The following is a 144,179-nucleotide window of genomic DNA, read 5'->3' on the forward strand; positions in this document are numbered from 1 at the left end:
ACTGTAACCCTGATGGGTGTGGGGGCCCTTTATTTTTATTTTCGCCCAACCCCCCCCCCCCCCCCCGTGAATCCGGCCCTGTCACCAGATCAGTGGTGGATATAAACTTTACTTTTGGGGGGGGGGGGGGGCAGTTCAAGAATTCGGGATGTGGTCCTAGGCCCTCATTCAGAGCCGCTCGCTAGCGGCAGTACGCTCGTTCCGAGCGATGTTCGCACATCTGCGCATGCGTACGGTTTTTAGTACGCATGCACGAACCAGTCAGTGCGGACGAAAATCGTTTGTACGCTATATAGCGAGTGCCTGCTATTTTGAGTGACAGAATGAGGCGTATGTGGGTGGTAACAGGGGAAGGTGCTTGAAAACGGGGGAGTGGAATTCGAACGCAGGCGTGCTTAAAGGTCAAAACGGGCGTTTTAAGGGAGCGCATAATTAATACAGCAGCGTCATTGACCACGTCACTTGGTTTTTTTTAACTCAGAACTGCTCGCAAAATAGCGGTTGAAAAAACCAACCACAAGAATAGCGAGCAGTTCATACCCTGGTCGATGTACTCGATTAATCTAATAAATAGCGGACATGACGTATGGTGCGAGCGGCCAGGGGGCGTTTTTATCAAATAAACGAGCGAATGTTTTGCTCGCTCGTTCAGACTTAGAGGCGTGAACAGACTGCAATTTGCGAACGGATCATTTGAATAGCCACCCCTTGTTTTTGAACGAACGACTGCAAATAGCGAACGGCTCTGAATCAGGCCCTTAATCCCAACCACGTGGATTCCGGCTCTCAGAATGCCAGCACCGGAATCCCAACACCTGTCACAATCCCAGCACCAGCATCCCGACCGCCAGCATCCTGAAAGTAAATAGTGAGGTTAGGGGGAGGATTAGGAGTTAGGTACTAGGGGTAGGATTAGGCACTAAGGGGGGTTAGGTAAGGGTGTATTTATAATGTGTGCAGGGTGTGTGGTGCACTGCACACCCTGCACCCAGACTTTTTTTTATACTTACCTCTCCGAAGTCCCACGGAGTAGTGCTACACAAAACGCCTGGAAAATGGCCACCGCTACCATTTTCCCAGCTTTTTGTGCATGCACATTAGGAAATCACTGGGAAAATGTCTGCCGGAACATTTTCTCGGTGACCTGCGCATGCACAATAGACTCCAGGCACACACTAGTGCCAGGAGTCTACTGCTGCTGTCAGTTCGCTGACGGCAGCTGGGGAGAGAGGAGGGGGCGGACGGACGGAGAGTGAACATGGGCCCCCTCCTCTCCTTTTACGCCCCTGGAATTAGGTTTAGGATGCAGGGAGGGTTATGTTTAGGCACTACAGGGGGAGTTTAGGAGGAGTTTAGCAGGCATCGGGAGGAGGGACTGCAGTGTACAGCCATTGGCTGCTGTACACTGAAGGGGAGTAGTTACTCACTGATGCAGGGGAGGAAGCAGGAAGAAATGGCTCTTCTCTGCTTTTTCTCCTCCATGAGCTGTGTTATGCCATCTCAGGTTGGCGTTATTTTTTCAAAGAGAACAGTAAACTGAGTTTACCGTTGCTTTATGAATTGCAGGCAGATCGCTTTCCACATACTTGTGTACGGGGAAGCGAAATTTGTTGAAAATAGGGAAACTGCAGGAGAAAACTGTGATTTATCTGCGTTAACCAGTACATGAATAGCCCGAAGCTGTGAAAAGCTCTTTTTTCACAACTCAAGAATGAAAAAGGGCTTTTCACTGTTTTATGAATAGACCCATTAATTAGGAAGATAAATAGGCCTATATTGATTCATTCTAGGGGTGAGCGGGTTCGGTTTTACTCGGATTTACTCGGATCTTTAAACTGCATTTTATTGGCTATCGCCTATCATGTGTTTTGGATAGCCAATATAATAAATCCGAATTAGAACCGAGTAAATCCGAGTAAAACCGAACCTGCTCACCCCTAATTCATTCACGTGGATTCGACAGGTTTAAGTCATTTGTATCAGAGCCCTTTGACTGGGGACAGAAATATAACATGAGTCACAATCGTATGTAACATGAGTCACATGTAAAAACTGATTTTAAGTATAGTTTCATTAACATTCATTTTTTAGTTTTATGTGTTAATCATAAGTTTAGGGTCTTATAAGTGTATAGTGTAACAATCATATTGTAAAAATAATTAGGAAAGCAGGTTTAAATAAATATGTCCCCTCAGTTCCTGTCCATTCTGTTGTAACATGAGTCCCGCATATAATCAATAAAATTTAACTACTAAAGGTGTAAATTTTTTCCTGCTTCTAAGCATTAATTATGATTATCTACCCCATAATTGTCATTTTTAAAATGTTGTATTTCAGCTTAATTTTTGTGTGTGGTGCATTTAAACGTGTAAATCAGTGGTTCCCAAACTCTGCGCCGTGGCTCCCTGGGGTGCCTTGGGACACTTACAGGGTGCTTTAGGTTGGTGGTCCATCACCAAATCAAATTATTTAAGGTCAATGTAATTACATATACATATATTGTATTTGTATATGTAATTACATATACATATATTGTATATGTGAATAAACAGAAGTGCACACCTGTCCACCACCACATAACTGAACCTAAGGATGACAGGTAAGCACAATTTACTTCACTTTGCTATTTTACTACATTTTTTTCTGAATATCTCAAAAACAAACTAAAACTTACGGGTGCCGTGAAAACAATGCTGATACTCTAGGTCACCGTGATTGAAAAAAAGTTTGGGAACCACTGGTCTAAAGGCGCATACACACGTAATGGTTTTTTTAACGATTTAACTATAACAATGTCGTTATCGTTCAATCGTTGAAAAAATCATTCAGTTTCTGAGTTATAACGATGAACGATTATCGTTCATGCGTGTTCCCGTTTGTAGTTTATTTTGACTGACCAACTGAACGATTTTCATTAAGGGAAGTTACAAAAATCGTTTGTAGTTCAAAAAAATCGTTCATTACACTTTAATGCACCACATTATAACATATTTTTCTTTTATAACACATTTTAACCCTTCACTGTTTGTTTATTATATATGTACCTCACTTTTTATTTTCATTCTTTATATGCAGCAGTAGCTGCTCCTAACTATCTCTTTCACACTGCACTTTTCTTACTATGGCGGTGCCCTGGGGCAGCTTAGCTGGGCTAGTTTGGGGGTGTCCTGCGCTCTGGATTTGAATCGTAGTATGTTAGGAACCTACCCTACAGAGGTTACCTGGATATGGTGGGTAGGCCTATAACCTTGGCCAAGATTATGCTATTACATTTATATATTATTAATAATTTGGAGTTGTGCACCTGAAATTTGTCTGTTTTTGTGCCTGCAATTAGTCTCATCAGGTAGCACCTCCCATTATATATATATATATATATATATATATATATATATATATATATATATATATATATTCAGGGTGTGCAGTCCAGAATTCTTTCCCATATACTTTAAAAAATCTGACAGAAAGTCATTCATAAAATCGTTGGAAACAAAATCGTTGTGTGTGTATGCAGCTTAAATATTAACATGAAATGTAATGCGAGTCGCGTGGAATGACCCAGCAGCATTTTTGTTTTAAAAGGCATAACCATCCTTTTAAAAACCTGTTTGAAATATCGCAGTGAAATCAACGAACTCTCGGCACGTGCCGCAAATCGCAGACTATAGCATCTGTCCCATTGTCTGAACTCAACCGTATTACGCAACCTGCTGATGTCCTGGTTTTGCAAAACTACAAGCTGTGAGCCTATTTACTAAGCCTTGAATGGAGATAAAGTACCAACCAATCAGTTCCTAACTGCCATGTCACAGACTGTGTTTGAAAAACAGGAGCTGATTCGTTGGGACATTATCTCCTTTCACTTTATCTCAATCCAAGCCTTAGTAAATAGACACAAGTCATTTACCAGACACGTTGGAGCTTGTAGGGGACGAGTTACATTATTCTGTCTGTAAACACATATAATGCTTCCATATCATGTTTTATACATGATTGCAAACATTAATATTAAATATAATTTATTGTTATGTGGTTTCCCTCTCTCTTCTGAGTCCTACTGTGCTGAGAGAGGGCATCCTTCCTCTTTGCAGGCTAATCAGTCACTTAAGGCATACATCAGCAATTGATTGCAGCAATCGTGCAATTTGCAATCGATTGTGTATAAAAATCTTTCCCTTTTTCAATCGATTGTGGCAATTCTGCAATCGATTGAAAAAGGGAAAGATTTTTATACACAATCGATTGCAAATTGCTGCAATCAATAGCTGATGTATGGGGGCCTTAAGTCTACTCAAGTCTATCACCACTGAGGTAGTAACAAAACCACATCATTATTAATTGCCCATTTCTGCTCTCTCACCTGGTCCCAGTCACATGATGCAGAGCTCCTCCAATCAAGCTCGCTCAGCCCACGCTCAATCCGAAGTGAGTACGCGTCAACGCGTGAGCGAGGCGAGGCTGAGTGAGTGCACCTCACGGGAATCAGGATGGACCGCCTCCGCTGCACCGCCGGGGTAAGCGCCCCTGCCAGCCGTCCGTACGGTCTGTGCCCTGCCAGTGCCAGCCGCCCACACGCTCAGGGCTTCTGAGCATTTTCCATCTATTTTTGTAACCTGTGAAGTTATTTGTAACTCGGTAGGTGCAGCGCCCCCTAGTGCTGTCCCAGATGCCATTGTGGCTAGCTACGGCGATATTTTAATGATCGCACTCGTCTCGATTTAACTCCATATAATGAGGAGGTTCTCCACTTGCCAGTGGAAGGAAGGAATGGCTTTCCCAAGCCTGCAACCGCTATACTGCAGCTGCCCTATTTCTGCCTGTTACCCCTCTTTATTAATTTGCTATTTATGGCTGCATTTTAGGATCATCTGTGGTTATTGCCTGACTTAGTGACGTAACATTTTGTTTTTTCTTTTCAAAATGTGGCACAGTATTTTTGCCTATAGAGCAACACGTATGTTATAGCCCTTTTCCGCTGCTGCAGGTAATTGCCGGGTCGTGGCTCAGTGGAAAAGGGTCCCCAAAAAAATAACCTGGGTTGAGTGACCCAGGAATCCTCCTGACCCAGCATACTTGCCGCCATTTGACTTCTCACAGGAGAAGCCCGGGGAGGAGAAGCAGGTGTTGGGGGCATATAGATTGCGTCATTAAACCCTGTCCCCTCGTGGCAACTTGCTGTGAACAATGTATATTTAAGGGGGCAGGGCCAAATGACACGATTCTCATAGAATTGCATCATTAGGTCACGCCCCCTACTCGCGGACCCGCTGGTCCATAAGAATGTTCTCCTTATTCTGCCCACTTCACTAGGAAGTGGGCAGAATGCAGGAGAAGTGCCTACCCTTCCGGGGGAGCGGGGGTTTACCCGAAAAATCGGAAGCCTCCCACGACTTCCGGGAGGGTAGGCATGTATGCCACCCAGGTAGCTACTAGGGTTGGACACAGGAATGACCCGGGTAATGCTGCAGTATAATCGATCTGACCCGGGTCACCGGAAAATACGCTGATGGGAGCTGCAGGGAGTAGTCCTCATCCACCCTTTTATGACCTTATCTTTGTGAGCCTACAAAAGACTATTTTATGACATCCATAGGTTTTGCAGGGCAGTCCTGGGCTCAGTGTAATACCCTTTTTACACCGGAGCTAAAACCCGGGTTATTGCAGGGTTAACCCGGGCAGCTCCTTGGTGTAAAAGGGGTGAGGGTTGGATCACCGGGTCGAGTGACCTGGCAATCCAACCCAGGTAAATAGCAGGGTTTAACACGGGAGTAACCCGTGAAACCCTGCTGTGTGTACGACGCACTCCGGGTCTTGATGACCTGCAGTGCTCCGCAAGCCGGCCGATTGGTCCGGCTTCAGTGGCGCTTGGAGATGACGTCATCTCCAAGCGTCCACTTTCACACCGGAAAAGCTGGGTCTATGCAGATCTGACTGCGGTGTGAGCGGCGCCGACTCGGGAATATCCCGAGTTGGCGCCGGCTAAATTCCGGGTCTGATCCGGATAGGAACCCTGTTCCAACTCCGGGTCAGACCCGGAATTTTGGTGGAGAAGGGGTATAAGTAGGGCCGACCCGGGAATAACCAGGGTCAGAGGTGCAGTGTAAATGGGGTTTGACCCAGGTTGAAATCATGTTCAAAATCATGGGTTGGACCAGGGTTTTTTGTGGAAAAGGCGTATAATTGAATGTTGCTTAAAAACCTAAAACCAGGGGGCGTGGCCTGGAAGCCGAGGAGGAAAGCTGCATGGAGTCGGGGCTCCGTTACGATTGAGCCTGCTGATCCAGTCCCTCCGGCCGTGCGCGGTGCTTCTTGGCTCTCCTACCGCCACAAGCCATCTCTGCCCCCAAGGCGGGTGTTCCCATTGCCTAGCGGGATCCTGGTTCCCGGACTCGGGCTGCCGGACCTCGCGGCCTACTGCAGACGCGGTGCGTGGTGCTGGGTTCCGGCCCTCGCCTCCCGGCTCCTGCATCGCGCCTGGTCCACTGCCAAACCCCGCGACGCTGGCTCACAGACGGTCAGCTGGTGGGCGCGAGCAGCGAGGGGAACACACGGGGACGCCGCTGGACGGGTCCCCGCGACCGCATATCATAATTGCAGAAGGCAGACGCTGGCTCCCTTCAAGGTCCTTTTACAGACGGCGCCATTTTGCAGACACTGCATATACAGGAGACAAGGTACTGTGTGTTACCAGTTAAAGCCCTATACTGGAGAACGTACAGCTGCTTATAAACAGAAGTCTTGCAACTCTATACTTCTTTTGAATCCCCAGCTATAGCTGATGATAAATTTGGCAATATTTATGTACATATCCTTTACTCTGGGGAATAGTTACAGTGCCAGCTTCTACCACCAGATGGTGCTCCAGCCCTATTTTTCAAGTTACTTCACAATTATTTGAAATGTAAAGGATCTTCTGTCTGTGATCACAGCCATTTCTAAGCAACACACTCCTCAGTACTATCATAACCTGGTGAAAATTAGGACCAATCTCTACATGGATAAGTTCATGGCTCCACAGCCCACCCCCAAGGCAAATCGAGCCAGGGGTAGTAGCAAACGTACAGATCAACCTACAGACTCTGTGGAAAACATGCCACATACACATAGTTCCGAACCCGCTACTACCCATAACACAATGGGCCCGGTTCCTGCTCCTCTCTCATATGCAGAGATAGTTAGAGCCATTAAAGAAACAGTGGAACCACTACTGCAAAACCAAGCGGATAAATTCATGGGGGCACTGGCGGATATTAAGACGCAAATGTCTTCTGTCTCACAACAAGTGCGTGAAAATGAAAACAGGATCGGAGTCAACTTTCATGAACTTTCGGAACTAAAACAACAAGTTGCTACCATGTCGACCACTCAACAACAATTACTATCCAAGGTAGACGATCTGGAAAATAGGTCCAGACGCAACAACCTGCGACTTCTGGGTCTTAAGGAAACGATTAAAGGCAACGATCTCACTAAATTTCTTCAAACCGATCTCCCTGAGCTACTCGGCATCTCGGCTGAACTGAATAATTTTGAGATAGAACGAGCACATAGATTAGGTCCTTTTCGCGATTCTAACATCTCACGCCCTAGAGCTGTTATCTTCAAGTGCTTAAATATTCGTCACAAGGATCTGATATGGTCAACTGCTCGACAGAAGGGCCCTCTTCAGTGGGATGGCCAACGTATCCTCTTGTTCCAGGACTACTCCGCGGAGGTTGCCAGAGCACGCAGAAATATGTCCCCTGTCTGCTCTCAGCTCATCCAATCAGGGACTCGCTTCGCGCTCTTATTCCCAGCTAGACTTCGCATTTTCTCATCTCAAGGCCCTAAAGATTTCACAGAAGTTGCTGACGCCCAGGCTTTCCTTAATGAAGTAAAAGAGTCCTCGGACCCCTCCACGATGGATCATAATGATTGATTACGGGAAGATGTCCCATACCTATTTTGATGCCTTTACCAGGTTTTACCCTTTTCTTCAAAAATATGTTTATAATCTGATTTAGGATTATAATTACATATATACTTGTGACGTTGCTTTATAGTTATTATTAAGACTATTGTCTTTTTTTTTTTTCTTTTCAATAGGCTGAGATCAATGACTATAGTTTTGGTTATATGTTTGCATTTGATTCGCAATCTCTGCATATAAGTATCTATCTTTATTTTCTTTTTATGTCTATGTCCATTTGTTTATTTGTTTCTTTATACTGTATGAATCACGAAGCTCATGCCCTTCATAGCTTATTTATGACTTATACTAGAGCCGACATTCATATTATTATGAACCTACCTAACACCAACCGGTATTATGGGGAGTATATTAACATTTATACTACACTTTTTTACTATTTGCATTACCTAATTTCCACACCTTGTGATGCATTCCCACCTTAGGTTTTGCACCTGGAATGTCAGGGGGATTCACTCACCAGTGAAAAGAAAGCGCATATTGACATACCTTAATAAGCTTAAATCTGATATCACTTATTTGCAGGAGACTCATTTAACTCCCACAGAACACGCCAAGCTAAACACACTGCACCACCATGTATTGGCGTCATCATCATTTGGTTCTAAGTCACGTGGAGTGGTAATCCTAATACGCAAGGGTATTCAATTCGATATTCATTCCTCTGATGTAGACCAAGAGGGCCGATACATTCTTATGGATGTCACGCTAGACGGCACTAGATATTGTTTGTGTAATGTCTATGGTCCCAATATATATGATAAATCTTTTTTCCTAGGATTGATTAACAAATTATATTCTTTTGCAGATTCTAAGATTATATTAGGGGGTGATTTCAATCTGGTCGCTTCCCCAACCTTAGATAGGAAAACTTTCTCTCATTCCTCCCCCAAACAACCAAAAATAGGTTTAAATTATATGGCCAAAGAATTGAATTTATTAGATGTGTGGAGAATGAGACACCCCACTGATCTGGAATACACGTACTACTCAGCCACTCATAACGCCTTTTCTAGGCTTGATTATTTTTACTTATCTAACTCAATATCCCCAATGATTATCGATACATCGATTGAAACTATAGCTATTTCGGATCATGCGCCGGTGTGGGTGGATGTACAGGGGAAATTCCTTTTGGGTTCATACTCCCAATGGCGATTTCCGGCAAAATTAGCCTCATCCCTTAAATTTAAGTCAATGCTAGAGTCTGCTTGGGCCAATTACGAAATGAACAACCAAATACATAAAGATAACCCAGGTTTATATTGGCAAACTGCTAAGGCGGTGATTAGGGGGGAAATTATCTCCTTTATGACAAAATATAAGGCTGAACAGGACGCCACTTATAGATCTGCACAGACGGCCTTAACATCCGCATTTCAAGCTCTAAGAGCTTCACCCTCACCGGTGACTAAAGCCGCATATGGTGAGTGCAAGTTACACTTTGATCAAATCCTCACTCAAATGGATGATAAATATGTATACTCAGGTAAATTACATTTCTTTCGATACGGCAACAAACCTAGCCGACTCCTATCAAACATGCTGAGAGGTACCAAGCCACATAATAATATTGCAGCTCTCAAAGATGAAAGCTCTGCCATACAATACAATGGCAAAGATATCGCGAATATCTTTTTCCGTTACTACCAAAACCTCTATTCCCAAGACCCAATAGATATCACTAAAAAGGAGGCTTTTTGGGAATCACACACCCTGCCACAGATTTCATCTGCACAGGCTGATATATTGATTGGCAAAATTACACATGAAGAGGTAGATCAGGCTGTTAAATCTCTCAAGACGTTCAAGGCCCCAGGCCCAGATGGTCTGAGTGGGGAGTTTTTCAAAATATTACGTCCCCAAATCACAGAGACTTTAACTAATGTATTTAACTTCATAATGGATAGTAAAATAATCCCTCACTATTTTAATTCAGCCATTATAAAAGTTCTGCCGAAGTCAGGCAGAGACCCCCTTTTGCCTTCATCATATAGACCCATTTCTCTACTTAACATAGACTATAAATTATTGACAAAAATTTTAGCAGAGCGGTTGAAGTTGATTCTCCCGTCTATCATACACCCGGACCAAACCGGGTTTATTTGTGGCAGAAATTCTGTCACAAACATTAGGAAAGTCCTTACGGTGCTGCAGTCTCTGCATATGGGCGAGACGGGTGATCCCCGGTTCTTGTTGTCTTTAGACGCAGAAAAAGCGTTTGATCTGGTAACCTGGGATCACCTGTTTGAATCTCTGCGTCGGTTTGGTATGCCCGCCCTTTTTGTTGAGATCATACGATCCTTATATACTTCTCCCCTTACTCAGATTCTCACTAATAGATATTTGTCACCTGTATTCTGTACACAGAGAGGGACGAGACAGGGTTGCCCGCTTTCTCCACTTTTGTTTGCAATTGCGCTAGAGCCATTGGCAATAGCAATAAGACAGGAAACGGAGGTAAAGGGTATTACTATCAGAAACCAAACATGTAAATTGTCTTTATTTGCAGACGATATGATGCTTTTTATATCTGATCCCCTACGATCCATCCCTACACTTCTGGATCTAATTACCACATTTGGATCATTTGCAGGTTATCGCATCAATGTGAGTAAATCTGAGTTGCTCCCTATTGATGCAGCTACTTTTTTAGCTACACATCCCCACATAGCCTCTCTTTTCACAATTGCAACACATAAATTAAAATACTTAGGTATATTTATACCAGCTCAATTATACCCATTACTTTAACAGGAGCGGATGTACTGAAGTTTACGCAGATCTTTTTTAAATTCATTTGGCAGTACAAGAAACCCAGAATGCCGCGTTCCCGAGCTTACCTATTGAAAAAAGATGGAGGGCTGAGCATCCCAAGCATCTCTGCATTTGCAAAAGCTGCCATATTCCGATATATAACTGATTGGTTATTACATACCGATCACTATACTAATCCTGACTTGGAGGAAGCATTATTTCACCCATATGCCCCAGCAGCCTTGTTACACACCCCTAAAATACACATTCCTAAGATATTTCGTTCTAATATTTTATTCTGGGACACTTACACTACGTGGTTGAAGGTTAATACACATTTGGGGAAAAATCCTTTTTCATCCCCGTACATCCCCTTATGGGGTAATCCCTGTTTTCCCCCTTCACTTGACATTCCTCTTTTTAAAATGTGGAATCAAAAGGGAATCATGTCCATCAAAGATGTATTTGATCCGGGTGGCAATTTGCTCTCCTTTGTACAATTACAGGATAAATATGACATCCCTCGTACACAATTTTTTATGTTTCTACAAGTACGTCATTTCATTCAATCCTTAGATAATCCTTTATGGATCTCAATTAACACAGATACAATGGGTCGCATTCTACTCTTATGTCGCTCAACCAAATTCAGAATAGCTCATTTATATAAATACCTGATTGAAATTCCTATACATGCTTGGGCACCAGTTGCGGAAGCTTGGCACACAGAGATACCCGAATTATGTGACTTGGAGCCATTTGTTGCGAATCTGGATTGTGTTTTACCCTGCCTTAAGTCAGCGAGACTTCAAGAAATTCATCTTAGAATTTTAAATCGTACATATATGTCCCCGGCCCAACGGAGACATTTTGTGCCACTGGAGGAGGGAAATTGTGTGAAATGTGACTGCTCTAATGCCTCTCTCTCGCATAACCTCTGGTACTGCAGAAAGATCCATAGATTTTGGAATAAAATTTTGTGTTATCTAAATAATACAATACATCTTAAATTGTCCAAAAATGCGGCAGCTCTTATTTTCGCAGAATTTTCAATATGGGAGTCTGAGTCCTCCTTGGGCCCATGGAAACCTGCTCTGAGAGTCATGGTTACAGTAGCTAAACAACTTATCCTTAATTACTGGATCTCAAAATCAGCACCTACACTAATGGAATGGAAAACTGCGCTGCTGGAGGTAATTTATGCGGAGAGACGTATGGCTATCTTTAACATCGAAAGAGGGGTACGGATTTTTTCCAAAAAATGGGAACCATACATACAATGTTTACCGGTCCAGATTCGGAATAACATATGGAAAGTCTTTGATCACACGGAATGGTTTATGCTAAGAAATATCACTTAAAATGCCCCTATTGTTGCTATTTATATGTAGCTCTCTGTGAATCCCCCCAGACAAGGTATCTCTCACCTTCTGTCAGTGGTTCCCCCTCTATTTCACCTTTCTTCTTCTGTTTCTTTTATCATTTTATTCTAACTCTCCCCCTTTTTCTAATATAATTCTGCATTGATGTAGATTATATTGACGCAACGATTGACTGATATACCGAAGTTGATGTGATAATTGGTTAACTCAAAATTCAATCGCTGCTTACACTGGCTCTATAAGTTGCATAGTTTGAGTGACATTGATTGTATATTTACTTGCATTTCTATACGGTGTACTATATCGATTTTTTTATACAGTATTTGTAATTTTGTAATTTTCTACATTATATTATATTCAAGTACTTTGTTTCTTTGTACTTTGACATAATTTCAATCTATATTTGTACTATTTTCCAAAAAAGTTTGAAAAGATTAACAGTAGTTTGTATATTGTTTGTTCCAAGAAACAGACTAGTCGTTTATCAGATAATTTTATTTTCTTTAATTCTTGGATTGTGCAATGTATAATTGTTTTATTGCTGTTCAATAAAAAGATATTTAAAAAAAAAAAAACCTAAAACCAGCAAAAACATGCTGAAGACCTTGAGGACTCATTTATTTTGTATGTGCTCTCCTGCCCGACAGCGGTAACAGTGCACCTTTTACCTGCAACTGCACTAGGGGGCTTATGTAATAGCTTGCGACTTCCAGCTTCTGCGAGTATTCCCATATTTTTAAACCGGAAATTGTTTTACAGGCAAAACCAAGTTGATTTTGGGCCTGATTCAGAGCCGGACGCTCTGACCAGAGCGCTCGCTCTGAATCAGGGCCCTCCATTAAAATGGAGCGTCCTCCTGGACGCTCGTATAGCTGTGGGTCACCACCCACAGCATATACGAGCGTCCACAAAGATGGTCGTGATGGTCTTGACCATCGCGACCATCGGACTTGCGACGGAGACCCTGCGGTAGGGTCTCCCTGCCACAAGCCCTGGAGTGATTTTGGCTCTATCAGAGCCAAAGTCACTCCCACTGACATCACTAGTGATGTCAGTGGGGCCGGCTCCAGACGGTAGGCGTTCCCATGGGAACGCCTCCGTCTGACAGGCACGCCCACCAAAGGGGGCGTGCTGTCAATCAACATCGACAGCACGCCCCCTTTGGTGCGAGACCCGGAGCGACAGCTTGGCTGTCGCAGTCCGGGTCTCGCGCATGCGCACGACGGAGCTCCCTCCATCGTGCGCATGCGTAGTGGGGAACATCGACCCACTTGCGAGCGTACTGACGCTTGCGATTGGGTCTGAATGACCCCCTTTGCCTTTAAAATGATAGCACACTTTAAAAATACAGGAAGGCTCGCAAGAGTTCTCGCAGCGGCTGGAAGTCGCAAGCTATTACTTAAGCCCATAGGTTTCCAATACAGACTGTGTTTGTGTCTTTATCGCCTCAGTTATCGTGTTTTAATGGGAACTATCCGTAAATCTTCCATAATGTAATATTAAGTGAACCAAGAGAAAATGGGATAGTGCTTACTAAGGACTGGTATACATTAGTCAATAAATTTGATGATATGTAGTTTTGAAGTAAATTGGAACAATATCTGGTCCATATAGCTCAGTGTGCCTTGCGGGAAACGCTAATAGATTAAAACTATTTGTTAAAAATACAATTTATCATTTAATGGGCGCGATGCACTAACGTTGGGGATGCAGTCAAAGCCCCGAAAATGAGATTTTTGGGGGTCTGACCGCATTTCTCATCTGCATCAAGCCCCGGTGTGCGATACATTCCGGGGCTTTGATGTGGTGGGCAATGCCATCTTTAGATGGTGTTTCCTAATAGAAGCCTATAGGCTTCTATTCGTGGCTGCCCCAGGGATGCCTCCCAGCACGACACATGTCCTGGGTCATAGACCCGGAAGTCCCTCATTTGCAAGGGGACGCTCTTACAGAGAGAGCTGTCCTTTGCGGTTTCCTTCATGCATACCAGCGTAATTAATGCCGGCATGCATACGAATAGTGGCTGGATGCATTGCATCCCTGAATTGATGCATCATGCATCCCATCCATTAACATGACTGCAGTGATATGTATTGAACCTTGTTACTTACTGTTTTAAATGGTATTTCTACTTCAGGGTCCATAGGGTATCCACAGGATACCTTGGGGTATAGGTGTGACGTCAGTCGCAGGGCACCAAAGAGTTAAGCTTTCAGCCTCCCAGGATGCACTAGGTCCCCCTCCTATACCCCGCCCCCAGGCCAAGGCACCTCAGTTTAGTTTGGTGCCCGGCCGGAGTCGGGTGCACCTGTTGGAGTGGGGGCTAGAAGAGCCCCTGAAGCTTATTCTTCATGCAGCTGTGGCTGCACAACTGGATGAACAGCATGGACAGTCAGTCCTGACGTCCATGCTGTCTTCCCTACACCCCGCCGGTACCAGAACGCCGGTACTGATCCGGGGATGCTGGTGGGCGTCTGGGGTCACAGCTAGCGGTGACCCCAGATGCTCCGGACCATGGCCGGATTCAAGGGGGACAGAGGTAAGCAGCGGGGTCCCGCGGTGGGTCCCCGCTGATCACATGGTCCTAAGTCCCCAGGCAGGGGGCTCCCTGGGGACTGGCTGCAGCGTGGAGCCAGGCGACCAACCTGCGCTTCCACTACCCCCTGGGACAGCGGACCGCAGCAGAGCGGTAGCGCTGCGGCGTCCCAGAGGTTAAATGCATGCCAGGGGAGCGCGCCTTCCCTGTCTCACAGCCGGCGCCTCCCCCGCTGCACACAGCCCTCTCTGCACTGTGCTGACTGGTCCTGTGTCAGCGCTCCTCCCCCAGGCCAGCTTCTCTCTGCTCCTCGGCGGCCATCTTCTCTGCAACGCATGGTGAACGCTGCTGGAAGTCTGGAAGGAAGCATCGTGGTCTGGGTCCCCCCGCATACCTCTCCTCCGCTGTGGCTCAGGTCTGTGTATGCAGCGCTGTGTCCTACCAGGCCCTGTGTCTGTGTAGTTGAGTGATCAGCGCTGTTAGTGCAGGAATTGTTATTTCTCTGCATTGTATGTGACTGTGCTAGCGCTGCCTGTAACTATTCTTCACTAAACTGTCAGCTTTATTACTGTCCCTGTTCTTTCTGCTAAAGCCCTTGCGGTGCGTTGCTGCAGGGTGGTCTCTCGCCTATTTAATACTTAATTGGTGAGAGAGGTCACATACGTGGTGCCATCATGTCTGAAAGTGATTTTCCCCTCCGGCTACAGTGTACCACGTGCAAAGTACCGTTAGCGGAGGGGGAGGGTAGCGCGGAGGGCCTTTGCCGGCAGTGTTGTCCATGGCGCGGCCTATTACGGTTACAGCACCGGTACAGGAGCCGCCCTGGGCTTGTTTCGCTCAGGCGTTAACAGCTTTAGTGGGCCAGTTAGCTCCGCAGCCCGCGTTTACTCCGATGGGTTTGTCCCAGCAGTCTGTGGTGTCGTCACCCATGCAGGGGTTCCCACGACAATTGGTGGTACCCCACAGTCTCCCTATTTCCCCGCTCCCGGGTTCTCAGGAGCCAGCGTGGGTTAACTCCCTGACGAGTTCTTTACAGCACTTGTCGGATGTATTGCAAGGGGAGTCTGTGATGCGGCCTCATAAAAGGCCGGTGGCGTCTCTGTCCGCTCCTTATGAGGATGACGAAGGGACGTCTGATGATGGGGAGATTCTGGATCCTTACGATCAGGAACCTTTCCATACTAAGGACGCTGATGCTAAGTCCAAAGTATATATTCCTGGACTTATTCGGGCGGTCCGCACAGCCTTGGTGATTGAGGACGAAGTTCCCCCAGCGGCTAAATCTAAGTATGCCTTTTTCAAAGATGTGAAGGGCGATGCCACAGTCTTTCCTCTTTCGGGTCAGTTGGTGGACCATTTAGAGGAGGCGTGGAAACAACCTGGCAAAAGATACCAGCCGCAGAGACGCCTGGCGGTGGCTTATCCGTTCGCGGATAATTATTTTGCTAAGTGTGAATCCCCTCCACAGGTGGATTCTCACGTGACCCGTCTTGTCCGTAGTGCCACATTGCCGATGCCATCCATGTCCTCCCTTAAGGATGCTACGGACCGCAAGGTAGAAATCTGCCTGAAGTCCGCTTATTCCCTTGCAGGGGGGGCAGCACGGCCGGCTATGGCCATTTGCTGGGTTGCCAGAGCGATGGAGCGCTGGGCGGATTCATTAGAGGCTTCTTTTGAATCCGACTGTCCGGCCGAACAAGCGGAGTTGATTGGCAATCTCCGTGATTCGGCCACCTACATCAACGAGGCGGCTCTAGACATTAGTACTCTGGTGTCTAGAATTTCTTCAGCAGCGGTAGCTGCTCGTCGCACCTTGTGGCTGCGATCCTGGAAGGCGGACGCAGATCCAAGAAAGGTCTGGAAGCGTTGCCGTTTACCGGAGAAGTTCTCTTCGGTCCGGATCTGGATAAGATTGTGGCCACGCTGGCGGCAGCCAAATCTGCTTGTCTCCCGTCGGCCGCTGCTCCTTCTGGTTCTGGACCATCGTCCTTTCGGTCATCTAGGGCCCAGGGCAGGCCCAAACCACAGTCGTTTCCTCGACAGGCTGGCCCTAAGAAATCGGGCAAGCCCCGGAAACAGGCATGGAGTACCAGACGTCCGGCCCCCATGCCAGATGACAAGCCTGCGGCCTGACGGTCCGGGTCTCCCCTTGGGGGATCCCAGGGTGGGAGGCCGCCTGCTGCAGTTCTCCCGGTGTTGGTCGTTCACTACGACAGACACTTGGGTTCTGGAGGTGGTCTCTCACGGGTACGCCCTCTCCTTCCGGCACAGACCCCCGGCTCGATTCTTCACCACGGGTCTACCATCAGACCGGAACAAGGCTACGGAGCTGCGGAAGGTATTGCACACTATGCTCCAGGCTGGAGTTATAGTGCCTGTTCCATTCTCCCAGAGGGGCCAGGGTTTCTATTCAAATCTATTTTTGGTACAGAAACCCAATGGGTCATATCGTCCGATTCTCAACCTCAAAGCACTCAACAAGTCTTTGCGGGTCCCGAAGTTTCGGATGGAGACCCTACGGTCCATCATTCTGGCGCTGGAACCTGGGGACTACATGGTGTCATTGGACATACAGGACGCTATGGCGGTCATGGCGGCTTCTCTGCGGCTGCAAGGAGTCCGCATGTTGCCGTACTTGGACGACCTGTTATTGGTGGCAGGATCTCCAGAGCTCCTGTTACACCACTTGGACCTGACCATTGCACTGCTGCAACGGCACGGCTGGCTAATTAACTGGCAGAAGTCCACTCTAATCCCGTCTCGGAGGATTCTGCATCTTGGAGCCTTATTGGACTCGGGACAGCAAAGGATCTTCGTGACGGAGGACAAGATCTCTGCTTTACAGTCAAGGGTGCGCAGTTGTCTGCACAGCCGCCGGGTGTCCTTACACTCGGCGATGAGGTTACTGGGCTCCATGGTGTCGGTGTTCGACATGGTGGAATACGCCCAGTTTCACTCCAGACCTCTACAGCACCTGATCCTGTCCAAGTGGAACGGGCTGCCTCAGTCTCTGAAGTTCCAGACGATTGTGCTCACCCCGGAGGTTCGCCTGTCCCTTGCGTGGTGGTTAAAGACGACCCACCTCAACAAGGGACGTCCGTTCTGGGTTCCAAATTGGGTCCTGTTGACAACGGACGCCAGTCTTCGGGGCTGGGGAGCAGTTTCGGGTCCACACTTGTTCCAGGGCAGGTGGACGCCGACAGAAGCGGAGCTTCCAATAAATATCTTGGAACTCCGTGCGGTCTTCAATGCTCTCCTGCAGGCAGAGCGGTTTCTCCGGGGTCACCCGGTGCAGGTCCAGTCGGACAATGCTACCACCGTGGCCTACATAAACAGGCAAGGAGGAACTCGCAGTCGGGTGGCTCTCGTAGAGGTCTCTCGGATCCTGGTTTGGGCGGAGCGCAATCTTCCGGCCATATCAGCGGTCTTCATCCCGGGAGTGCTAAATTGGGAGGCGGACTTTCTAAGTCGCCAGGACGTTCATCCAGGGGAATGGTCCCTGCACCCGGACGTTTTTCAACTACTGGTGGACAGGTGGGGTCTTCCAGAAATCGACCTCATGGCGTCCCGGCACAACAACAAGTTGCCGGTGTACGGGTCTCGCACAAGAGACGAAGGGGCGTCTCTGGTGGATGCTCTGTCCGTCCGGTGGACGTTCAGGTTCGCATACCTGTTCCCTCCGGTCTCCCTTCTTCCACGGGTAATCCGGAAATTCAAACAGGAAGGAGGGACGCTCCTGTTGATAGCTCCCGCGTGGCCCAGACGGCACTGGTTCTCAGACCTTCAGGGTCTGTCCGTGGACAGTCCTCTGCGGTTGCCGCTACGACCGGACCTTCTGTCTCAGGGTCCTTGTCTTCACCCGGACCTGACTCGGCTGTCTTTGGCGGCGTGGCTGTTGAGACGGCCATGCTGAGGTCCTGGGGGTTTGCCAGCTCTATGCTGTGTACCATGTTACGAGCTCGGAAACCGTCTTCCGCGAGGATATACCATCGCGTGTGGCATACGTTCTTCCAGTGGTGTCGACCGAGAGGTTATGCACCGCGGGAGTTTCGTCTGTCTCGGATTCTCGCCTTCCTGCAAGCGGGACTAGATCATGGGCTTCGCCTTGCTTCTTTGAAGGTACAGGTTTCGGCCCTATCTGTCTGGTTTCACCGTAGGATTGCTACAATCCCGGATGTGCGCACCTTTATGCAAGGTGTTCTCCGTATTCAGCCGCCCTTTGTTCCACCTGTGGCGCCTTGGGATTTGGCTGTGGTCCTGAGGACTCTCCAAGGACCGCCGTTTGAACCACTGGGCTCAGTGGATATTAAATGGCTAACAGCTAAGACTGTTTTCCTTCTGGCCGTTGCTTCAGCCAGACGTGTTTCTGAGTTAGGGGCTCTTTCTTGTAGACCCCCTTTCTTGGTTTTTTTCATGGGAACAGGGCAGTGCTCCGCACTCGGCCCGAGTTTCTCCCCAAAGTTGTTTCCCAGTTTCAGGTTAACGAGGAAATAGTTGTTCCGGCCTTTAACTCACCGGGTCTTTCCGTGGGTGAGGCCTCTTTGGATGTTGTGCGGGCCTTAAGGACTTATGTGGACCGCACTTCTTTGTTTAGGAAGTCGGACGCTTTGTTGTCCTCTATGGCTTCTGTAAAAAGGGTTGGCCTGCTTCAAAGCAAACTTTGGCAGCCTGGATCCGTATGGCTATTTCTGAAGCTTATCTTCATGAAGGCCTACCGGTCCCTCCTTCTCTGAAGGCTCATTCCACTAGGTCTGTGGGTCCTTCGTGGGCAGCTTGACGTGGTGCCTCGGCAGTTCAGATCTGCAAGGCTGCTACGTGGTCTTCTGTCCATACCTTCGTGAGGTATTACAGGTTTGACACCTTCGCCTCTCAGGATGCTTCCTTCGGGCGGCGGATTCTCCTTTCTGCACAGGAGCGTCCCCACCCTTAAAGGATACTGCTTTGGGACATCCCCAAGGTATCCTGTGGATACCCTATGGACCCTGAAGTAGAAAATATGAGATATGGTAAGAACTTACCCTTGTTATCTCTATTTCTACGAAGTCCATAGGGTTCCACAGGACTCCCGCCCTGTCGCACCTGTGCTGCAGATGGGCTTTGCTCTGGTCACCGGTTTTCCGTCTCCCTCTGGTGAGAATGTGATTCTTGTATGTGTCCAGATCTTTGTTCTCTCTCTTCCTTCTCCTCCTCCGGCCTATGGCTTGGTAACTAACTGAGGTGCCTTGGCCTGGGGGCGGGGTATAGGAGGGGGACCTAGTGCATCCTGGGAGGCTGAAAGCTTAACTCTTTGGTGCCCTGCGACTGACGTCACACCTATACCCCAAGGTATCCTGTGGAACCCTATGGACTTCGTAGAAATAGAGATAACAAGGGTAAGTTCTTACCATATCTCATATTTTTTTCAGTCTATGTTCGAGAAACTGGCACAAAACATGCAGGATGTGTCAGGAGATAAAGGAGTTTTGAAGGAAGTTATCAGGCCTGGAAGTGGAGAAAAGGTCCCTCCTGATGCAACAGTAATTGGTAAAAGCTACTGTAGAGCTAATGATGAAGTATAAGATCAAAGATGGGAAACTTTGCCAATCCCCTACATTCAGTGAAATATTTTTAGAACCATGATTACAAGTTTGCATTATCTGTATTCTAGGGGTGGGTCCCCCCTTCCCCCTGAGATAGATTTAAAAATGTTCATTACAGTTCTTCACAGCTTTGTCCCTAAAGACATAGGGCCTGATTCAGACCCGCTCGTGAGCGCATAGCGCTCGCAAGCAGGTCAATGGTGGCCCAGCGCTCACACGTGGCGTGCAAGCCCCGTAGCGAGTGAGAACTTCACTCGCTCCGCGGCTCGCAACAAAACAGGGCGGCTGTCGATGTAAAAATTCCCTGTTTTGATTATTTTACACCTCCTGTCAATCACTCTGCGATGGGTCTGCGAAGTCACCGCGGTCGCAGTCCTGATCTCGGTGGCCGGTTTGCGCACGCACACTGCGGTGCATGCGCAGAAGGCAACAATCGGCCGATTGCGTGCGTAATCGCAGTTGCGATCGGTAGTGAATCAGACCCTGTCACCTATGTTCAAGCATGGATATCCTTAAAACCTGGACTGTAATGACAGAGTTTGGGAAACTCTGATCTAAACAATAAACACAGCATCATTATATAATCAAAGATCTTGTTGGCTTTTTAATATTTATGTCTTGTGAAGCAAGCAGAGTTTTCTCTCCAATCTTCATGTCTTTGCAGTGAAATACTCTGGATATATGGAACATTCCGACAAACCGTTTGACACAAATTGCTTTCGACGTTACCCTCGTCTCATGAAGCTCGGTGAAGGTAAGGTCAGGTTTTCTTTGGTAGTGTACAGTGTATTTTAAATATTTCCTTAAATTATTAGGTTGAAAGTGAAAACATATTGTATGCATTTGTTTTGCTCACAGATATCACCCTTCTAGGGATGGAGGTTAGCTTACTTACAATGCAACGTGGAGAACTATCTCGATACCTTTTTACACCAAACTATGCATATGGTGCATTGGGCTGTCCTCCACTCATACTTCCCTCTGCTACAGTCCTTTTTGAAATAGAGTTGCTGGACTTTCTAGATACAGCCGAGTCTGACACCTTCTGCAATCTTACTCTGGTAGGTGTTATAGGGTGAAATATTTTTTTTTTATTTCAGGTTCTCTTAACAGTTGTAATAAGTTAAAATCTAAAATCTTTATGTTGCAGTACCAACAGTCAACCTTTCCTGTAGAAAAAGTCTGTAAAATTGCTGCTACAGAGAGACAGTTTGGTAATTACCTCTTCAAACGAAATCGATTTCATGATGCCAAAGACAGATATAAACGGGTAAGTTGCAGTTGAGTGGTAATAGTTAATGTAACACAAGTTGTCCAGTGGTATGGAATACTCAGAAACCTCCCTTGACGGTCTAAATGTTTTTTTTTTTTTTTTTGCTGTTTTTTATTTTTGTTGCCTGAGGTCCTGCTGCATTTGATCATAGCCACGACCCCTTGGGGCACTAGCCTGCAATTTGCGGCGCTGTGCGTAGGGGGCAGAGCCAATTTGATGGGATTCTATGAGAATTGCATCATTTTGGTCCCACTTATATTCCCCATAGATGCACAAATTGTGGCAATGATGCAAGGTGCCTGGCCCCGCCCCCATAAGCGACTTTCAATCCCGCCTCCCACATCCCGACATGGGACTAAAGATAGGCGTCGAAATCCCGTCACCCGGCTCACCGGACAAAGGTTTGCTTTAGGGACCCTCGAGGGGGGCTTTGGGTTAGAGACCCCCCCCCCCTGGGAGGGTTAGGGTAGAGAAAGGGGGGGTTAGGGTTAGGCACCACTAGGGGGGGGGGTTGGGGATAGGCACCCCCCTGGGAGGTTTAGGGTGTGGGGAGGGGAGGTTAGGTTTAGGCACCAGGGGGGGAGGTTAGGGTTAGGAACCACTAAGGGAGGGTTTGGGTAGGAGGGGGAGGGTTAAAGTACTTACGTGATGCAGTAGGGATTCCGACCTGTTGGGCTGCCGCTGTCGGTTTTTGACCGATTCCTTAGGAAACAAGAAGTTAGTTGTGAAAATAGACAAATATAAAACATTATCTTGGTTCAGTGTAGCATAGACTGGTACCTTTTTCATACGGTTTAGTTTCCCTACTGCTATGCATTTGGACATGTCTCCCTTATGGTAATTACTGTCTTCTGTAGGTTTGTCCCTTCTTGCTCTGAGAGGTCCCCACCCACATAAATTTTCTTTCTTTCCTTACTTTCTCTTCCTTCCTTTTATCTGACTTTCCTGGCACTCCTTTACTAGAAAAACACTGGGTGGCACTCCGGTAAACAATCCAATAAATCAGCCCACACTGGCAGGTTTTAAGTCAACGTTTCAGAGGTCTTCCTTCTTTTATACTCATGAAGGGAAAAGGGGAAAGGGGAAAGATCGACGCACCGACAATGTATAAATAGTACCAATAAAAAGGACCGCTATTACAAGGTGATATGTAGGAGTTAATGATAAATATATATAAATCTCAAATTGCGGTGGTGCTCACTAGAGTAGAACAGTAATGTCACAAAAAAGAGAAAAAAAAGAAACTCTATTTTGTGAGCACTCTTAAATAGAATATTATTGCTTAAAACATAACTTTAATTGGCATAATAATGCCTATATGACTTACAGTATGGACATACAACAATGAATAACATGATACAACATAAAACATATATATTTCCGAATGTTGATATATTGGACAAACAATCGGAAGGGAAACAGATGCCTCTTTTAATTATTTCTGTTAAAAAATAGAAATGATCTCAAATAAAGATAAGAGCAAGATGTGCTCCTAATAATGGCGTAATATAACAATCATTAATATTATCATATAAAGCTATAACAGCTAAATTAAGTTAATACTAGTTTGTAGAATGACATCATATATCAACAATATATATCACTGTGTCGGCCGAATGTCCAATGATGCCTAACGATAAAGATGACACCTGAGAATATCAGAAAAGTCAGGGGTAAAGACACTGTTACACTAAATTCTGCTGCTCCTCACTTAGCATATAGCCATCATTGGGGAGTGAGAGATTGTTCGGGAGCAGTAGCCCCTTAGAAACAACAGAGTAACCGCAACGTTACTCAATATTTCACTTCTGCTGTTGAGGGTCTTACATAAAGCATAGGACCCTCAATGAGAGAGTTACTCTGATTGAGGTAGTCATCAGTTAATAGAGTGAATAGAACATGTAGACAACAGGTGTCAGTAAGATCTAAATATATATTCGTAAAGCAATCTTATATTATAGCAGTTAATCTTATCCAGCCCATGATAATGGGTCAATTAGTTTGTCATTTAGGATCACAATATCTTCACTCTCAATTAGTCAATCTACTTCAATTAATTTAGAACAGCAAGAGATATAATCATGCATCTACAACATTATATTAGAACAAATTGTTGTTTATATATTATAAGAAGATAAAATGCCAGTGTGCATGCTGTTGCAAAACATCCATCTAAATCTGCTGTATCAATAAAACAGGTCCGTGGTTGAAGATAATTGATTAGACTGCATTAGTAATCCAACAAGTTGTTAGTACATAACTATCTTCTAATTATTAATCCTCTTTGGATAGTTTGATTAAAACAACAGGAGATATAGTCATACTTATACAATAATATGTGAGAACAAATAACTGTTGGTACAATTGTAAAAAAATATACGTACAAGTGTGATTGTTTATGATGGTCTAAAAAATATATATAGCCAGTAAAGAGAATATAATGATGTTATAGGCAATCACTGAACATAGGTCATAAAGACTGTCAGTAATACATATCTAGAAGATATGTATGATACCAGGTGAATAAAGATAAATATGCTACCTAATAGTGAGATATAGGCTGATGTAAATAGGCCACTAGACAAAGTGACAGCACCTGTCAGACAACAGTGTGCTGTGGCGCCGAGTGGTCCGCCTATGTGTTGTATCACACAAAATAATGGTGGATCATATAGGCATAGAAATGTAAGTAAGTATATGCTGATATGTAAGGGCCACTATGGCTAAATGAAGCACTAATCAAATAGCAGTATGCAGTAGTGCCAAGTGGTCCGTCTATACCGTGTAGCATCCGGACCGACTAGCGATAAATAGTAAAAGGTAGATATACAAACTAGTAGAGGGGGTGTCCTGTGCTGCGCAGACACAGGCACCCGTCCGTCCCGTCCAACGCGCATTTCGCCAGCCAGGCTTGTTCACGGAGGTGAGAGCACTGTTTGAGAATCCCTGGACTGCCCGGGCTGATATCCTGTGTGGTAGCGTCTCATACGTCGTTGAGACGTGATTGACATGTGATCCGGCCTGTAAGCATCTATGTCAGGCTGAAGTAATCAAATGGATAATGAGATTCAGCCTAGGCCTATTGTGATCTGGCTTTGACATTGCACCTGTCAAAGTTCTGAATACAGCAAATTGTCAGCCTACTGGTGTGACTATTATTTAATATAAATAATTGGTGGATGACAGATAATGCAAATAGGTAAGTATATGTAAGTTACTGACCAAATTAAATAAAACTTATATCCTACTCTGCCTTTAACCCTGTGTAATCCTTACACAAGGGTTGGGAATATTTATATTAAAACAATATAAATATATAGATAAATATGAAAAGGACAATAAATCTAAAAATTAAATTGGAACTGAATAAAGTTAAAGATATTATAATAAGAATTTATTAATATATCAAGTATTATCATATGTAACAAATATAGTGAAAAGTGTTAAGGTGTGTATAATAATGTGTATACATATGAGAAAAATATAATTCATGTTAATATAAATTAGTGAAAAGGATTGTGCTGGAAGGTATGAAATAAAGGAGGGCAAGATATGCAGTGATGTGTGATAATTGAAGTGATTGTATGTGAAAGATAATTGAAAAAACTAAATAAAAAACATGATAACTGTTATTACACAGTAATGATGGTATACGTGTAAGTTTAATATGTATGAAGTGAACTAGTGTAGGTGAATGTGTGAAAACTTTTCAATATCAGAGCTACTCAAAAAGATATAATTATTAAAAAGGCTTATGAGGATTACAAAAAGGGACTGTAGCTATTGTATTCATTCAGTCCATTTGGTGTCAGGGTATTAAGGCTAAAATTACACTCAGTTTCTTTTCTGAGTAAGGTGGTGCTCAAGTCACCTCCTCTAATCCCCAATTTAACTTTTTCCAGGCATGTTACTTTCAATTGCCTTGGATCACTTTGATGTTTAAATAGGAAGTGTCTAGCTACTGAGGAGAGTTTCTTCATTTTTGTGGTGTCAGATTCCGCATTCTTGATGTTACTGATATGCTCCAGAATACGAGTTTTAAAACTCCTAGTGGTCATTCCTACATATTTATAGTCACACGTACAGATCAAACAGTAAATGACCCCTGTTGTATTACAGTTGAAGAAGTCTCGAGCAATCACATATTTACCATATCTGTTTTGTATTTTGTGATCAGTACTGATGTATCTGCAGGCCCTACACTTACCACATGGGAATGTTCCTATCGCTTTAGGTCTCCTTCTGGAAAGACGCTCATAATGGCTATGCGTCAAGAGGTCCCCCAGATTTCTCGCTCTCCTCCAGCTCATTGATGCCTCAGAACCAAGATGGGTTTGTAGGTCATTGTCCAACAAGAGGACTGCCAAATGTTTTTGTATGATCTTTTTAATTTTTTGCCAGTCTTTACAAAAGTCACCTACAAATCTAATTTCTTGAGCATCTTTTCTAGATTTGGGTTTAGGGAAAATTAGGATGTCCCTCTCAATTTTGGACACTGCAAATCTGGCCTTTTTGATACAGCGATTACTGTAGCCTCTGTTCCGTAATCTTAGAGAGAGATTATCACATTCTCTCTTGAAATCTTCTTCATTAGAACAGTTACGCCTTAGCCGTAAAAATTCGCCTTTGGGCAGATTTGATATTGTGGGTGGGAAATGACAACTTTCCTTATGAAGGAGGCTATTGGTTGCAGTAGATTTCCGATGAAGGCTGGTAACTATTTCCCCACCACTCTCTTTACGTATCTTAAGATCCAAAAATGAGATGCTCTCATTACTAATCTCCCAGGTGAATTTCAAATTCAATTCGTTGGTATTTAAAGTATCCATGAATTCTGCAAATTCCTGTTCACTGCCTCCCCAAATGACAAATATATCGTCAATATACCTCAGCCATTGTAAGATGTGCTGGGTATATTTGTCATTGGGTTCTGCAAAGACAACCTCCCGCTCCCACCAGCCTAAAAATAGGTTGGCATAGGTAGGAGCGCAGGTGGAACCCATTGCTGTTCCTCTTGTTTGTAAATAATAATTTGTCTTCAAAGGTAAAATAATTTGTATGCAGAATGAAAGACAATAAATGAATCAAGAATTCATTGAATTCACCATTGTTAGTCATCTCTAGAAAGTATCTTACTGCTAGAAGACCATCCTTATGTTTGATAGAAGTGTATAACGACTCTACATCTATTGAGATTAGCAAATGATCATTTCCTAATTTAATACCATGGATCTTTTGAAGGACATCTCTGGTGTCCTTGAGGTAAGAAGAGAGAGTTAGGACATGATCTCTCAGATGCATGTCGACAAACTTACTCCCTTGTTCTGTAAGGCTACCTATCCCAGAGACTATTGGCCTGCCGGGAGGATTTTTTACGTTTTTATGTACCTTAGGGAGTGCATAAAAAGTTGGTATCTTAGGGGTTTTGACCTGCAAGAACTCAAATAAATTTTTGGTGACAATTCCTACCTGTTGGGCTGCCTTAATCATCCTATTGTATAAATCGTGAAAATTTTCAGTTGGGTCAAACATAAGTTGTTTATAAAAGGAGACATCCTGTAATTGTCTCAGGACCTCTTTCACATACATCTCCCTAGGCCAAAGGACGATGTTGCCCCCTTTATCGGATGGCTTAATAATGATGTGATCCCATTCCTGTATCTCTTTCAGTGCTAATTCTTCAGATTTTGTAATATTTTGGTGCTGAGTAGACCTCGATTCTGAATGTGTATCAGAATAATCTTCTGTACCCGAAGATTCTGCCTCAGATGACGAGTAGTTGTAAACATCTCGTCTGGAATATTTGGGTTTTTTCTGTTGGTTCCATTTAAAGATTCGACCAGTTGAAAAATCTTTCTTATCTCTGGAGAGTTTATTACATTTCCGTTCTATGATAGTCTTCTCAAAGGTCTCCAATTCTCTCTTGTTTTTGTCAAAACTCTTTTGGAACACAGGGTTAAAGGCAGAGTAGGATATAAGTTTTATTTAATTTGGTCATTAACTTACATATACTTACCTATTTGCATTATCTGTCATCCACCAATTATTTATATTAAATAATAGTCACACCAGTAGGCTGACAATTTGCTGTATTCAGAACTTTGACAGGTGCAATGTCAAATCCAGATCACAATAGGTCTAGGCTGAATCTCATTATCCATTTGATTACTTCAGCCTGACATAGATGCTTACAGGCCGGATCACATGTCAATCACGTCTCAACGACGTATGAGACGCTACCACACAGGATATCAGCCCGGGCAGTCCAGGGATTCTCAAACAGTGCTCTCACCTTCGTGAACAAGCCTGGCTGGCGAAACGCGCGTTGGACGGGACAGACGGGTGCCTGTGTCTGCGCAGCACAGGACACCCCCTCTACTAGTTTGTATATCTACCTTTTACTATTTATCGCTAGTCGGTCCGGACGCTACACGGTATAGACGGACCACTTGGCACTACTGCATACTGCTATTTGATTAGTGCTTCATTTAGCCATAGTGGCCCTTACATATCAGCATATACTTACTTACATTTCTATGCCTATATGATCCACCATTATTTTGTGTGATACAACACATAGGCGGACCACTCGGCGCCACAGCACACTGTTGTCTGACAGGTGCTGTCACTTTGTCTAGTGGCCTATTTACATCAGCCTATATCTCACTATTAGGTAGCATATTTATCTTTATTCACCTGGTATCATACATATCTTCTAGATATGTATTACTGACAGTCTTTATGACCTATGTTCAGTGATTGCCTATAACATCATTATATTCTCTTTACTGGCTATATATATTTTTTAGACCATCATAAACAATCACACTTGTACGTATATTTTTTTACAATTGTACCAACAGTTATTTGTTCTCACATATTATTGTATAAGTATGACTATATCTCCTGTTGTTTTAATCAAACTGTCCAAAGAGGATTAATAATTAGAAGATAGTTATGTACTAACAACTTGTTGGATTACTAATGCAGTCTAATCAATTATCTTCAACCACGGACCTGTTTTATTGATACAGCAGATTTAGATGGATGTTTTGCAACAGCATGCACACTGGCATTTTATCTTCTTATAATATATAAACAACAATTTGTTCTAATATAATGTTGTAGATGCATGATTATATCTCTTGCTGTTCTAAATTAATTGAAGTAGATTGACTAATTGAGAGTGAAGATATTGTGATCCTAAATGACAAACTAATTGACCCATTATCATGGGCTGGATAAGATTAACTGCTATAATATAAGATTGCTTTACGAATATATATTTAGATCTTACTGACACCTGTTGTCTACATGTTCTATTCACTCTATTAACTGATGACTCTCTCATTGAGGGTCCTATGCTTTATGTAAGACCCTCAACAGCAGAAGTGAAATATTGAGTAACGTTGCGGTTACTCTGTTGTTTCTAAGGGACTACTGCTCCCGAACAATCTCTCACTCCCCATTGATGGCTATATGCTAAGTGAGGAGCAGCAGAATTTAGTGTAACAGTGTCTTTACCCCTGACTTTTCTGATATTCTCAGGTGTCATCTTTATCGTTAGGCATCATTGGACATTCGGCCGACACAGTGATATATATTGTTGATATATGATGTCATTCTACAAACTAGTATTAACTTAATTTAGCTGTTATAGCTTTATATGATAATATTAATGATTGTTATATTTCGCCATTATTAGGAGCACATCTTGCTCTTATCTTTATTTGAGATCATTTCTATTTTTTTACAGAAATAATTAAAAGAGGCATCTGTTTCCCTTCCGATTGTTTGTCCAATATATCAACATTCGGAAATATATATGTTTTATGTTGTATCATGTTATTCATTGTTGTATGTCCATACTGTAAGTCATATAGGCATTATTATGCCAATTAAAGTTATGTTTTAAGCAATAATATTCTATTTAAGAGTGCTCACAAAATAGTTTCTTTTTTTCTCTTTTTTGTGTCTTCCTTCTTTTATCAAGACTTCGTCACAATAACATTGTACAAAAACAAAATATATCTACTCAACCAGTGCAATCCTCCACGCTGATTCCGTTTGGCGCCAGTGACGTCATTAGACGCGGACCTGCGCCGACGTCCAAATGGTTACCATTTGTGTCCCTTCATCGTAGGAACAAGAAAATGTTACAGCAGATTCATGGGAAACACAGCGATTGCTGTGTCCACTATGCTGTCAATTAAGAACATACATGTATGCATCACAATACCAGTGTACAAATACAATGACACCTACAAACCAAGCATAAGCTTAAAGCATACTTTCTTCTTCAGGGTCCATAGGGGATCCGCAGGGATACCATGTGGTGTGTGTGTGGTTGGAGTGATCCAGGCACCAAACAGTTAAGCTTTAGTTCCCAGGATGCCTCGGTCCTCCTCTACATATACCCCGACCCCAGCCACAGGCAGGCAGTTTTTCGTTTGGTGCTGGACAGGATCAGTTGCACCTTTTTATAATAGAGCTTTTCATTTTATTAGTTATTTTATTTTTTTCTGTCATCTGATCAAGTAGCAAGGCGTCCTAACGGGCGCCTGTGCCGCTGCTCCAACTACCTCCGCCGGCGCCGAAACACCAGTAAGTGGTCTGGTGATATTTTGGCGGGCTTTGATAGCGGCTCCACTGTGGACCCAGGGTTGCAGCCGGGCAATGTAGAAGATCAGGTAAGCGATTCCCTGCTTGCGGGGAATCGCGTTTTGGCAGTCCTACCGGTGGTGGACACCCGCCGGAAGACGCAGTAGTGGGGCGACTGGTGTGTCCGCTACCCCACTAGACCACCGAGGTGGTTAAAATCCGCTGTCGGGGACCAGGTGAGGCCAGAGGCACCCGGTGGTTGATGCGGGGTAGGCTCTCCCCAGGCCCAGAGCACGATCCCTCACAACAGTTTTCCTGCTGGGCTACTCCTCCTACTCACCCCTTCTCCTATATGAGACGCTCAGTAGCCATTAATCAATGCTTTTCTGAAGCTACAGGTCTCAGGAGTGTCTGGTCCAGTCTCCCTGTATACTTCTCCCTGAGGCCTGGTTATACAGTGCACAAATCCTACCAGCCCTTAGAAACTTAAGTAGTTGATTTAGTGCCCATTAGAAGTATATTTTTATGCAATGTATGTGACTTGTGCTAGCTCTGTTGTGTGATGTACTGTTTTAAACTTTTCTGACTGTTATATCTATCCCTGCTGCTCTTTTCTCAAACCTTCAACTACCAGGTGTATTTGTGAAGGGTGTCACATTGCATTTTTAACTAGACACTTATTGTGTGCTACTTATTGGCTATTTCTATGTCTTCCAAAGGCAAGGATAAACAGGAGGCTGAGGCCCCTGTGCTATTTACATGTAAATCCTGTTTTGCGGACTTGCCCTCTCAAGATTTCATGCAGGAGGGTCTATTTGCTAATTATTATAAATCTGCTCACCAATCCACCTTACCAGCCCCGGGTATCCTCCTTATCCCAGGTTATAACGCAGCAAGTGGATCGTTTATCAACTCCCATGCTGCCTCCTACCATGGGGTACCCACAGCTGTTACAACCTACAATGTCTGTACCCCCTATGCATTATCCTTGGATGGATGTTTATGCCTATCAGAATATGGCTCAAATGTCTGCCTCTTCTCAGCAAAAGTTACAGACAAGCAGACCATTAGTCACCAAAGCTCATAGGCGGACTGTATCATCCTCTCAGTCCACCCAGCTTTCGGATTCTGACTCATCATATGAGGAGACAGATGACGCACAAGGTTCTCTCTCCGAGTCACACTTTGGTGAGGAGCACCGTCAATCAACAGTGGATGTTCCTGCTTTAGTGAGGGCGGTTAAATCAATCCTAAGTATAGAGGATGATGAGCCAAACCCCTAAACCCTTGATGTTTAAACGTCAGATTGTGGTTAAGGCAGAATTCCCTCAATCAGAACAGCTTACTGAGCTCTTGGGGGAAGTCTGAGGTATTCCTGCCAAGCGGTTCCAGGTCCCAAAAAGACTAGCATCTTTTTACCCTCTCCCTACTAAGGAGTGTACTAAATGGGAAGTCCCACCCACTGTTGATTCGCATGTGGCACGCTTAGTCAGAAATGTTGCCTTTACCGTCTACATCCTCCCTTAAGAGGACCACGGATAGAAAGCTAGAAACTTGTCTCAAGTCAGTCTACTCACTTTCTGGTGCTATTACTAGGCCAGCTATGGCTGCGGGCTGGGTGGCTATGGCTATCAAAGGATAGGCAGGGGCACTGGAAGGGTATACAATCGGGAAGCCGGCTGCCTTAATACCGGAGCCGGCTTCCCGACTGTCAAGTCCCGGCGAGGGTGAAATGCCGGGTGTCTAGATGTAGACGCCTGACATTTCCCTGATGTCGGGAAACCGGCGCCCGACATCCCGATCGAAGGGATGCCGGGCGCCGCGAGCGGACAGCCGCGTGGGTGGGGGAGGGTTAGGTTTAGGGCATCCGGGAGGGTTAGGCTAGGAGGAGGAAGGGTTAGGGTTAGGCACCCCCCAGGGGACTTAGGTTTAGGCAGCGGGGAAGGGGGGAGATTAGGGTTAGGCACTTGGGGGGAGGTTAGGATTAGGCACCCCTAAGGAGGGTTAGGGGGTTAGGTTAGTTAGTACTTACCTATCCACGATCTGATAGGTAAGGCGGTATTTCATACCGATTCCACTGGAAGAGAGCCTGCCATCAGACGCTACCAGGGAATAACTGGCCTATATCTCCCATATTCAGGATGCGGCCTCTTATTCGGGAGAAGCTGCGTTGGATGCTGGACTTCTTGTCTCTAAGGCATCTGCGACCTCTTTAGTCGCACGCCGGATCTTTTGGCTACGATCCTGGACGGCATACATCGGATCCAAGAAGTCACTCGAATCCTTACCCTTCTCTGGAGACAGGCTATTCGGCACAGAATTGGACAAGATTCTGGCTACCATGGCAGCCTCAAAGTCTGCCTTTCTGCCATCAGCAAATGCCCCTAAGCCTAGGCTGTCCTCTTATCGTCCTTTCTACTTCAGGGTCCATAGGGGGTCCACAGGGTTGATCTTGGGGTATAGCTGGATCTGGATCCACGGGCACCACACAGTTAAAGCTTTCACTGCTCCCAGGATGCACTTGGGTCCGTCCTCCTCTATACCCCGCCCCCGAGCCACAGGCACCTCAGTTTTAGTTGGTGCCTGGCTGGAGTCGGGTCACCCTGTCGCAGTGGGGCTGCAAGCTCCTAAGCTTTATTTTAAAGAGGAAACATTTTAATTTTTTTCTGCTTTTTTACACTATCAGAGCGGCAGCATCAGACTGTCCTTTGGGACGTCCACGCTGCCGCTCCTTCACCCCGCTGGCGCCGCGACGCCAGTACAGATCTGGGGATCGCGGCAGGACCCCAGAGTCTGTACTAGCTGGGCTCTGGGGACTCCCATGACTGCTGCCGGACGCGACAGGGACCAGGTAAGCCGCAGGTCGCCGCGTGCGGCGGCCCGCGGATACTTCAAAGGCAGTCAGGAGCCTCCAGCTGCCAGCTGGTACCGGGCCCCTCCAACCCCCCTGTGTCACAGGACCCCCCTTGGGCGATGTTTTCACAGGTGCTGGCGTCCATTGCGGCCCGGTTATCGGTCCCATCAACGGTCCCGTCTAGGGCGTTGCCCCAGCCCACCATCCCCCATTCCCCGGGTGTTCTGCACATATTGCAGTCTTCCCCCGGGGCCCAGACTGTGGGTCCTTATTCGGGACTGCCGGTGTATGTTCAGTCTCCTCCAGTGACGCGACAGTCTGTGGTGCCTTTTCAGAGTTTTACTCCGACGGCTCCTCCACCTTGGGTGGATGTTCTCTCTAGCTCTGTACAGAGTCTGGCGGCCTCATCCTCGGCGTTTCAGTCGATGTTGCAAAGTGATGTGCCACCAAGGGCGTCCAAACGTCCGGTTGTGAGTTCACTTGCTGCGCAGTTGTCGGACTCGGAAGTGTCCTCAGATGATGGAGAAATCCATGAGGACTCTGACTCTGATGCCATAGGGCAGGATGTGGAAGCTAAGTCCTCCATTAATGTTCCAGCCTTAGTTAGGGCAGTGTGGGCTATCCTACGTATAGAGGATGATGCGCCGGCTCCTAGGTCGAAGTTTCCTAATTTTAAAAAAGCCAAAGTAACTTCAAATGTGTTTCCCCTGTCTGATCAATTAACGGATCATATGGCGGCGGCCTGGCAATTACCTAGTAAGAGGTTCCATCCACAGAAGCGGTTGGTGTCCAATTATCCTTTTCCTGAGGCTCATTGCAGGAAATGGGAGACTCCGCCGGCGGTGGATTCCCACGTCACCCGCTTGATCAAGAGCGCGACGCTGCCATTGCCACCTATCTCCTCTTTGAAGGATCCCACGGACAGGAAGGTGGAGACTTGTTTAAAGTCCATTTACTCTCTTTCCGGGGCGGTGGCTCGTACGTCCATGGCTATCTCCTGGGTGGCTAAAGCCATTGAGGCCTGGGCCAATGTCTTGGAGGATTCCTTTACTGACGATGCTCCGGATATCCAGAGAGCGTTAGTGGGACAGATGAGGGATGCGGCTTCCTATATCGGGGAAGCGTCTTTGGATGCCAGCCTGCTCACATCTAGGGTGTCTGCTGCAGCGGTGTCTGCTCGGCGGTCCCTGTGGCTGAGGTCCTGGAGGGCTGATGCAGACTCTAAAAAGGGTCTGGAGGCCTTGCCTTTTAATGGAGAATTACTATTTGGTCCGGATTTGGACAAAATAGTTGATACTTTGGCTAAGTCCAAGTCTGCTTTCCTCCCTTCGGCCTCTGCGCCGGCTAAAGTGAGGAGCTCTGCCTTTCGGTCCTTTCGGGTTCAGGGTAAGGCCAAGGGTCAGTCCTTCCCGAGATATTCGGCGACCAAGGCCGCACCCAAGCCCAAGAAGCAGGCATGGAGTGCTCGGCACCCTTCTTCCAAGCAGGAGGATAAACCTGCTGCCTGATGGGACGGGCCTCTCTCTGGGGGACCCCAGAGTGGGAGGCCGACTTCTCCAATTCGCTCAGTGTTGGCACAATACCACCACGGACGCCTGGGTTCGAGAAGTAGTCTCTCAGGGGTACGCCCTGTCTTTTCGGTTCAGGCCGCCCCACCAGTTTTTCTGCACGAGTCCTTCTCTGGACAAGACCAAAGCTGTCCAGATTCAGGTAGCTATAGAATCCTTGCTACAAGCAGGGGTCATTGTTCCCGTTCCGCAGTCTCAGCGCGGGACGGGGTACTATTCTACTCTGTTTCTGGTGCAGGAACCCAATGGTTCTCATCGCCCTATCCTGAATTTGAAGTCTCTGAACAAATACCACAGAGTTCCCAGGTTCAGGATGGAAACGTTACGTTCCATCATTCTGGCGATGGAACCCGGGGATTATATGGTCTCTCTCGATATCCAGGACGCCTATCTCCATGTGCCCATAGCACCGGCACATCAGCGGTATCTGAGGTTTGCTATCCTGAACCATCACTACCAATTTCGGGCGTTGCCTTTCGGCCTTGCCACGGCTCCGAGGGTGTTCACCAAGGTGATGGCAGTTATGTTTGCCCACCTTCGGGGGTCAGTGTATACGGCTGTTACCGTATCTGGACGATCTTCTGCTGCTGGCAAGCTCCCCGGAGGTGCTTCTTCGACATCTCCACCTGACCATTGCTTGTCTTCAAGCACCCGGGTGGTTGATAAATTGGAAGAAGTCCTCTCTGATCCCATCACATCGGATGGTCCATCTGGGAGCACTTCTGGACTCTTGTCAACAAAGGATTTTCTTGACTCCGGAAAAGGTGTCCTCCCTACAACTGAGGATACACCGTTGCCTGAGCAGTGGCAGAGTGTCGGTCCATTCAGCAATGAGAGTCCTGGGGTCCATGGTGTCGGCATTCGACATGGTGGAATTTGCCCAGTTCCATTCCAGGCCCCTGCAGGGGCAGATTCTATCGGAGTGGAACGGGTTACCTCACCGGATCCGATCCCAGATGCTGGTTTTGTCCCCGGAAGTGCGCCGGTCTCTGGCGTGGTGGCTTCAGTCAGCTCATCTTGTCCAGGGTCGCCCCTTTTGGATCCTGGACTGGGTTCTGCTTACGACAGATGCCAGTCTCCGGGGTTGGGGGGCAGTGACCAGCTCGTTGTCTCTTCAGGGTCGTTGATCGGCGGAGGAAGCCGCCCTTCCCATAAACGTTCTAGAGCTGCGGGCGGTGTACCGTGCTCTACTGTCGTCAGGCACCGTTCTTCACGGAAGAGCAGTTCAGGTGCAATCGGACAACGCTACCACGGTAGCGTACATAAATCACCAGGGAGGGACTCGCAGTCAAGCTGCGATGTCGGAGGTGTCTCAGATCCTGGCTTGGACGGAGTGCCACCTTCCGGCAATCTCGGCAGTCTTCATCCCGGGAGTCCTCAACTGGGAGGCAGACTTCCTCAGCCGTCACGACGTGCATCCCGGGGAATGGTCGCTTCACCCAGAGGTGTTTCAACTTCTCGTGGACAAATGGGGACTGCCGGAGTTGGACCTGATGGCCTCCCGTCACAACTGCAAGTTGCCCGTGTACGGCTCAAGGACAAGAGATGCAGGCGCAAGCCTAGTGGACGCGCTGTCAGTGAAATGGACGTTTCACCTGGCGTACCTGTTCCCTCCGATCTCCATACTACCTCGGGTACTCAGAAAGATCAAACAGGACGGGGGCACGTTGCTGCTGGTGGCTCCAGCGTGGCCCAGACGTCCTTGGTACTCCGATCTCAGGAACTTGTCCGTAGACGCTCCGTTCCTTCTGCCTCAGCGTCGGGACCTGCTGTCTCAAGGGCCCTGCCTTTACCCGGATCTGGGTCGGCTGTCTTTGACGGCGTGGCTCTTGAGACAGCCGTCTTAAGGTCCCGGGGTTTTTCTACCTCTGTCATCGGTACCATGCTGAGGGCGCGTAGGCCTGCCTCTGCACGGATTTACCACAGAGTGTGGCACACTTACTTTCAGTGGTGTGAGTCCAGAAACTTTGATTGTCAAGTGTTCAGGGTTTCTAGGATTTTGGCATTTCTACAGTCAGTTCTTGACCTGGGCTTACGGCTTGCTTCCCTGAAGGTTCATGTATCGGCTCTGTCTGTTTGGTTCCAACGACGGATCGCTACCCTGCCTGATGTTCACACCTTTTTCCAAGGTGTGCTTAGGATTCATCCTCCCTTTGTGCCTCCGGTGCCTCCATGGGACTTGGCGGTGGTTCTTCGGGTTCTGCAGGGACCTCCCTTCGAGCCTCTTGAGTCCGTTGACCTCAAGTGGTTAACACTGAAGACTGTGTTTCTCCTGGCAATTGCTTCAGCCAGGAGGGTATCCGAGTTGGGTGCACTTTCCTGTAGTCCCCCCTTCCTAATTTTTCACCAGGACAGGGCCGTGCTTCGTACTCGTCCTGAGTTTTTGCCTAAAGTAGTCTCTAAGTTCCACATCAATCAGGAACTTGTGGTACCAGCTTTTCAATCTCCTGATCTTGCAGCTGGTGAGGCTTCATTGGACGTTGTCCGTGCTCTCACTTTATGTTGATCGGACGGCTTCTGTAAGAAAGTCCGATTCCTTGTTTGTCCTCTTTGGTTTTCATAAGAGGGGTTGGCCTGCCAACAAACAAACGTTAGCCCGTTGGCTTTGTTCTGTTATTAGGGAGGCTTATATACAAGAAAGTTTACCTGTTCCGGCCTCTGTTAAGGCTCATTCCACTCGGTCTGTGGGTCCTTCTTGGGCTGCTAGACGTGGTGCCTCCGCTGTTCAGCTGTGCAAGGCAGCCACTTGGTCTTCAATTCAGAAATTTTTGAGGTTTTATGCGTTTGACACCTTTGCCTCTCAGGATGCATCCTTCGGGCGCAGGATTCTCCTTTCTGCACAGGAGCGTCCCTGCTCTTAGTTGAACTGCTTTGGGACATCACCAAGGTCAACCCTGTGGACCACCTATGGACTCTGAAGTAGAAAACAAGAGATATGGTAAGAACTTACCTTTGTTATCTCTGTTTCTACGAAGTCCATAGGGTCCACAGGTCGCCCGCCCTGACGCCCCTGGCTTCAAATGGGCTGTGTGGCTGGTCACCGGTTTTCCGTCTCCCATTTCTGTGAGTATGGTTTCTTGTGTGTTCCAGTCTTCCTTTTCTCTGTTTAGTCTCCTCCTCCGGCCTTGGCTGCTTACCAACTGAGGTGCCTGTGGCTCGGGGGCGGGGTATAGAGGAGGACGGACCCAAGTGCATCCTGGGAGCAGTGAAAGCTTTAACTGCGTGTTGCCCGTGGATCCAGATCCAGCTATATCCCAAGGTCAACCCTGTGAACCCTATGGACTTCGTAGAAACAGAGATAACAAAGGTAAGTTCTTACCATATCTCTTGTTTTCCCCCCAGGGTAAGGCAAGAGGGCAGTCTTTTCCCAGGCAATCTAGTTCGCTCAAGACCACCAAGCAGCCTTGGTCGGCCAGTCATCCAGCTTCCAAGCCTGACGACACACCTTCCGCCTGATGGGACGGACCTCCTCCTGGGGATCCAAGGGTGGGAGGCCGACTTCTACAATATGCCGACTCTTGGCGTCAAACAACAGATGCCTGGATCCGAGAAGTGATCTCTCAGGGGTATGCCCTCACGCTCTTGAGGCGTCCTCCCCAGCAAATTTTTTGTACAGGTCCCCCATCAGACCCTGTCATGGCCCTTGCCCTCCAGGAGGCCATTCACTCCCTGCTACGTTCATGGGTGATAATACTGGTTTCTTCAGCTCAGAGGGGAACTGGTTTTTATTCCACTCTTTTTGATTCAGAAGCCAAATGAGTCTCATCGGCTTATTCTGAATCTCAAACCCCTCACCAAATTTATCAGAGTGCCCAAGTTCCGCATAGAAACTCTACGATCAATTGTCCTGGCAACAGAGCCTGCTGGGGATTTCATGGTCTCTCTTGACATTCAGGATGCATACCTGCATGTACCTATTACTCCAACCCACCAGCGCTTCCTACGGTTTGCTGTTCTGCAGCAATATGACCAGTTTTGGGCACTTCCCTTTGGTCTGTCAACAGCCCCTCTGGTCTTTACCAAAATAATGGCGGTTATGGCGGCTCACCTCCAGATGCCAGGGAGTCAGAATGCGGCCATACCTAGACAACCTCTTAAATCTTGGCAGACTCACCGGTTGTGTTACAGTGCCATCTCCAGCTGACCGTGGACTGCTTGCAAACACACGGCTGGATCATCAATTGGAAAAAGTCCTTCCGCCTTCGATTTGGTGAACTCCACTCCATGCCTCTGCAACAACTGATTCTCTCTCGGTGGAACGGATAGTATCATCTGATCCGGTCCCAGGCGATCCTCCTCTCTCCGGAGGTTCGGCTTTCCCTCTCATGGTGGCTACAGACGTTCCATCTGGACAAGGGTCGTCGCTTCTGTATTCCAGATTGGGAACTTCTCACGACGAATGCCAGCGGATGGGGCGCGGTAGTCGGTCATAATTCCTTTCAGGGACGGTGGACAACTCTGGAAACTCTCCTGCACATAATCATTTTGGAGCTTCGAGCAGTGTACAGAGCACTCACTCAGGTGCAGGATCTCATCCATGGCAGGCCGGTCCAGATCCAATCTGACAACGCAACTGCAGTAGCCTACCTCAACCACCAGGGAGGCATGCGAAGTCGGGCAGCCATGTGGGAAGTGGCAAACATTCTGATCTCGGCCGAAGGTCATCTCCCAGCAATCTCGACAGTGTTCAAACCAGGAGTCCTCAGCTGGGAAGCGGACTTCCTAAGCCGTCAGGACATACACGACGGAAAATGGGCTCTCCACCCAGATGTCTTTCAACTCCCAGTGGACAAATGGGGCCTGCCAGACATAGACCTCATGGCGTCACGTCACAACCACAAGGTCCCCAGGTACGTATCCAGGACCAGAGACCCCTCGGCTGCCTTCGTGGACACTCTGGCAGTGAGGTGGGACTTCAATCTCGCATACCTCTTTCCTCCGATCTCTCTCCTTCCGAGTGTGCTTCGAAAGTTCAAGCAAAAAGGCGGCACAGAGATACTAATCGGCCTGGCCCAGGCGACATTGATTCGCCGACCTACGGAGTCTCTCCATAGACACTTTATTTCCACTGCCTCTACGGCAGGATCTACTAGCGCAGGGTCCTTGCCAGCACCCGGACCTAACTCGTCTCTCTTCTTCTTCAGGGTCCAAAGGGATCCAGAGGGATACCAAACAGCTAAAGCTTTCAGCTCACAGGATCCCTCGGGTCCTCCTCCATATAGACCCCACCTCTAGCCACAGGCCTTCAATTGTTAATTTGGTGCGGCAGGAATAAGACTGCTCAGGCAGTCCTATGCTTTTATTTTATGTTTTATTTTATTTTTATGTTTTTGGGTTGGCAATACTAGGTGTCTGAATTAAGACTCATATACTGCGACTCCATCTACCTCTGCCAGGCCGCAACACCAATAACAAGGCTGGTGATTCCGGCGGGTCTCAGCTAGGCTTGCTAGCGGCGATGCTGGGACCTGGACTGCAACTGGACGTGCGGAGATGTCGGGTAAGGCGATTCCTCACTTACGAAGAATCGCGCGCGGCAGTCCTTGCTTCCGGAGACGCACTGGAAGCCGCTGGAGTCAGGGCCCGGGAGCGTCCGCATCCTCACTTGACTGCCGTGGGGGCCTTATCGTCTGACGCCAGGGATCGGCAGCAGACGCATCTGCTGTCTTGAGCCAAGCGTACCCGGCCGTTTGATGCAGCTAAGGGGAGGTAGGTGCTCCCCCCGTCAGCTCCTCTCCCGACTCAGACGCAGAACCATCAAAGGTTTTCGCACATCTGGGTTGCTCCGCCCACCCTCCATGTGCATATTAGACCCTCACAGTCCACTATCTGTGCGCTGCTGTAGCTGTTGGCCTCAGGAGGGTTTGGGTCAGTCTCCCTGTATACCTCTCCCTTGGTTAAGGTATATAGGGCCTGATTCAGAGCCGGACGCAATTAGCGCTCGCTCGTCCTGAAAATAGGGGTGGCTATTTAAATGAACCGTTCGCTGTTTGCGGTCTGCTCACGCCTCTAGGTCTGAACGAGCGAACAAAACTTGCTGTCATTTTTTGGGAAACTACGCCCCCTGGTCGCTCGCATCCTACGTCATGTCCGCTATTTATTAGATTAATCAAGTACATCGAACAGGGTATGAACTGCTCGCTATTCTTGTGGTCGGTTTTTGCTACCACAATTTTGCGAGTTCTGGCTATAAAATAACCCAGTGACGCGGTCAATGACGCTGCTGTTTTAATTATGCACACCCATAAAACGCCCGTTTCGACCTTTAGGCACGCCTGCGTTCTGATTTCCACTCCCCGTTTTCAAGCACCTTCCCCTGTTACCACCCACATACGCCTCATTCTGTCACTCAAATTAGCAGGCATTCGCTATTTTGCGAGCACATGAATTTCGACCGCACTGACTGGTTTGCGCATGCGTATAACGATCCGTATGCATGCGCAGTTGGCCAAACATCGCTCGGAGCGAACGAGCTGCCGCTTACGAGTGGCTCTGAATCAGGCCCATAGTGCTCTATATCCTATTATTCCTAGTGTTTGTGTAGTTGATTTAGAGTCTATTGTAATTATATTACATATGCATTGTATGTGACTGTTTTGCTAGCATTAATAATGTCTTTTATTTCTGTCTGTCAATTATAGCTATCACTGTTTTTTTTTTTTTCTCCATCCCTGTGGGGTGGAGGTTTTCTTTAAGTACTTCACATTCACTAAGTATTTGTGAAGGCTGTCGCATAACATTGCATTTATTGCCTTTATTTTGAATATGTCAATAAATAAAGGTAAACTGGAGGTGGAGGCCCCTGTGCTGATTTCATGTAAAGCCTGTATGGCCCCTTTGTCCCAGGTAATGAAGCAATTTTTGGATTGTATGGCTGCTCCCACACTGCCTCCTTGGGTGGGGTGTCCACAGCATGCCATGTTTGCACCTCCTATGCATCCTTCCTGGAAGGATGTTTATGACCATTCTAGTCAGAGTATGGCACCATCTAACGTTGAAAGCAGGCTGGTAGTTACTAAGGCGCCTAAGCACAAGTTATCTTTTATGTCTGCTCAACATATGGATTCAGACGCATCATAAGAGGAATCGGATAATGCACAGGGTTCCTCTCCTCGGTCTAGTTCAGGGGAGGAGAACCATCCATCCACAGTGGATGTTCCTTCTTTGATGAGGGCGGTTAAATCAATCCTAGGTATACAGGATGATGAGAAAGCTCCTAGTGAGAAGGCTCCAGTGTTTAAACACCACCGGAAGGTGGCCAAAACGGAGTTTCCTATATCTGAACAGCTCACTGAGCTTTATGGAAGATGCATGGGGTAATCCTGACAAACTGTTTTTATGTGAATAAAAGAATAACAACCTTGTATCCTTTCCCAGCTTCTGTATGTACTAAGTGGGAGGTACCCCTGTGGATGCTCATGTGACTCATTTAATTAGAAATGCTACATTTCCTACTCCGTCAGCATCTTTTATGAAGGATTCCACAGAAAGAAAAATTGAAGCGTGTCTTAAGGCAATATTTTCATCATCTGGAACTGTTACTCATATGAAGATGGGCTGTAGAACTGCGCTCTCGTTGACCAGGGGGTGGTGTGTTGTGGTTTCGGGGTGCTGCACCTTTGTGTGGGAGTACCTTTCCCGCACTGAAAACGTATGGGGGTAGGGGGGGGGTAAGGTGCGCTCTTCCTGCTAGTACTGGTGATGACTTGTGAGTGGTGTTAATTAGAATGTTTTCTTCTGGTGGTGGTGATGTTTTGGGAGTGAGGAGGGTGTGATTGGGTAGGAGTGTAGTTTGGAGTAATGTGACCTTACCCCCCCTACCCCTGGAACTGTTACTCGTCCAGCTATGGCTGGAGCCAAAGCGGTTAAAGAATGGATGGGGCATTGGAAGAATCTCTACCAGATGCTACCAGAGAACAGATGATTTATATCTCCCATATATGGGAAGCTGCTTCCGATATTGGATGGGCTGCAGTAGATGCGGGAATTATAGCTTCTAGGGCATCAGCCACTTCAATAGTGGCATGCAGGGCTCTTTGGTTAAGGTTCTGGAAAGCTGATACAGGTTCAAAGCAGGCTCTGAAAGCTTTTCCTTTCTATGGAAAGGTACTTTTTGGAGCAGAGTTAGATAAAATAGTAGCTACTCTGGCGATGTTATGAATCCCACTGCCTGCTCCATGTGAGACCCCTAGAACCCGGCTAGCGAGATCTTCACCAATAACCGCCCGTTGTTCACCGGTACTTAGGCGTCCGTCTGGACTTGCACTCGGGGTAGTAGAGGCTCACCCGGAGATACAAGGGAATTCAAGAGATGAAGTGTACAGTTAGAGCTGATACAGGTAATGGTTCTGATGAGTTGGCAATTGCATCAATGATATGGCAATGATACCGATTGTGCGGCGATGGTGCCGATGTTGCGTCAATAGCCGTAGATAAAGTCTACAGTTTGGAAATGGCTTTGAGAGCCAATGGTGCGGCAAGTGTGCCGATGTTGCAGCGATGGTGCCGATTTTGCGGCACGGGAGCTGCTTGGAGCGGCTAGGAAGCCGAAATGAAGAATGGTGGTAGCACGGGAGCTACTTGGTGCGGCTAGGAAGCTATTTGGAGATTGGTGATAGCACGGGAGCTACTTGATGCGGCTAGGAAGCCGTTTGGAAGACGATGGCAGCTGCTTGGTGTCTGCTGGGAAGCCGAATTGAAGCAATATCATGGAGAGAACAAAAGCTGCCCATGCATCTAAGCTGATGAAATCCACAGACACGCTATAATCGGCACAGGTGCAATAGTTCAGTGAGTATAAATTGGCTGCAGCACTTAATCAAGCTGCACCTGTGGATGTGACATCACTTCCTGAGGCGTGCCGATCGCCTAGCAACAGGAGTAACCCCGTCCTGCCTTAGAAAGCTTACAGGGTCAATTCGTGACTGACTTGTAACAGGCGGCTTCAAAGTCAGGAGGTCTGTCATCTAGGGCTACAATAAAGTCTAGGTCCTTCCGTCCTCAGGGACGAGCAACGGAACAGTCTTCCTCTAAGCTTCTAAACTGGACGATAAACCCTCAGCCTGATGGGACGGGCCTCCTCCTGGGGGATCCCCAGGGTGGGAGGCCGACTTCTTCAGTTTGCGGATTACTGGCTTCAGACAACTGATGCCTGGATCCAAGAAGTGGTCTCTCAGGGGTATGCTCTCACTTTCAGGAGGCATCCTCCCCAGAAGTTTTTTTGCACAGATCCTGCATCAGATGCGGTCAAGGCTTTGGCCCTTCAGGAAGCCATTCACTCCCTTCTGCAGGCGGGGGTAATAATCCCGGTCCTGTGTCGCAACAAGGAAGTGGTGGTTATTCCAATCTATTCTTGGTTCATTAACCGAATGAGGGTCATCCTCCTATTCTAAATCTAAAAACCCTCAACAGGTTTATCCATGTACCCAAGTTTCGTATGGAAACTCTCCGGTCAATTATTTTGGCAATGGAGCCTGGGGATTATATGGTTTCCCTAGACATTCAGGATTCATAGCTGCATGTTCCTATCATGCCATCCCACCAACAATTTTTACAGTTTGCTGTCCTTCAGAAACATTACCAATTTCCGGCACTACCCTTTGGCTTATCTACGGCTCCCCGGGTGTTTACCATAATAATGGCGGTCATGACGGCCTGTGTCAGGGAGTCAGAATACTGCCATATCTGGACGACCACCTGATATTGGCACAGACTCCGATTGTTTTACAAAACCATCTTCAACTGACCATAGCCTGCCTAGAAAAGCATGGCTGGATCATCAATTGGAAGAAATCATCACTTTCTCCAACACAGCAGATGGCGCATCTGGGAGCTCTTCTGAATTCTTGGGCACAAAGGGTGTTTCCGCCAGAGGACAAGATTGCAGCCCTATCATTGCGAATACGCAAGCTGCTACACAAGCGAAGGGTATCCATTCTGTTAGCGATGCAGGTCCTGGGATCAATGGTATCCACCTTCGACATGGTGGGGCATACGCCGTTCCATTCCAGGCCTCTGCAAAGATTATCTCCAGGTGGAATGGACAGTATCATCTAATGAGGTCCCATAGGATCATTCTCACTCCAGGGGTTCGTCACTCCCTCCTGTGGTGGCTAAAACAGGACCATCTGAACAAGGGGTGCCCATTTTGGATTCCAAATTGGGTGCCACTCACCACGGACGCCAGTCTTCGCGGATGGGAAGCGGTGAAAGGTCATCACATCTTTCAGGAAAGATGGACAAATTGGGAAAGTCGATCAAACAACAAAATAGACAAAACCCAACTTCTGCTCACTCCAAATAACACCAGTGAAACTATAAAAAATGTCATTACAATAATAATGGTCAATACAATGATACCACACCCAGAATCGAAATCCTCAATGGGATATAGGAATGTTCATCATTATGGATTGTATTGCAGTTCTTCTTGGGTGGATTCTTGTCAAATGGGAAAAAGGAAAAAGACAAGAAAAACAAAAATAGTGTAGTAAGTTGTGACAAAGTCCTTTTTAATGTATGACAATGGGACGTGACTTCTTCCCCTTTAATCCAAAGATATAAAGTGATCATACCGTACTCACGTTGAAGTGTAACGGTTTCCTCCTATAAAGGTATCTTTAACTGGGAAGTCTTGTCACCAGTGTGCGGTTATTTAATAAGGGTGCTCATCATCATGAAATATGAGATGTAGTATAGAAAGATGGGCGTACCCCAACTCACACTTTGAGGCTGGTGACCTGCAACTGCAGAAAACAGGCTTCCCAGCACTGCACCAAAACAGCCTAATGTCTTTTATATTTCCTTCTAGAGCAAACTATGCTGCAAGCCAGATCTCTACACTGGAAGAAGTACTGGGCAATATAAATGAATAGGACTCCAACGTCTGAAAGATACCTTTTATGAACATACGAACCAACCTCAAAGTGTGAGTTGGGGTATGAGAATCTTTCTATACTACAGCTCATATTTCAGGATGGTGGATGCACTGGCAGGAAGATGGGACTTATCTCTTTTCTCCGATTTCCCTCCTCCTGAGAGTTCTCAGGAAATACAAACAGAAAGGCGGAACAGTAATACTGGTAGCTCCGGCTTGGCCCACCGACATACAGTCCGTATCCTCTTCCTCTATGGCAGGATCTGCTAACGCAGGGTCCCTGTCTGCATCCGGACTTACCTCGTCTGGATTTGACGGCGTGGCTCTTGAATCTTCCATCTTAAGAGCAAAGGGTTTTTCCAGTTCTGTAATTCAGAACTCGAAGAAAAGGAGTTATAAAGGTAAGTCTACCATAACTCTAATTTTCTTTGACGGCGTGGCTCTTGAGTCTTCCCTCTTAAGAACCAAGGGTTTCTCTCACTCTGTGGTCCAGACAATGCTCAGGGCATGTACAGATGTGTCCACACACACATCTATCTTACATACGCTACAAGTCGCTCCACACAACGCAGTAGCTCCGTGTGCCTTGGTATCGCCGAGCGTCTTTTGTGCAACTTTTTACCCTCAATGCCTCCTACTTACACAGTGATGCGAATAGCTAGCACAAGCAGCTGATTAAAATTATATGCAGCATGCCTATGTTCTCTGTGCATCTGCGGGTGTATCTGCATGTGAAATGCTACATTACATTGTCAGCGGCCGTAACACTGTAACATAGCGTTTTGCATGCAGATACACCTTATAACTAGACAAGCAAAATAGGACTAACGTACTCCACTGCTATAGTGGAATTAATTTAAATATGGCAATATGCACTAAAACAATAAAAGGTAATGCGATGGACAGACATATGTATGTGACACATAAGGAGGGGAAAGGGATCTGTCACATACATATGTCTGTCCTATTTATTTTAGGTGATTTTCATTTATTGTACACTCATTGTGGATATTATACATATTTATTTATTTATTCTGTTCAGTTCAATATTTGGACTGCTTTGTCTGAATTCTATTTACAATTAAAATGTCATTTTATGCCCTTGAATGACCAATTATTCTAATTCTTATATTTCATTCGTGTTACTATTGGTCTCTCACTAAGTGATGTGGGGATTGGTAACATATACATATTGCAATTTCATACAGCGACATTTAGTACATTGGTTGTGAGCGCTTGTTGGTCTTAAGCTCTATGCTTGTCTAGTTATATGTTGATTTTGGGGTTGAGTGGTGACCCGACCATTTAGCTGCTCCTATCCATACTTCCCAGCTCTGATGATTAGAGTGCACATACCCTTATCTTTTTACAAATGCAGATACACCTGCAGACGCACAGAGAACATAGGCGTGCTGCATATAATTTTAATCAGCAGAAGCTGCTTGTGCTAGCTATTCACATTACTGTGTGAATAAGATGCAGTTGAAGGTAAAGAGCCGCAAGAAAGACGCTCGGCGCTACCAAGTCACACCACTTCATGGCATGATTAGAAGGGCTGTTTAACGCACAAGGAGGCTAGATGTATGAGGGCACATCTGTAAGCCTGCCTCAGCCCACATCTTTTACAGAGTTTGGCACTCTTACTTTCAATGGTGCTCGCCCAGACCTTGGTCTCCGCCTGGCCTCCCTTAGAGTTCAGGTTTCTGCTCTGTCAATCTGGTTCCAGCAAAGGATTGCTCCCCTGCCTGATGTTAGAACATTCTTTCAGGGGGTTCTCAGTCTTCAACCTCCTTTTGTCCCTCCAGTAGCTCAGTGGGATTTGTCCTTTGTTCTCAGGGCTCTGCAAGCGCTTCTGTTTGAACCTCTGGACTCAGTAGACCTCAAGTGGCTGACAGCAAAGATGCTCTTTCTCCTCGCTATTTCCTTTGCCTGCAAGGTATCTGATTTGGCAGCTCTCTCCTGTCGCTCCCCATTCTTGATCTTTCATCCGGACAGAGCTGTTCGTACCAGGGCTGGGTACCTCCCTAAAGTGGTATTCTGGTTGCATTTGAATGAAGAGATTGTGGTTCCGGCCTTCTAGTCCTTGGATCTTTCTGCACATGCAACTTCTTTGGATGTGGTTCGTGCTCTTCGGATCTACGTGGATCGTACTAATTCCTTAAGGAAATCAGATTCTTTTTGTGTTGTATGGCTTTCACAAGCGAGGCTGGCCAGCTAACAAACAGACTCTGACTCGATGGCTCCGCATGACAATCTCTCAGGCCTACACGCAAGCTAATCTTCCTGTTCCAAACAGTGTTACAGCTCATTCTACTCGGTCTGTGGGACCCTCGTGGGCGGTTCGACGTGGCGCTTCTGCTGAACAATTGTGCAAGGTGGCCATGTGGTTGACTTGTCTTCGGACGACGGAGAGATACATGACTTATCTGACTCTGAGCCCACCCAGCGGGATGCTGAGCCTAAGTCAAAAATTTATGTCCACGGTCTCATACGTGCGGTACGTGTGGCCATGGAGATTGGGGATGAGGAGCCTCCGGCAGTTAAGTCCAAACGTGCCTTTTTCAAGGATGTTAAAAGTACTGCTGCAATCTTTCCTCTGTGTGATCAGCTGGTGGATCATTTAAAGGAGGCCTGGAAATCTCCAGGAAAACCTCAGACGTTTGGCTTACGCTTATCCTTTTGAAGAAAATTATTTCTCTAAATGGGAATCTCCCCCTCAGGTGGATTCTCATGTGACACGCCTGGTTAAGAGTGCGACTCTGCCCATGCCGTCCATGTCCTCTTTGAAATATGTTACGTACAGAAAGGTGGAGCTGTGTTTAAAGTCCATTTATTCACTTTCAAGAGGGGCTTTCAGGCCAGCTATGGCCATCTGCAGGGTTGCCAGGGCCATGGAACGCTGGGCGAACTCTCTGGAAGCGTCTTTCCCCTTGGATGCTACCAGTGAGCAAATAGAACTGGTAGGTTATCTCAGGGATTCAGCTACATATATTAATGAGGCTGCTTTGGTGTTAGCCTCTTAACGTCCAGGATTTCGGCTCTTGGAGAGCAGATGCTGAGTCCAAGATGGGGTTGGAGTGTTTTCCCTTCAATGGAAAGGTCTTGTTAGGTCCAGATTTGGACAAGATTGTGGACACCTTAACAGCTGCAAAATCTGCTTGCCTCCCTTCAGCCACGGTTCCATCGGGATCTGGGACCTCGTACTTTCGGAACTATCGTCCTCAGGGAAAACCTAAGGTTCAGTCCTTTCCTAGGCCATCTGGAGCCAAGAAGGTTACTAAGCTCAAGAAACAGGCTTGGAGCACCAGATGTCCGGCTGCCAAGTCTGACGATAAATCCTCAGCCTGACGGGATGGGCCTCCCCTTGGGGGACCCCAAGGTGGGGGCTGACTTCTTCAATTCGCCCAGTGCTGGTGGCAGATCACCACAGACACTTGGGTAAGGGGAGTGGTCTCTCATTGTTACGCCCTCTCCTTCCGCAGAAGGCCTCCTCATCAGTTCTTCACCACGAGACTCCAGTCAAACCAGGACAGAGCCTTGGAGATCCAGAAAGTAATACTCTATGCTTCAAGCAGGAGTTATAGTACCGTTACCTCAGAGGGGTACGGTTACTATTCCAACCTCTTTCTGGTTCCAAAACCAAATGGTTCATATCGGCCTATCCTCAATCTCAAGTCCCTGAACAAATTTCTCTGAGTACCTCTGTTCATGATGGAAACCCTGCGGTCTATTATACTGGCTATGGAACCTGGGGATTTTATGGTATCTCTGGATATTCAGGATGCATACCTGCATATTACGATTGCTTTGGCTCACCAGAGGTTTCTCAGGTTCGCTGTCCTACAGAACATTACCAGTTTCAGGCCCTCCCGTTTGACCTCTCTACGGAACCAAGGGTGTTTACCAAAATTATGACTATTATGGTGACCCATCTACGGCTGCAGGGGGTCCGCCTGTTGCCATACCTGGACGACCTTCTGCTACTAGCAGGGTCTCCAGAGGTACTTCATCACCATCTGCAGCTTACAATCTCAGTGCTGCAGAATCACGGTTGGCTGATCAACTGGAAGTACACCCTGACTCCCTCCCAAAGTATGCTCCATCTCGGAGCGCTGTTGGAATCTCAACAGCAGCGGATCTTCCTGACTAAGGTCAAGATCTCCAATTTGCAGACGCGAGTACGCAGATGCCTGCATGGTCACCGAGTGTCGATTTCTTTTGGCAATGCGATTACTGGGCTCCACTGTGTCGACATTCGACATGGTAGGGAATGCCCAGTTTCATTCCCGGCCTCTGGAGGCATTGATCCTCTCCAGGTGGGACCGCTCTTCCCATCGGATACGGACACAAACAATGGTGCTCTCTCCGGAGGTGCATCTGTCTCTGACTTGGTGGCTCCAGACGAGTCATCTCACCAAGGGGCGTTCCTTTTGGATTCCGGAATGGCCCTCCAAAAGACGGGCACATGTCTCCGGGATTGGGGCGCAGTGACTGGTCCACACTTCTTTCAGGGAAGGTGGACAGCAGAGGAGTCTGCCCTACCAATAAGCATATTGGAACTTCGGGCAGTCTTCAGGGCCCTACAGCAAGCCAGACTTATACTACACAGAAAACCCTTGCAGGTTCAGTCAGACAACGCGGCGACGGTGGCTTACATCAACTGTCAAGGAGGAACTCGACATGCAGTTTTGACGGAGGTGTCGCGCATTCTGACGTGGGCAAAAGGCAATCTTTCTGCCATATCGGCAGTGTTCATACCAGGAGTACTCAACTGGGAAACGGACTTCCTCAGCCATCACGACGTGCATCCATGGGAATGGTCTCTTCACCAGGAATTGTTTCAGCTCCTAGTGGACAAGTGGGGTCTTCCGGAGATGGACCTCATGGCATCTCGACACAGTCGCAAGCTGCCGGTGTTCAGGTCCAGGACAAGAGACGCCGTCGGACAGGTGCATACCTGTTTCCTCCATTCTCTCTTCTTCCTCGGGTGCTTCGGAAGTTCAAAGAAGGTGGCACAATCCTGCTGGTGGCTCCAGCGTGACCCAGACATCACTGGTACTCTGATCTGCAGAGTCTCTCCATCAACACTCCGTTTCTGTTGCCTCAACGTCCGGATCTGTTGTCTCAGGGTCCTTGCCTTTACCTGGATCTGGGCCGTCTGCTTTGACGATGTGGCTCTTGAGACATCCCTCCTGAGGTCTAAAGGTTTTTCTACCTCTGTGGTTAACACCATGCTCGGAGCACAAAAACATGCCTCTGCTAGGATTTACCACAAGGTGTGGCATACCTACTTTGAATGGTGTCGTCCCAGAGGTTACGACCCCCAGGTGTTTCGGATATCCAGAGTTTTGGCTTTCCTGCAGGCAGGTTTGGACCTTTTGTATCTGCCTTGCTTCACTGAAGGTGCATGTCTCTGCCCTTTCAGTATGGTTCCAGCGAAGGTTTCCTCCTCTCCCGGATATCCGCACTTTCCTACAGGGGGTCCTTCGCATTCAGCCTCCCTTTTTCCCTCCTGTGGCTCCTTGGGATTTGGCTGTGGTGCTTAGGGCTCTCCAGGGCCCTCCATTTGAACCCCTGGGATCAGTGGATCTCAAATGGCTTGCGCCTAAGATGGTGTTTCTACTGGCTATTGCTTCCACCAGGAGACTGTCAGATTTGGGTGCGCTTTCTTGTCGCCCGCCATTTCTGATTTTTCACCAGGACAGGGCGGTATATTATACCTGCCCTGGATTCCTTCCTAAGGTGTTGTCTAGTTTCCAGATTAATGAGGAAATTATAGTGCCGGCCTTCAACTCTCCAGACCTCTCAGCAGGTGAGGCCTCTTTTTAGATGTGCTAAGTGCTCTCAGGATATATGTGGACCGTACCAGTTCTCTTAGGAAGTCGGACTCCTTGTTTGCCCTCTACGGATTCCATAAGAAGGGTTGGCCAGCCAATAAGCAAGCTTTGGCTGGGTGGATTCGTATGAGTATCTCTGAGGCTTACACTCATGAAGGCCTTCGAGTTCCGCCATCTCTTACTGCTCATTCTACTCTGTGTGTCCTTTTCGTGGGCAGCTCGCCGTGGCGCCTCGGCTATTCCGCTTTGTAAGGCAGCCACGTGGTCCTCTGTCCATCCTTTGGGCGGCGGATTCTCCTTCCTGCACAGGAGCGTCCCCACCATTAAAGGGACTGCTTTGGGACATCCCCAAGGTATCCCGTGGATACTCTATGGCAGTGGTCGAAGTGGGGCAGTATACGGCAGTATGACATACCGCCACTTCCCGCTGCCACTTCATTTCTGCTGCAGAAGATGTACCAGCGCTGGGATAGAGTATGGGATCCCAGAGCTGGAGCAGCAGCATATGAAGATGTATCCCGCTGGGGATACACCTCTATCGGTGTCGCCGGCGCTGTCACGGAGCCGGGAGTTTCGGGTCTCGGCTAGACTGCAGCAGTAAGCAGTGGCAGCAGAACTGACAGCCAATCATGGCTCACAGAGCGTCCGCCAATGAGAAGCTGCCAAGTAGCAGCTTCTCATTGGCTCACGCCCGAACATCAAAATTAAAAAGCCTCCCCTTCTTTAGCAAGTGAACCAGTCTGCGAGCCGGGATTGGCTGGCGGCCGGTGGTGACTATCCTGCAGTGAAAATGAAGCAGGGGCCCAATGATCCCGGGCCCCGGCTATGTTCCAGATGCACCGTAGCAGGTAAGAGGGAATCAAAGAGAGGGGCTGGCAGAGGGATTCTGTTGAAGAGAATAGACAGGGTGAGAGAGGGGGATGCAGGCAGGGAGAAGTGGTGGGTGGTGAGAGAGGAGAGGTGCTTTGGGTGAGAGAACCAGGGGCTAAAAGGATAGCAGGGAGTGAGAGGTAGGGGGGGGGAGATCTGGTAAGAACTTACATTTGTTATCTCTATTTCTACGAAGTCCATAGGGTCCACCGGTGCTTCAGATGGGCTTTGTTCTGGTCACCGGTTTTTCCGTCTCTTTCTGTGTGAGAATGTGGTACTTGTGTATTCCAGACTTTCTTCTCTCTTTTGTTCTCCTTCAGCCTATAGCTTGTTACGTAACTGAAGGTGCCTTGGCCTGGGGGCGGGGGGTGGGAGAGGGGCTCCGGTGCATCCTGGGACAAAAAAGATTTAACTATGTGGTGCCCGATGACAACTGCCATGGCCTATACCCCAAGGTATTCTGTGAACCCTATGGACTTCATAGAAATAGAGATAACAAAGGTAAGTTCTTACCATATATCTTATTTTCTCCATATGCAGTAGGGGTGACACAGGCGATGGGTAAGTTTCAAACCTCTTGTCCCATATAGGGGTATTCTTCATGCAGCAGGTCATAACACTAGTAACAGGAGCAAGCTACCCATTTAAACCCTACAGTCTATCATTTATGCAACCCAAGTCAGGTTTTTCAGTAGCAGCAGCCTGCATTGTGCAAGAGGTACAGTACTGTTAGCCATCCTTTTTTTAAAATTTTATTTATGGATGACAAAACTGAACAAATATATTGGCAGTAAAATAAGATGGGGTCATAGCAATATCAAGTGATAAAACAAGCGTCAACAGAATACATCACTTTTGAGCCTGTCAAATTTCAGTCTCAGAGAACATAAAAAGAGCTGGTAGAAAAAGAGAAGTGGAAGCAGAAGGAGCTGTTTGGCAAACTGCTAGAAAGGAAAATAAGGAGATATGGGAGGATGGGCAAGGGCAAACCAGATGAAATGCTCATTTCTTAGAGATGATTACATGGAAAATGGTAAACTCATGTTAAAATGATCGAACCTTTGTGCCGTATACGGTTTATAATCGTTTGGAAGATAGGAAGGGGTCAGTTCAGCCAGTCCGCTGCAACTTGAAAAGTTGCGGCTTACACAATATGGCGGAACAATTTGTTTTGGTGTTTGGAGCAGACGGTAATTTCATCGGAAGGAGGATGAACCTGGTATAGAGGATAACATCCAGGTCCAATAAGGAAGCTAACAAATGCTCCACATCATACCAGAATGAGAAAATTTTTGAGCAGTGCCACCATAAGGTGCCAGTTGCAGAACTGCCTTTCCAACAGTTAGGTGAAGTAAATGCAGAAAATGTATGCAATGTGGAGGGGACAAGGTACCATCTGTATAAAAGTTTGTTTTCTTTGATTTTAACACAAATGGAGCTAGAGGCCTGTCAGTACCAGCAGTCATGGATACCACTGACCTGCCTCCAACACTCAGCAGGTCACTGCCTCCCTTTCCAATAATAACCGATGACTTGTGGGGAATCTCTCATCAGCCACCCAGTGTACCTGAGTAATAATTGTGTTCTGTATAAGTGCTCCAGAACAACACTCTATTGTACAGCCATGGCCAAAGGTTTTGAGAATAACACAAGTATTGGTTTTCACAAAGTTTGCTGCTTCAGTGTTTTTAGACCTCTTTGTCAGGTGTTACTATGGTATACTGAAGTAAAATTACAAGCATTTCATTAGTGTCAATATTTCCAACCATCCAATAACAGTTTGGTGACTAACTATGCCTTTTCCAGCATGATGGAGCACCTTGCCATAAGGCAAAAGTGATGGCTTGGGGAACAAAACATCAAAATTTTAGGTCCATGGCCAGGAAACTCCCCAGACCTTAATCCCATTGAGAACTTGTGGTCAGTCCTGAAGAGGCGGGTGGACAAACAAAAACCCACAAATTCTGACAAACTCCAAGTATTGATTAGGCAAGAATGGGCGGCCATCAGTCAGTATGTGGCCCAGAAGTTGATTGACAGCATGCCAGGGGAATTGCAGAGGTCTTGAAAAAGAAGGGTCAACACTGCAAATATTGACTCTTTGCATAAACTTAATGTAATTGTGAATAAAAGCCTTTGACACTTATGAAATGCTTGTACCATATATACTTGAGTATAAGTCGACCCGAATATAAGCCGAGGTACCTAATTTTACCACAAAAAACTGGGAAAACTTATTGACTCGAGTATAAGCCTAGGGTGGGAAATGCAGCAGCTACTGGTAGTAACCCGCCCCCCCCTGGTAGTGCCCCCAGTAGTAATTCCCCCCCCCCCTGGTAGTGCCCCCAGTAGTAACCCCCCTGGTAGTGCCCCCAGTAGTAACCCCCCTGGTGTGCCCCCAGTAGTAACCCCCCCTGGTTGTGCCCCCAGTAGCAATTTCCCCCCCTGGTAGTGCCCCCAGTAGTAATATCCCCCCTGGTAGTGCCCCCAGTAGTAGCCCCCCCCCCCCCCCCAGTAGAGAGAGGCGTAATAAAAAAAACACTTACCTGAAACCCCGCTCCTGGTCCTGACGCTGCTACCGGCTCCTCCGGCCGATTTGCATTATGGAAGAGACGTCATGACCACATGACGTCTCTCCCATTACCCACTGCGGGAGCCGGAAGATGGGAGCAGCAGCAGCTGATGAGTCTGACAGACTCTCATCGGCGGCTAATTACAACATACACACAGCTGCCGGCAGCTGTGTGTTTGGCACTGTGTAGTGCTCACCGAACTCCGGCCGGTCAGCGCTACACACGCGATGCAGCTGTGTCACAGAGACACAGTCTGCACCGCAGCCCGCATGGTACGCAGCTGAGTGAGGTGCCCTCCAATATGTATCGCTCTACTGAGCTGCGTAACGGGAGAACCGGCCCTGGTCCTGGAGCATCACTTGAGTATAAGCCGAAGGGGGGCTTTTTCAGCACAAAAAATGTGCTGACAAACTCGGCTTATACTGGAGTATATACGGTAATTTTACATCAGTATACCATAGTAACATCTGACAGAAAGGTCTAAAAACACTGAAGCATCAAACTTTGTGAAAATCAATACTTGTGTCATTCTCAAAACTTTTGGCCATGGCTATAGTTTTCTGCTAGTGTTGTTTAAACTCCGGTGTTGGGTTTCCTCGACAGCAGAACATCCATACCCACATTTCCATCCACGGTGTTTCCAGGTGAGTCCTCATAGCCGCTAAATTACTCTGTAGCTTTCACATTGGGAACCAACTACACTAAAGTAAAGTCCATATCTTCTTTGCTGGGATTCCTGGTGAAGTCCAGTGGGGGTCGACGCCTTCCAAGGATATTTTGGTTGTGCCAATTCCACCTGTTTGCATTTATCATCTGTGTGGGTGAGTGTACTCTGATACACTTGCTGTCTGTTTTGAGCTCCAGGGATATTGCAATATACTCCATGCCTATCATTGCATGCTATTCACTGTTTCCACTGTGCCAACACATACGTGGCTCTTATCACACGCCTTTCTCACAGTGCCAGCACATATATGTATCTCGTTGCATGCTGCGCACTGTCTAAACAGTAGCAACACCTCCGTAAACCCAGCTGCATGCTACGCGCTGTTCAAACAGTGCCAATGCATCAGTGTACCTTGTTGCTTGCTATGCATTGCTCAATTGGTTCCAACACCTTTGTTTAACTTTATTGCTACAAGCTGTCCAAACAGTGCCAATGCATCCTTGTACCTTGTGGCACACTACCAAAATCCTACACTTTCTATACTCAGCTCTACCTTCGGCATTTGTGCCTACTTCGTTAACTCCTCAGCTACACCGCTTTCAGTGTGTTCCTTCATAGAAGCAAAATTCCAAAGCTTCTATAGGACGTTGTTTGGCAAATTTTCTCCTAATCCTCAACATCCAGGCTCTCCCCCATGATCCTCCTCCCAAGCTCTTTCATGGTGATCCAGGTGAGGGGGGCTCGTAGAAATATGTTCATATTAAGGGGTGGTTACTAGCTGTTTAGTGGAAGCTTGACATATACATAGAGACTCATAGATAATAAATGGACTGCAGCACAGATGGTGACTCTCAGTGGCATGAAAATTCTGCAGCTGTAAATATTGATAAAAGTGAGTTTTGAAGGAAGATTTACATTTGTTGAAGGTTGGGAAAGTGGAGTCACGAATGAGAGAATGTAGAAATCGTAATCCATGGGCGTGGCCACGGCAGCAATAGTGTAGGACACAGGGACTCTGAGCTCTCCGGCTGATAATCCTGCTTACCCCTCCTGAGACCCCTATATCAACATTACTACCCTGCTGTCTCTCACATACCTTGCCAGGAACCTGCTGACTTGGTTGGAGCTGTGTGGAGTGAGGAGAGTGGCTCTTGAGGGCCTCCATTGCATTCCCTGGGCCTGCCTGTCTTTTGATCCTGTGACTCCAGAGCTGCACCCAGGCCTCTCCTCTCCTGTTGGCTTCTGTATTACGCAGCCTGTCTGTGCCTGACAAGGGGGCTTTGCTGGGAGCTTCTGGTCTGCTTCTCCTGCCTGGCTTGTGTTTAGGGTCAGGGAGGTTATCTCTGAGTCTGATACTGCCAGAGTTCTGCCAGACATCACTATTTCTCCCTGCTCTGTGTGGAGAACTGTCAGCTCTGCAACTGTGGGACTCAGAAATCACTCACAGGTAGAGAAGTGTTGCTAAGTTTGGAGGGATCTCTGCCTGTTGCTGCTGCTGTGTCACTACCTGTGCATTTATATATTATAACTAGTCTCCTACATTATTCTCCTACATTATATTAATACTATGGGGAAAACAGGTCATGCTGCTGCAAAACTGGAACGCTTTGCCCGTTCCTCCACTCCTGTACCCCCAGTGTGTTGCGATCCCCAGGGTACATCCAAGTCTGTGACCCCACCTCCCCCTGCTGCATCTGGGTCAGATTCATCACCAGAAGTTACGCTGCAACAAGTGCTGGAAGCAGTTACCTCCTGCGAGACTAAATTGGCAGATAAGATTGAGAAAGTTCAATCCGATATATCTTCTCTTCATCAAGGTCTCCAGCAGGTCCGCGAAAGAGTCGGGGAGGCAGAAACACGTCTATCTAATCTGGAAGATTCCCAGACCCCACTACAGGCTCAAGTGGCCTCCCTGACATCCCAAATGTCCGCAATGCAACATAAAATTTCCGATATGGAGGGCAGACTGCGCCGCAACAACGTGCGGTTCGTTGGTCTCCCGGAAAGAGAGGAGGGGTCTTCACCTGAAACATTTCTTGAGAAGTGGTTGGGGGATACATATGGCAGAGACTCATTTACTAACCAATTTGCTGTGGAGAGAGCGCATCGGATTCCTACCCGTCCCCTGCCGCCTGGCGCTCCACCGCGCACATTTATAGCCAAGTTTCTTCATTACCAGGACCGTGATACTGTGCTTCGATTGGCTCGAGTTAAAGGGCCACTGGAATGCAACGGTATCAAAATTTCTGTGTTTCCTGATTTCGCAATGGATGTCCACAAAGACAGAGCTAAATTCCTTCCAATAAAGCGTCGTCTCCGGGATTTAAATCTTCAGTACGCTATGATTTTTCCATCTAAGTTGCGAGTGGTAGCGGATGGAGAGTCAAAATTTTTCTCTACACCACGGGAGGCTGCGGCGTGGCTGGACCGGAGATCTCCTGGGAACAGGCAAATGGCACCGGAATGACTGTACTGATTGCATTTGCTGATTATATTTGTTTATGCCAGAAATTGCTAGTGTCATTACGACATTAAATAGGCCTTTTTCTGATATTCCAATATTTATATTTCTATAATAGTATTTATGTTGTGATATTGTTCTTTGTCCCGCTCCCCTTACTGGGTATATTTCTTTTTTTTTCTGGTAGGGTTTTTCTTTTTCTTTTTTATTTGTTGTTTATGTTGATATTTCGGTCAAAATATGGCCGGAGAGTTCCGTTGCATTGGTGGTTATTTTTATCCCAGTGCCTTTTACACCTATAAGGATCGAGTAGTTGTATCCTATGGGTTTTAGTGTAGTTTAGTTTAGTTTTGGGTTTAAGTATGCCTAAGTTCGGGTGGGTATACAGGGTGGGGGGTGGCTTTGGATGGGTTGTCCAGTTTTTTTCTTACAAATGTTTTTCTTTATTTTTTCTTTACCACACTATTTTCAAGGTAACTTCAATTATGCTTTATCGTTCAATGTATTACAATGGTGAAACTTTTAACATGGAATGTCCGGGGGGTTAATGATTGTTTAAAGCGCTCTTTGGTCTTTAAAATGATTAAGCAATATGGCCCTGATATTTCTTGTCTAATGGAGACGCATTTGGTCGGGAGTAAGGTACTAGCTCTAAAAAGACCATGGGTAGGATGGGCTTATCACTTCTCACATACTTCATCGTCCAGGGGTGTCTCCATTCTTATTAATAAATCTGTCCCTTTTTCTTTTACTGCGGTCCAAACTGACCCTTATGGCAGATATGTGTTTCTGGATTGTGTACTGTATTTTAAGCCCATTTTATTGTTAGCAGTGTACATCCCCCCTCCTTTTTCATATGATGTTTTAAAAAAAGCTGCTGAATTTGTGGCCCGTTCTCCAGATACGCCAGTGCTCTGTTTGGGAGACTTCAATAATATAATGGACCAGTCTATGGATAAGTGGCGTGAGTCTTCAAGTTCTCTTTCTAAAGGTGGTGAGGGCTTTGCTAAGTTTGTAACTGATTTCAGATGGGTTGATGCGTGGCGAGTTAAACACCCTGGAGAACAACAATTCTCCTGTTTTTCCTCCACGCATCACTCTTTCTCTTGATTGGATTTGGCCCTGGTGTCCCCATCTGTTGTACCTAATATAACTAACATTGAATATAAAGCCAGAGGAATCTCCGATCACTCCCCACTTCTGGTAGAATTGAATATGTGTAGTCCTAGAGGTCTCCGTTTATGGAAACTACACCCCTCTTGGCTTCTTCAAATGGGTGCAGGTTCAGAGCTGGAAGTTATGTGGGATGGCTATTTTACTGACAATGTGGGATCTACCTCTGTAGCTAATGTTTGGGACGCCTTCAAGGCCTATTTACGTGGGTTTCTGATCAAAAGGGTAGCAGAATTAAAAACATTTTACAGGGAAAAAGAACGTGTTTTGGAGATGGCCTGTAGAAATCTTGAGTTGGATTACTTGGGGGACAGGTTGGAATCTTCACGTTTAAAATGGTTGACTGCACAGACAGAGTGGACTGATCATTTGACAGAATGAACCGTAGACTGTTATTTCGTTCTCATTTATATTATATGCAGGCTGACAGAACTGGTAGTTTTCTGGCACACTTGGTTCATGCTGATTGTCCTTCTGCTGTTGTCTCGGAACTAATTGGGCCTGAGGGTTCTATGGTCACATCTACACAAGATATTGCAGAGGTTTTTAGTTTATTTTATAAAAACTTATATCAAACACAGTTGACTGAGGACGTGAATGCTTTGTCATATGTTGCTTCTGCTAAGCTTCCAAAATTGTCATCCGAGGCTCAGGCGTATTTAGATGCCCCGTTGACCCTGGAGGAGGTAGATGCTGCGATTAGTTCCTTTCCCGGTAACAAGGCACCCGGATCTGATGGGATTCCCATAGAGATATATAAAAAACATGCTTGTATCTTTGTTCCAAGACTTTTAGATCTGTTTAATGGGCTCTATGAAGAGAATTTGTTCTCTCCATCTATGTCTGAAGCCATAATTGTTGTGCTCCCTAAACCCGGGAGGGACCCTAGATACCCCGATTCCTATAGGCCAATTTCTCTAATTCCCACAGATGCCAAAATTTTGGCTAAGATCCTTTCTATTCGGCTAAACACTGTTATTACTTCGGTTGTTCACCCAGACCAATCAGGATTTATGCCAGGCAAGTCGACGTCGGAGAACATTAGAAGGCTGCACACTCACTTACAGGCCTCCCATGGCGAGGAATCGTCCTCTGTTATTGTGTCATTAGATGCTGCAAAAGCATTTGACTCTGTGGAGTGGCCCTTTCTGTGGGAGGTCATGTTATGTTTTGGGTTTGGGCCGGTGTTCTTGAAATGGGTAAAACTTATGTATGCGAACCCTACTGCCAGGGTGTCATTGAATGGGTTTATCTCCCCATCCTTCCCCCTGTCTCGGGGCACAAGACAGGGTTGCCCCTTGTCCCCAACCCTGTTTGCATTGGCTATTGAGCCATTAGCCTGTATTATACATTCTCACCCGGATATTATAGGTCTACAATTGGGTAATAGAATGGACAAAGTTTCCTTATATGCAGATGATTTATTACTTTTTTTGTCTGACTATGTAACAGCTATGCCTGTGGTTCTTCAAGTCATAGAACAATTTGGAATTTTTTCTGGTCTTAAGATAAACTGGGACAAATCATCTATCCTTCCTCTTAGGGGGTTGTATCCGACTGTTCCCATTTTCACTCTCCCTCTCTGTTGGGTAAATAAATTTAAAAATTTAGGTATCTGGATAACTAATTCCCCAAAGGACTATATAGTATTGAATGTTGAGCCCCTGTTTGTCTACTTAAAGGGCAAACTAGATACATTGTTTAGGCGTTTGAATAGTCTTCTTTCCTCATTGGTCTGGGTGAATCGTCGACCACGTATTCAATTGGCAGCTCTGACCCGATCTAGGTCTGGGGGAGGTTTGGCTCTTCCAAATTTCACATTTTATTATTATGCGGCGCAGATGGCACATATACGGTTATGGCTTCAAGATGACTCCCCTAATGCCCTGCACGTTTTGTTGGTTTCTCAGATTTTCCCTAACTTTACACCATTACAGGCCTTGCTTGCGGGTAGAATTATACAGAAAGGCCCTCCCCTGTTGATGCAAGCTATTAAGATATGTAAATTGGTATCTAGTATTCTACAGTTTACGGGATTAGATCCAGACACTTCTCTATGTAGTTATCGTATATTACCTGAACTGGCCTCTTTACAGCTTGAGGCGACATGGGGTTCTAACGGTGTAACTACATTGGGTCATTTATATGACACTTCAATTCTTAAATCTTTTGCGCAACTCCAAGAAGCTCATCATCTCCCTCAATCATATTTCTATAGATATTTACAATTACGGCATGCTCTCTCGGCTCAATTTTCAGATGGCCCTCCTCTAATTCAAATATCCCCATTGAAGTCATTCCTTTTATCTTTAGGTCCCCGGAAGACGCTTTCTTACTTATACTCCTATATATTGTCTTCTTATCATAAGGATAGTTTACCACATCTTAGATCAAAGTGGGAGAGAGAAATTGGCCTTATAAGTGATACGGAATGGGATAATGCTCTAGAAGCTCCTCGTATTTCCACGACTTCTATAAGATTTCAACAGATTCAACTGTTTATTCTACACCGTACCTATTTAACTCCTGTTCGTTTGCTAAAATTTGGGGGGAGAGCATCTGACATATGCCCTAAGTGTAAAATTAGTAGCGGTACTTTCTGGCACCTTCTATGGGATTGTCCGGTAGTTAGCATTTTTTGGAATAAGGTTCTGAGAGTTTTGTCCAATACAGGTATTGCTCCCACTTTAGCTACACCATTGACGTGCTGTTTAGGCTCTATGGACGATGAGGTAGTGGACAGATATCTTAAGCAATACATTGTCAATATGTGTACAGTAGCTAAGGTATGTGTGGCTCGGTCGTGGATGGCTCCTACAGGACCAGATTATAATGCTTGGCTGTGCTTGGTCCGTACCACTGTTGAACATGAAAAACATGTGTTTATTTGTCGCAAAGCTGAGAAGAAGTATGAACGTATCTGGAGCAGTTGGCTTAAATCCTGTTATGCCCGTGCACTGCCTAATGATTGACCGGTATATTATTGTTAGGATAATGAGGTAGATTATTACTTTGTTGGAGGTAATGTGCTGTGTGATAAGTTGAGAGCAGAATTTATTGGGATCTAGTTGATTTTGCCAATTTTATGTGTGTGTGTGTGTGTGTGTGTGTGTGTGTGTGTGTGTATGTATGTATATATATATATATATATATATATATATGTGTATATATATATATATATGTGTGTATATATATATATATATATATACAGATTAATAATAATAATAATGTTATATTTTTTATAAGCAATGGATCTGGGATGCAGTTTGTAGATCTAGGTTTTATATTCCAGATACTGTTATTTGATTTTGTATTTATGTGTATGTATGTGTGTATATATATATATATATATATATATATATATATATATAATGTGTGTGTATATATATATATGTATATATATATATATATATATTTATATTATTATTGTTATTGTTATTATTATTATTTTATTTTTTTATTATTATTTATTTTGTTTGGTTATTTGTTAATGTATATCTATGAACTAATAAAAATTAACTCATTTAAAAAAAAAAAAAAAAAAAAGAAATCGTAATCCACCACATCTCCAAGGTTCTAATGGGAAAGCATTTTTCCCGAGGGAAAAAATAAGGGATAAGATGTTGGGGCAAGGAGCAGGATGGTAGGGTGTGCTGACACGCTTTGGATGTTTAGTCTTTGGGAGCCAGAGGAAACAACTTTAGCCATCTTTGACCAGCTCCATTTTTTTTTTCCCCATTATTTGCAGTCATATATTTTCCTGTAACTTAGCCTAGTGCATGGTAAATTGAAGCCTAGACTGCCTTTGATGTAATTCCCCTGCTGTATTCCTTGCCCTAATCTGCAATGTCAGGCTGCTCTATCTGGGTGGTTCTTGACCTCTTCTATTTAGGGAGCTACCTTCGACTCTTGACGTCCAGGAACATAAAAATCAGTCAAGCCTCTACAGTCATTCCGGTCAAGCTAATTTAAGGACTGGGATTGGTGTTTGGTAGTTTGACATATTTAGACAATTATTCTTGCACTTGCGGATGTTTTTAAGCATCATAATGTATTGCCTAGAGCACAGGTTCTCAAACTCGGTCCTCAGGACCCCAAACAGTGCATGTTTTGCAGGTCTCTTCACATAATTACTAGTGAAACTGTTAGCTGCACCTGTGGATCTTTAAAAATTGTCAGTGACTAATGATTACACCTGTGCACCTGCTGGGTGATCTGCAAAAAGTGAACTGTGTGGGGTCCTAAGGACCGAGTTTGAGAACCACTGGCCTAGAGTGACATAGGGTGATGGGAAAGAACCAAAATTCCTCTACCACACATCCCCTTTTCTGCCTGTGGGTTTGTTTTGGTAAGTTTTAGGCACCATTTTGATTGCTGTGATGAACTTCCAAGTGGGTAGAGGAGCTCCTGGAAAGGTTGCAGGTTAGCATACCTGGAGTGAAGGTGACGCAGCTTATCTATATGAAAGCCGCTACATCGGCAGCAAGAGATGCGGCCAATATAGGGTTGGCACACATTACTGGGTTGTGAATAGTACAACTATGAATTCCCTGGCGGTATTAACGAACCTAAGGGATGTATAGCAAACACACAGGTGACTCCAAGTTTTCAGGGTTGGTGAGCAAATTCGCTTTACTACGATAGGACACTGTCTGCTCAGGAGTCTTCTCTTCTGATCAGTATGAAGTTGTCCTTCAAATGCTGTCTTTCAAAGTTGTTTTCTGGGTTCTTTACAAACAATCGGTGGTGCCTCTGCCCTCCCCTAGTTGATCTCTTGAATGTGTGCAAAATTTGTGGGAGTGCCCTCCAGACTTGTAGCACACTTGACTAGAGCTGTAATCCCTCCTTGGTGGTGCAGATTGGGAGTTGTAATGCAGTGGGTCGGCAGTGTACCACTAAGAGTGTTTCACATACCTTTTTCCAGGTTCAGAAAGATGGATGTTGCAGAGACTGCAGTTGAAGCAGTCGTGGGGCCAAATGTAATGGGATCAGAGTTTTGAAAATGTGCGAGTATAAAGCTATACTCGCACATTTTTATAACTCCCCCTTTGTAATAGAGAGCGAGAACATGCAAACTCACATGTTCTCACACCCCCACAACTCGCAATGGCAAAACACGCATCCAGATGTTTAAATAAAGGCGTTCCCCCTCTCCAGGGCAACTCAGGCCTGGGCTGATAGCCCAGGGCTATCCCCAGGTTGATTGTGTAAAATAAAAAATACAATGATTTAATATTGTCTTTTACTGGAGAACTAGAGGTCCCAGCAAGCTCCACTCGCATGCTAGTATTTGGAGAACCACAAGTACCAGATGTGGGGACATCAACGGTCCACTGGTACCTCTAGTTCACCTGCAAAAGAAATTTTAAAATAAAGACAAGACTCACCCACCATAAAAGTATAATTTTATTAAAACATGCATGCACATTCAAACTGGGGGTGATTCAATCGTTTAGCTGGTGGCTATTTTTTTTTTTTTAAATCGCCCGACGGTATAGATTGCAGGAGGAGTCGTGTTATGGTCTGTCTTGACTGCATTGTCTGTGTCCACCTACAGCATCCGAGAGGGATTTAACGAAGTGCAAAAGACTCCTTTAGTCCGAGTTTCCATCCATTTCCTTTTTATACTGTAATGTTTGTGTACATATATTACAGGCTTTTATTTCTGTACTCATTTTTGCTGAATATTAACAGATTAATTTCCAGCAGTGTTATTTCCCCCTCCAAATAGGCTTCATCATGTCTGTCCCGCCAAGCCGCATCAGAGGAAGAGAATAGACAGCTTGATGCCGCTCGTCTGCTTGTGTACTTGAATCTAGGGCTCACATACCTGAAGCTGGAACATCCTTCCCGTACTATGGTATGGTGTGAGAAAGCTTTGGCAATAGACAGCAAAAATGTTAAGGCCCTTTTTCGCTGCGGACAGGTAAACAATTCTCATTTTCAATTGCTGGAGAATAACGGGAGAAAATTGCTGTTTTTTTTTTTTGCAAAATGTAAAAGCATTACAAAAGGTGCATGTATTTACCATCCGATAGGTCTCCTAGTGTAATATCAGTTATTTTAAATTATTTATTGTTCACCTAAAATACAAGGTTATTTTGATGCACAGATTTCCTTTTCCCACATGGTTATTAGTTGCAATCACTAGTTTAAACCTGAACACACTATTTTGACAGGTATATAGGGCAGTGGTTCCCAAACTGAGTGCCGCAGCACCCTTGGGTTCCTCGGGACGTTTGCAGGGGTGCCTCAGGTCAGTGGTCCAGCACCAAATCAAATTCATTATGGTCAAAGTAATGTAAATATGAGGACAAACAGAAGCAAAAACCTGTCCACCACTATATAACCAAACCTAAGGATGACAGGGAAGCACAATTTACTTCACTACATTTTTTTCTGAATTTCTCAATAACAAACTTTTGGCTTAGAGGTGCCATGAAAAGAATACTGATATTCTAGGGCACCGTGATTCAAAAAAGTTTGGGAACCGCTGGTATAGGGGTTACCATATTACTGGAATATATCTAATGAGCAGTGGGTGTACAATACATCCTCGGAAAGATACTGTCCGATTACAGAAAAAATAAATCATACTGGATGAATTAGATTGGGCTTAACCACTTACCTGGCATGGGATGCGACTGTGGCGAGCTGGGATTTAGCTGACATGGTAGCATTGCCTGAAGATCTAAAGTTCTGTGAAAACCATAACAAGCAATCACCAATCTCTCTAGTGCAGCGTAAACAACAGAATCAAATGTTTGATAGACATTTAAGCTGCATACACACACGACGACTACCAGATAACGATCGTTATCTGATCATTCTGCATGTGTTGGATGATCGTTATCGAACATCCAACACATGCATTAACCTATAACGATCCGCGATTAACGATCGCGTGTCCCTATAGGAAATCGGCTAACATGGTCGATATCGACCATGTATAACTGATTTTCCGGATGATGGTCGTTAACGACCATTCGTGCCCGCGCATCGACCATCGCTAGGTCGTTGCAGGGGGCATTAAAGTGAACGAGTTGATTGATAATGATCCTTTTCTACTTCAGGTTCCATAGGGGGTCCACAGGGTTGACCTTGGGGTATAGCTGGATCTGAATCCACGGGCACCACACAGTTAAAGCTTTTGCTGCTCCTTGGATGCACTGGGTCCATCCTCTATACCCCGCCCCAGCCACAGGCACCTCAGTTTTAGTTGATGCCCGGCCGGAGTTGGGTCACCTTAGCGCAGGGGGGCTGCTTGGCAGCCCCTAAGCTTCTTTTTAGAGTTTTTTAATTACTTTCTTTTTTTATTATTGACTATTCAGAGCGGCAGCATCAGACTGTCCATTGGACGTCCAAGCTGCCGCTCCTACACCCCGCGACACCAGTACAGATCTGGGGATCGTGGCAGGACCCCAGAGTCTGTACTAGCACGGGCTCTGGGCTCTCCCACGACTGCTGCCGGAGCGCCGGGGACAAGGTAAGCCTCGGGTCACTGCTTGCGGTGACCCTCGTGTACAAATGCAGTCGCATGCCTCCCGGTCTCTGGGGACGGACCGGAGGCACTAGCAGTGGCAGCGGGCTCCCACTTTCCGGAGGCATACTCCGCAGGACCACTAGACCACCAGGGTATTATGCGGGAGCCAGCGTCCCTGGGGTTAATTGCTAGCCAGGGGAGGCAGCCTTCCCTGTTTAACGGTTTAACGGTTCGGTCACATACTGTGGTGTGCTACATGGTGCCATATTTGTGGGCTTGTGTGCTGCATACTTGTGGGTGCACCAAGAGTACATTCTGAGCTTCCCTGTTGTGTTGCTATATATATCTGGGTATATATATATTTTATCATGTCTGATGAGGAAGTTGAGCGCTCTACGGCTCCCACTCTGCTCTCCTGCAGGATGGGCTGTGTGTGAGGTGCCATCAGTTACCTGGTCCCTCTAACCCCCCAATTTCGGGACAGGATCCTCCTTGGGCGGTGTTTTCTCAGGTGCTGGCTTCCATCACGGACCATCTGGCGGTCCCAACTGCTCTCCCCCATAAGGGGTTACCCCAAACAGCCATCCCTCCTCCGGGTGTGCTGCAATTATTGCAGTCTCCTGGCTCTCAGACTGTTCATCCATATGCGGGGTTCCCTATGTATGTTCAGTCTCATCCAATGACGCAGCAGTCAGTCATTCCCTTCCAGGATCTCCCGCAAGCGGGTCAACCACCATGTGTGGATGTGTTCTCCAATTCAGTCCAGAGTTTGGCGGCTTCATCTTCAGCCTTTCAAACTATGTTGCGTAGTGACAAACCTCACAAGGTGTCAAAACGCACTGTTATGTCATCCAGTCTGCGCAGCTATCAGACTCAGATGTGTCCTCGGATGAGGTGGAATTGCCTGAGGACTCTGATTCGGATTCCCCTGCCCGGGAAGTGGAGACAAAATGTGCCGGCATTGGTGCGGACGGTGCGGTCCATTCTTGGTATAGAGGATGACGCCCCGGCCCCTAAGTCCAAGTATCCAAATTTGAAGCAGGCGACGGTGACTTTGGCTGTTTTTCCTCTCTCTGACCAGCTGACTGATCATATGGCGGAGGCCTGGCAGTCGCCTATTGAGAGATTCCAGCTGCAGAAACGTTTAGCATCTAGTTATCAGTTTCCTGCAAGTCATTGCAAAAAGTGGGAAACCCCGCTTGCGGTGGATTCTCATGTTACTTGCCTAATCAAGAGTGCTACCTTGTCTATGCCGTCCATTTCATCCTTAAAGGATCCCACGGACAGGAAAGTAGAAACTTGTTTAAAATCCATTTATTCTCTCTCTGGGGCGGTGGCCCATCCGTCCATGGCCATCTCTTGGGTGGCTAAAGCCATTGAGAGCTGGGCCAATGTATTGGAAGATACTTTTCCTGAGGAAGCTCCGGATGTTCAGAGAGCTTTAGTTGGACAGATGAGGGATGCCGATTCCTATATTGGAGAAGCGTCATTGGATGTCAGTCTTCTGACTTCCAGAGTTTCGGCGGTAGCGGTCTCTGCTCGCCGGTCTTTGTGGCTTCGTTCTTGGAGAGTGGATGCAGACTTTAATGGGGAGATTTTGTTCGGTCCTGACCTGGACAAAATTGTTGATACTTTGGCAAAGTCTAAGTCGGCGTTTCTGCCATCAGCAGCTGAGCCTTCTAAGGCTAGGACCTCAGCCTTTCGGTCCTTTCGTACTCAGGGTAAGTCCAAGGGTCAGTCCTTCCCGAGGCAATCGTCAACTAAGGCTGCCCCTAAACCAAAGAAGCAGGCCTGGAGCACTAGACGCCCTGCTTCCAAGCCAGGGGATAAGCCTTCAGCCTGATGGGACTGGCCTCTGTCTGGGGGATCCCAGAGTGGGAGGTCGACTTCTTCAATTCGCCCAGTGCTGGTGCAACACCACCACGGAATCTTGGGTACGAGAAGTGGTCTCTCAGGTGTACGCCATGAGTCTTTCTCAGGACAAGACCAAGGCCTAGCAGAGTCAGGAAGCCATAGAGTCCTTGCTGAAAGCAGGGGTTGTTATTCCCGTTCCACTTTCTCAACGCGGGACGGGTTACTACTGTTTTCTGTTTCTGGTTCTGAAACCCAATGGGTCTCATTGGCCTATCCACAACCCAAAATCGTTAAACAAGTTCCTCAGAGTGCCCACTTTCAGGATGGAAACTTTGCGTTCCATCATTCTGGCTATGGAATCGGGGGAGTATATGGTCTCCCTGGACATCCAAGACGCCTACCTCCATGTTCCTATAGCACCTTTATACCAGCGGTATCTGAGTTTTGCTATACGTCGGCTTCACTTCCACTTTCCGGCTCTGCCCGTTGGGCTTTCTAGAGCTCCAAGGATGTTCACCAAAATTATTGCTGTCATGGCTGCCCATTTGCGCAGCCAGGGTATACGGCTTCTGCCGTATCTGGATGACCTCCTATTGCTGGCAGGCTCTCCAGAGGTACTTTTGCAACATCTGCACCTGACAATCGCTTGTCTGCAAGCGCACGGGTGGCTGATAAACTTGAAGAAGTCCTACCTCATTCCATCACAGAGGATGGTTCATTTGGGAGCCCGTCTGGACTCTCGTCAGCAAAGGATCTTTCTGACTCCAGATAAGATTTCCTCCCTACAACTACGAGTGAACAGTTGACTGATGAGTTCCCAGGTGTCGGTTCACTCGGCATTGAGAGTTCTAGGGTCCATGGTGTCGACATTCGACATGGTGGAGTATGCCCAGTTTCATTTCCGGCCCCTTCAGGGGCTGATTCTATCCAAATGGAACGGGTTACCACACCGGAACAGGACTCAGATACTGGTGTTGTCTCCGGAGGTGCACCTGGCGCTGGCTTGGTGGCTTCATCTCACCAAGGGTCGCCCCTTTTGGATCCCGGACTGGATTCTGCTCACGACAGATGCCAGTTTCCGGGGTTGGGGGGGCAGTGTCGGGTCCACTTTCACTTCAGGGCCGTTGGACGGCGGAAAAAGGGGTTCTTCCCATCAATATTCTGGAACTTCGGGCCGAGTACAGGGCCTTCCAGTTGTCCGCTCTTCAAGGAAGGGCAGTGCAAGTTCAGTCCGACAACTCCACCACGGTGGCGTACATCAACCATCAAGGGGGGACTCGCAGTCAAGCAGAAGTGTCGGAGGTATCACGCATCCTGTCTTGGGCGGAGTGCCACCTTCCGTTCCATCTCGGCAGTCTTCATTCCAGGAGTTCTCAATTGGGAAGCGGACTTCCTCAGCCGTCATGACGTGCATCCCGGGGAATGGTCCCTTCACCCAGAGGTATTTAAACTACTCGTGGACAGGTGGGGACTGCTGGAGGTGGACCTAATGGCCTCCCGTCACAATCGTAAGCTGCCTGTGTACAGGTCCAGGACAAGAGACGCCGGCGCAAGCCTGGTGGATGCGCTGTCAGTGAAATGGACATTCCAGCTGGCATAGCGATTTCCTCCGATATTCCTGCTGCCTTGGGTCCTTCATAAATTCAAACAGGACGGCATCACGCTTCTGTTGGTGGCTCCAGCTTGGCCCAGACGTCCTTGGTACTCCGATCTTCGGGGCCTATACATCGACGTTCCGTTGCTTCTGCCTCAATGTCGGGACCTGTTGTCTCAGGGGCCCTGCCTTTACCCGGATTTGGGTCGTCTGTCTTTGACAGCGTGACTCTTGAGACAACTCTCTTAAGGTCCCAGGGGGTTTTCCAGCTCAGTCATCAGCACAATGCTACAGGCGCGCAAGCCTGCTTCCGCCAGGATTTACCACAGAGTGTGGCATATTTATTTCCAATGGTGTGAGTCCAGAAACTACAATCCTCAAGTGTTTCGTGTTTCTAGGATTTCGGCGTTCCTTCTGTCTGGGTTGGACCTAGGCTTACATCTAGCTTCTTTTGAAAGTTCATGTGTCTGCACTTTGTGTGGTTCCAGCGTAGGATCGCTACTCTGCCTGAAGTCCGCACCTTTTTCCAGGGTGTTCTCCGGATTCAGCCTCCCTTTGTTTCCCCAGTGGCTCCTTGGGATTTGGCAGTGGTGCTTCGGGCCCTACAGGGTACCATTTGAACCTCTTGAGTCGGTGGAACTCAAGTGGTTGACAGTTAAAACTGTTTGTTTTTCTCCTGCAATTGCTTCAGCCAGAAGAGTGTCAGAATTAGGTGCGCTTTCTTGCCATTCTCCTTTTCTGATTTTTCACCAGGACAGGGCAGTGTCAACCCTGTGGACCTCCTAAGGAACCTGAACTAGAAAACTAGAGATATGACAAGAACTTACCTTTTATCTCTGTTTCTACAAAGTCCATAGGGTCCACAGGGCACCCGCCCTGACGCACCTGGGTTCGTATGGGCTCTGTGGCTGGTCACCGGTTTTCCGTCTCCCTCTCTGTGAGTATGGTTCTTGTGTGTTCCAGTCTTCTCTGTTTTTTTTTTCCTCCGGCCTTGGCTACTTGCCAACTGAAGTGCCTGTGGCTGGGGCGGGGTATAGAGGAGGATGGACCCAGTGCATCCTGGGAGCAGCAAAAGCTTTAACTGCGTGGTGCCCGTGGATCGAGATCCAGCTATACCCCAAGGTCAACCCTGTGGACCCTATGGACCTCGTAGAAACAGAGATAACAAAGGTAAGTTTTAACCATATCTCATGTTGTCGTTTAAATCGTTCACTTTATCTGAATGTGTGTATGCACCTTTATAACAGATTTCCACATCTTGAGCAATGTTTGTAAATAATTTTCAACAAATAAAATTCACAAGTATTCCATTATCAAAACTGGGAAATTTCCTGTTATGTGTAACCTAATGATGTCATTAACAGCATTTAGTAAATTAATTGTTTTCAGTTAAAGGTTTTAATGATCTTAATCACTAAGTTTTATAGCATTAGTTTTCAGCTTTACTGAAAATAGCCTCTTCATATCCATATATTGGTGAAGGGGAAAAAAAAACAAAGACCGCTTAACAAAACAATCACCTTATTAATATTGAAGATTTGAGCATTCAGCGCTAAACCTTATTAAATATATGGTTAGTGACCATAGAATGACGGGATGATACACAGGTTACGATTGTAGGTGCGAATATAGTTTTACTGAATAGATACTTGAAAATCAATCAATGTATTTATAGACATGAAATTAGTCAACAACATACGAATACATGTACATGTACAACTGTTAAAAACCGAAAGTGCTAGATGTGCACTATCTAATATTATGTCAAATGCCCACTGAAATCTCGCACTAAATTCACTGTGCTGAGACCTTTCTGATATGAAACTTAATGGAAATGTCAATCATCAGTGATTGGGCGAGGAATGGGGGAGAGAGAATAGCGGCGTCCCGCTACCTCTTGCAGTGCATGTAGTAAGGATATTCTTGTTTGACAAGTGAGGTATGGATAATAACTAGTCTTGATGCAATGTTGATGGTGGCTGGAGATATCTGTCCAGGTAGGAGGAGACCACTCGGACTTGGGGTACAGGTGCTCCGGACTGGGGTTGTGTTGGCTGGCAGCCTGAGTGAGTGGTACGTCTATTGAAAGACTGTAAAAGACTATTTCACTATTGTGTTTTTCTCCCATTGTCAAATTCCCCTGTGCTTGTATGTGTGTGCGTGCGCACCTTAGTTGGAAACCACATAAACAGGGGTGCCAGGAGGGGGGGGCGGGTACTAATGGCCCGGGCTTGCTGGAGGGGCTTGGCAGCTCCCCCCTCCCTCCTACCTCACAGAAACCTAGTACACGCTGGTCGCGCCCCCTCCTGGCTTTGTGCAGGCTGAGGGGCTCACAAAGACAATAGCACAACTAAAAATAGTTCTCATCAATAAATTACTGGAATAGGACACCCTCCTTAATGTCCCAAGGGTAATATTGAGCAGCGTGGGATATTACCAGTCTGTGGTATGTATTCTTTATTCGCCTATACTCCTGAGGAAGCTGGTAGCTAATACACCAGCGAAACGCGTTGAGGGGAATATCATTGCATTGACTATTTACTGGATGTGTTTTGGACTTCATCATTAACCCCTCCTATCAAGGATTGCGGCGTTGCGAGACACCTGGTTGTTTTCCATTTATTGTTCCTATTAATTGGCACTGAAGCTGGCCACACACTAGACCAACTTACATCCAACCAGCCAACTTGTTGATTGGTTGGAATGAAAATCTGGTAACGTATGGGAGTAAATAATGATCAGCAATTTGCTCCTAAATGCTAGAAAACTGATGAAAATGGTAATTCAAACAAGTTTGTTAAATGTTTGATCTAAACTATTTGTTCAAACAACAGTTTTGGTCCATTTTCCAGTGTTTGGGAGCAAATTGCTGATTGTATTCCTTACCAGATTTTCATTCCAACCAATCAACTAGTTGGCTGGTTGGACAGATAATCTTTAGATGTGTGGCCAGCTTAAGGGTGCTTCAGGAACCCTTGAATTATACACCACAGACTAGCACCAAGGATGCCTAAAGGAACTCCTGGAATACATACCACAGACTGGTAATATCCCACGCTGCTCAATATTACCCTTGGGACATTAAGGAGGGTGTCCTATTCCAGTAATTTATTGATGAGAACTATTTTTAGTTGTGCTATTGTATTTGATTCATGAATTCAATCGATACTTTATAGCTATATTCCACAGCTGTATCACTGCCTATTAGGCGATTTATCTATTCATCGGAATATTTCTGACAGTTTTACATCTATTTTTTCTATTTATTTATTTATTGTTATGTGGATATGTCTAATTAAATGTTAATTATTTTTTAATTACAACCGTTCATCTTGGCATACTTATTTACTATTCACCATATTTATTTGTTTATTGCCTATATATTTTTAGCGCTGGTTTTTATATTATTTATATTTTCCTATTATCTTTGGGGACTGACCATCCCTTTACCAGCTGCTTGGTTGACAGCGCGTTAGTTTCATCCAACTAATTATTTGGGCTCACAAAGACCCCTTCCCGCGGCACTGCAAAATTTATTATTTTTCTTCTTCAGGGTCTATAGGGCTCCACAGGGAGACATTGAGGTGTAGGTGGGACCTGGAGGACCGGACACCAACAGGAAAGCTTTTCAATCCCAGGATGCTCCGGTCCTTCCTCCTATACCCACCCACAGCCTGAGGGCACTTCAGTTTCATTGGTGTACAGCAGGAGCTGGACCACAATTATAACAGGGGGCTGCATTAAGCAACCCAAGCTTTAATTTTATGATTTAATTTACTTTTTCATTTTACCATAACTGGCGAGCAGCACCAGACTGTCCTCCGGGATATCTCTGCTGCCGCCCCATCACCCCTCCGCGGCGCCGTGACACCAAGCCCATGCCAGGTACTTCCGGCGGGGCTCCGAGGGGGACTAGCTAGCAGGCCCGTCCCCGAACCCCAGACTGCAGCCTGGACCCGGTGGTTAACGTCGGCCAGGGGATAAGGCTCTCTCCCTGCAGCCCCTCCCCCCAGCTCAGGGTGATTTTCCACTGCGGTCTTGGTGTTCCCTGAGCTGCTCCTTCCTCACCTTCTGCCCCCTCAGAGAATCGCGGCAGCCATTTTATGTACAATCTCCCTTTATACCTCGCCCACGGGCCAGGTTATACCAGCCACTGCGGTCTGTGTAGTTGATTTTAGTGCCCATTGCAAACATGTAATGTTTTTTTCTGCATTTGTATGTGACTTGTGCTAGCGCTAATCTCTATTTTCTATACTGTCAGTTTATACCTGCCATTTTTTCTACTATACCCTGACATACTAAGGTATAGGGGTTTATTGTACCTCACATCTTCTATACAATTGTGGGGGCTATCACTTACTATATAGCGCAGTTGCACACTACATTGTGCCATTAATAGGGCGGTTGCACACTACATTGCGCCATATTTCACATACTGCAGGACCCACCCTGGCTCGGCCTTTTCACAGATGCTGACAAACCTTGCGGACCACATAGCAGTCCCCGTGGTAGCTCCCCCTGTGGGATGGCCACAGCAGGTACTCCCTGCAAATCCAGTGCCTCCCCCATGAGTAGACGTACTGTATACCTCAGTGCAGAGTTTGGCTAATACCTCTACGGTTTTTCATGAAATGCTGCAAACGGAAACGCATTTACCTACTAAACGTGCTGCGTTATAGTCCCAGTCCACTGTTATCTGATTCTGATATATCATCTGGGGATGCAGAAGAAGCAGACCTCTCTCACTCTGACTCCGTCTCAGGGGAAGAGGAGCCTCCTGCTAAACTAAATATACCTGCTCTTGTGAGAGCTGTAAAATCTATTTTACAAGTAGAAGAGGATGAACCCACTCCTAAGAATGCACTTTTTATACAACAAAAGGTAGTTTTACCAGAATTCCCTCAATCAGACCAGCTATCTGATCACATGAGTGAAGCATGGAATATGCCTGGTAAAAGGTTTCAAATTCAAAAACGGTTCAGTTCCTTTTATCCTCTTCCAGCTACTGATTGCACTAAATGGGGGAACTTCCCATTTAGTGCAATCAGTGGATTCTCGTGTAACATGTCTGGTTAAAAATGCCACAATATTTATTCATACTGCAACCTCCTTGAAGGAGACTACAGATAGATGTATAGAAGCTTGTCATTTACTCTCTTACAGGAGCTATTACTCGTCCTGCTAGGGCTACGGCCTGGGTGGCGAAAGCCATTGAGAGTTGGGCAGAGGCTATAGAAGAGACATTTCCCCCTGATGCTTCAAAGGAACAACTATCCTACGTATCTCACATTAGGGATGCACCCTCCTACTTAGGTGAAGCAGCTATGGATACGGCTCTCCTGGCCTCCAGGTTATCTGCCACTTCGGTAGTGGCCCGCCGTATTGTTTGGCTTCGTTCCTGGAAAGCAGATTCAGACTCAAAACGGGCTCTGGAGTCTCTGCCTTATTCGGGAGACACCCTATTTTTTCAGAATTACATATAATTGTGACTACTTTGGCAGCTTCCAAGACAGCGGTCCAGCCCTCTGCATATAATACAAAACCTAGGACGTCAGCATTTCGTTCCTTTTGCCCTCAAGGCAAAGCCAAGGATCAGTTCTTTCCACAGCAGCAGACATTAGCCAAGGCCTCGTGTGAGGACAAGCCTGCAGCCTAACGGGGCGGGCCTCTCCCTGGAGGCTCCTCCACATCAGATACCTGGGTAAGAAAAGTGGTCTCCCGCGGATATGCCCTCTCCTTCCTGAGGCGGCCCCCCCCCCCCCAACAGTTCTTTTGCATAGGACCTCCATCGGACTCAACCAAGGCCCTGCTACTCCAAAAAGCCATTCAGTCCTTACTGAATTCAGCAATACTAATTCGGGTCCACTCCTCACGACGGAGCAAGGGCTATTATTCTACCCTTTTTTTTTTTTTTTTTAAGTTCAGAAGCCCAATGGGTCTCATTGGCCTATCCTCAACCTCAAATCTCTGAACAAGTTTATCATTGTGCCCAGGTTTCCATTCTTTTATCCTAGCTATGGAGCCTGGAGATTTTATGATGTCCCTAGACATTCAGGATGCTTACCTACATATACCTATAGCTCCTTCTCATCAACAATATCTCCAGTTTGCTACACTGCAGCAACATTACCAATTTCAGGCTCTGCTGTTGGGCCCCTTGGGTCTTTACCAAGATTATGGCGGCCTTTCTTCGTCGTCAAGGGATCAGACTGCTCCCATATTTGGACGATCTCTTGCTGTTGACCAGCTCCCCAGAGACTCTTCACCGCCATCTGCAGGTAACCATTGCCTTTCTACAAATGCACTGTTGGCTGATCAACTGGACACCCTCTCAAAGGATGGTACATTTGGGAGCCCTCCTGGACTCTTGAGTTCAGAGAATCTTCCAGCACTGCAGCACAGACTATGCAGACTGCTTCACAATCGCAGAGTGTCGATTCACTGTCCATAGCCTGGTGGCTACAGACTTCCCATTTGAACCAGCGTCATCCCTTTTGGATCCTGGACTGGGCTCCCCTCACCACGGATGCAAGCCTCCGAGGGTGAGGCGCAGTAACCGGCCAGCACTCCTTCCAGGGCCGATTGTCCCCAGTCGAGGCAGTGTTGCCAATCAATATCCTGGAACTTCGAGCCATCTACAGAGCTCTCACTCTGGCTCAGAATTTTCTGAAAAGTACAGTCCGACAACGCCACGGCTGTGGTCTACCTCAATCACCAAAGGGGCACTCGAAGTCAGTCAGCAATGATAGAAGTGTCCCGCATTCTCACATGGGCTGAACGCAATCTCCCAACCATCTCCGCAGTGTTCATCCCGGGGATTCTCAATTGGGAAGCGGATTTCCTCAGCCGTCATGATGTGCATACAGGAGAATGGTCTCTATATCCCGAAGTCTTTCAGCTTCTGGTCAATATGGTAATGGTGGTCAGGTGCGCTTTTCATGTGTGGGTGAGTGGGGGGGAAGATAGCTGTGTTGTGTGGTAGGTGATGAGTTTTGATTGTGTGTGGAATGAAGACAATCAACAAGATGGGGGCCAAACCGTTTATTGAGTAGTCACAATGCTGCTTCGGATTGGTGGGATGGGAGTCTGGGATGAGGGGCTGAGAGTGGGGAGTGGAGGGTGTGTATTGACTCGACTGGCTGTGGATGGCACTGTCGGTGGACCCTTTCAGGGCGCTCCTTGCCGGGCGGTTCTGGACCGGCACGTATTCCTTGGTGGACCTTTGGTCTAAAGACTTTAGCGCAGTGGGTGTCAGTGTGTGGTAGACAGAAAGGGGGGGGTGGGTTGAACAAAGTCTCGAATTAAGTCTTGGGTGAGGGCTCTTACCTACCGGTAGGTTTTATTTTTGTGGAGTGGAGCTGCGGTCGACCGGTTTGCTTGCTGTGATGTGATGAAGATCTGCAGCGTGGGGGAAGTCTGCACTCTCCTGGGCCCAGAGGATGCCTGGAGCTGGTGGTGTTGCTGGCTGGCCTGTGGATGGCGTAAGACCTTCCCCTCTGTGTAATCTGCGGCTGAACTGTCCGTTGGCTCAGAGCATGAAAACCGGCCTCAGCCAGGATTTACCACAGAATATGGCTTGCGTATTTCCATTGGTGTGCTCCACAAAACTATGACACTCGAGTCTTTAAAGTTTCTCGAACTCTTGCCTTTCTTCAGGCTGGACTGGATGGATCTAGGGCTCCGCCTAGCATCTCTCGAAGTGCAGGTTTCTGCTTTGTCTATCTGGTTTCAGCGCAGAACTGCTCCTATACCGGATGTTCACACCTTCATGCAAGGTGTTCTACGGATACAACCTCCCTTTGTCTCTCTTGTGGCTCCATGGGATTTGTCAGTGGTGCTCAAAGCAGTTCAGATACCTCCATTCAAATCCCTGGAATCGGTGGATGTCAAATGGCTGACTGCAAAGACTGATTCTTCTGGCTATAGCGTCTGCCCGTAGGGTATCTGATTTAGGGGTGCTTTCTTGTTGCTCCCCCTTTTTGATATTTCATGAGGACAGGGCTGTTCTACAACACACAGGCTTCCTTCCAAAGGTGGTTTCTCGCTTCCACCTGAATGATGAAATTGTGGTTTCAAACCGTCAATTCACCGGACCTCTCGGCAGGTGAGGACTCTTTGGATATGGTCGGTGCTCTAAAGATCTACGTGGACAATACTACTTCCATCAGGAAATCCATCTCCCTCTATATGGATTCCACAAGAAGGGATGGCCAGCTAATAAACACTCAGGCCAGATGGATTTGCATAACTATCTAACAGGCTTACACACAGACTGGCCTTCCTGTGCTGACTACAGTCTCTGCTCATTCTATTCGCTCTGTGGGTCCCTCGTGGGCAGCCGGCGTGGCGCCTCAGCTGATCAGCTATGCAAGGCAGCCACCTGGTCTTCTGTCCACACCTTTCTTAGGTTTTATGCCTTTGATACATTTGCATCTCACGTTGCTTCCTTCGGGCATAGGGTTCTCCTATCCGTTCAGGAGCGTTCCTGCCCTGTTGAGCCCTATGGACCCTGAAGAAGAAAAGGAGAGTTATGGTAAAACCTACCTGTAACTCTTTCTTCGAAGTCCATAGGGTACACAGGGCACCTGCCCTGACGCACCTGGCTTCTATGTGCTTCTTTTCTTGGTTACTTGTTTCCTTCTCTGCGTGAGAGCGTGATTCCTCAGTGTACCAGTCTTCTCTCCTGTCCTGCTCCTGCCTTGGGCTTGTTAACCAAACTGAAATGCCCTCAGGCTGTGGGCAGGGTATAGGGGGAAGGATCAGAGCATCCTGGGAATGAAAAGCTTTGCTGTTGGTGTCCGGTCCTCCAGGTCGCACCTACACCCCAATGTCTCCTTGTGGACCCTATGGACTTCGAAGAAAGAGAGTTAACGAAGGTAGGTTTTACCATAACTCTCCTTTTTAATTATTATTTTTTTATCCTAAGGGGGTGTGGCCACACCTCCCGCAATTAGACCACATCCCTTCCACCCGGGCCCACCGTGGCTGTCAACACCCCTGCACAATAGTGGAAAGGCAAGGGGTCTAGACTTGCTGGAAGGCATAACAGAGAAGAGCAGCACCACTGGCAGAGTGGGGTACTGCAATAGATTGTGACACCCACGCTAAATTGGCTTTTGAGCGCTAGGAATTTCTTTAAAGATGTGTATATTTAATTTAGATTTTATATTCAGCAGGTGCATTCAGTTTAGTTTTTCTTCTGTCTCAGGCTTGTCTGGAGATGAGAGAGTATGAGCAGGCACGTAACTTCTTGTTGAGAGCGCAGAAGTTGGAGCCATTCAGCCTGGATATTAACAACGCACTGAAGAGGTTGTCAAGGTATTTGCTTTCTGTTCACTATTGCCTTACAGAGCATAGGTATAAAGTTGTGAAAGGACCTACACCCCAAGTGTACTATAGACACAGTCTTTGTATTCAAAGACTGTATCTTGCATACACATTCAGAAACGTTGCTTTGAGGGGCACGATAGCGGCACTGGGGCATAGTGTAAACAGGGGTGGAAGCTGGCTGAGCCGTATGGATGACTGGACACAGGTCTTGGAAGAGTGATATACATCCAGGTAGATGTGGGAAAGCAGAGATGTGATTCACAAATTTAAGAGTATACACCCCTATACAGAGGGTATAAAATTGATAGGATATACAGTTGTGTGCGAATTAGTTGGGACACATCTTGCTTTTTTGCCACACTTGTATTATTTTAGAAATGAACAGTTTCTTGGTTGAGCAGTCCATTTGTATTGCCTTAATTTCGCTATAGCCCATAAGGTATCAATGGGTTTTAAATCAGGGGAGTTCCCAAGTCACAGCATCATGTTTAATTCTCAGTTATTCAATAAGTCTTCACTTTTCTTGAAGTATGACAAGGAGCGAGGTCATGATGGAAAATTCCTTCACCTTTTTGGATGTTTTCTCCACAGCTGTAATAACTAAAATAGCACTGTATTTGTCTGACTTCATCATTCCTTCAATGGGATGAGGTTTCAAGGCCCTGTACAGATAAAGCATCCCTGCATTGTTTATTTTTTTTTATTTTTTATACATATTTATGTTTTTATATGTATTATTTATTTATTTTTCACAAATGGACAAAGAATGTGTTTCATCTGCAAACATAATAATTTTTTAACAGTTGTCACTAGTCCAGATCTAGTACTTTTTGGCTCATTGCAAAGGAGTTTTCTTTTTTCTCTCTTTTTTTTGGAGTCTTAGGAGTATATTTACTAAAGTGAGATTTTTTAGAAGTGGAGATGTTGCCCATAGTGACCAATCAGATACTAGCTATTATCTTTTAGAATGTGTTAGTTAAATTTTAAGTTGAATCTGATTGGTTGCTGTGGGCAATATCTCCATTTCTAAAAACTCTCACTTTAGTAAATATACCCCTTACAGTTCTCATTTCTCTTGTTTCCGCTGCACTTCTGAAGAATCAATCAGTACAACACTAGCTGCTAAGTCTCTTTTGTAAGTTTTTGCTTGTTTCTTTTCTAGACAAGGCCTTTTACAAATAATTTTTTAATTTTTGGGGGATTATTTTTGGCTTATGCATTTTTCCTTTGTTTATGACAGGTAAGGTTTCACTGTGTTTGTAAGCAATATTGAAACACTAGATCTACAGACTCCAAATAAATCTGCAATATCTTGAGTAGTCATTGATGCAGTATGTGCCTTTAAAGAGCTACAATTTTAGCTCTTTGCCAGATGTAATATCTATACTGAAGAAAGTTCAGTTGACAAAATGTGGCTCCAAACTGATGTAAACTTGGCTGTGGGTGGGCAGAACTACCAGAAAGAATTTGTACATTGGTGAGCCCACACTTTCTCCAGTAAACATACACCACATTCTCTATTCCCTGAAAAAAACACACCATAAAATACCAAAAAAACTTTCTTTGTCCAGTTATTTGCACATAGATGAGATACAGATTGGCTCAAAAAAAAAAAAAAAAGAATTTAATATGGCCCAAGCAATGTAGTCACTGATTCCAATTAGTTACATCATAACAGCCATGCAGGGTGTTCATAATCCATGTCACTCCAGGATCCTTGAAAAATTCCTATTGTGAATGTGACTTAGGTGTTTATTTACTGAGCAAGCCACCACTTTAAAAGGGCAGTGTAAATATAATAATGATAAAAATAAGCCGTATTTTTGGATATTCTTGAGAATATGCAGCAAGCAATCAGACATAGTACAATGAAGTGTTTTTGAAGTAACCTGTGAAATATAGAAATTGCTGAATACTTGGGTGCTAGCGTCCTAAAACATTAGTATTTATTTTTCTTCATGCAATCTGGGGGCACAATGCAACCATAGGTTCTGTTGAGGGTGCAGGAGCTGGGCACTTGATGGGTTAACTTAGAGTGCAGCTCCTCCTTTTTCCCTACTTATGTCTAACCAAGAAGTTGGGCTGGATTTTTATGGATAATTTTATCAGTGCGTACATGCAGCATTATTTTTTTGTGTGCCTTCCTTTCGCCAGAGCTGGGAGCAGGCTTTTCAGTTTAAAAGGATTAGATGTCATTATGACCACCTCTCTCCTCCCTTCTGGAGTGACATAGCAATAGGCATTTATCACTAGACGTGCATTGTGGTCTCTCTGACTCATGGTGGAGTTTAAATACCCTTGGGTTGCGACTTTCTAAGTTCACCATTGTTCCCATGCTGGGGACATCTTCTCTCAAAATTCAATGGACCAAAAATGTGACTGTATTTTAAAATCCATTTATGTGGCGCTTGGAGCAATACTACAGCCTACTCTGGCATCAGCTGGGTCTTTGCATAGCATTAGCAATGGTCGATCCTCTCTTGTGAGGTGTCCCAGTTGGGCCATCTTAGGTTATAGCTTTTTATCTTGGAGCATGTAAAAGTTGTTAGTGAAGTAGGTAGCACGCCAATCATGCAATGTGAAGGCCCGAAGTGTGGCCCTTACACGGGCAAGCCTATAGCTTTTGTGACATTACTGATTTGTCTATGCTATCTTTTAAAGCTATGGGGATGCAATTTTGAATGTGGTCTTAATTAACTTAAAATTTCAGACTTGCTGGTTGTTGGTAGCGTGCAATTTGGCATCAGACTTCGAATGCAGATTTGGCGTTTAAGAGGTCTTGGGGGATTACATCTTGTTGAAGAAACAATCATGCTTGATCCATGCTTGGACTTGTCAGGCTACTGCAGATCGGAATACAATTTATACTGATCGGGTCATGGCCTAGGGACTGAGTTTCCTGTCTTTTCAAGACCACCTTTCGTCTACAAAACACTTCTGCTAGTAATCAGTTCCTTCTGCAAACTGTGGAGTACAGAGTGGATGGAATGGTAATTGGCTGTTGCCGAAGTCATCTGGGAATCAGAATTTATGGGGGACTTCTCCCATACTGATGCTTCAGTTAATCTGGGACGGGTTCAAACCTCTTATTCAATTTGTGGCTGACTGGTATCCTGGAAAGGAGTAATTGCCTAGACCTTCCGGGCTTCTGCCAGATGACATTTCCAGAGGATTAGAACACTCAGAGGTTTTCTTCATACCTCCTTGCTTATCTAAAAGCTAGAATGGTTGGCTGAACAGCTTCAGTTCGCAATCCTTGCAGATTTTAGTGTCCCTACTATATTTTAGGGATGCATATTCCTAAATTTCGTCAGGACATTACCTGGAGGTGATCCTATATAGAACTGTCAAGATAATTAATCACTTTGGTGGACTTTGAATTATCAAAACTCCAACCAGGTGTTGAATCAGATGATTGTGTCTTTGCTTCCAGAGTGCCAAGGATGACAAGATCTAGACTCTCCAGGAGTTGGTGAAGAGAATTCTGAATCTCCAGACCCATATGTTCTCGTCTAAATGTTATTGGTTTGTGGTCTTCTCTGTTGAAATGGTTCTATTTGCCAGGCACAACTTTCATATATGACACCTTGTGGGGGTGCTTGAGGTCCAGTCTTCAGGGATAGCATTTGCTACAGGGTTCTTAGGTTCAAGGTTGATCCACAGATCCCCATCAATGTTCTGGAGCTTTGAGCTGTACTGTTCATGCTGAGAAGGGTCAGATCTGTGATGCATATGATATCCATATCCAATCGGGCAATGTCACAGGTGTGGCGTCTTTAAACCATCAGGACCAATCAATGAGTGAGCACCCTACTAGATTTGGGTAAGGGCAGAGTCGGCATTATCAACCATGTACAGTCTGGGAGTGGAATTGTGAGACAGACTTTGTGAGCAAGTTGCCTACTCGAATGCTTGTTTCTGCACTTCTCCTCATAGAAATATAGAATTTGACGGCAGATGAGAACCACTTGGCCCATCTAGTCTGCCCCATTTTTAAACATATTGTTACCTCAACCCTTATTGATCCTTACTACTTCTGAAGGATATCCTTATGTCTATCCCATGCGTGTTTATATTGCTCTACTGTCTTAGCCTCTACCACCTTTGATGGGAGGCTATTCCACTTGTCCACTACCCTTTCTGTGAAGTAATTTTTCCTCAAATTTCCCCTGAACCTACCACCCTCCAGTTTCAGAACATGTCCTCTTGTTCTAATACTTCTTTCTTTGAAGAATGTCTCCTTCCTTTACCTTGTTAAAACACTTTATATATTTGAACGTTTCTATCATGTCCCCCCTTTCTCTTTTCTGCTCCAAACTATACATATTAAGATCTTTTAGTCTTTCCTGGTACGTTTTGTGGTGTAGACCTTGCATCATTTTAGTTGCCCTTCTTTGTACAGTCTCTAATGTATTAATATCCTTCTGGAGATATGGCCTTCAGAACTGAACACAGTATTCGAGATGAGGACGTACCAATGACCTATACAGTGGTATTATCACTAATTTCTTTCTGCTACTGATGTCTCCCTATGCAACCAAGCATCTGACTTGCCTTCCTCATTGCTTTGTTACAATGTTTGCTTGCCTTTAAGTCATCTGAAATAGTGACTCCTAGATCCCTTTCCTCTTCAGTAGTTTCCAGTATAGTGCCATTAATACTATATTTAGCTTTTGGATTCTTGAGACACAAGTGACCATTCCTCTAGTCTACATAGATCATCAATCATTTGTTTTACCCCTCCTGGTGTGTCTACCCTGTTGCATACCTTTGTGTCAGCTGCAAAAAGGCATGGTTTCCCTTCAATACCATTTGCAATGTCACAAATAAAGATATTAAAAAGCACTGGTCCAAGTACAGATCCCTGAGGTACTCCACTGGTAACCTTTCCCTCTTGAGACTGCACTCCGTTTACTAAAACTATATGCCTGATTCAGAGTCGGACGCTCTGACAGAGCGCTCGATCTGAAACAGGGCCGGGCATTTTTTTTTTTTCTGAACGGCCTCCTGGCCGCTCGCATAGCTGTGGGTGACCACCCACAGCTATAGCTAGCGACCATGATGATGATCGCGATGGTCAAGACCATCGCGACCAACAGGCTTGCGACTAGACCCTTGTGGTAGGGTCTCGTTGCCGCAAGCCCCAGAGAGCTTTCGGCTCTAACAGAGCCGAAAGCTCTCCCACTGACATCACTTGTGACCAGTGATGTCAGTGGGGCCGGCCCCAGACGGTAGGCGTTCCCATGGGAACGCCTCCGTCTGGGCAGCCACGCCCCCGTCCCGCCCACCAAAAGGGGCGTGCTGTCACTAAACATCGACAGCACGCCCCCTTTGGTACGAGACCCGGAGCGACGGAGTGCCCGTCGCTATCCGGGTCTCGCGCATGCTCACAACGGAGCCGGCTCCATCGTGCGCATGCGCATTGGCCTACCATCGACCCCGTTGCGAGTGCACAGCGCTTGCTATCGGGTCTGAATCAGGCCCTCTGTTTCCTATCCTGCAGCCATGATCTTATCCATTCAACTATCTTTGTATCCAATCCCATGCTTTCCAGTTTATTTAACAGTCTGGGATGTGGAACAGTGTCAAAAACCTTACTAAAGTCTAGATAAGCTATTTCTACATCAGGGTCCATAGGGTATCCACAGGATACCTTGGGGTTTAGGTGATGACGTCAGGCATCGGGCACCATAGAGTTAAAGTTCTCAGCCTCCCAGGATGCACTAGGGTCCCCCTCCTATACCCCGCCCCCGAGCGGGGTATAGGAGCATGGACAGTCAAGGCTGACGTCCATGCTGTCTTCCCTAGACCCCCGCCGGTACCAGAACGCCGGTACTGATCCGGGGATGCTGGTAAGCATCTGGGATCACAGCTAGCGGTGACACCAGATGTTTGGGACCATGGCCGGATTCAAGGGGGCAGCAGGTAAGTAGCGGGCTCCCTGGGGACTGGCTGCAGCGTGGAGCCAGGTAACTAACCTGCGCTTCCACTACTCCCCTGGGACAGCGGACCACGGCTGAGCGGTAGCACTGCGGCGTCCCAGGGGTTAAATGCATGCCAGGGGAGCGCGCCTTCCCTGTACACAGCCGGGGCCTCCCCCGCTGCACACAGCCCTCTCTGCATCTGCTGACTGGCCCTGTGGCAGCGCTCCTCCCCCAGGCCGGCCTCCTCTCTGCTCTTCGGTGGCCATCTTTTGCTGGAAGCATGGTGAGCGCTGCTGGACGCTGATGATCGGTGGCATCGCGGTCTGGGTCCGCCGGCATACCTCTCCTCCGTTGGTTACAGGTCCGTGTGTGCAGCGCTGTGTCCTACCAGGCTCTGTGTCTGCGTAGTTGAGGATCAGCGCTGATAGTGCAGGAATTGATTTCTTTGCATCATTGTATGTGACTTCTGCTAGCGTCTGCTGCCTGTACTTTCACTTTCTACTGTCAGCCATTTCACTGTCCCTGCTCTTCTTCTGCTAAAGCCCTTGCGGTGTGGTGATTGCAGGGTGGTTCTCCCACTATACTAACAAGTATCAGTGAGAGGGGTCACATACTTACTATCATGTCTGAGAGTGACTTTCCTCTCCAGCTTATTTGTACTACATGTAAGGTACCAATAGCGGAGGGGGAGGGTAACGCGGAGGGGTATTTATTGGCGCGGCCAATTACTGTCACGGCTCCAGTACAGGAGCTGCCCTGGGCTTGTTTCGCCAAAGCGCTTACAACCCTCGTGGGGCAGTTAGCTCCGCAGCCTGCGTTCCCACAGATGGGATTGTCCCAACAGTCAGTGGTGTCGTCACCCATGCAGTGTTTCCCGAGACAATTGATGGTACCCCACAGTCTCCCTATTTCCCTCCTCAGGTCCCTCAGGAGCCTACGTGGGTTAATTCACTGACAAGTTCTGTACAGCATTTGTCGGACGTGTTACAAGGGGATTCTGTGTTGCGGCCACATAAACAGCCGGTGGCATCTCTGTCCGCTCCTTATGAGGACGACGACGTGACGACCGATGATGGGGAGATTCTGGATCTTTTGGACCAAGAACCTCTCCGTTCTAAAGAGTCTGACGCTAAGTCCAAGGTTTATATTCCTGGACTTATTCGGGCAGTCCGCACGGCTTTAGTGATTGAGGATGAAGATCCTCCGGTGTCCAAGTCAAAATATGCCTTTTTTAAGGATATTAAGGGTGACGCCACAGTGTTTCCTCTTTCGGGTCAGTTAGTAAACCATTTAGAGGAGGCGTGGAAACACCCTGGCAAACGGTATCAGCCTCAGAGACGCTTGGCGGTAGCTTATTCGTTTGCGGACAATTATTTTTCCAAGTGGGAATCCCGTCCACAGGTGGATTCTCATGTGACACGCCTAGTCCGAAGTGCCACGTTGCCCATGCCCTCCATGTTCTCCTTGAAGGATGCTACGGACCGTAAGGTGGAGATCTGCCTAAAGTCCGTTTATTCCCTTGCGGGGGGGACAGCCAGGCCGGCTATAGCAATTTGTTGGGTAGCCAGAGCTATGGAGCGCTGGGCTGATAGTTTGGAGGCGTCTTTGGATTCCGACTGTTCGGCTGAACAGACCGAGTTGATAGGCAATCTCCGAGATTCGGCCACTTATATCAATGAAGCGGCCTTGGATATCAGTACCCTGACTTCTCGGATTTCTTCGGCAGCTGTAGCTGCTCGTCGCACCTTATGGTTGCGATCTTGGAAGGCGGATGCTGATTCCAAGAAGGGCTTGGAAGCTTTGCCTTTTAATGGAGAAGTCCTATTTGGTCCGGATCTTGACAAAATTGTAGCCACGCTGGCGGCAGCCAAGTCGGCATGTCTCCCGTCTGCTGCGGTTCCTTCCAGTTCAGGTACGTCGTCCTTTCGGCCTTACAGGGCCCAGGGTAGGCCTAAGGCACAGTCCTTTCCCCGACAGGCTGGCCCCAAAAAATCGGCCAAGCCCCGGAAACGGGCCTGGAGTACCAGACGTCCGGCCCCTAAGTCAGATGACAAGCCCGCGGCCTGACGGTCCGGGCCTCCCTTTGGGGGATCCCAAAGTGGGAGGCCGCCTGCTGCAGTTCGCCCAGTGTTGGTCGGTTACCACGACAGACACTTGGGTTCTCGAGGTGGTTTCTCACGGGTATGCCCTCTCCTTCCGGCACAGGCCCCCGTCTCGATTCTTCACCACGGGTCTTCCATCAGACCGGAACAAAGCCATGGAACTGTGGAAGGTTTTGCACACTATGCTCCAGGCTGGAGTTATAGTGCCTGTTCCATTCTCCCAGAGGGGCCAGAGTTTCTATTCCAATCTGTTTTTGGTGCAGAAACCCAATGGGTCGTACCGTCCGATCATCAACCTCAAAGCACTCAACAAGTGCTTGCGGGTGCCGAGGTTTCGTATGGAGACCCTACGGTCCATCATTCTGGCGCTGGAACCTGGGGATTACATGGTGTCGTTGGACATACAGGACGCTTACCTGCATGTCCCTATTCTTTTACGCCATCAACAGTTCCTCAGGTTTGCAGTATGCAACGATCACTTCCAGTTCCGGGCGTTACCTTTTGGGCTGGTGATAGCTCCACGTGTGTTCACCAAGGTTATGGCGGTCATGGCGGCTTCCCTGCGGCTGCAGGAAGTCCGCATGTTGCCGTACCTGGACGACCTTCTGTTGGTGGCAGGATCTCAGAAGTCCACCTTGATCCCGTCTCAGAGGATTCTGCACCTCGGAGCCTTATTGGACTCCGGACAGCAAAGGATCTTTGTGACAGGGGAAAAGAACTCAGGTGCGCAGTTGTCTGCAGGGTCGCCGGGTGTCTCTGCATTCGGCGATGAGGTTACTGGGCTCCATGGTGTCAGTATTCGACATGGTGGAATATGCCCAGTTTCACTCCAGACCTCTGCAGCAATTGATCCTGTCCAAATGGAATGGCCTGCCTCAGAGTCTAAGGTCCCAGACAATGGTGCTCACTCCAGAGGTTCGCCTGTCCCTAGCCTGGTGGTTGCAGACGACCCATCTCAACAAGGGTCGTCCATTCTGGGTGGCGAATTGGGTCCTGGTGACAACGGACGCCAGCCTTCGGGGCTGGGGAGCGGTCACGGGTCCACACTTGTTCCAGGGCAGATGGACTCAGGCGGAAAAGGAGCTTCCGATAAACATCTTGGAACTCTGCGCCGTTTTCAATGCTCTCCAGCAGGCACAGCGGGTTCTCCAAGGTCACCCTGTGCAGGTCCAGTCGGACAACGCCACCACCGTGGCTTACATAAATCGGCAAGGAGGAACCCGAAGTCGGGCGGCACTCGTAGAGGTGTCCCGCATCCTGGTCTGGGCGGAGCGCAATCTCCCGGCCATATCAGCAGTATTCATCCCGGGAGTTCTCAACTGGGAGGCGGACTTTCTCAGTCACCAGGACGTTCATCTGGGGAATGGTCTTTGCACCAGGATGTCTTTCAGCTTCTGGTGGACAGGTGGGGTCTTCCAGAGATCGACCTCATGGCGTCACGGCACAACAACAAGTTGCCGGTGTACGGGTCTCGCACAAGAGACGAAAAGGCTTCTCTGGTGGATGCTCTGTCCGTCCAGTGGACGTTCCGGTTTGCTTATCTCTTTCCTCCGTTTTCCCTTCTTCCACGGGTAATCCGGAAATTCAAACAGGAAGGAGGGACGCTCCTCTTGATAGCTCCCGCGTGGCCCAGGCGGCACTGGTTCACAGACCTTCAAGGTCTGTCTGTGGACAGTCCTCTGCGGTTGCCGATACGACCGGACCTTCTGTCACAGGGTCCTTGTCTTCACCCGGACCTGACTCGGCTGTCTTTGATGGCGTGGCTGTTCAGACGGCCATGTTAAGGTCCAGGGGGTTTTCCAGCTCTGTAGTACAGACTATGCTAAGAGCTCGGAAACCTTCTTCTGCAAGAATATACCATCGTGTGTGGCATACGTTCTTCCAGTGGTGTCGGCTGAGAGGTTATGCACCTCGGGAGTTCCGTCTGTCTAGAGTGTTGGCTTTTCTACAGGCGGGACTAGACCATGGGCTTCGCCTTGCTTCTCTGAAGGTACAGGTGTCTGCCCTGTCCGTCTGGTTCCATCGTAGGATTGCTGCAATCCCTGATGTGCGCACCTTTATGCAAGGTGTTCTCTGAATTCAGCCACCTTTTGTTCCACCGGTGGCGCCTTGGGATTTAACTCTGGTCCTGAGGGCTCTCCAGGGACCGCCATTTGAACCACTGGGCTCAGTGGACCTTAAATGGCTGACAGCTAAAACAATTTTTCCTTCTGGCTATTGCTTCGGCCAGACGTGTTTCTGACTTAGGGGCTCTCTCTTGTAGACCCCCTTTTCTGATTTTTCATAGGAACAGGGCGGTGCTGTGCACTCATCCTGGTTTCCTTCCCAAAGTTGTTTCGAGTTTCCACATCAACGAGGAAATCGTTGTGCCGGCTTTTAACTCACCTGACCTTTCCGTGGGTGAGGCCACTTTGGATGTTGTTGCGGCCCTAAGGATTTATGTTGACCGCACTTCTTCATTTAGGAAGTCGGACTCCTTGTTTGTCCTCTATGGCTTCCGTAATAAGGGTTGGCCTGCTTCAAAGCAAACTTTGGCAAGTTGGATTCGTATGGCAATTTCAGAAGCTTATCTTCATGAAGGCCTTCCGTTTCCATCCCATGTGAGGGCTCATTCCACTAGGTCTGTGGGTCCTTCGTGGGCAGCTCGACGTGGTGCCTCTGCAGTCCAGATCTGCAAGGCAGCCACGTGGTCCTCTGTCCATACCTTTGTGAGGTATTACGCGTTTGACACCTTTGCCTCTCAGGATGCTTCCTTCGGGCGGCAGACTCTCCTTTCAGCACAGGAGTGTCCCCACCCTTAAAGGATACTGCTTTGGGACATCCCCAAGGTATCCTGTGGATACCCTATGGACCCTGATGTAGAAAATATGAGATATGGTAAGAACTTACCTTTGTAATCTCTATTTCTACGAAGTCCATAGGGTTCCACAGGACTCCCGCCCTGTCGCACCTGTGCTGCAGATGGGCTTTACTCTGGTCACAGGTTTTTCCGTCTCCCTCTGGTGAGAATGTGATTCTTGTGTGTGTCCAGATCTTTTTTCTCTCTCTTCCTTCTCCTCCTCCGGCCTATGGCTTGGTACGTAACTGAGATGCCTTGGCTCGGGGGCGGGGTATAGGAGGGGGACCCTAGTGCATCCTGGGAGGCTGAGAACTTTATGGTGCCCGATGCCTGACGTCATCACCTATACCCCAAGGTATCCTGTGGAACCCTATGGACTTCGTAGAAATAGAGATAACAAAGGTAAGTTCTTACCATATCTCCTATTATCTATGGCCCCCCCTTTATCCATTTCCTTAGTCACCCAGTCAAAAAAGTCAATAAGATTTGTTTGACATGATCTCCCCCCAGTAAATCCATGCTGTTTGGTATACTCGAACTTGCTGGATTTGAGATACTCTATGACTCTTTTAAGAGTGTTTCCATCAATTTCCCAACTACTGATGTAAGGCTCCCTGGTCGTTAGTTGCTTGCCTCTTCCTTGCTTCTACTTTTGTGTAGTGGGACAACGTTTGCTTTTTACCAGTCCTCAGGAATTTCCCCAGTAGCTAGTGACTGATTGAATAATTTTGTTAATGGTGTTACCAGCACCCCTTTAAACTCAATTAGTATCCTTGGATGTATCCCATCAGGCCCCATTGATTTATCCACTTTCAGTTTTGAGAGTTCTGTTAGGATCTTCTCCTCTGTAAATGTGCTTGTTCCTACCTCATTTTTCTGATCACACTTGCAATTTAACTGTGGCCCCTTGCCCTCTCTCTCAGTAGTAAATACTGAACAAAATAATTATTAAGATGATCAGCTATTACATTGTCTCCCTCAACAAGACTCCCTCTTTCTGTCTTTAGTCTTTTTATTCCACCTTTTGTTTTTCTCCTTTCGCTTATATACTTAAAAAAAAAAGGTTTTGCCCCCTTTACCCACTGACTGCCATTTTCTCCTCAGCTTTTGCCTTTGCACGTCTAATTACTTTCTTAGCCGCCTCCTGTTTTACAAGATACACCTCTTTGTCTTAATTATTTTGTGTCTGCTTGTATTTCCTAAAGGCCATCTTTTTGCATTCACAATACTTGCTACCTCTTTCTCAAACCACACTGGCTTCCTTTTCCTTGTGGTTTTCCTAACCCTTTTGATACAAAGGTCTGTTGCCTTTAATATTGCACTTTTTAAATTTTCCCACCTCTCCTGCACTCCTTTTAAGTTCCTCCACTATGCCAAAGATTCGCTTACACATCTTCCCATCCCTGCAAAATCAGCCTTCATGTTCCTGTTCTTTCTTTAGAAATCATTGGACAGTTACTTGAAGTTCATTTCCCAGTGGTCTGTGCTTAGTCCCCTTCAGTTGCCCCTAATTACAAGGTTTCAGTAATTCCTCCAGGGGCGTTCCACATGTTGAGGAAGCCACTGATACTCTCACCAAGGATGGGAAACACATTAGTTAGGTCTGACTGGACTAGGCACTGCATTTGTTACCACCAACAGATGCTCATTGGGGTGGTTTGCGGAGGTACAGCAATTGCTTACTGTAACAAATCCTCTCCTCAGCTGTAACATAGGATACACAAGCTGCAGAGAGGTAATGGACTTCCATTAAGTGAGTACTAGGGAACACTTCTACTGGCAGATTATTGTATATCTGAACATTCCATTAGTGGCTTTAAAACTACATTTCTGCTGTTTTCATACCAAATGTACTATTTGATTGTTGGAATCCAACTTACTATCTGCCTCTAACATATATTGGTTTGCAAAGCTCTTCTTACACCGAAACATTGGCAAAACTGGACTTATATATACTAATATCCTTTTGCTTGCTTGGAAAACTAGTCTGTAATTAACAACTGATTATCTGCATAACACAAATAAAATTGTATTTCTTCTTCCCTCCTCCATAGCAGCCATTACTATGGGTTAGTACCCCATTCTCCTAGGTTTAGACCAGCACCGCCCACCTGGTATATATATCCCAGCTTCTCCTCTCCCCCCTTTACGTTTTTCTCTGACTCCTAGTAAGACTAAGGTAGGGAAGTTTATTATTTTTTGTGCCCACCGGTGTGCCTCCTGGAGCCGCTGTCTGTGACAGGGGTGTCATCACAGAGATATCCTTCTCAGAGTGATTAGAGACTTAGGGGTCTATTTACTAAGCCTTGCAGAGAGATAAAGTAGATGGAGATAAAGTACCAACCAATCAGCTCCTAACTCACTTTACTAAAAGAGATGGATCTATGTACTAAAAGAGAGGGATCCATCTCTTTTTTTTTTTTTTTTTTTCTTTTTTTTTTTTTTAGGACATAGGTCCATCTCTTTTTTTAGGACATAGGTCCATCTCTTTTTTTTTTTTTTAGGACATAGGTCCATCTCTTTTTTTTTTTCTAGGACATGGGTCCATCTCTTTTTTTTAGGACATAGGTCCATCTCTTTTTTTAGGACATAGGTCCATCTCTTTTTTTTTTTTAGGACATAGGTCCATCTCTTTTTTTTTTTTAGGACATAGGTCCATCTCTTTTTTTTTTTTTTAGGACATAGGTCCATCTCTTTTTTTTAGGACATGGGTCCATCTCTTTTTTTAGGACATAGGTCCATCTCTTTTTTTTTTTTAGGACATGGATCCATCTCTTTTTTTTTTAGGACATAGGTCCATCTCTTTTTTTAGGACATAGGTCCATCTTTTTTTTTTTTAAGGACATAGGTCCATCTCTTTTTTTTTTAGGACATGGGTCCATCTCTTTTTTTTTTAGGACATAGGTCCATCTCTTTTTTTAGGACATAGGTCCATCTCTTTTTTTTTTTTTTAGGACATAGGTCCATCTCTTTTTTTTTTTTAGGACATAGGTCCATCTCTTTTTTTTAGGACATAGGTCCATCTCTCTCTAAGGTCTAGTACCCAGACCCTTGGTGCGCAGTGAGTTCAGCATGTTGGGAAGTGTCTTGGCCAGTCAGGTTCTGTGGCCAGTAGAGTCTGTGGTCGGGAGGTTTGCAAACTCAGTGGCCTGGCAGATGGCCCTGTGGCCAGAAACCTGGATTTACTTGGTGGCCATTCAGCAGGGAACCGGAGTCTGAACAGCAAACAGTCCCCATGTAAAGTCCAGCGGCGATGAGCCGAGTACATTGTTTAGCCGTACATTGTTTAGCCGCATGTTGGCCAGACCACGATGCCTTGTGGGGCAGCCTGCAGATGCCAAAGGACCTTAAAATGGCACCACGCACTGGAAACAAAGTGCCCTTGGCCATCTGTTTGTACTGAGCATTGTGGTGTTGCCTGTGACTCCTTTCTAGGGATACAGTCAGGATGGGACAAGGCGTCTTCTCCCAATGGCTGGTACTGGAGTAAGTCCTCATTAGATGAGTGCTTAAATATGTCTATTTAGATTAGTAAGGATATTAAGTGCTGGCATTCATTAAATCTGCAGTGTGCCTCCAGCAATAGTGAGTCCTAAAGAAGATCCACTTTATATAAACAGATGTGCTGTAATAAATCTTTTACTGGGACTCGATATGGTATTCTGTGATGATTGTGTGCAGGAGTCAGCATATTTGCCTCCAAAGAAGGAATTCGTAGCTCTTATAGGGGTCTAAAAGTCCAGGTCTCAGACCAGCCTTGATTATGAGTATGGTGCACATTTGGAAGAAGAATCAGGAATTTGTAAGGATACGAGTGTTAATATTGAACTTGTGGAGACTGTTAAAAAAACATTTATAAGTCTATGAACTACAAAGAAGTTTCAAAACCTAATGATGAGCAGGACCTACTATTTGAGAATAGGTGAAAAAGAGGCAGTCTTTCTTGTACACAAGGTTATGAATTAAATTGTAATTGAGGAGCAGAATTTGGATAAGTGGCAAGGCAGTCATGTTAGAATTGAAGACATGTGTCCTGTAAAGATAAGCAGTTCCTTAATAGGTGTGCAATACCCAGGGTGGATGCTGCAGTTGTAGAGTGAATGTCTAGAACAGGGATGGGGAACCTCCTGCCCGAGGGCGGTATAAGGCCCTCAGAATCATTTGGTCTGTCCCTCAGAGCTTTTTTCTGCTAGCCTCATCTGGCCAGCAGGGTGCCTAGAATGGCACACTGCAGCCAGAATCTATGCAGCAGTGCCGCCTGGAGTGTCCTTAGGATGCTTCAGACGGTCACACCGCTGGCCTTACAGCTCCCCGGAGCATCCTGAGGAGGATTGTGGCCCCACCCCCGTGTGATGTCACACGGGAGGGGTCGCGGCTTGCACCAGGGTCGCGAATAATGTTCTATATATCAAAATGGTCCTCGGCAGAAAAAAGGTTCCCCTTTTTTTTTTTTTTTGGTCTAGAACAACCATTCCTCTAGAGAATGGAGCTTCACTTAAAGACTCAATGGATGAGAGGTTGAAAATATATTTTAAGTTATTGCTTTTTTAGACAGTGGTCTCTTTAAAATGTGGTATGACTATGGCTTCCTTTTCCAGGGCTTTATGGCTGTGTAGTCCATCTATGCACACTTAGAGCAAAGCATTTCAAAACTGTATTTGTTAAGGAATTTGGAAATAATACAAAAAGCTGTGGAATATTATGTGATGTAGTCACAATCTTGGCAAGGTCTATGCTATTATAGTGGCAAGAAAAGCATTATCGTTATGCTCTTGGTCTGCAGATGTGCACTCCAAGAATAGATTAGCAACTTTACCATATGAGGGTTCATTACTTCTTCGATGTAACTTGACTTGGTACAAAATTACGGGGAAGGGGAGGTGTAGGTCTAAAATACTGCCACAAGATAAGCGGACCAGGTATCAGTGCTGTCTCCCAAGCAACTGTTTAGGAAGGCCAGAAGTTATAGAGCAGGTTGGCAGTACAATAGAATATATTCCTCAGGAATGACAAGAGTCCTTACACTGACCTATTAAAGATTCAACCCAAAGCATCAATGACTACAATGGGTACCTCGCAACATTCCCAGTGGGGAGCGGGCTTCTGAGCTTCACCAAAACAAGGGAATATTTTGTTTGAGACAGATGGGTACTGGAGGTGATATCCCAAGGGTACAAGGTAGAATGGACAAATTTGGGACAGTTATCCGCGTTTCTGTGTCCTAAGCAAACACTTTGCAGTTATTTTGACTCGTTTGATTTGGCAACCTCACCAAGGACATTCACAAAGGTTCTTGTAACCCTCTGGCTCATCTATAGCTGGGTACACACTGACAGATACATTGGCCGATCAATTGTACCTGCGATATGTCGGTGATCGTCGGCGTTCACCTACATATTGTATTGACTGTGCTGCACAGCCGATGGACAGATATGTCTGCAGACCTATCTATCCATCGGCAGGTGTGCCGACCGCCCGTACACACACAGCGGCAGCTGCGAGGAGGGGGACAGGACGGGCCCACCAGGACACGCCCCCTGGCAGCCGGGGAGACACAGATGATGGTTGTTCAGTGTGTACGAACAACCATCATCTGCAGATATATCTGCAGATCACTCGATCTGCAGATATATCTGTATAGTGTGTACCCACCATAAGAAAGCAGAAGTATCGGCCTGGCCATACCTGGACGATCTACTGGTCTCTGGGAAGTTGGAGCGAATAGTACAAGACAGACTAGACTAGACAATAGAGTTTCTCCAGCTCCATGGCTGTATTCTAAATTTGGACAAGAGCCAGCTAATAACGGTACAGCAGATCCGGTTTCTAGGCATAGATACTCGTAAGAGAGCTGCAAAAAGATCCAGGACTTACTACGTTTATGTGAGCCTGTGACAGCATCCCACTATGCACAGGGCTTCATCTCTTGGGTATGATGCCCTCAACAATTGACATAGTTCCATGATCGAGATGGTGAACTGGAAAGCTACAATGGAATATATTAAAGTACAGTCGGAGAAGACTGAAACAATCCACAAATATGTATCTAACTTGGTGGAAAAGCGTAAAATTGGAAAACTGGTCAACTTTGCTATCACAATCACAGTACCGAATATTAACAACCGATGCAAGCTCATTAGATTGGGGGGAATATCTGTACAGCATGTAGTACAAGGATGTTGGACCCCTCTTCAAACCAGCAAGAACTGAAAACTGTATGGAAACAAAGAAGTAGTTTTCAGGACCACTTGGGAGCAGTTCATCTGAAAGTGTTTTCAGACAAATTGGCAGTGGTGGCCCCCTTTAATCTTCAGGGTGTATCAAAAGCCATTCTCTATTAAGCAAAGTAACAAGTATGGCATGGGCAGGGAATCACTTGAATTCCCTATCTGCACTCCATGTACCAAGCAAAAAAAATGTTCTATCAGAAAAGCAGGAGCCTTTCTTGATGGGATGTAGTTAACATCACGGCGGTCGGGTTGCCGGTGCTCAGAATGCCGGCACCAGTCGGAATCCAGCCGGTATCCCGACGGTATGTAGTGGGGTTAAAGGGATAATTAGGGTTAGGCACTAGAGGAGGGGGTTAGGTTTAGGCTGCAGTGGGGAGGGTTAGGTTTAGGCGGTGGGGAGGGGTAGGGGTAGGGTTAGGATACTTACTGACAGGTGTCTGTATCCTAACCATGTCAGGATGCAGGCGTTGGTATTTGAGCTCCGACATCCTGTACCCAAGCCTTTCTTTAATACCATGCTAGACAGAGTCGTGCTGAGAACAAATCTTCATTCCACCTGAGTCAGGAGATTACACTACCATCTTTCTTCCTTCAACCTAAAGATGAGACGGAAAATAAATTACATAGATATTGCTCTTACAAGCTCTAGTGTATCTTCCTATTCAGAGTGAATGAAACCGGAGCACATGCTTGTTCTTCCAGCAGGAATAAAGAAAGGTTGCGCACCAACTAAGCAAGCCATTGCAAGATAGATTAGAGAATTGTCTTAATTTATAAGAAGGAAGGACGTAAGGTACCAGACGTCCTTAAGGCACACTCAACTAGGACAGTGTCAACCTCATGGGCTAGGAAGGCCCAGGTGTCCGTAAAGGACATCTGTGCAGCAGCAGCTTGGTCCTCATATACATACATTCATGAATCACTATGCTTTAAATGATGCGGACGCCCACTTTTGGAAGTCATGTTCTTCAAGGGGCAGTTAAATAAATAAATTGCCCTTGTACAAGTAAATACCTTGAATTCTTGACTGGATATTATCCCTCCATGTATTCTGCTTTGGTACATTCCAGGGTAATGGCTGCCATGAAGAAGCGAAGAAGAAATAAAACAATGGGTTATACTCCCCGATAACTCAGTTTCTTTGAGATACTCCATGGCAGCTTGTAGATTACCCCCCTTAATTGGAACAGAGTAAGGGGACACACTAAAAAGAAAAAAATGAGGAGAAGCTGGAATATTTACACAAGGTGGACAGTCCCTTTTTAAAAAACTTCCTGTCTAAACTCTGTATGGAGTATCTCAAAGAAACTGAATTATCAGTGAGTTTTTGCATGAATACATTCTTTCCTTGTTGCTTGGATATTTAAACCTTGCTGCTGAGATTATATCACAGCATATAGTGTTATGATTGTGATATATATATATATATATATATATTTATTATAATATAATGTCTATTATGTATATATACATAATTTTAATAATCTGAAGCAGCAGTCTGTCACACCAATTATCTTGCCAAAATACATTTGGCACCGGGTTTCATTGTGTTCCACATCCAGCTTCCATTGCCCATTTTCTATTTACATGCTACTGGTTCCAATGGTACATAGTTCTCAAACTGTCCTCAGGACCCCAAACAGTTCACGTTTTTCCAGGTCACCCAGCAGGTGTACTCATTACTCACTGACATATTTTAAAATATCCACAGGTGGATGTAATTATTTAATTTGTGATTCTGTGAGGAGACCTGGAAAACATGAACTATTTGGGGTCCAGAGTTTTCACTCTTAACAGATCGGTGCGTGACCCCATCAGTAATGAGGCATTGGGGTGCCTCACCTGCACAACTGTCAGGCAGCCACCTGGTCCTCTGTTAACAGATTTACCGTAATTACTGGTTTTCAGTTTTTTGTTTTATAATGCCCAAGACTGAGATCATAGTTTGTGTTCAGCTGTGCCTGGACGTACTCGTCTCTAGTGGCAACTTTAGAATGTCCCCATGGTAGCCGTGATCTCCAGGTTGGAAGAAGGATAAGAGAATTGCTGATACTCACCACTAAAGCCATTCTCTTGGCCCATGTGGGGAACACTGTGCTCTCATTCTTATTCTCATTGTTCAGTTCTGTTGCCTCGTGTAGAGTTCGCTGTCCATTTTGCTCACCCTATTTTTGGGGGCTTTGCATGTTGTGAATTGGGAAGATAGGAGTTGGGCGAAAAGGGGAGCTACAATCAAGAAAGTTGACCCTTTAAGTGCCCAGCTCCTGCACTCTCAGCACAACCCATGGTAGCCATGTTCCCCCAAATGGACTCCGAGAATTCTATTTAACTGTGAGCACCAACATTTATTTTTTCCCTGCTTCATTCTGCAGCTTGGCTCTATGAATGTTGCACTTTCAGTTGTGGTGTCCTGCTCTCACCTTTTATCTTTCCTTTCCTCCAGCTGTTACAAAGATTACATGGATCAGCAGAGGGAGATTTGCCTTCGTATGTTTGCTCCACGGTCATCCACAGCCATGCAGCAGTGATGCTAATGTCAGATGCTAATGTCTTGCTGTCAAGAGGAACAACTCTAAATATTCTGATTCTTTACTGGCTCTGCAGAATTGTGTCTTGGCTTACAATAGAGATAAGAATTCGGCCTCCTAGACAGTGCTTTGACGGTGAGCGAGCCTAAGGAATACCAGTGATCAAAACACCTGGTTACTCCTTTTGTGTTTGTGGCAAAAACACAAGAAAAGTTAATGTACTGCTGTTATATATGCTTTATAAGGATAATAGAGTGTATGTTATAAAGTTTCAGACTAAGGATTGCACTATGCACCATGTCTATGTATTATTGTGCTCTTTTGGTGAGCATCCCTACTATAATGAGAGCAGGTAAGCTAAGAAGCCTATTCTAACACTTTAAGGCATCTTCGGATCTATTCTAATGCACTTATCCAATACATTTACCACAGTGCATGCAGGTTATTTACAGATGTGTCCTCATACACCTAGCCTCAGTGCGCCATGCGGGGCGAGTGAGCTGCGCCAAGCTGTGTAGTGTCTATTAGACTTGAATATGCATGTTAGCCGCAGCACGAAATGACAAAACCAGTTCTTGAGACCGGACTGATTAATATGATATGTGACACTTGTATATCTGTGTGCTACTGAGTCTGAACTTATACAACGGAACCTGCATCTGTATACAGATTCAAACTCAGTCGTACACAGACATACAAGCGTCACATATGAAATTAATCAGTGCAGTCTCGTGAAGCGGTTTTGTTGCGTTGCGACTAAGAAGCACATTCGAGTTGAAAATATGCTTATTGCAAACGGAGTCGCACAGGTCCTGTGGCACCAAGAAGGGCTGTTTGGCAATACTGCAGCAATAGTGTATTGAGGACACATCTGTAGGAAGACAATACTGACCACATTGACTTACAGTATACAGTACCTTGGAAGTTTGAGTGGGTAAATCATGTCCCAGGCTTCTGTTAAGCTTACATGAGAATGGACCACATACAGAAAAAATTGTGGCAAACCCTATTCAGGTGCGTTCTCCTTTCATTTTACATGTTGTCACCGGATACATGTGAACGTCAGACCATTCAACTTCTATTTGTTACATTTATATAGTTTTACGGATCTTCTTCGTTGGATAGTTAAATACAAAGTTCAAAATGTGCCAGACCCGCAGTCAGCTACTTTTAGTGCATAACATGCCGTAGATTAATAATTCTTAGTATTCTGATTACACTTGTTCTTAGTTTATTAGCTTGGTTCCCAAATCCGGTCCTCATATTCCCCAACAGCTCATGTTGTCAGGATTCCTTTCTGTCAAGTTAGGTAGTAGAATTAATGACCCAGCCATGTAGACTGTTACATGTGCATGATTAAAGAAATCCTGAAAACATGAGGCGGGTGTGTGAGGGCTGGTTTTGGCCAACACTGGTTTATAACTATTTGAATACTTACATTTCTTTCCCTGGTTATATTCCATAATCTTTGAAAGAAAATAAGAAATATATATTAGGCTATATATATGTCCTTCAGGGAAAGCCCCAGCTCATAGATGCTGAATTGTAAAAGAGGGCGCATAAAAAGCATTGTTGGGGGTATGCTCCCTTCAGCTAGCATAAGCAATAAAACAAAATGTTAGATGTCTTGCGCCCACCAATAATTCAATTGTTATGGCAGCAAATTTGTATGTATAGGGTAACCCAGTCCCTAAGGTATACAACAGAAATGGTTAATTACAAATTCTGCTTGTAAGGAAAGCAGCTAATCTCTTAATAAGTTGTAAGTGATGGAAACAAAATTTGGTTATATATATTCTTTTACTTTCACTTTAAAGTTGTCACAAAAAGAACAAAAGTAAACAAATACTAAAAGAATAATAAACTATGCCTAACTAGGAATAGCATAGGAAAAAATCCAAATGTTTTTTACCCACAGACACAAGAACAGTAAGAAATTAAAAAAGAAAATAACATAAACCATAAAATAAAACACTCCACATAATTTCTCGTGTATAAAAAACAGGTAATATAGCAATGCCCTGGTTGGTATTTTAGGGTGTGGCATGCCACACCTCTGAAATTAAAGTTACTATGGTTATGAGTCTCTTAGTTTGACCTTAAGAAGCCCAGACAAAAATCCTTAATTGCAGGTAATAGTTCAAAAATAATAATAATACTAATAAATAATATATATATTAAGTCTTGATAGATATCGGTGGTTTTATATGAGAGGGGTACCCCAACGGATGTGAGCGGGGGAACTGTAAAGGAGTGCAACAGTATTGGGACTCCGGACTATGCTGCCCACCTAGATTACACGTTGTGTGTGTGTCCCTTATCTCTAGGTATCGTCCACTGTCTGTCTCACTAGGATGCAGCTGCAGCCTCGGGTGGGGATGTTCCAACATTAAGGTCCCTATGGACTCTCCGCCAGGCACCCCCTCCTCTAACAGAGTTTAAAATCATATTCATTAAAAATTAAACAAAATATTTAAAATAAAGTGATGCTTTACTTTATTGACAGTGACTACATCGATGCCGGAATGCAGGCACCATCGTGTAGACATAGTTAAAATGCTGCTTAGAGCATTTTAACCATATTGCTATTATAACCTTAAACATTATGCTTATAATTCCGATACTGTAAAAATGCTCTAAGTAGCGTGTTAACCGTGTTGATATGACGGGGACTACATTCCGGCATCGACATAGTCACTATCGACATAGTGACTGTAGACCGAACCTATAGTATCAGTCCCAAAGAAGATGTGAAGAGAAGTTAAGTGGAAAAATGTGGTAAAAATACTTAACCTGACAGGGTATATTCCAATATCCTAAATTATTATTCCATTCCCTTTATTGCTGATTGATCATTATGGGTCTTGACATTTGCACTGTTAGGCTTTGTTCAAATAACCCTAATGCCTTTTAAAATAAATGGCGTTCGTATTCCGCAACAACCTTTTTGATTCAGTTCTAATTCTGAAAGATGTTTATAAATATTAAGTGTGGAACAACTTTTTGTGGTCTGTTTAAAGGTAGAAGTTTCAGTGTTTTTCCAGGAAACACAGTGACAGAAGATCTGAGTACTCCCTGGTTGACGCATTTTCTTTATTCCACTTTGGCTGTTTAGCATTTATGTCAATTCTGAGACTTGTTTGTTATCTCAGTCGTGCTGTATCATGTCCCTTTAATAAACGGTATAAGCTGTGTTCCAAAACTTTTGTTTTTGCAATGTGACTGTTTTGTACTCGCTGCTTTTCTTTTGGGCTATGGAATAGTTGTAAATGAAGTCATTTTTTTTTCTACCAGGTATCTTAACTTCTGTTTGTTTGGGATGGGGAGGGGGGATTCACATGCAACCCCTGTCTCCTCCAAAAGAAAAACAAAATAGAAAGGTAAAACACAAATCCATATTATAATTATTACTTAATACTTTGCCTGTAATTAATTGACAAACTACAATGGGATGTAATGGGTGTCAAAATAATGATTTTAGTTATGGGGTGAAGTGCATGTGACTCTAATCTCATGATAATTCAGAGCCAATTTGCTAATTTGTTCCCTAAAATACTGGTAGAGACAGGTATATAAACACGCTCCTGAATGCTATAATGCAGCCCCCTCCCTCAATTCCTTTGTGTGTTTTAGGTAGTCAAGTAGCAGGTTTTTTTTTTTTATCTGGTACATTTAAAATAGCACATCTCAAATGGAAGACCTGTAATTTGCTTATGTACTGCGTCTTATTGGATGTGCAGGGCAGGTTAAAAGTAACCGGAAAAGCTGAGCGGTCTCTGTCACGGCGGTATGTCTGTTCTCTATGCACACTCATAGGGGAAATGGGTCTGGAAGCAGCATGGAGCCTGATCACAAACAGCTGGAAAACACCTGCTCAAGGTAAGTTTCTGAGTTAGGTGTGTTTTTCTTATAGGCACTAAAGCTGGGATGTTAGCATATTAAGTGTGCTTCTCTTAAGTACCCTTGTAAAACCAAGCATACTGGGAAGTATTATAGCAAGTCTAAACAAACTAATATATATGCAGCTCGTGATTTACATTTTTATCTGCTCAAATTAAAGAGTAATTTGTAATGCATGCAATTCCCAGGCTAGAGAAATAAGGCCCAGAACAATTTAAATAACTTCCTGTATGGAAGAAGGAATCACTTGTCACAAAAGATGACATTTACGTTATACATGGAGTTCTTTCTAGGGAATGGGTATGAAGTCCTGGCGGCTGAATCTGTTCATATCCCGAAAAGCCCAAAGGGAGAAGATGCCGACAGGGGAGGTAAGTACCCTAACCTTACCCCTCTCCACCCTCTAACCCTCCCTTAGTGGTGCCTAACCCTAACCTCCCCCCGGGGGGTACTTATATCCAACCCACCCTTCCTGCACGCTAAAGCTAACCCTCGGGGGGGGGGGGGGGGGGGGGGGACGTCTCCCCGAGGGTGCCTAACCCTAACCTGTCGGGCTAAATATAGGCGTCGAAATACAGACTCCTATCTTTTAGTACTGGTCGGGATTCTAACGTCCGGATTCCAAAGGCTGGCATCCCGGCCGCCGGTAAATTAACTACATCCCCTTTCTACATCCTTACAAGTATGGATATAGCAGATAGATGTTCACATTCAGAAAGGGATTCTGCAGGGATGTTTGGATACTCTGTTAGTAAAGAATTGGGTGAAATTCGAGAAACACCTCATAAATTTAATTTGCATAATGTGACATTTTTGCTGGAAAACATAAATATATTGTGTGTTTTAATAGATGAGGTGGGCCCATATCCAGCCTATTCTTCATTATGCAGTGGGCCCCCATACCTGTGCTGGCAGCATTGCGAATGTTCCCCCCTGCACGTAATCCCTACATCGCCATGTTTCCGATGATATTCAAGTTCCTGCTGTCTGCTGTGCCGACGCCATCGTTCTGAATACATTATGGTAAGATGGCACTGCCCGGTGCACTTAAAGGGGGCTTCTGCTCCACAGCTTATTTAATGGATGCAGGATGTGCAGCACGGGACCCGCCTGGACTCCTCATAGATACACCACAGAAATCTATGGGGATGACTCAAGCAACCAAAATTCAGATCCACACAAAGATCTCTTTATGAGGAGCAAACCAGAGTTTTCTTGGCACATAAGGTGCAAAGGATTTATGACAGGGGAAGGTAAATAGGCAATTTTTATACAAAAAGAAATGTAATTTCTGTGTGAAGCTTCTTTAGACACCATTGTGGCCAAAGGAGACCTCTGGTTACAGGGCCGGACTGGTCATCTGTCTGTTCTGGCAAAAGCCAGAAGGGCCGATGAACAGATGGGCTGGTCCGGCCAGTACCGCCACGGGGGGTGGGGCCCGGATCAGAATGAATTTAGTGGGCATGCAGCCGCAGCCCTTGAAATACAGCACAGCCTTCCTTATAATCTGGCGCTTAATCTGCTCGCGAGCCAATCAGCAGTGCCTGCCGGTCCGCAAGCTTCAATTGGCTCGCGACCGGCAAAATATTTGAATGAAAGCAGCACTGTCTGTCATGGCTGTGTCTGCACTGGCGGTCCAGTACCTAGCCACCTACTGATCTGGCAAATGGGGAGGACAGACTGAGGATGCAGGTGGGACACCGGGGGGGTGGGGTGTTAGAAGGGGCATTAATGTGTGGCATAATGCGTTAGAAGAGGCATGTGTTAGAAGGGGCATTACTGTGTGTGGCATAATGTGTTAGAAGGGGCACTACTACTCTGGCTTAATGTGTATAAGGAGTACTACTGTGTGGCATAATGTGAATGAGCTCCACTGTGGTGTAATGTGAATAAAGGGCAGTACTGTGTGACATAACGTAAATAAGGGACACTACTGTGACGTGTAATGTGATGAAGGGGCACTGCTGTGTGGTATAATTTGAATTGGGGGTACTATTGTGTGATCACGCCCCTTTCCCAGCGAGTCCACACCTGTTTTGCTCTCCCAGCTTCTCTTATGGATGGTGGTGCCAAAATGTGTAGTTACGGCTCTGCACAGATGTGTCCTCCTCTGTATTCAGCACCCCTGCCCTAATAAATTCCTGCAGTAAACATTATCTAATCCTAAACTAGGGCTTTGTCATTTGGAAAAATGCCTTCCCTTTTCTTTGTGTGACCTACACCAATGAAGTTCCAGCTTTAATTATATTTGTAAGAGCATAGACTTAAAAGTGGGAGGAGTTGGGAATAGTAAGGGGAGGAGTTTATGCCAGATGCTGAAGTGAGGTGGGCCTGTGTGCTGTAAATGCCAGGGCCTATTTTTAGTCTCAGTCCATCCCTGGGTTACGCCCATGCACAGCTGAGGCCCAGTCTAATAATAATTTGGCTAACCTCCTGTTTGAAATAACATTTCTATTTGGAGAGAAGATGGATTCCATGTTACTGAAATTCTTTTAGAAAATCTGTTCACCATAAGAGTAAAGATGCAAGTAATTGTAAGCCTCCCTCATCTCGTCAGCAATTGAGAGACTCAAGGACATATGAACCAGGAAGACAGGACAATAGGCAGAATGTACCTTCTACCTCTAGAGCAGTGGTTCACAGAAACACAGGTGCATAGTGTTCACTCTAGCTCCGGCAGCATGCAGGGTGTCGGAGCTAGAGAGGGCATTTCCGTGCGAGCGCACTCCCGAAAAGGGGGTATGGCCATTGAAAAGGGGGCATGTCTAAGACTCGTCCCCTTTTCCTCACTCTTGGGGGTGTGCCCGGCACTTACGGACACGCCGGGCAGCCCCCAAGCGCTGCAGACAGGGAGAATAGATGCCGGGCGGTGACCGGGTCACCGCACATTTCCCCACCCGCGGGACACTGCGACCCGTGGTTGAGGATGGCACCCGCAGGCTGTGAGGGCAGGGTGCCGCACCCTGCTAAAACAGCCTAGCGGGAACGCTAGGTGCATTCATTATTGACACATTTTAGAAGATTCACAGGTGGAGCTAATTATTTCACTTGTGATTGATTCTATGAGGAAATCTGGAAAACATGCACTGTTTGGGGTCCTGAGGACCGAGTTTGAGAACCTATGCTGTAGGCAGATTTACATGAATCTTTTGAAGGGTTTTATTCCAGACTCTTGTGAACATAATATCCTGATCTTTTCGATACCAAATTATCTTTAATGGAATCCTTGATATTTATCCTCTGTGCCACCAACATAGGGGACTTACTCACATCAGTAGATCTCTACTTTCATTATTTAATGGGTTATTGTGTTTCTACTTTATGGTGATTCATTTGTGGTCTAAGCACTGACTTGTCACTGGCATATATTTGATTTCAGATACAGGTTTACTTTTTAATGTTTTATTTTATCAAGTTGAATTTGGAACATATGACTGAAGCTGTGGGCTATAGCAGTACCACCAGAGAGCAGTGTTTTACCTTATGTGAAGAAAATGCATTTGATGGGGGGGACAAAATGAAGCTTGCCAGGAATATGAGAGCGCTGATCAGTGTGCTGCGGTGGTGACTTTTATACTGACTAATGGCTGCAGTTCTCAACACATTTCCGCACATGTGGTACAAAAAGCAATCTCATTTGTCATTAATCTAGTAGTATGTATGCAAAACTGCATTTTAGTCACATCTATACCAGGATAAAATGGTTCCTGAGTGTGTCCACCTCTACTTTTCAAAAAGTGTTTACATTAAAATCACAGCCTGCAATTGAAAGGTGCATCACTGTCCATCAGCATTAGAGAATCCACTTCAGAAAGGTAACATATTCTTTTAACTAAAACTTTCAATTTAATAAGATTTATATGACCCCATGTGTCTTTACACTTTTATACACTTTTTTTTTTTTTGTTAAGAGTATGTACTGTATTAAATTAAGCTATATGGACAAGTATACACATGTATGTAATCATGGAGGTTGACATCTAAACTTCTAATTTAAGACACTAGGGGCAAAACTTACTAAGCGGCAGTTTCTATTCTATTCTAAACCCCGGCGGTTTGGCAGGTTCTATTCTGTTCTAAACCCCGGCGGTTTGGCAGGTTCTATTCTGTTCTAAACCCCGGGGGTTAGGTGGCGGGTTTGCAGCGGTTTCTAAATGACAGCCCTATTCTATTCTGAAATGTGTTTTGATGGCAGTTTTGCAGCGGTTTTGGCCTTAGTAAATCTGCAGATAGCAAAACCACCGCCAAGTCACAGTCATTTTACAATAGAACAGGGCTGTCGTCAGTGGCGGGCTCGGGCCGGTGCAGTCTATGTCACTGTGACACAGACTGCACCGCGTGTGTAGCGCTGACCGGGCGGAGTCCGGTTAGCGCTACACAGCACAAACACACAGCCGCCGGAGCCGGCAACTGTGTGTTTGCTGTAATCAGCAGCCGCTGAGAGTCTGTCAGACTCTCAGCGGCTGCTGCTGCTCCTTAGCGGGAGCCATCTTCCGGCTCCCGCAGTGGGTAATGGGAGAGACGTCGTCATGACGACGTCTCTCCCATAATGCAAAGCGGCCAGGGGAGCCGGTGGAAGCGTCGGGACCAGGAGCGGGGTTTCAGGTAAGTGTTTTTTTTTTATTTTTTTTATCAAGTCTCTACTATGGGGGCACTACCAAGTGGGGGGATTACTATGGGGGCACTACCAAGGGGGGGGTTACTATGGGGGCACTACCAGGGGGGGATTACTATGGGGGCACTACCAGGGGGGGGATTTCTATGGTGGCACTACCAGGGGGGGATTACTACTGGGGGCACTACCAGGGGGGTGGATTACTATGGGGGCACTACAAGGGGGGGGACTACTACTACTGGGGGCACTACAAGGGGGGGACTACTACTGGGGGAACTACAAGGGGGGACTACTACTACTAGGGGCACTGCATAGGGGGGCGGGGACTACTACTAGGGGCACTACATAGGGGGAGGGGACTACCAATGAGGGCACTGCGAGGGACCACTGCTGGGGGCTCTATATAAAGGGCAATACTGGGGGTACTGCATAGGGGGGAGACTACACCTGGGGCCACTATTTAAGGGACATTGCATAAGGGTTACCACTATTGGGGGCACTGCATGGGGGGGTGGACTGCTACTGGGGGCACTGCATAGGGGGTACCACTATTGGGGGCACTATATAAGGGGCCTACTACTGGGGGCACAAGGGGCACTGAACAGGGGAGACCACTACTGGGGGCACAAGGGGCACTGCATAGGGGGGGATCACTACTGGGGGCACTACTGGAGGCCTGCATAAGGGTGTTATCTCCTGTGGCACACGGGGGCACTGCATATGGGCACTACGACAGGGGGCTGCCCCTAATCTTTATTTTTACCTTACATTAATCCCATATGGACCCGCCTCCTCCCTGAAACACTTGAGGGGGGGGGCGGCGCCGTAGCACGCACGTTCTTCGGGCACTGTAGCTACACGCTACTCCTCTGCCAGGGCCGCCTGCATGCATTTGCCCCCCCAGGCTAAAAGTTGCCAGCCAGCCCCTGGCTGTCGTTATGTGGAGACCGCTGCAAAACCGCCACCAAACCCCCGGGGTTTAGAATAGAATAGAACCCGCCACCAAACCGCCGGGGTTTAGAATAGAATAGAAACCGACGCTTAGTAAATTTTGCCCTAGATATCTCAGTATTAATGAGACACTACATTTATGTTGAGTAAGATATCCTTCTATGTAGTGTCTTCATACAGTGAAATGTTAACCTTGGCACATTATTGTGTAAATCTGGTGTTAATAAGAAAAAAACCTTTGAACAAGCTGGTTGTTTAAACAGGGTTAAGTAAACCATATAGAAAATTACTGCGCACACTTGGAGCTGCAGAAGGGGACTATGTAAGTTACATGTCGCCTAACACATAGAAAACAAGTATATAAATAGAAAATATATCTACACAGCTAAATAATGCGCTCACTAAAAATATTCCAACGATAATTTAAGCCGGGTACACACTAGACGATATATTGGACGACGTGTCGTTTTGAAGCAAATCTGAATAAATCGTATCTGAGATTGTCAAGCCAGCATGGTTGCACAGTGGTTAGTACTAAATCATAGCGCCAGGGTCATAAATTCTATTCTGGACAGGACACCATCAAAGCTCCCCTGGGACGAGCTTATGTACTGTAAATGATTTAAAAATATTCTTCAAAAGAGTTGTGTAATATAATTGGTGCTTTATAAATAACGGTATAATAATAGTAGTCTCTGGGATTGAGAGCAATTATAATCTGGTTTCACTTGTGTAAAAAGATGACAGGCAATCTGAGTAAATGTTTCACAAAACAACAATCTTCAAACTAATCTACTGCAGCATCTGTCCGTGCGGTTTACAAATAACTAATATCAATCACCATCTAATAATAAATGTTCTGTCACTATGTACAGTATGGCATACAATGCTTTTTATAAGACAATCAAAGACATCTAATAAAAGTATGATGCTTACTATAAGTCTGTTACAGATGATGAAATATCCTGAAAAGAATTAATAGTTCTTAGAGGTAATCCAGTTCAGTCAGTCAGGTCCTCTCAGAGGACTACACTAGGTTATATATTATTGCACTGTATTGGCCATACATTGAACAGGAGTGGTATGGAATACCACCGGCCTTATGAAGTTCCCGACAGCTGTAAAGGTAAGTACTAACTAACCTAACCCCCCCCCAACCCTTCTTTAGGGGTGCCTAACCTCCCCAAGTGGCTAACCCCCCCCCCGCCTGTAAGTGCCTAAACCTAACCCCCACCCCCTTCCCCACAGCCTAAACCTAAGATTTCTAGGGGGGTGCATAACCCCAACCCCCCCTTCCCCTAGCCTAAACCTAACCCTCCCGGGGGGATGCCTAACCCTAAGTAAACCCCCCGGGAAAGTCCCTAACCCACAAACACCCCCCCCTGCGGCTGTCCGCGCCTGGCTTACCTTCGACCGGTATGCCAGCCGTCGGGCTTTCGACGCCTATCATTAGACCCCTGCCGGGATTAGAAAGTCGGGAAGCCGGCGGTCAGCATTTCGACCGTCTGCTTCCTGATTGCATCCCCAATTAACTCAGTGCGCGCAAGAATCAGTGTGACTCTGCGCCAACTGTGCGTTATCCTCTCCACTTCGGTTTACTGCTGCGAAGGGAGACCTGGGCGCTGTAGTTCTGTTGGAGTGCATCGCTCCCCATGGACCTCTTTTGAGCACCCATATTCAACTGGTGTTCTCTTCGGGAGAGGTCAGGTAGTTGTCCTAGCTTGGAATGGATATTTCCAGTATACTGTGGGAGGTACAGGAGTGAGGTGGCTTTTCTGGAATTTTATATTTGATTTATTTAATAAAAAAAAGAACCTACAGACACCAAAAAAAAAATACACAATGAGAGATAGCAAGTATAGATCACAAATCACCAATGCAAGTTACATTCAAATTACAAGAGTCTAAACAGCAGTATTCTGAAGGTTGAGATCACATATCAAATGTCAAATACATGAAGAATTCTGTAGTAACCATCAATTGGTATCTATTATAGTCAACGAAGGAGTAAAGGCCGAAACCATATAGGGGTACATTTATTAGGTAGCAGCCTGCTTCTTGGTGTGTGTCAACCCAAATGTCAAGCAGTGATATTAAAAGGAAAATACTGTTGTCTTATGAAGTACATTTCTACTCGTATACAGATGTCATTCAAGATTCACTTTTTTATTAATATGCTTTCTATGTATACAAGCAAGCTTCTTCCTATTATAACTTTTGCTAAGATTGGCAGGCAATGTACATATTTGTAGATAATTTTGTTAATATCCAAAATTTAAGATAGATCTTGGAGTTTAAAGGTGGAACCATAAGTGCTGTAGTCCACACACAATCCCTCACCATTACCCAAAATCTATAAACAACGGGGCACCCCCAGAGCATATCCCAACAGTTACTATTATGCGATCCACGTTTTAGGCATTCAAAGTTACTTCTGAGATCCCTACTCAAGGTTGAGTGGTAGACTCTCCATTATATAAAGGTGAACTTGTTGATAACGAGAAGTAACATCCCTAATACAACCAATAAGCTGCTCCAGTCCTCATCAGGAAGACCACCCAAGGCCTTCCATTTCAACCTTAAAGACATCAGCCTCTGAAGGAGGTGCTTTGATTTGAGTCTGGAATAAATCAAGGAGATCAGTTTCCTGTTACCCATTACCTGGGGTAAAGCTTTGATTGGGGAAATCCCTAGCTGTGGAAGAATTTAATCACATTCAAGGCAAGGCGGAACTGTAACTACCTATACATTGTAGGAGGCCAGACTCCTATCGAACTTGCACAAATGATTTTAGGTTGCCATCTCAATAGATTTGTCCAAAAATTGATCTACTACACAAGAAACAATCTTCACTGTAATTTTAAATTAAGATTAATTTGCCACCCTACTAGCTTTGACGCCTAATTGGAGGCTTCAGCGGTTAGGAGTATAGTGGGGTTTATGAGTTTAGTAGCTTTTGAAAGAGCCTGCATTGCTGCACAGACCATGCTGGATTGGGAAAAATTTGGACAACTGCTTCATTGCAGTATATTTGTCCATTGTCATCATGATGACTAATTCAATGTACTATGATACAGATCGCTCTATAAACTTCTCTATATACTGTAATAAGCGAGAAAGCGTGTCTGTCTGTTTGTCCTTTATGCACAGTCAGAGTTTTGGACCTAGCTCCACCAAATTTGGCATGGTGGTGTAGTTTGATTAAGATTAGGTTTTTGCAGAAAAAAAAACGGCATGTTTTTTTTCCGTAAAACGGTTTTGTAGTCAAACGGAGAAATACATGCCTGCTTTCAGAGAACCCGTATATGGCATGGTCGCCGTGTTACAGCCGTGAATAATCACTGACAAGTACGACTGACGTGCTGTTTTTTTTCTGTTCGGACAAAACCACTGTGTTTGAAAAAGCTCTTACACAATCCCTGAAAATGGGAACACTCTTACATTACAAAGGTTCCGGGGCTGTCTCCAGTAGAAATTGCCAGTCTGCCAAAAACCTGTGTGAAAGCTACAAATGTATCCTTTTAATCTCACAGGTTAGCAAACTTTATGACTCATGCAAGTTCATATTAAATCCAGAGTTAGTCCTTTTTAAAGTGACAATATACTGTGTATTAGTCAATTTGTATGCAAGGGCGTAACTAGAACTTTGGGGGCCACATAGCAAGATCTTACCCAGAGGTAAAAAAAACACTTGCCTCTACACAGATCCCATTCAGGTTATGCCACACAGTAGTACCCCTTATAAACATGCCATGCAGTAGTAGTGCTCCTTATGTATTATGCCACACTCTAATACCCCTTACTCTATACCAAACAGTAATGCCCCTTATAACCTTATGCCACAAAGTAGTAGTGCCCCATATAACACATTCCACACAAGTCGTACCCCTTACACATTATGCCACACAGTAATGCCCCTAACACATTATGCCCCTCCCCCCAGCAACTCACCTCCCCGTGTCTCCAGCAGCCTTTCACCTCCCACTATGTGCAATCAGCAGGTGTGGATTTGGTGCTGGGCTGTCAGTTAATTACATGTGGAGCAGTGGCAGACATGGACAGACAGCGCAAGCGCAATTTGAATCTGGCGCCGGTTGTGAGCCAATAGGTGATTGCAGACTGGAAGCCAATCGGGCCGCTACTGATGATTGGCTGCTGATCCGTGAGCTCTGATTGTAATCAGCTGTGTGAGTAACGGTGCAGGGGGAGCGGCGGACCACATAGGCAGCTAGGACACCATAGCAGCCGCACCCCTTGCACCATCACTAGTCACGCCACTGTTTGCAGGCATGTTAGCAATCAGTGGGGTCCTTTCAGGATCAATGGAATAGGGTTATAGGCGAGGACCATGTAAACAAAGTCTTCAGGTGTACTTCAGGGTCCAGTCTTCAACCCGGGCAACGCCAGCTACCTCAGCTAGTTGAAAATAGCTTGGAAAGTAAGTCTCCATCGTCCATGGTCTCCAGCAGATCTCCTACTTTGGTTTAATCAATACCCTCAGTGCATTTATATAGGCACCTAAGTCGCCCTGTCTGGACTCTACTGGTCCTTTAAATGTCTGTTTGTCCTGTTGCTGTTTCTAACAGGTGACATTGAATCTAATCCTGTCCCTTCACTTTCTCCTCAGTGATCCTTTCAACGTTCTTAAAGGATGGTCTATTGTGCATGTAAATATGGGTAGCCTGATTCTACCAATGTCTGATACAGTGGAGGGTTTTTTTTTTCCTTCAGCGCATCCGCATAAGTCACGCTAGGTATGCGTCCAGATAGCGTGCGATTAAGGAACACGGGAGACACCTGGTCTCAGAAATGTCTTGAAAATTTAGTTGGAGATCCTGTGTGGTGACAGGGAGGTGGCTTAGCAGACATACAGAGACGGTCCATCTAATGGGCGTGTTATGGGAGCGTCACGGGCACGTTGCCGAGGTGGTTGCATACAGAGACGCTCAACCATTCATATAGGGGGCCATACTTGGACGTAGAAATTTCACCTGCCATAGGGCTGGTGCAAGTTTCAATGGTGCGACCAATGGTGATGTCTAAAGACCCAGCAGTCTGTATTTCTGTGTCTACGGACACTGACAGTCGGTTTCTCAGACCTTGCTCTTTCGTACGCACGGATGTACAAAATATAAAGCAAAAAGCCATTATCAATATGTACTTCAATACATGGATGTGTTTATGTATTTATTTGTGATTAATGTTCCATAATTAGTATGCTGTGCATGCCACAAATATTTAATTTATTTTGTTTTAATACAATTTTAAAAAAGCCAGGGCATGAACCTCTTGTAGGAGTGGGCAGACCTGCTGTAAAAGATCCTAATATTCCAAGTTAGATAAGCATTTTCAGTCACAGAGTAGGGAGTTCTATTATTTATTCCCAGTGTATCCACTGTGATCTATGAGGGAACTGCAATGTGTGAATAACATTAATGATTGTAGAAGTTGCTATTAATGAAAAAAAAAAAAGTAATTTCAGACTTGAAGTTTGCTATTTTTTTGCCCTAATTTTTTTATATGTGTGTTTATTGAGTACTCAAAGGGATAAGCAATGCAAAAAAAGGGGAAAGGGGCTATAACAAAACACATGGTAAACTGGCGTGTGGTATATGTCGACATGCAGAATGACGACATATTCAGTATGCCGACAGTTAACATGTTGACAGTTTAGCCTCAAAGTAACTCTCAGCCTACCTGCAGCATAACCCTAATTGTAGCCTAACCCATACCCTAGGTGCATGTGTTGATATTGGGCGGAATTCAATTGATTTCGCGGCCCGCATCTCCCGTCTAAAGTGACCGGAGATCGCGGGCCGCTATTCAATTGTGCCAGCGTTTCACGCTGATCGCACCCAAAGTGGTCGGGTTTAGCTGCGTAAAACGGCTAACCCCGACCAAAGTGCTGGGCGCGATCGTGAAAAGTGATGTTTGGGCGCCCAAACATGTCACTTTTCGCACATTTCAGCTCTCATCCCCCAGGGGCTGCGAGCTGAAATGTAGCGCTTGGCAGCTGATCGCGCCCAACAGGAGCAAGAATAGAATAGCTCCGTCGGGCGCGATAGGGGATGAAAAGAATTGAATTCCGCCCATTGTGTCTGTTAGCATTCACAATGTTGACATTTTGCACATGTTGACTTTCAGTGTCAACATTATAGATGTTGACCTGTTATCTTTCAACGTATTGGGCATGTCAACATAAAGAACATGTCGATATTATGTTATTATCATGCTGAATGTCGACATCCTTACTGGAACCCAGTAAACAGGCATGTGTAATATTCATAGAGGGATAGTCTCTTATAATGACAATCTGTGCAAGAAATAAGACATGTACACAGTAGTCAAACTCACAGAATAGATTCTGACCTCCGAAATTGTGAAAACATCAATATTAACCTTTTATTTTTATATTTTTTGTATTTGATAAAAGTTTACACCCTGGATGAGGTACCTCAAGAAACCAGCTGGGGTGAGAAGGATGGAAGAAGAAAAGGAAGGGAGCCCTTTACCCCAACTAGGCAGCAGAACATGAATTATCATTGCATAAGTCAGCAATGACCTCCTTGCTGCCCAATCCAAGGGCCACAACTCTCTGCTTATTCTCCTCATACTCTCTGCTGCTTTTGAAACCGTGGACCACCCTCTCCTGCAAATACTACACTCCCTCAGTCTGTGTGATACTGCCCTCTGCTGGCTGTCCTCCTACCCCGCTGACTGTTCCTTCTCCATTTCCTTTCATGACTCCACGCCCCACCCCACTTCCACCACTGGTAGGTGTCCTCATGCGCGCAGCGGGTCATGCGCAGACACTCCACCATCAAAATTGTACATAAACCATCGGGTTTATGTCAATTTCTGAATCAGGCCCTAATAGCTGTGTTTGGGTAGTAGGCAAGTAGTCTGTCCTGACTTGTTATACCCTTGAATCATTTTAGCTGTCTCAAGCCAATCAATGGGTTGTGTGTGTAGAAACAGTTAACCCAGGATGATTGAGTACTTTAGGATGTGGATGGTATTGAATAAGATCAGCTCCCAGGAATTAACACACACGGAAATAGACTTGTGGGTTACCAATTACTGGAATTATGGGTTGTTCATTCAAAACTTCTGCAGCCTTTGGCCTGATCTTCAGGACTAGGAGTAGTTCCATCTTCCAGGTGAAGTCCAAATCTATGAAATATCTTCTTCAGGGTCCATAGGCTCCAAAGGGAGACCTTGGGGTGTAGGTGATGGAACTGAGGGCCTGATTCAGAGCCGGACGCTATTTGCGCTCGCTCGTTCAGAAAAAGGGGCCGGATATTTAAATAGAGCGCTCGCTCTTTGCGGTCTGTTGACGCCTCTATGTCTGAACGAGCGAACGAAACATGCGCACGCTATTTTATTAAAAAGCGCCCCCCTGGCCGCTCGCATCCTACGTCATCTGCGCTATTTATTAGATTAATCGAGTACATCGAAAGGCGTATGAACTGCTCGCAGGGCTTGTGGTGGCATTTTCCTACCGCAATCATGCGAGCAGTTCAGGCTAAAAGACAACCAAGTGACGTGGTCGATGACGCTGCTTTGTTAATTATGCACACCCTTAAAACGCCCATCTTGACCGTTTGGCACGCCTGCATTCTCCACTCCCTGTTTTCAAGCACCTTCCCCTGTTACCACCCACAAACGCCTCATTCTGTCACTCAAATTAGCAGGCTTTCGCTATTTTGCGAGCACACAATTTCCGACCGCAATGACTGGTTGACGCATGCGTATTACAACCCATACGCATGCGCAGTTGTGCGAACATTGCTCGGAGCGAACAAGCGGCCACTTACGAGCGGCTCTGAATCAGGCCCTGAATCCGGGCACCACGCAGTTAAAAGCTTTCAGCTCCCAGGATGCATTGGTCCACTCTCCCTATACCCCGAGCCAGAGGCTTCATTGGTGCCCGGCCGGAGTTGGGTCATCATTACGCAGGGGGGCTGCTTAGGCAGCCCTTAAGCTATTATTTTTATGATTTGATTTGTTTTATCTTTTCTTCAACTAGAGCGCGTAGCAGCAAACTGTCTGGGGGACGTCTGCGCTGCTGCTCCGTCACCCCACCGGTGCTGCGATGCTAGTGCCAATCTGGGGATCTCGGCGTGCATTCCAGAGGTCAGCGCTAGCCAGGGCCCCTGGAGAGGACCCAGACTGCAACTGGACTTTAGGGGACAGGTAAGACGGGTCACCGCAAACTGACCTGTGACTCCGGTCTCAGTGGACAGACCGGAGGTGGCTGAGTGTGGACGCAGGCTCCAACCATCGCGATCCACTAGACCACCGGGGACATTTTGGTGCAGGAAACCAGCATCCCAGGGGTTAATAATCAGCTAGGAGAGACAGCTTCCCTGTTTAAGCGGCTCCTCCCCTCAGCTCAGGGTGCCTTTCCTCTGAAATCTGGCTTCTCTGAGCTGTTCTCTGGCCACGCCCCCCTTTGAGGTCTCCGGCGGAAATTTTCTTCATGGTGCAGTCGCAGCTCTCCGAGGACAACGCGTAGTCCAGTCCCCTACATACCTTTCCCTAGGGTCAGCGTATGTAGCACTATTTCCTACCAAACACTGAGTCTGTGTAGTTTAGTGTAGTGCCAATTTGCAATAATTCCTGATTTGTATGTGACTTGTGCAAGCGCTGCCTGTCTGTGTCTCTTTTTTTCTATCTGTCAGCATATGGCTATACCCTTTCTCTATTTCATGCCCTAATACAGGTGTTGTTAGGGTGGTTCATACATAACCTTTATATTATATATATATATATATATAACATTTGTGAGCTCTGTCACATACTGTTGTGTACTGCACTGTGCCATATTTAGGCAGCAGGTCCCCGCAGCTTACCCAAGCATAAAACAGGACTAGTATATTGCTTCCCTGCTAGTATTAAAACATACACGTGGTTGAATTGTACCCAGTGCCATATTGTGTGTTCTCTTACTGTGCAGAGATGTCCGACAAGGGTGATGAACATATTTCTGCACCCATTCTGCAATGCAGATTATGTACTGCAGGTATCAGTGAGGAGGATTTGGTGGTTCGGGATGGGTTATGTGTGAGGTGTTATAATCCACCAGGTACCTTAAACCCCCCCTCCCCCCCCCCCCGACATCTGTACAGGAGCCCCCTTGGGCGGTCTTTTTCTCAGATGCTGGCCTCCACTGCAGGTCGTCTAGCGGTCCTGGATGCTTTTCCTCCTACGGGGTTACCACAGCAGCCTGTCATTCCCTCGCAGGGACTACCGCTAATTATGCAGACCCCTCCTGTGTCACAGCAGGTTGTCTTTCCCACACCAGGATTATCACAGGGTATACCTCCACCATGGGTGGATGTTTCTCTACTTCAGTGTAGAGTCTGGTAGTTTCCTCTACGGCCATTCAGACTGTGTTGCAGAGTGAGAAACTTGTTTGGCCAGTTAAGCGTCCTGTGCTGTCCTCTCAATCCACACAGCTATCAGAGTCTGAGATGTCATCTGATGACGGAGAAGTGGCTAACGCCTCTAACCCAGACTTCCCTTTGCAAGAGGTGGAGACTAAATCGAGGATTAATATTCCTGCCTTGGTGCGTGCGGTCAGATCCATATTGGTTATAGAGGATGAAGAGCAAGCCCCTAAATCCAAACACCCTCTATTTGAACAGATAAAGGTGACTTCGGCAGTATTCCCTCTATCAGATCAGCTAGTGGATAACATGGCTGCTGCCTGGCAATCGCCTGGTAAGAGGTATCAACCTCAAAAATGTTAGGCCTTATGTTACACGATTGATTTAGAAGTGCAACGTTACCTATGCCCTTCCATCTTTTCCTTGAAATATCCTACAGATAGGAAAGTGGAAACTTGCCTGAAATCAGGAGCTGTTGCCCTCCAGGGCATGGCTATCTCCTGGGTATCTAAGGCTATAGAGAGTTTGGCCCATGCACTTGAGAACTCCTTCCCCTCGGAAGCTCCGGAGAACCTGGTGTTACTGGTTGGCCACATCCGGGATGCGGCTACATATATCGTCGAGGCCGTTCTGGATGCTAGTCTACTTGCCTCCAGGGTCTCGGCCGCGGCCGTGTCTGCTCGCAATTCCCTGTGACTAAGCTCCTGGAGGGCGGATACTGATTCTAAGAAAGGCCTGGAGGCTTTATCCTATAATGGGGAGATTTTGTATGGTCCTGACCTGGACAAGATTGTTGACACGTTGGCAAAATCAAAATCTGCATTTCTGCCTTCAGCATCTGCTTATTCAAAGTCTCGAACCTCCTCCTTTAGGTCCTTTCGTCCCCAAGGAAAATTCAAAGGGAGTCCTTTTCTAAACAGTCCACTGCCAAAAAGGCCGCCAAGCCTAAGAAACAGGCTTGGAGCACAAGATGTCCTGCCTCCAAGCCAGAGGATAAACTCTCAGCCTGACGAGGCGGGCCTCCCTCTGGGGGACCCCATAGTGGGAGGCCGACTTCTTCAGTTCTCCCAGTGCTGGTGTCAAACCACCAAGGACGCTTGGGTAAGAGAAGTGGTCTCTCAGGGGTACGCCCTCTCATTTCTTCAAAGACCTTCCCACCAGTTTGTCGTTCGGACAAGAACAAGGCCTTGCAGATTCAGAAAGCCATACGGTCCTTGCTGCAAGCAGGGGTAATTGTACCAGTTCCACTATCTCAATGAGGGACTGTTTATTATTCTACTCTTTCTGGTTCAGAAACTGAATGGGTCTCATCGGCCTATCCTCAACCTTAAATCTCTGAACAAATTCCTCAGGGTGCCCAGGTTCAGGATGGAAAGCTAATGCTCCATCATACTGGCTATGGAACCTGGGTATTATATGGTCTCACTGGACATTCAGGACGCATACTTCTCACCAGCGTTATCTACGGTTTGCTATACTGCAGCAACACTTCCAGTTTCGGGCGCTGCCCTTTGGCCTATCCACGGCTCCAAAGGTATTTACCAAAATGATGGCTGTCATGGCGGCCCATCTGCGGAGTCAGGGTATCTGGCTACTACTATATCTGGACGATCTTCTCTTGTTGGCGAGTTTTCCAAAAGTGGTTTGCCACCACTTGCAACTGGCAATTGCTTTTTTACAGGCGCACGGGTGGTTAATCAATTGGAAAAAGTTCTCCCCGATTCCGTCAGAGAGGATGGCTCATTTGGGGGCCATTTTGGATTCTCACCAGCAGAGAATCTTTCTGACTCCAGAAAAGATCTCCACGCTACAGCAACAAGTACGCAGATGCCTCCACAGTCGCCGGGCATCAGTCCACTCAGCGATTCAGGTTCTAGGATCCATGGTGTCCATCTTCGACATGGTGGAATATGCTCAGTTTAATTCCAGGTCCCTGCAGGGGCTGATCCTCTACAGGTGGTGCGGATTACCCCACCGGACCAGGGCTCAGATGATGGTGCTCTCTCCAGAGGTGCGCCTGTCTCTGTCCTGACGTCTCATCTAACCAAGGGTCGCCCCGTTTGGATCCGGACTGGACACTCCTAACAACGGATGCCAGTCTCCGGGGCTGGGGCGCAGTTACCGGTCCACACTCCTTTCAGGGCCGGTGGACAATGGTTGAGGCACCCGTGCCTATCAACATATTGGAACTGGGCTGTGGCCCTGGTTCAGAGCTGGACGCTTTTTTTTTTTTTTTTTTTTGGAGCGGCCTCCTGGCCGCTCGCATAGCTGTGGGTGGCCACCCACACCTATTGCAGTGGCCAGGATGATGGTCGCGATGGTCAAGACCATCGCGACCATCGGGCTTGCGACGAGTCCCTTGTGGTAGGGTCTCGTGGCCGCAAGCCCCAGAGAGCTTCTGGCTCTAATAGAACCGGAAGCTCTCTCACTGACATCACTGGTGAGGTCAGTGGGGCCGCCCACAAACGGCAGGCATTCACATGGGAACGCCTCCGTTTATGAAGCCACCCCCACGCCACGCCTCCAAAACGGTGCGAGCTGTCGATCAAAATCGACAGCCGCCCCCTTCAGGTGCGAGACCCGGAGCATCGTAGCACCCGTCGCTAGCCGGGTCTCGCACATGCGCACGTCGGAGCCAGCTCCAGTGTGCGCATGCACAGTGGCCTAACATCGACCCGCTTGCGAGCGGATCTGAATCAGGCCCTGTGTACAGGGCCCTCATAATGGCAAAGCACATTCTTCACGGCATGTGCAGGTTCAGTCCGACAACACCACCACAGTGGCTTACATCAACCATCAAGGAGGCACTCGAAGTCGGGCAGCAATGACAGAAGTGTCATGCATTCTGACTTGGGCAGAATTTCATCTCCCGGCCATTTCGGCAGTGTTCCTTCCAGTAGTTCTCAATTGGGAAGCTGACTTTCTCAGCCATCACGACGTGCATCCAGGGTAATGGTCTCTTCACCAAGAGGTGTTTCAACTCCTAGTGGACAAATGTGGTCTCCCAGAGGTGGACATCGTGGCCTTCCAACACAATCACAAACTGCCAGTGTACGGGTCCAGAACAAGAGATGCCGAAGCAAGCTTGGTGGACGCTCTGTCAGTGAAATGGACCTACCGGTTTGCGAACTTATTTCCTCCAGTCTCCCTGCTTCCTCGGGTTCTTCGGAAGTTCAAACAAGACAGAGGCACTGTGCTGCTGGTGGCTCTAGCTTGGCCCAGATGTCATTGGTACTCAGATATTCGGAGTCTCTCCATCAACACTCCGTTCCCGCTGCCTCAACATCCGGACCTGTTGTCTCAGGGTCCCTGCCTTTACCCGGACCTGGATCATCTGTCTTTGACGACGTGGCTCTTGAGACATCCCTCCTAAGGTCCAAAGGATTCTCTAGCTCTGTCATCAACACGATGCTTAGAGCGTGTAAGCCTGCTTCTGCCTGGATCTACCAGAGAGTGTGGCATACATATTTCCGGAGGTGTCGTGCTAGAGACTACGACCCTCAGGTGTTTCGGATTTCTAGAGTCCTAGTATTCCGTCAAGCTGGATTGGACCTCTGCCTACGCCTAGCCTCGTTGAAAGTGCATGTCTCTGCATTGTCAGTGTGGTTCCAAAGTAGAATTGCTCTGCTCCCGGATATCCACACCTTCCTCCAGGGTGTCCTCCGGATTCCACCTCCCTTTGTCCCTCCAGTGGCTCCTTGGGATTTCGCAGTAGTTCTTCGGGCAGTCCAGGGTCCTCCATTTGAACCACTAGATTCGGTTGAACTTAAGTGGTTAACAGCTAAGACTCTTTTTCTTCTGGCTATTGCATCTGCCAGGTGGGTGTCAGAATTGGGAGCGCTCTCCTGTCGTTCTCCCTTTCTTATATTTCACCAGGACAGGGCTGCGCTTCGCACTCGCCCTGAGTTCCTTCCTAAAATTGTTTCTAGTTTCCATATTAATCAGGAGATTATAGTAATGGCTTTTCAATCACCAGACCTCTCGGCAGGTGAGGCCTCCTTGGATGTGGCCCGCGCTCACAGGATTTATGTGGACCGTACCAGTTCCCTTCAGAAATCAGACTCCTTATTTGTGCTCTATGGATTTCACAAGAAGGGATGGCCAGCCAACAAACAAACATTGGCTAGATGGCTTTGCATGACTATCTCAGAAGCTTACTCGCAGGAGGACTTGCCTGTTCCAACTTCTGTTAATGCTCATTCTACTCAGTCTGTGGGTCCCTCGTGGGCAGCTTGCCGTGGCGCCTCTGCTGTTCAGCTTTGTAAGGCAGCCACGTAGTCTTCTGTTCAGACCTTTCTAAGGTTCTATGCCTTTGATACCTTCACCTCTCAGGATGCTTTCTTTGGGCGCCGGATTCTCCTCTCAGCGCAGGAACGTCCCCACCTTTAAAAGGACTGCTTTGGGACATCCCCAAGGTCTCCCTGTGGAGCCTATGGACCCTGAAGAAGAAAATGAGAGTTATGGTAAGAACTTACCTTTGTTAACTCTTTCTTCTTCGCACCTGGCTTCATATGGGCTATCTTGCTGGTCACCGGTTTCCCATCTCCTTCTCTGTGAGAGTGTGCTTCTTGAGTGTACCAGTCTTACTTCTCTCTTATCCTCCTCTGGCCTTTGTCTTATTACCAACTGAGATGCCTCTGAAAGCTTTTAACTGTGTGGTGCCCTTATTCAGTTCCATCACCTACACCCCAAGGTCTCCCTGTGGACCTTATGGACTTCGAAGAAAGAGAGTTAACAAAGGTAAGTTCTTACCATAACTCTCATTTTTCCATGGAATCTAAAAAGACCTTGGTTTGTGAAATGGACAGGTTAAATTGCATGAAGAAATATGGAGGATGCTCCAATGTTCACTGTGTGCAAAACCTTTTCCCGATAGCTCAAATTTTCAATTTTGGGCACTTTCTCCCAGTGAACTCGATGGTCACAATAGAAACATCAGCCTGTCTCTTGGTGATGAGTTCTATCATCCTCATGCAAAGAAACCTACCCCAGATGCATAGAAATGACTATCATATACAGTTAACACTCCTGAATGTTGAGCCAAATGCATATAGTGATGTACTTCCAGAGAGGTGGGAAGATCCTTGCAAATTAGCTAATATTTAATTGAGTCTGCCAGGCATTTCTGAAAGGAAGTGAATAGTAACTCATTGTTCCATATGGTCTCTGCTGCAAGAGTCATCATTGGCTACTAGGAGCCTGAGCAACAGTGTTGCTTTATTCTGGCCAATCTTACACAGGCATTGACTGTGCTACCTGGAGATTGAAAGATCGACTTTAGTGTTCCCAAAAACTCCTTGCATTAACTGATTGATCTTTTTGTGGAGTGGTGTGGCTCAGGCATAAGCCTGCTCAGTCAGTAGGGAGATGACATGTCCACTTTGGTCTACACAACTGGGCAACAATGCTGCTTGTAGTTCAAATTGCAGCTGAAGCTGGGCCAGGAAACCCCTGCACCCTTTGAAGTTGCCATCAGAACACAACGATGCAGCAATTTTTGGCTCCCAGACAGAGTACTACTATTTGATTCTCCAAAGGCCAAATATGGGATTGTGTAGTCAGGTTATGGAGTCGGCTGACCAATAACTTAAAGTAGGCATAAACTCCAGGAAATGCTTGCTTCTGAATGCCAATCTCACAGTTCTCACCCAACCTGAGCCATGTTCAGGCACAAGCAAAATATCATGGGGCTGGTTGCTCCTGGGAGGTAACCACTTGGCTGAGGAAGCTACTGTATCAGCCAAACCTCTTAACCCTGAGAGGATAGGTCATGAGAGACGCAGCTGGATTTGATGGATTGGTGAAGATAGAATCATGATGGACAAATAAACAAGCACCAGTAGCAGATGCACAGAATATACACGTAATGGAGTATGCCATTTTGTCTATTGAGCCTTCCTGAGAATGTGTCATATCAATTCATTACAAATCAGTGACACAATTGAGTCACATCAAAACTATTATTTATGAGGCAGCCATGTGAGTAATGTACATTAGACGTTGGCTCCGCCTCCTAGTGAATTGAATATCATGATTCATTGTTCAGTCCATAAAATGTCTTTGTGACAGCATCAGGAGCATGCTCCCTAGCCCTAGCTAGTGCTCTGTAGGCTGCTCCATTTCCATTTTTACCATAGCCTTGTCTGAAACCTGGATGGGGTGGGGTTAACAGGAGAGCCAATAATCAAGAGGGTGCGGATTGAGATTGGTCCTCCATAACTATGGAGAGAGGCAGTTTAGTAGAATATTTACCTAGGTGGTGTGTAGCTTTAAGAAGGCAATTTTATACACCATATCTATTACCTGTTCAACTTACTAGCGATTTCATGCAGAGCAAATCCTCTTTATGGATAGGGTGTATCTTTTATGTCAGTCTTGTTCTTTTCACACTTACTGTAGATTTTTGGGGGGATTATGTTCCAGAGCAATTTGATGTTTTGTATGAAAGAACTTCTATGTCTGTTTCAGGCGCATAAAGTATTCCAGCTCTCGCTGTCAATTTAACAAAAGATTGAGTTAAGCATAACAAAGGTTCACTTTGGTGTTGTCGCTATCCGATTGATGTCTCAGCCAGGAACAGACTTCATATACACTGATTTTTTTAATTTTTTTCTGCCAGCAGCTAAATTTTTGCTCAGCCTGGTATGTGAAGCTTCGTGTGTGGATTGCCTCTCTTGTCTTCTGTATCCCTACGAGCGTTGCCAGCCACAGCTTACAAGTCCAGGTTGTAACTTCAACACCCCCTCCTTTATCTTCCCAGGCAGATTGTTGGTGCTGCTGTATCCTGGCGCCTGTGGGAAGAGAGAGCTGTGAAATCCTAGCACCTCCAGCCCCCTTGCTTCCTTCCATCACCCCCCTGGTTTGTCTTGGCAGGTAACTTCAGGCCTATGATTTTACTGGCTCCAGGATTGTGGCCGGTGCGATGAAAAGCTGTTCTGTCCCAGCCTTTGCAATAAGCCACATGCTGCCTTGTGAACAGAGACTGCTCTTCTTGTGTATCCTAAATGAAACTGTTCAGAGAGAGGGGGCTTTACACTCCCCTGATAATGCCTTGCCTATTGGAGAAGGACACAAGGGCATAGCCGTAAAATAAGCATTGATGCCTATATAATGCTGTGTTTGAATTCAGGCATTGATAGAAAGTGGATAGTTTTGGTTAAAGTTTTAATGTTTAATGTTTTTATTAAACCATTTATTTTATTTTGTCAGAATCATTTACTTGTTTAGTTATGAAGATGGAAGTTTAGAGTTGGTTTCTTCTTCAGTTACCTAACTGTAGTAATCTTTAAGTCTATAGGGCATAATTGTAACATTTTTACACTAAATCACCCTGTATGCTGGAAGGATGTTTTATTCAACTACAGTATGGGATCACAGACATGGGGATATATAATAACCATGCGGAGACAGAACAGGGCAAAAATAACCATATTCCTCTTCCCTGTAACACTAAGCTACCATGCCTGCTACCAGATTTATTCTCAGTGCCATGCACAGCAGTTGGTAACAATGCCTTGTATTTTTTGTTTTTGTTTTTTTCTTCTACTGAAAAACAAGTGACAGCTTTATATCACCTCTCTCTGCTATCTCCCTACACAGAATTTGTGTGCATGCACCCGGCTGACCCACACTTTCTGCAGTCATGGGTCAAGTGGACCCTTGGCAGCCTATGCTGTAACCCCTGTAGCATTCAGGTTCTCCTGTCTTGGTCACTACAATCACATTGTGGAGAAGAGGAGAGCCGTGGAACCAAAGGAGTTTTTGAAATGGTAATGTCTTGTGGAAGAATGGCCAATGACGTGATTGGAGATGCATATGTGGTATACGAGCCAGTAGAAGTCATTGTCAGGCAGCAGGTTGGAAAAGCAACAGTGATGAGCCTCCATTAACAGCCTGCCCATAGAGCAGGAACAGCCTGTCACTTCAGTCAAGCCAGACCTTCACTTCAGCGGATGTCCACACCAGTGACCTATCTTTTAGGCGACTTCAGCCTGCTTCAGCAGTCAGTTGACAAATGGCCCTCAACATCAAATTGCTCCTTATTTATTCTTTATTATCTGAGAATTGTAAGGACCACGGTGCTATGCAGTGCTGGACAGTAGTGAAAACCAGACATACATAAATCAGGGACATACGGTACTAGTTACACAAACATTTCATTAGGGGCATGCAGCTGAGTAGTTCCTGCTTTACTTAAACGACTTTGTATAACGACTACTGATATTGACTTTGGATTACATTTTACAATAATGTCCTGAACAGCAACATCTTCAGAAAAAGAATCTGAATAACATCTTCAGGTAAGGACTATATAACAAATTTTACCCTTTCAGACACTTCCCTCCATTTTATCTCCACACCTGTCTCAGATCTGCTAAAACAATCTACTAAAAGGATTGTGCCACCGTACACACTCTTCCCATCTTTGTCAGACCAGCTGCCACTCACCGGTAAGGGCGTAGCTATAGTGGGTGTAGAGAATGGGGCTGCTACGCGGTCCATGCCACCTCTGGGGCCAGGCCCTCTGCTTGCACTAAGTTAAACTGCCATCTCCTAAGCCCTGACTTTTCAATTCTCACCAGAGTATGGCTACAGCCATCTCTAGCTGATGCCACAATGCAGGTCACAGCCCTGTATAAAGGATGCCCAGCTACTGGCAGCCATTTTGTTGTGACATTTTGTCCTGCAATGATAATCTCTGCAAAGTTCTTGCTTTATTTAAGTGACTTTGGATAATGACTACTGATAAGGACTTTGGATTACATCTTCCACTAAGGTCCAATAGCAACATCTTCAGAAAAAGAATATGAATAACATCTTCAGGTAAGGACTATATAACAAATTAAGGCCTGTCACCCTTACCTCTTCATAGACCTCCCTCCATTATATCTGCAGTTTTTAATTTAGAAACAATTGATAACGCAAATGATTCATCTGATGACGCATAAGACCAGCTGCCACTTACAGAGAAGGGCAAAGTTACAGTAGGTGCAATAAATGGGGCTGCTACGGGGCCTAGACTGTCTCTAGGGCCCGGCCCTCTCCCTGCATCGAGTTACACTGCTATCTCCTGAACCCTGTCATTTCTATTCCTACCAGAGTGCTGCTGAGGCCATCTGGGCCCAGAGCTGATCTAAGCTACAGCCATCTCTAGCTGCTGCCTGCATGCATTGTGATGTCACAATGCAGGTCACAGCCCTATATAAAGGATGGCCAGCTACTGGCAGCCATTTATGGTGACATTTTATCCTACATTGATACTCTCTGAGTAGTTCCTGCTTTATTTAAGCAACTTTGGATAATGATAATTAATAAAAGGGAGGAATAGAAGGCATGTCTATTAGCTAGTGTAGGTAATGAGAGAGTCTGGGGGAACAATTGTTTCAAGTGGTCCAGGGCAACATAAGAGAACAGCGTCCATCAGATAAGCAAAGATGGCAACAGCAATGACAGTTGAGATTAGTGAAATAAGCAGCTGAATAGACAAGTTTTTGTTGTGAAGTCAATCTCCCAAGTTAACTTTCTAAAAAGTTTACAATGGATCAGAGGAGATGGTAGATGCGGGGGGGTGCTTTGGCAAACTAGAAGGGCCATAAAAACACTAACATATCTTTGGATATGGTCTCATAGACGAGATGTTTCTGATTCGACTGAAATGCCATCAGTTCTATCCTCGGAGACTCACGAGACCCACAGTTGTCTAGCCACAAAAGTAAATTATCAACTAGGACATATCACTTAATCAGATAAGATTTGAGCTGCTTCCATCCTGGGGGCTGTTTAGGTAACCAACTGCAGTTGCTTTTCTCAGTCTGGGCTGCGGTCAAGTGGCCTAGATCCTAATTAGTAGACCATGACTATTGGATATAATGGCGAAGGTACACTTATCCGCAATCCTTAAAGTGATAAGATAAATTAACATGCCAGAGGAGGACTGAGGAGAAGGGCATTAACAGCACAAGTTAAAGTCATCACCCTGGCAGATTGTAAGATGTAAATGGCAAGTAACTATCTTATCCCTGGTGAAGGAAAAAACTTTATTACACCATATGAAGAAGGGACTCCATAATACCTTGAAGTCTACTGGACCAGACAACTTGGGCCTGTTTATAATCGAGTGTTGACTTTCATTTCCCTACAGGACAAAACAGAAGCTATAGACCTACAAAGCAGTTATAGGCCAATAGGAGAGTCCTTAAAATTTAAACTGTGCCCCCTGGACAGCAAACAGGGAGTGCTGAATGTGTAAGTATGCATCCATGATATCCAGAGACAGAGCCGTAACTAGACTTTTTGGTGCCCTGGGCCAGAAAGTTTTTGCACCCCCCATAAGACATGCACCCAAAAAAGGGGTGTGGCTTCATGGGGACGGGACATGTCAAATCTGAGTTCTTGTAGTGTATGCAGTAGGGATGTGCAGGCTCGGATAGGTTCGAGTTTGCACGTTGAGTTCGGATTTTTCCCTCCAAAAAAACGGAACTCAGAAAGAGGCTAAACGTCATCTTACATGGACGAACATCATCATTCCTGGTCAAAAGTCCAGGAATGATGATGTTCGTCCATGTAAGATGACGTTTAGCCTCTTTCTGAGTTCCGTTTTTTTGGAGGGAAAAATCCGAACTCAACGTGCAAACTCGAACCTATCCGAGCCTGCACATCCCTAGTATGCAGCATGTATTCAGCATGTATCAGCGGCGGGGAGATCCATGTAAATACCCTGCACCGGAAGCTGAACTCACCAGCAAAAGTACTCAAAGTGTGCTGGTAATACCTGGGTCAGGAATCAGTGGCTCTGTTCAGAGCTGCTCCATGTGTGACTGAATGCCATCTGAGAGGTGATAGTTTTGAGTCCCAGGTATAACAGTATTTTGAAATGTGTCTGTTAAATAAAAGATGCTTGGGGAGGTGACCAGATGGAGGGGGAGTCGGCCAGGGAGGAGATAGGGGCGGCCAGGAGATGCCGGGGATAAAGAAGTGGAACTACAAGTGAGAATGATTATAAAAAGAAAGTTGATAGGCCCAAACAGCGCCCCCTGCCTTGCGGTGCCCTATGCCATGGCACATGTCGCACCACTCTAGTTACGGCCCTGTCTAGAGATGCCAGGAATTTCCCTTGCCTCATAACCTGTCCAGCATTATAGAATGGCGATATTCTATCTTGGATCGATACCATGCAAAAAAAGTCTTAAATGGGGCGGAATGTAGTATCACTCTTAGGTACCAGGAAAATGATGACTCTGTTCCCTTTAATGTCCGTGAACAGGACAGATGACTATTATGGTCAGCAACCATTTCTGGGAAGAATGGATGGCTTTCTTGATCTTTAGCTTTCTGTGAACCTTAGATAGGAAACAGTTTAGGGAGAGATTTGGTATCCATGTTTAATAATGTTGAACATCCAAGTGTCACATGTCAAAATCCAAATATGAGGTGACGCTGACCCACAATGCTCATATGGAGAGACAGGAGGATTTGCTGACACCTGCTCATTTGAAGATTTGTAGTTTACTCCTATTTTCCTAGGCTTTGACGGTTAGTTATCTACTCCAGGGACAAAAATAACTCCTAACGCGTAGTTTTTATGTTCTTGCCATGTTTGTTTGGGTTTCCTATGGGTGCTCCAATTTACTCCCAACCACCAATGACATAATGGTGCATTTTTTTGATTCTGACATATGGTTCCCATGTGTGAGTATATATGTTAGGGAATGGAGATTGTAAGCTCCACAAGGACTCCTACCTTGGACTGTCTCATGATGCAGTTACTTCCAGTGATGTCACTGATGAATCATTTAGCACAGATTCTGTACGGACACCAAGTCATTGAGCCTGGTAGCAAACGCTGTCTTCAAATGGCTACACACCACAACATTTCCTGGGATAGGGTTCTGTAGGATCCCTCCCCGGCACACTCCACTAGCACAAAGAGTGCCCCTTAAAGTTGGACGCAAGATCTGTTTTAATGAAGACACAGCTCTAGCTTTTAATACATTGGGGGAAAAAAAAACCCCACTATAAACGTTGAGTACTTGCTCCCTTCGGAGCCGCAATGGAGCCATTCTGATTGGTCAGAGCATGGGATAACAGGTCTGTATCAAGCAATAGTATAATATGCTCTTTGTAAAGTCCACTCTTGTTATTGGATTTAACCTAATTACAATCATTTATGTCCCTTATGCTGGGCATACACTACCAGATAAAATGTCTATCAGACCGACAGACATTCTATCTGGCCGGCTGCCAGCCGCAGAAGTCGCCGGCATACACTGTGAGATTTCTCTCAGTGTATTCGGCAGACATCTGCGCTCCACCCCCGGGGGAGGAGACATTTCCCTGTTCCTTCCATAGGAAGGAACACAGGAAATGTCTGTCGGCTGCGCTGCGCATACACTGCCTGATGCGGCCGACAGTTTAACGGGAAATATCGCATCGGACGGGCATGCTGGACAATCCAGCATGCCCGACCGAGCAATATTTAACCCTCGGTCGCCCCCCCACACGCTACAATTATCGCGGCGATCCGCCGATATCTGGCGGATCGTCCCGATAATTGTAGCGTGTATGGCCAGCATAAGTAGTACCTTGGCCACAAATTTTTATATGAATATATCATTTTTTTTTAAATTTGCGATTAGTACTGCAACTTTGCTTCTGTTCATGTACAGTACATAATACTTTTCTTTTTTCTATTTTGATCTTAAATATTTATGTTATTTCTACCTGTTGTTATAAATAACAAGAATTCTATAAAAAAAATTGCTGTACACAACTTTAGTAAAAGGATTAAAATGAAATAGGACAAGCTCCTTTAGAAAAGCTCTGCTTTGCTTCAGTTTCTGGGTTGTGTTACAACTCTCAATTATTACTGTTTTTCCGTGGAAGATGATTCATTGCCCCAGTGCTATTTGGTTACAGATTCCTAATGATCACTTGGAGCTAGAGGTCATGAAAGCTGTTTTGCTGTGTATTCATTGGCCGTTGTACAGACTTCCTTTTACTCTTTACAGATTAACATTCACATTTGAAGGCATTCCTTTCATAAAAGTAATTGGAAGGTGATGTTTTGGGATTTCTGTGGAGGCTGGGAAGCCGGTAAGTGACCAGGCCATTGGCTATCCATTACAGATTAATAATTGAAGTACAGCCAGAACACATTGCATATGTATTTTGATTTAAGTTTGCATAGAGTAGACTTGGCAGGACGAGCAGTGATACACAGTGGAATGTTTCCTGAACAAACACTAATTAATAGGCTGTAAGAATAATATAATCAATTTGTTTATTTTCTGCTAAAATATAAGTCTAACAAGCACTAAGCAAACCCTTAGGCCGGGTACACACTGGAATGATTTGACGTATTGCAATGACAAATCATCTACATCGTTTAGTGTGTACCCACAATTGAGAGCTCCCGCGGGTCACATATGAGATCTTCTGGTTGGCCGTGCTGCATTTTGATGGACAGACTAAGGTATTGTTCCGTAATTTATTAAATCGTGGAGTGTGTACGGCCTATCTGTGATGGTCCAGGGCAAAGGAAAATCACCCCGACCATCTGCGCGATTGCCCGTCATTCTGATGTGTACAAGGGCCTTAAACTACTTCACAGATTTCATTTTTCTTCACATTCCAGTTTAGCTTAAATGTTGGTAATTAGTCATCTAGATTTCATGTATTTAATATAACATATAAAGCCTGTAATAGGATGTAGTTTATATCCTGGCTGTCGGGATGCCGGCACTGGAATCTGGACACCAGTCAGAATCCTGGCTCCAGCAGCTCAACGGTAAGTATTGAGGTTAAGGGGAGGTTTAGGCTGTGGGGAGGGAGGGTTAGGATACTTACCGACAGGTGTCGGTATCCTAACCCTGTCGGGATGCCAGCATCGGGATTTTGACCGCCAGCGTTGGCATCCCGTACCCAACCCCCTGTACAATGCAATATATCTAGCTGCAGGTTTTTGATGAGTATCCATTGATTTTAGTTTTTGTCCTAAATAGAGAACCGTATGAAGCGTTGCTGTCTAGCATGGTGTAGCCCACAACAACATGGACTGACTTTCTGGTATTCCTTGCAGTTCTATGAGTCCTGTAACTATGGTAAGTAAGCATTATTGCAGGGTTTTCCAAACTCAGTCCTCAAGGAACGCTAACAGTCCAGGTTTTAGGATATCCATGCTTGGGCACAGTTTGTTAAATGAAACTGACTCAGGTACTAATTAAGTCACCTATGCTTAAGCATGGCCATCCTTAAAACTTGAACTGTTACTGTAGGGCCAGAATCTGAGTCACAAATCTCTGTTCATGGACGCATACTGCAGAAGCGAACTTACACATATGTCCGTCCTATTCTGAGTCAGACGCATCTTAGTCGGATCTGTCTTTCTGTGATACAGGGCGTTTCGAGGCGTTGAACTGAGCGGTGACAGTGCGATTACATGTAACCACCCTGACGAGGGAGTGCCGAGGGGGATCCATACAAAAGGTTGACAATTCAGGGCCGTAGCTAGGGTAGTGCTGCCAGTGCCATCGCACAGGGCACCACAGGTCAGGGGGTGCTGTTTGGAACTGTCAAATTTCTGTTTATTATCATTCTCACTTATAACTTCCTCTTATTTCATCCCCAGCATCTCCTGGCCTCTCCTATCTCTTCCCTGGCCCTTCCCCATGAGGCAATTCCCCTTTTTTTGGGTGCATCATGTCCCTTTGAAAAATGAGGTGGGCGCCAATGCTCTTTCTGGCACAGGGCACCAAAAAGTCTAGCTACAGCTCTGTGACAATTATTTGGTCGATACCAGAAGGTAGACATGATAAAAGGTTGATGGGCTCAAAAGGTTGACATGGAAATGGTTGACACAGAAGACGTTTGCAGCAGAACTTTAAAGTTGCGAGTTGGGGCCTCCATGGCTCAGACTTGGAGGCCCCGTCTCATGGCTGGCTGCCTTAATGCTCATCCTGTCCCTACAGTTGTAGCTTTATACGTGCAGCAGGCCTCTACAAGGGAATGGGATTGAAATGTAGGCGGCTGTTTACCAGCTGGTTCAAATGCAGACAGCGTGAGACCGACAGCAGGAAATCCTGACAGCTGCAGGTAAGTGATCTAACCCTAACCCACCCTTAGGGGTGCCTAACCCTAAACTCAGGTGGTGGTGCCTAATCCTAACCTTCCCCACAGGGGTGCCTACCCTAACCCTCCCTTACCGCTCCCTAAACCTACCCCTTCCGGGGGGTGCCTAACCCTAACCCCCCCTAGGAATACCTAACCCTAACCTCCCCCCCAAAAAAACCTAAAGCTAACTGCCCTAAACCTAGCCCTCCCCCCCCACGGCTAACAGGATGGGCGCCCCGGACTTACTTCGTTCGGGCACGCCTCGACCTGGATTCCAGCGTCGGGATTATGATAGGCATCGATATTTCAACCGCTATCATAAATCCATTGCCGGCATTCTGCAGTCGGGCCGGTCACATAACTACATCCCCTCTACAAGAAGTCTGATTTTGACATTGAATAAAGAACTAGTCAAATCCGAGACTTCCCTGAAAGATTGCCATGAGCAGGCATGCGGAGGCTGACTTGGGAGAGTGGGCCAAACTCCAAGAAAATATAGCAAGCAAAACCCTCTGTGACAAAATAAATAAAAAATGCTTAAAAATAACTATACAGTGTGGGCAATCATCAAAGGTAATCCTGATGTACAAGGCACATGCTCAAGAATGTTCTGCCACTGGCCCTCTCCTGCATGTGGTGGCACTCACCCAAGCTACCTCCTCTCTAGAGAAAGACAGTATCCCTACACTTTTTCTGCTTCCAAACAGTATTCCTTCTGCTAACCGTCATCTAAACAATGTAATTCGACCTACAATCATTGCTGCCATTTGGAGGTAAATTAGAAATGCCGACCACCCATAGCAGGTAGACAATCCTTAATAGAACGTGGTAGATTATCAAAGGGGATTCATGACCAGTATTATTATTGGGTATCATTGGCTAACCCAGTGGTTCCCAAACTGTGCGCCATGCCACCCTGGGGTGCCTCGGGACATTTGCAGGGGTGCCTCAGTTTGGTGCTCCAGCACCAAATCAAATTCTTTATGGTCAATGTAATGTAAATATATGGACAAACAGAAGCACAAACCTGTCCACCACCACATAACTGAACCTAAGGATGACAGGTGAGCACAGTTTACTTCACTTTACTACTTCACTACATTTTTTTTCTGAATTTCTCAATAACAAATGTTTGGCTTAGGGTTGCCGTGACAACAATGCTGATGCACTAGGGCACCGTGATTTAAAAAAGTTTGGGAACCACTGGGCTAACCTCTTTAATACTTGCCTCCCATTTCCGCTTTACTCACAAACAGACAGGATCCCCTTCACAAAGATTACTTGTATCTGAAGTCCCTTTGTATCCAACTTCCCCACCTGTGCCCACCTCACCCTGTTGCAGCCAGTCTTTTATGAACTCTACATAGTACAAGGCAACAATTGGGGTAGATATGATTTATTATAGGTTTAGGAGTTTGTAACTGCTAGATAAGTTCATCTAACAAGCTTGGCGCTTAGGAATATATTTTGGAAAAGCCACTATTTAGTAAGTATACCCTATAATGTCGCAAAATGCCTTAGTTTGGTATCATCCGCTATCAGCTTTCAGGAGATGCTTCCTCAGTCTAGAAGAGCACCTACTGTAGGTATTTGAAGGGATGGCAAATTCTGAAGAGGCGCACTGTGCAAAACTTGTCACATAAAAGTCTGTGTGGGTGTAGCCAGTGCCATACAGAAACAGATAAGAAAATAAACAAGAAATAGATGTAATTATGCACGCAAGCTACAGCAGAGCGCCGCGGGGCAGGAGGGCATGTGGCAAACCGGCCTTTATCATCATCCTGATGAGTCTACTTCTAAATGGAGGCATGGGCACTATTCTCCAAAAGTGGGACGGTTGGGAGCTATACAATAGTGTATGTGGATTTAACTGTATTGCGTTAATCAGAGTGCACCTATACTTGCGCCAAACTGCTGAGGTGTAACATGGAGCTGAATGATGCAAAATGTGAGTGGACATGGCTGCGAGCCCCTTATTAACGCTTATTAATATGCATAATCTCAACCCTTTAATATTCTCACTTCGAAAATTAAATTGTATTGTGCGCAAATTGAGGTACACGATGTGGCCACACCTGCATTTGCACTGTGGATTGTCGTCATGAGCTTTGTATATAACTTCCTTTATGTTCCCTATAAAGGTTTTTACAGATAAAAAAGAAAAATCTTTAAAATAATAAGTACATATTTGTTTATTTGTTAGAAAACAAAGAAGGGTGGTACCCAGATTCCTGACTTTGAAACTCTGGGCTTGATTCAGACCCGCTCGCAAGCGCTTGAGCGTTCGCTAGCGGGCCGATGGTGGGCTCTGCGCACGCGCAGCAGCTGCACTGTGTGTGCGCAAGCCCCGGAGCGAGAGAGAAATTCTATCGCTCCGTGGCTCACTACAAAAGGGGCGGCTGTCGATGTTGATCGACAGCTCGCCCGTTTTGTAGGCGTGGCGGGGGGGTGGCTTCATAAACGGAGGCGTTCCCAAGCGAACGCCTGCCGTTTGTGGGCGGCCCCACTGACATCACCAGTGATGTCAGTGGGAGAGCTTCCGGCTCTATTAGAGCCAGAAGCTCTCTGGGACTTGCGCCCACGAGACCCTACCATAAGGGTCTCGTCGCAAGTCCCAATGGTCACGATGGTCTTGACCATCGCGACCATCATCCTGGCCGCTTGCAATAAGCGAGTGGCCAGGAGGCCGCACACAAAAAAAACGCCCTGATTCGTCCGTCTCTGAATCAGGCCCTCAGTTCTCTGTGGAAACACGTTTGCCCCCAAACAGCTCATAAACCTACTAAAATGCAAATTAGACCACTGATACCATCTACATTTGTTTATTTGTTATTGAGAGCAGATAGTGTAGCAGCCTGGCTACTGTAGGTAGATGAACTCGAGTCTTGATGCATTGCTTCCAATTCAAAGTGATGGAATCTATCTGAAACTATTGATTGGGAACAAAGGGGGTCATTCAGACCCGCTCGCGAGCGCAGGACGCTCACAAGTGGGTCGATGTTACCCCAATGCGCATGCGCACGACGGCGGGAGCTCCGTCGTGTGCATGCGCGAGACCCGGACAGCGACAGCCAAGCTGTCGCTCCGGGTCTCGCAACAAAGGGGGCGTGCTGTCGATGGTGACTGACAGCACGCCCCCTTCGGTGGGCGTGCTGGGGGCGTGGCTGCCAGATGGAGGCATTCCCATGGGAACGCCTACCGTCTGGGTCCGGCCCCATTGACATCACTAGTGATGTCAGTGGGAGTGATTTTGGCTCTGATAGAGCCAAAATCACTCCAGGGCTTGCGGTCACCGAGACCCTACCGCAGGGTCTCGTCGCAAGCCCGATGGTCGCGATGGTCTTGACCTTCGCGACCATCTTTTTGGCCGCTCGCATATGCTGTGGGTGGTCACCCACAGCTATGCAAGCAGCCAGGAGGCCGCTCCATTTTTAGGTAGGAGGGCACTGATTCAGAGCGAGCTCTCTGGTCAGAGCGTCCGGTTCTGAATCAGGCCCAAAATACAATAAAAAACACATTTTATTTTGTTGTGATACACAATTATCGGCATCTATCTTTTCTTTTCAAATTTAGCTTTGTTTTGTCAGCACAGTTTTATATGCATACATATGTTTAATTTTTAGAAAACAGCCATTTTTCAGTAAGTTGTTTGAGAACGTTGGCATGACCAAACCTAAGACATTGGTGGCCCATGTGATAATTTCTTCACCAATCCTAGCTGATTAATTAATTTGCATTCAAACTCTCGCTTTTCATGCTTCAGTCGTATCATTTTCATCATGCAGTGGAAATGAAGGTAGGGTCACATAGACCATTCAAACTAAATAACTCGTAATTAAACAAGAGAATATACAGAAAACTCTGCAAACTTCATTCCTTTTTTAAAATGGACGCTCTAACAATGCAAATCTCTCATTAAAGTATAAAAGGGGATTACTCACCATGTACTGTGCAGCAGTGATTGGTGCCAGAAATGAACTTACTGGACCACTATGCCCCAACTATACCTAATGGGATCTGATGCATACATTCCTCACTGACTGTTGGGAATGTGTCCAGGTATGCTGCACAACAGGTGAGCTGGTCTTTTCATGGAGAATACTTTACAGGCTCTAGGCATGTCCTAGCTATTCATTAATCACTACTGACGTGTGATCGGAGCAGGGGAGTCCCGAGAACTCCCCTTACCACTAGCAGATCACAACAAGCTACCATTGTTAGAAATCTCTTGTGATGAGTGACTATTGACATTCCCAGCTGAGTGCTGTTGATATTCTCAGTCAATTGATTATTTTCTCCAACTGTGGCAGGGGTCCAAGCAGAGCAGTCGTATTGCATCTTATGGGGTTTTGTTTTTCTTACTTTTTCTTAATTAAAAGAAAATATATAGTGGAATACAAATATGCAATATGTTCCCTGTTGGACTTCAAGAAGTTTTTGAAAGACATAATAGAATATGTTTATTTGGTCATTTGTGTGTGCTTTTTAGTCTGTTATTGGTGATATGCTGCACAGTTCTTTAAATCACAAACCTTATTCTACATATATCCAGTCTCAATGTTAGTAATTTCAATTATCAGTACAGTCTTTCAATAGTGCAGCTTCCACCAGGGGGCCCGTAAGCAGCGTCCGCACGTGCTAACGCCTATCTTGCCGCAGCATTGTCAGTGTAGACTCTGAAATTCTATTGTGCGCAAACTGCAGACCATGGTGGCTGGGTGAGCGGTGTGAGCCTCCCAGTGTGCACCTCGCACACTTCATCCATTATAGATACACCAATACAGGGCCGTAACTAGGATGCTGCGACCAGTGCCATAGCGCAGGGTAGGGGGCGCTGTTTGGGCCTGTCAATTTTCCTGTTTATTATCATTCTCACTTGTAGCTTCCTCTTCTTTTATCCCCAGCATCTCCTGACCTCCTCTTCCCTGGCCCTTCTCCATTTCAGATGCACTATCTTATGGTCCTATTTAACAAATGTGTGTGTGGGTGTGTGTGTGTGGGTGGGGGAAGGACAATGCTCTTTCTGGCACAGGGCACCAAAAAGTCTAGTTACGGCTCTGCACCAATGGCTTGCACTAGATCCACCTCAGCACAACCTTACCCTGTTATCATCTTCTTATGTTCCAAATGGAGCCCACAGTATCTTATTCTTATATAATATATATATCTCTCTCTATAAATATATATCTCTCTCTCGTCAGATTTAAGTCTCTCTCCGTCTCTCTCACTCCTGTCCTCTGAGCCTCTCTAATAAATGAACCATTTATATATTAGTGAGGCTTTCATTACAAGTGGAGACTGAGTTTTATTTTCCTTGAAACGCTGTTCTGTGGAAGAACTTTTCAGGCTACATCTCCAGACTATTAGGAGGACACTGTGTACTCTGCACAACATGCACAAAGCTTACTTTTAGGTGAACTGTAGCACAAAGGATTAAGCGATGGGAAATGCACTATTAAAACTGTACAGTACTCTTTTTGTCAAACCTTTTTCTGACAAGCAAAGCATAATAGAGGCATTATTTTCAGGGGAAAAAATATTCTTATGCTTTCCTGTGCTCATTCTCAGAAACTACTGAACCACGAAGATGACAAAGTGCAACTCTCATGCAGACTGCACAGAATTCACAGCAATATCATTTGTAAAGCAGAACAGTTAGGTGATGACAAATTGTGATTTAGGGGCCTATTTATCAAATAATATTTGCAGGATATTCCCTAAAAACATTTTCGGGGCTAACTGCAAATATTAAGTATCCTCTGAATATACCATGGACGGTTCCTCCATGGTACATTCGGAGGATACATAATATACCTCCGTATCTGCCGCGGTCCCTCCATTTCCGGCCGCAGCCGCAGCACACATAGGTTTCTATGGGGGCAGTGAAGCTGTCAGATTTCACATTCCAGAGCCTTCCCTGGCAATGGCCACCACACACAGGTGTCAGCAGACCACGCATGTACAGTTGCGCACAGGAGTCCTGATGGAGAAGTGACTGCTGATGTGGTCACTCACTCCGAACACATCGCAGGGACGGGCTCCTTTTTGAGACCCTGTCCCTACGTGTGTGTTTAGACACATCTGACAAAACTTAGGACCTCAGTCAGAGGCGCTCGCAAAAAGCGAGCGCTCGCTCTGAATCAGGGCGGCTGCTTTTTTTTTTAAACCTGGCCGCTCGCTAAGCTGTGGGTGACCACCCACAGCTTTTGCGAGCGGACAGGTGATGGTCGCGATTATCGCAACCATTGGGCTTGCGACGAGACCCTTGTGGTAGGGTCTCGTCTGCCGCAAGCCCCAGTGAGCTTCCTGCTCAAATAGAGCAGGAAGCTCACTACTGACATCACAAGTGATGTCAGTAGGGCCGCCCACAAACGGCACGTGTTCCTTCTGGAACGCCTCCGTTTGTCCAAAGCCTACAAAACAGAGCGAGCTGTCGATCAACATCGACAGCTGTCCCGTTTGTAGCGAGCCCCGGGGCAAGCCCCGTAGCGAGTGAATTTCTCACTCGCTACGGGGCTTGCCCACACACGTGGCGCGTGCGGCGCGTGTGCAGTGCCCCACCATCGACCCGATTGCGAGCGGGTCTGAATGAGGTCCCTAGTTTCTTATTACCGCGAATAGCAGCAACAAGAAATTACAAGTATTTGGTCTAAAACCCGGATATTGATAAATATGCCCCCTTGAGCTTGTTTGGATTGTGTGTTCATAAGTAATGCCCACATACTATATGTATTTATGTTGTAGAAAAAACAGTGTTTATCCCTTTTGTCTTGATAAAGGGCTATAACCGATGGAAGCATTTGTGTATTGTTTAGACTCCCTGACTTCACTGGTTTTCATCACCTGGTATAGTAATACCATCGCAAAATAGCATTATGTAGCAGCATAAAACACTTGAAAATTTTGCCTAATTCTACTGTCCCAATAGAGGTCTATGTGGACGGTGGTAAGTGTCAGTAAATCTCTAATTTCTCTGGCGTTAAACCTTTAATAGATAACACGCAGCAGTGAAGAGCCGATTCTCTCTATTCTCCTCACTGCTTCATAAATAGAGCCCCTGAATGCTAAGCTTAAAATATTCACTTTCTAAAACCTGTGTGTCGCCAGTAGGCAGTGTCCAGGTTTCTTTCTCTGCATGTAAAAACAGACAGGTTATATCCAGTGCATTTTCAGACAAGGTTGTATACCTAAAGGTCAACTACAAAATAAAACTGACATTGTCATAGAGGAACCATGAAAGTAGAACACACGGGTTGGATAAGGGATCCTGGCAGTAGGGATGCTGGCGGTCAGAATACTGACAATGGCATCCCAACAGTCAGAATCCCGGCCCAATTAGGTAAGTGTCCTAACCCTTAACACTTCCCTTAACCCACCTTTCCTGCAGCCTAACCCTCCCCCCGCAGCCTTAACCCCCCCCCGCAGCCTGACCCTATCCCTTCTCCTAGTGCCTAAACCTAACCTCTAGCCCTCCACCAAACCCTAATATCGTCAGGATGACGGTGGGTATTCTGGCACCGGTATTCAGACTGCTGCCGGGACACCCTGCGCCAGCATCCCGACCACCAGGATGGTAAATACATCCCAAATACACTGTTAAATTGCCGAGAACGTGTAAGGGTAGCTGGGAGCAGGGGTGAACTAAGAATATGTAGAGGGTAGGTGTGGTCATCGACCATCGATAGTTAAGAACCTTTGATGGTTAACTACCAATGGCTATTGTTTTGCCATCAGTGGCAGACATCCAATGGCTCTCTGCCATCTATGGCAGACTGGGACCCGATGATTTTGTTCTTGTTCCCAATGTCATAGGGCTTAGCCCCACCCCTGGTGAGCGTTAAGCCCTGCACCCGATACTGATTGGCCAGCGGCGCATTGAGCCCCCCAGCAGCGGTAGACATTGGGGGTGCAAACCATCAATGGTTCACCATAGATGGTTTTGTGCCATCTACGGTAATCACCAATGGAACCATCGATGGGTAGCCCATAGATGGCCATAGAGGGGGTTTCCGTATATGTACTATGTAGCCTGTACATAGTACATATATGGCAACCTGTATAGTGCTGTACTTCCCTGTGCTTATAGTCCCGCCCACTCAGCGTGACATTGCTGGTGACACAGGTGGCCAGAGGCAGGGCCGACACAGGGTACAGTGCTGCCCTGCTCCATACTGTACATACTAACTCATACCCATGGCTGAGGAAAGGAGAAGTCTGGCTGCTGGACAATGGGTGGGATGCATCAAGCATCACATTTTGGAAGCCATGCATCCCACCAATGATCGCATGCATACTGATGTTTAGTAACAATGTATCCATGATCATTTAGGCAAAGGACAGCTTTTCCGATATGCAGTGTCGGGACTTTCCGGTTTATGACCCACGAGTCTCTCTGCACATGCGCACCCATCGGCCACCGCATGTGCAAGCCACGGGGGACCGTGCAAGGGATTCTAATGGATCCCTCTTGGGGAAGTTTCCCGATAAGAAGCCCATAGGCTTCTAGTAGGCAAGCTCCGGAAAGCAAATGGAAAAAGCGGTCAAACCCGATAAAACTGCGTTTTCGGGGGTTTGACTGCATTTTTAGCTTTGATGCATCCAGCTGCTTGCTCATCTGTTTGTACACAAAGAGCTCTGCTAATCATAGCTCTCTGTCTGACAAATATACTATATGGACAAAAGTATTTGGCCACACCTGTCAATTATTGAATTGAGGTGTTTCAATCAGATCCGTTACTACAGGTGTATAAAATCAAGCACCTAGCAATGCAGTCTCCATTTGCAAACATTTGTGATACAAAATGGGTCGTACATACTGTGGTACTGTGATAGAATGCCACCTTTACAATAAGACCACCAAAGGCAATAAATAAGCGATAAAAAATAAAATCAATTTCAGAGGTAAAAGAAGAGTTTAGCTTATCTGAAAAAATGGATTTGAGAGGGTCTGGAAGTAAGTCTCAAGGGCAAATAATAAGGTTCCAACGCGTTTCGTCCGTTGACTTCTTCAGTTAGGTTTCCAAGTGTCTCTGAGCAAACTCCCTGCCTGCTCTCCCAGGTGGTCTACGAAGAAGTCAACGGACGAAACGCGTTGGGACCTTATTATTTGCCCTTGAGACTTACATCCAGACCCTCTCAAATCCATTTTTTCAGATAAGCTAAACTCTTCTTTTACCTCTGAAATTGATTTTATTTTTTATCGCTTATTTATTGCCTTTGGCGGTCACTCCTGATTAGGAACCACAGTGTCTATTTTTATTGTGTACATTTTATTTTTGTCAAATTCTATTAAATATATTTTTTCATGCTATTAGCCTTCTCTTATCACTGTATTTGTTTATGCTGCTAAAATCAATTATATTGCACTAAGCACTTCATATGTTTAGGCTGCTTGAAGCACAAAGCACTTTATGACTTTAATTATTTGCCCAGGTTGATTTTTAAGCACGTTTGCACTTCGCACTTTGTATATATTTATTTATATCACTATGCATTACTAGCAGGTTGGTCGCCCACAGTCAATAACCCCCTTTCTTAATATATATATATATATATTAGGGGTGAGCGGGTTCGGTTTTACTCGGATTTACTCGGATCTTTAAACGGCATTTTATTGGCTATCGCCTATCATGTGTTTTGGATAGCCAATATAATAAATCCGAATTTGCGGTAAAGTGGCGATAAGAACCGAGTAAATCCGAGTAAAACCGAGCCTGCACATCCCTAATATATATATATATATATTATGTAACCTCTATATTGGATTCAACCCAATCTTTTTTTGTGGTGGAGTGCAAGAGTCCTGGAATCTTCTCTGGAAGGATGGGGTGAGTGTGCACTATATATATATATATATATATAATCCAAAAGGAAGCACTCCGTGGAAGTAAACACAATGTTACACTTAGCTCATGCTGCAACATTTCAGCGCCTTTATTGGCGCTTTTGTGAAGCCAAATATTTGGCTTCACAAAAGCGCCAATAAAGGTGCTGAAACGTTGCAGCATGAGCTAAGTGTAACATTGTGTTAATTTCCATGGAATGCCGCCTTTTGGATTCAATTTACAAGTTGTCTCGGCTGAGAGGCTAGTTTTGGAGGGCACCCATTTCTGTATACATTGTATCCCATGAGTGCCGGATAGTGGCTGTGTGTATGTATGTATCATTTTACCTTGTGTGTGTGTGTGTGTGTGTGTGTATATATATATATATATATATATATATATATAATATATATAATCCAAAGCTTTAGCCGGCACTCCAAAGTAAAGGTATACAGCCAGGGTGCACTTCCGGAAGCCCTCTGCAGACCCCTTCAATATGATAGTAATGGCAGCACTCCGTGGACTTTAAAATAAATACAGTTCTCCATCTGGTATCACCAACGTTTCAGATGTTTACTACATCTCTTTTCAAGGACTTGAAAAAAGATGTAGTAAAAATCTGAAACGATGGTAATACCAGACGGAGAACTGTATTTATTTTAAAGTCCACGGAGTGCTGCCATTACTATCGTGTGTGTGTGTATGTGTATATACAGTCAGGTCCATAAATATTGGGACATTGACAGAATTTTCATATTTTGGCCTCTATTCACCACCACAATGGCTTTGAAATGAAACAAACAAGATTTGCTTTAACTGCAGACTTTCAGATTTAATTTGAGGGTAATTACATCCAAATCAGGTGAACGGTGTAGGAATTACAACGGTTTCTATATGTGCCTCCCACTTTTTAAGGGGCCAAAAGTAATGGGACGAACTTACCAATCCTAAATCTAACTTTCACTTTTTAATACTTTGTAGCAAATCCTTTGCAGGCAATTACAGCCTGAAGTCTGGAACGCATAGAAATCACCAGATGCTGGGTTTCATCCCTGGTGATGCTCTGCCAGGCCTCTACTGCAAATGTCTTCAGTTCCTGCTTGTTCTTGGGGAATTTTTCCTTCAGTTTTGTCTTCATCAAGTGAAATGCATGCTCATTCGGATTCAGGTCAGGGGATTGACTTTGCCATTGCATAACATTCCACTTTTTAGCCTTAAAAAACTCTCTGATTGCTTTTGCAGTATTCTTCGGGTCATTGTCCATCTGCACTGTGAAGCGCCGCCCAATGAGTTCTGAAGCATTTGACTGAATATGAGCATATAATATTGTCCAAAACACTTCAGAATTCATTCTGCTGCTTTTGTCAGCAGTCACATCATCAATAAATACAAGGGAACCTGCTCCATTGGCAGCCATATATGCCCACGCCATGACACTACCACCACCATGCTTCACTGATGAGGTGGTATATTTTGGGTCATGAGCAGTTCCTTTCCTTCTCCATACTCTTCTCTTCCCATCACTC

General features: G+C 46.0%; 1 protein-coding gene across 1 annotated transcript; it reads left to right on the forward strand.

Annotated features, from left to right (window-relative positions):
- Nucleotides 1-4,382: 4,382 nt before the first annotated feature.
- FKBP6 (FKBP prolyl isomerase family member 6 (inactive)) lies at nt 4,383-98,939 on the forward strand. The gene is made up of 8 exons (XM_088453968.1): nt 4,383-4,517; nt 20,053-20,170; nt 20,891-20,980; nt 21,085-21,287; nt 21,377-21,496; nt 64,711-64,905; nt 79,119-79,228; nt 98,779-98,939. The coding sequence occupies exons 1-8, from the start codon at nt 4,491-4,493 to the stop codon at nt 98,861-98,863; spliced, it is 948 nt and encodes a 315-aa protein (XP_088310094.1). The 5' UTR covers nt 4,383-4,490; the 3' UTR covers nt 98,864-98,939.
- The last annotated feature ends 45,240 nt before the right edge of the window (nt 98,940-144,179 follow it).

Source organism: Taudactylus pleione, unplaced genomic scaffold (genome assembly GCF_031769625.1).
Source record: "Taudactylus pleione unplaced genomic scaffold, aTauple2 ptg000040l, whole genome shotgun sequence".
Lineage (NCBI taxonomy): Eukaryota > Metazoa > Chordata > Amphibia > Anura > Myobatrachidae > Taudactylus > Taudactylus pleione.

Coding starts and splice junctions, on each gene's coding strand:
- FKBP6 (XM_088453968.1), top strand. CDS start 4,491: ATGGACCGCCTCCGCTGCACCGCCGGG. Junction 4,518..20,052: donor GCCTCCGCTGCACCGCCGGG/GTAAGCGCCCCT, acceptor TATTTTTTTCAG/TCTATGTTCGAGAAACTGGC. Junction 79,229..98,778: donor GCACTGAAGAGGTTGTCAAG/GTATTTGCTTTC, acceptor CCTTTCCTCCAG/CTGTTACAAAGATTACATGG.